The 121,896-nt window shown below is 42.7% G+C and overlaps 1 protein-coding gene across 1 annotated transcript; it reads right to left on the reverse strand.

Moving 5' to 3' along the window:
* Positions 1 to 31,850: 31,850 nt before the first annotated feature.
* On the reverse strand, positions 31,851 to 121,272 carry nomo (nodal modulator). Its single transcript, XM_060840423.1, has 31 exons — positions 121,113 to 121,272; positions 117,892 to 117,981; positions 116,875 to 116,920; positions 112,502 to 112,602; positions 111,447 to 111,550; positions 111,283 to 111,355; positions 109,194 to 109,346; positions 108,061 to 108,198; positions 103,410 to 103,499; positions 101,821 to 101,926; positions 96,389 to 96,539; positions 96,082 to 96,259; positions 95,004 to 95,145; positions 91,673 to 91,804; positions 91,435 to 91,571; positions 86,363 to 86,450; positions 77,133 to 77,196; positions 76,939 to 77,034; positions 72,869 to 73,078; positions 69,958 to 70,040; positions 62,683 to 62,839; positions 60,981 to 61,107; positions 59,483 to 59,596; positions 58,765 to 58,892; positions 54,116 to 54,257; positions 48,243 to 48,326; positions 45,106 to 45,216; positions 42,817 to 42,918; positions 42,564 to 42,683; positions 37,209 to 37,301; positions 31,851 to 32,458 (listed from the first exon to the last, which is right to left on the reverse strand). The coding sequence occupies exons 1-31, from the start codon at positions 121,269 to 121,271 to the stop codon at positions 32,327 to 32,329; spliced, it is 3,651 nt and encodes a 1,216-aa protein (XP_060696406.1). The 5' UTR covers position 121,272; the 3' UTR covers positions 31,851 to 32,326.
* Positions 121,273 to 121,896: the final 624 nt, after the last annotated feature.

Genomic DNA, 121,896 nt, shown 5'->3' on the forward strand with positions numbered 1-121,896 from the left:
GTTCGGAGGTCATGTTGTGGCTGCACAGGACTTTGGTTCAGCCACTTTTGGAATATTGCATGCAATTCTGGTCGCCCTACAAGAGGAAAGATGTTGTTAAACTTGAAAGGATTCAGAAAAGATTTACAAGAATGTTGCCAGGGTTGGAGGATTTGAGCTACAGGGAGAGGCTGAACAGGCTGGGGCTGTTTTCCCTGGAGCGTCGGAGGCTGAAGAATGACCTTACAGAGGATTATAAAATCATGAGGAGCATGGAAAGGACAAATAAACAAGATCTTTTCCCTGGGGTGGGGAAGTGCAGAAACACGGGGCATAGGTTTAGGGTGAGAGGGAACGGATATAAAAAGGACCTAAGGGGCAACTTTTTCACACAGAGGGTGGTGTGTGTATGGAATGAGCTGCCAGAGGAAGTGGTGGAGGTTGGTACAATTGCAACATTTAAAAGGCATCTGGATGGGTATATGAATAGGAAGGGTTTGGAGGGATATGGGGCAGGTGCTGGCAAATGGGACTAAATTAATTTAGGATATCTGGCCGGCATGGACGGGTTGGACCATAGGGTCTGTTTCTGTGTTGTACATCTCTAACTGGCTCCCACACACGTGACATCTTGAATTCCCACTTCTCATACCTGCCTTTATCCCTCCGAGGCACTTCCTTATCTCTGTAACCTCCTCCATCTCCCCAACCCAGATCCCTAATGTTCAATGGTGCTGGAAGAGCACAGCAGTTCAGGCAGCATCCGAGGAGCAGTAAAATCAACGTTTCGGGCAAAAGCCCTTCATCGGGAATAAAGGCAGTGAGCCTGAAGCGTGGAGAGATAAGCTAGAGGAGGGTGGGGGTGGGGAGAGAGTAGCATAGAGTACAATAGGTGAGTGGGGGAGGGGATGAGGGTGATAGGTCAGGGGCAGGAGGAGGGTGGAGTGGATAGGTGGAAAAGGAGATAGGCAGGTCGGACAAGTCATGGGGACAGTGCTGAGCTGGAAGTTTGGAACTAGGGTGAGGTGGGGGAAGGGGAAATGAGGAAACTGTTGAAGTCCACATTGATGCCCTGGGGTTGAAGTGTTCCGAGGTGGAAGATGAGGTATTCTTCCTCCAGGCGTCTGGTGGTGAGGGAGCGGCGGTGAAGGAGGCTCAGGACCTCCATGTCCTCGGCAGAGTGGGAGGGGGAGTTGAAATGTCGGGCCACAGGGCGGTGTGGTTGATTGGTGCGGGTGTCCCGGAGATGTTCCCTAAAGCGCTCTGTTAGGAGGCGTCCAGTCTCCCCAATGTAGAGGAGACCACATCGGGAGCAACAGATACAATAAATGATATTGGTGGATGTGCAGGTAAAACTTTGATGGATGTGGAAGGATCCTTTAGGGCCTTGGATGGAGTGAGGGAGGAGGTGTGGGCGCAGGTTTTGCAGTTCCTGCGATAGCAGGGGAAGGTGCCAGGATGGGAGGGTGGGTCGTAGGGGGGCGTGGACCTGACCAGGTAGTCACGGAGGGAACGGTCTTTGCAGATGGCGGAAAGGGGTAGGGAAGGAAATATATCCCTGGTGGTGGGGTCCGTTTGGAGGTGGCGGAAATGTCGGTGGATGATTTGGTTTATGCGAAGGTTGGTAGGGTGGAAGGTGAGCACCAGGGGCATTCTGTCCTTGTTACAGTTGGAGGGGTGGGATCTGAGGGTGGAGGTGCGGGATGTGAATGAGATGCGTTGGAGGGCATCTATAACCATGTGGGAAGGGAAATTGCGGTCTCTAAAGAAGGAGGCCATCTGATGTGTTCTATGGCGGTACTGGTCCTCCTGGGAGCAGATACAGCGGAGGCAGAGGAATTGGGAATACGGGATGGCATTTTTGCAAGAGGTAGGGTGGGAAGAGGTGTAATCCAGGTAGCTGTGGGAGTCGGTGGGTTTGTAAAAAATGTCAGTGTCAAGTCGGTCATCATTAATGGAGATGGAGAGCTCCAGGAAGGGGAGGGAGGTGTCAGAGATGGTCCAGGTAAATTTAAGGTCAGGGTGGAATGTGTTGGTGAAGTTGATGAATTGCTCAACCTCCTCGCGGGAGCATGAGGTGGCGCCAATGCAGTCATCAATGTAGCGGAGGAAGAGGTGGGGAGTAGTGCCAGTGTAATTACGGAAGATCAACTGTTCTATGTAGCCAACAAAGAGGCAGGCATAGCTGGGGCCCATGCAGGTGCCCATGGCTACCCCTTTGGTCTGGAGGAAGTGGGAGGATTTGAAGGAGAAATTGTTAAGGGTGAGGACCAAATGAATGAGAGTGTCGGTGGAAGGATACTGTTGGGGATGTCAGGAGAGGAAAAAATGGAAGGCTTGGAGGCCCTGGTCATGGTGGATGGAGGTGTAGAGGGATTGGATATCCATGGTAAAGATGAGGCGTTAGGGGCCAGGTAAACAGAAGTCTTGGAGGAGATGGAGGGCATGGGTGGTATCTCGAACATATGTGGGCAGTTCCTGGACTAGGGGGGATAGGACAGTGTCGAGGTAGGTAGAGATGGGTTCAGTGGGGCAGGAGCAGGCTGACACAATGGGTCGGCCGGGGTGGTCAGGCTTGTGGATCTTGGGAAGGAGGTAGAACCGGACAGTGTGGGGTTCCCGGACTATGAGGTTGGAAGCTGTGGGTGGGAGATCTCCTGAGGTGATGAGGTTCTGTATGGTCTGGGAGATGATGGTTTGGTGATGGGGGGTGGGGTCATGGTCGAGGGAGCAGTAGGAAGAGGGGTCCTCGAGTTGGTGTTTGGCTTCAGCGGTGTAGAGGTCAGTGCGCCAGACTACCACTGCGCCCCCTTTATCCGCTGGCTTAATGGTGAGGTTGGGATTGGAGCAGAGGGATTGGAGGGCTGCGCGTTGTGAGGGTGAGAGGTTGGAGTGGATGAGGAGGGTAGACAGGTTGAGGCAGTTAATGTCCCATGGCAGTTGGAAATGAAGAGGTCAAGGGGAGGTAATAGGCCAGCGCGGGGTGTCCAGGTGGATGCAGTGTGTTGGAGGTGGGCGAAGGGGTCCTCAGAAGGTGGGCGGGAATCCTGATTGTGAAAGTAAGCTCGGAGGTGGAGGCGACAGAAGAATTGTTCGACGTCACGGCGTGTATTAAATTCATTGATGCACAGATGGAGGGGGATGAAGGTGAGTCCTTTGCTGAGGACTGTTCGTTCGTCCTCAGTGAGGGGGAGGTCTGGGGGGATGGTGAAAACTCGGCAGGGCTGGGAGCTGGGATCTGGTGTGGGTGTGGAGCTGGGACTGGGGTCGGAGCCAGTACCTGGAGTGGGTGTGGTGGTGGGGGAAATGGGGGTGGAGTCATGAGCAGGGGTGGTGTTCCCCTCAGCGTTCTGGGGGCCAGGAATGGTGACAGTGGGGTCTGTGGGGTGTGTCAGCAGAATGCAGGTGGACTGCCTCCAGTTGCCTGTACCCCAAGGTCTGTGCCTATTACCCTCTCCCCCCACCTCCCCCACCCTCCTCCACCTCACTTACCTCGCTGTCACTCGCCTCTTTGAGGAGGCCTTAAAGCCTACTTCCTTCGCCAGCACGGTGGCTCAGTGGTTAGCACCAAGGCCTCACAGCACCAGGGCCCTGGGCTTGGTTCCACACTTGGGTGACTATGTGGAGTTTGCACATTCTGCCTGAGTCTGTCTGGGTTTCCTCCGGGTACTCCGGTTTCCTCCCACAGTCCAAAGATGTGCAGGTTAGGATGGATTGGCCATGGGAAATTGCCTACAGTGTCCTGGGATGTGCACGCGAGGTGGGTTAGCCATGGGAAATGCAGGGTTACAGGGCTAGCGTGAGGGGATGGGTCTGGGTGGGATGCTTTTCAGAGGGTCAGTGTGGACTCACTGGAGTGTGGTCAGGGCGGAGAGGTCAGGAAGAGGATTGCAGGTTAGGAGGGCGGTGCTGAGTTGAGGGAACCGACTGAGACAAGGTGGGGGGAGGGGAAATGAGGAAGCTGGAGAAATCTGAATTCATACCTTGTGGTAACAAGTTCACCTGTACCTCCACACACATCATCTATTGCATCCGCTGCACCCGATGTGGCCTCCTCTATATTGGTGAGACAGGCCGCTTACTTGCGGAACGCTTCAGAGAACACCTCTGGGCCGCCCGAACGAACCAACCCAATCACCCCGTGGCTCAACACTTTAACTCCCCCTCCCACTCCACCGAGGACATGCAGGTCCTTGGACTCCTCCACCGGCAGAACACAACTACACGACGGCTGGAGGAGGAGCGCCTCATCTTCCGCCTGGGAACCCTCCAACCACAAGGTATGAATTCAGACTTCTCCAGTTTCCTCATTTCCCCTCCCCCCACCTTGTCTCAGTCGGTTCCCTCAACTCAGCACCGCCCTCCTAACCTGCAATCTCCTTCCTGACCTCTCCGCCCCCACCCCACTCCGGCCTATCACCCTCACCTTGACCTCCTTCCACCTATCCCACCTCCATCGCCCCTCCCCCTAGTCCCTCCTCCCTACCTTTTATCTTAGCCTGCTTGGCTCTCTCTCTCTTATCCCTGATGAAGGGCTTATGCTCGAAACGTCGAATTCTCTATTCCTGAGATGCTGCCTGGCCTGCTGTGCTTTGACCAGCAACACATTTGCAGCTGAAATATTGCACACCTTTACATGAAACTCAACAGCTCTGATATTCAGAATAATTAATCGGTCTGAAATTCTGTAATTTTCTCCTAATTCCATCTTGTCCTTGGTGAAGAAACAGCATGCGACAGAAGATTTGCAAAAATGGAATTGAGAGTGATTTGTTGCTGAGTGAACGACTTTCCAATGCAAGGGCTTCCAACACAAGGACAGAGTCCTAGCTGGGAAAATGAAAGCTCTCTTCAGTAGACTAAGAGAAAGAAAGATTAACCTATTTTCACTTTGCCTCTGGCTATTGTCATCACTCAAGAGCAAACACATTTTCACACACACTCAACATTTCTCCTTGGCCAATTTGCCACTCAATCCACAGAGAATGAAGAAATCTGTCCTCAGGGGAGATCAAACACAACTAATCTTGTTTTGTTTAGAAAAGAGGTGACTTTAAGATTACCTCATTCACAGCTTCCAAATTTCCAGAAAAGGAGATTGATCATTGCGCCTCAGTACAAGAACTATAGTCAGTTCTTCTCTAATGTGATAGTTGTGCTCCTGCGCAAACCCATATTATAGAAAAACTGCGCTTTAGAAACAGGGTTTAAAGTGTTGGTGATGTAATCGCATTACGGCCAATAAATCTTTCAAAAGTTTGCACTTTAGAAACAGTGTCTCCAGTTCTTCAATTGCGTTACAGTGAATTTGCATTGATAAAACGTGTCTTAAAGCAGAAGGCCCTGTCCTGGTGAAGCGTTTAAATGCAGGGAGACATATTAAAAATGGGGAAGTAAGGAGGGAAATGGAGGTAACGTTTCCGCAGTGGAGGTAACAAAAACACAAATAATTACAACCATCAGCACGGAACTTTGCTCAGCACATGCAAGTCATAGAATCAACCAGCCCATTGCAATGCAGAGAAACATCTATATTCCTGAGTGGGCTGTGGCTAATGACTTACAACCATAGAATCAGACAGTACAGAAGAGGCCCTTCAGCCCTTTGAGTCTGTACTGCACAAAAAATACACTACAACCTTCAGTACTCCCACTTTCCTACACTAGACCCATAGCCTTGAATATTATGACATTTCAAGTGCTTGTCCAAGTACTTTTTAAAACTTGTGAGGTTTCCCATCTTAACTCTCCTCCCAGGGAGGTGAAAGTGGGGAGTGCAGATGCTGGAGATCAGAGTCGAGAGTGTGCTGCAGCATCCGAGGAGCTGAAGAGTCGATGTTTCAGGTAAAAGCCCTCCATCAGGAACGAGGCTCTGAGCCGAGGGGGTGAGATAACTGGGAAGGGATGGGGCTGGGAGGAAGATATCGCACTGTCAGCTAACCTCACCCCAGCGCCACCCCCCTCCCATTTATCTCTCCCCTCCCAGGGAGTACATCCCAGACTCCCACCATCTTCTGGGTGAAAATCCTTCCCTCAAATACCCCCTAAACTTCCTGCCTTGTACTCTAAACATCTGCCCCATGTTCTTGAATCATTGACTTGTTACTGACCTATAGTCTGGTGAGGCCTTGCGCTAGGAGAACAGTTTTACCAATAAGGGCTGGAGGCTGGTACAATTGCAACATTTAAGAGGCATTTGGATGGGTATATGAATAGGAAGGGTTTGGAGGGATATGGGCCGGGTGCTGGCAGGTGGGACTGGTCGGCATGGACAGGTTGGACTGAAGGGGCTGTTTCCATGCTGTACATCTCTATGACTCTATAAGACCATAACATAGAAGCAGTATTAGGCTTTTCAGCCCATCGATTCTGTTCTGCCATTCGATCATAGCTAATATGTTTCTCAACCCCATTCTCCTGCTTCCTTCCTGTAACCTTTGATCCCTCACTAATTCACGAACCTATCTATCTCTGTCTGAAATGCACTCAGTTACCTGGCCTCCACTGCCCTCTGTAGCAATGAGTTCCACAGATTCCCCACCCTCTGGCTGAAGAAATTCCTCCTCATCTCAGTTCTAAAGGGTCATCCCTTCACTCTGAGGTTGTGCCCTTGGGTCCCAGACTCTCTTATTGACAGAAACATCTTCTCCACATTCACTCCGTCAGTAATCTGTACGTTTCAATCAGATTCCCCCTCATCTTTCTAAGCTTCATCAAGTATAGCCCCAGAGTCCTCAACCACTCCTCATGTGACAAAGCCCTTAATCCCCAAGGTCATTCGTGTAAACCCCCTCTGGACCCCCTCAAACCCCAGCACATTCTTTCTGAGATACTGGACCCAAAACTGCTCACAATATTCCAAATGCGGTCTGACTAGAGCCTTATCCAGCCTCAGCGATACATTCCTGCTCTTGTATTCTCGCCCTCTTGAAATAAATGCTAACACTGCATTTGCCTTCCTAACCTGCAGGTTAACCTGAAGAGAATCAGAAACTAGGACTCCCAAGTATGTTTATGCTTCAGATTTTTGAAGTCCTTCCCTGCTTAGAAAATGAACCTCTAATCTTCCCACAAAAGCACATAACCTCACACTTACCCATATTGTATTCCACCTGCCCCTTCTTTCCCCACTCTCCTATCCTGTCCAAGTCCTCCTGCAGCCTCCCCACTTCCACCTCACCTCCCTGTCCCTCCACCTACCTTTGTGTCACCTGCAAACCTAGCAACACTGCCCTCAGTTCCTTTGTCCAGATCGTTAATGTATAACGTGAATAGCTGTGGTCCCCACACTGACCCCTGTGGAACTCCACCAGTCACCGGCTGCCATCCTGAAAAGGATCCTTTATCCCCACTCTCTGCCTTCTGCCAGTCAGCTAATCCTCTATCCATGACAGGACCTTGCCCCTAACACCATGGGGCTCTGATCTTATTTAGCAGCTTCCTGTGTGGTACCTTGTCAAAGGCTTTCTGGAAATCTAAATATATCACATTCACTGGCTCTCCTTTGTCTGACTTGCTCATTACCTCCACAAAGAATTCTAACAGATTTGTCAGGTGTGGCCTCCCCTTGACAAACCGTGCTGACTCGGCCCTATTTTCCCCTGCACTTCTGAGTACTCCATAATCTCATCCTCAATAATGGACTGTAAAATCTTACCAATGACCGAGGTTAGGCTGACTGTGGTCAGACTGAGGTCAGTTTCCTGTCTTCTGCCTCTCTCACTTCTTAAACAGTGACGTTACATTAGCCATTTCTCAGTGCTCTGGGCTCCCCGCTCCCTGACCCCAGTGGTTCCTGAAAGATCACCACCAATACCTTGACCATTTCTATCGGTATCATTGCTGGACTATTAATCCAGAGACCTGGATAATGTTCAGGGACCCAGGTTCAATCTGTGGCAGGTGGTGGAATCTGAATTCAATACAAATCTGGTATTAAAAGTCTAATGATGATAATTAAACTATTTTCAGTGTTGGGGAGAACCCCATCAGAAACTGCCTTCTCAACCTGGGCTGGACTACATGTGACTCCGAACACACAGCAACGGGGTTGACTCTCTACTGCCCTTTGGCAATTAAGGATGGGTGATAAATGCAGCCAGTACCACTTACATCCTGTAAATGAATTAAAAATCCCTTTCTTTGGGCACATGTTTAATGACAGCTAATGTGACATCCGCCATAACATTTGACATTTTTACATCTAACCACGATGTATTTCTGAAGATTAGATTCGATACAATTCCAATTACATTGGAGAGCTGTTAAATACTGTAATTGCTAAATACCATGAAAGGTTCCTGAAACACTTAGAAAGAATCAGCTCAACATTTCGTTTGCAGAAAATTTGCAGATCTTAGAAGGAACATCAAAATATATTTCAGATTTCAATTTCTAATGCAATATATGATGTCAATGCCCTTTGACAGACAACTGGCTGCACCCATGATTAATTATTAATGCCAGAATCTGATTAGCATCAAATATGAGCAGGCAACTCGAATCCTTGCAATTAAAATCACTGCCTCACGGCACCGGAGACCCAGGTTCGATCCCAGCTTCAGGCGACTGTCTATGTGAAATTCGCACATTCTCTCTGTGTCTGCATGGGTTTCCAGTCCGGGTGCTCCAGTTTCCTCCCAAAGTCCAAAGATGTACCAGATGAGTTAGCCATGGTAAATGTGGAGCTATAGGGATAGGGTGGAGTGCTGTTTGAGGGTCAGTGCAGACTCTACCTGCACTGTACAGATTCTCTGATTCTAAAAGCCTAAGTGTAACTAAAGACCTAAGGAAGTATTTGTAGGCAGAGCAACTTGTATTCTATCCAACAGATCAACACTTCAATTCCATCGATGTTGATTCAGCAAACCTTACTCATTCAGGTCCGAAAGCCTCACACTTCTCTCTTAAAGAAACTGAAAGGTAAACAGAAGCAATTGAAATTGAAGAAATGTCATTGCTGACCTAAGACAAGCACATGGGCCACTCTAGGAGAGTTTGTAATTAGCACAAACTTATGTTCAAGTTTCCCTTTTCTTTTATATACACATCAACCATTCCCTTTAGTCAATGACACAGATAGGACAACAAGCAGAACAGCTTGGAAAAGAACTCTCGATGTCGTTTTGGAGCCTAGCATTTCCAAATAAAGAGAGCCAGGAGGATTATGTACAGTAATTGCACAGCAGGGAACAAAGTTTATTACAGTTGTGAAAAAATGCAATTCTCACAGGCACCAGGGATAAGTAGAAACGAGCTGATTTGTGAAAGCTTCAGTTGCAATTTAACAGCAAACAGATGCTTTCAAGCCATATTTTAAACAAATGATTGGTGACATCTAAAGGCTGTGTAAGTGTTTTTTTGTAGTTTGGAATAAAATTTGACAAACCATTTGTTAAACATGGGGCATTTTAATTGCTGTCTGCAACTCAAATATCACAAACAGGCCTTTTGCCCTTTAATTCTTTTCCATAATCTGTTTCCACCCTTTCCCGATAGCCTTGAACCAGCCAAGGAACAGGTCCCTGGCTACTTACAGCTGTCTATCATTTGCTTGGGTGAGTTTAGACAGTGACAGCTACAAGATTCAGATTGGCAGCATTGTCCAGAGCTGCTATCTTTCAGATGAAGTCAGAAGTCAGACAACACCAGGTGTTATGGAAAACATTCTTAAGTAGGCAGCCCTAGACCTAACTTGGCAATTTGCTTTGGTAAGTCCACAGTAAAAATTACCCGGAGTACATAGCTAGGCTGACTACCAGATTTTAAAACAGACAAAAAAATGTATTTATAAAATTATACAATGAAACGCAAAGAACAGAATAAAGAACCTCTAGAGGACTCAGTCTATCCAACTAGACTTAATTATGCTGTTCCGAATACACACAACAGTCCCAATAAGCAAACTCCCTTTAAAAACCAATATAAATGGAACACATTCTTACAGGTTAAAGTTGAAGGGCAGAAAGAGAAAGAGTTTCCACACAGCTCATTGTTGAGCTTCCCCGTTCAAGACTGAACTAAAAACCTGCACAGCTCAGCTAGAGAGCTGACCACTCCCCTTTCTTTATACAGGTCACTTCTAAAACACGACCACTTTGGCCTGAGGTCTCATCTGTTTACATATAAACAAAAGGCCTCTCAAAATCCTTTCTATCTCTGCACCAAACCAGACTGATTGGAGCCCGGCCCGGTTTATTGCCCCTCTGAAAACAAAATCAAGTTCAGCGTCTCCCTGAGCCAAGGAACAGCTTTTAGAAAGAAAAGGGACTAGCTTTGTGACACAGATTATAGTCCAACAGCTTCATTTGAAATAACAAATCAAATAAACCTGTTGGATTATAACCTGGTGTTGTGTGACTTCTGATTTTGTCCACTCCAGTCCAACACTGGCACCTCTACGTTATGTATTTCAGAATGGAGGGTAATGATGACACGGGCTATTCAAAGGAGAATTGAGTTCTTTCTCTCAGCCCCCTAGTGAACAGCCAATACCAATAATGCTGATGAATTATCAATTAATCTTCTCACAGTTTTGCCGATTATACTGCCTGCAAATTAGCTGTCACACATTTCTACATAAACAGAGATTATGCTGGTTTAATTAATTAGCTACAAATCATTCTGAAGAAGTCAAAGGCATTGCCTAGATACAAGTTCCTTCTCTTTTCTCTGCTTGAAATTCGATGTTTGACAAGTGAAGAAGTTGAGAAAAGTTCATTCCCTTTGATTTTAAACAACTTAAAAAGATGACTGAAGATGTGAGTGATTACAAGTCAAAAAATGAACATCTCCACAATGAAAGGGTTTGATGAATTGCACTGTGGAATAATTTAACCTTTCCGTTTTTCCAATTCATACTGAAATTCCTGTTATGAAGAAACCCCTCATTGTTGTCGCAGTGTGCACACGGGATGAACATTCACACTCAGCACCAAGAAAGCACTGAAGCTTTGAGCACATCCATTATAGGAACATGATCAATCACATTTATAATGTTTCTGCTTGTCTGAAGTTACAGAACCAGTGAAGAAAAGAAATCAAAAGAAAATATATCACTGGAGTTCAAACCTTGAATAACAGAAAAACAATGTTCAGTCTCTGTTGCCCAAAACAAAGCAGGAAAAATATCAAATTTATTTCATAATTTAAGTAAATAAACTTTGGCTCATTTGAGACCCATTCACATGCATCAAGTAAACAACTTCAAACTAAGCCATTGAGCAACTCTAGATAGAGTCATAACTCTCTCTACCACCACCACAACTCTGCTGCTATTTATCTCATCGACTGCTCCTCAGTTTTGGCAACTCAAATTCAGAACCATTTTCCAATCCAGCCTTTCCTACCATTCAGTGACCTCCTGCACTCTCTTAAATTGGACAAGTGCACTTGGTGTATGACTGAGATTATCTTTGTCAGAACTGACTCCTCCGTCTAAAACTCGACAATGTCCCCAACACATTAACTTGGATCTGATTTACCACCTTCTGAGAAAAAGAACAGGAAATGGCATCACCAACCCAAGGAAACTCAAAAGCATAAATAGAAGTCATGATTTGGAGATGTCGGTGTTGGACTGGGGTGTACAAAGTTAAAAATCACACAACACCAGGTTATAGTCCAACAGGTTTAATTGGAAGCACACTAGCTTTCGGAGCTACCTTATTTGACCTTCCCAGAGTTTCTCTGAAGTGCAAGGTTCAGTATATAAAACATCGTCCTAAAGTTATCTCAGCCCCAAGTTGTGAGGAACTGGGGAATTCTCTGCTCCAAGACTAAGGAGCCAGATCAGACACTATCCCTCAATCCTCCCACTGTCCACTCCCAGCTTCCCATCATTCACCCAACACCAATTCTCTCACTCCATGCTCCCTCCCATCTGCCCCAGCATCATCTCTTCCTCCCCCTCCACTCTCAATTCACTCAATTTCTGAATACTCGATGATTGGTACTCATTTTTGTCAATTTCATTAATGATGAAGAGGTGTACGGTGTTGGACTGGGGTGAACAAAGTTAAAAATCACACAACACCAGGTTAGAGCCCAACAGGTTTATTTGGAAGCACTACTTTCAGAGCACTGCTCATCTGGGAGCTGTGGAGCAGGATCATAGGACATGGAATTTATAGTAAAAGATCATAGCATCAAGCAACTGAGATCTTGTCCTATAAATTCTGTGTCTTATGATCCTACTCCACAGCTCCCTGATGAAGGAGGAGGGCTCTGAAAGCTAGTATTTCCAAATAAACCTGTTAGAGTTAAATCTAATATCAATAATGGCATCCATTCTGGCATCTAAGTAAATTGAGAATTCCCATGGTCATATACAATTCACCTCATTCTAACCCTGCAATGATTTCAGTCTAATAATCTTATGTTTTGAATTTTTCACTCCAGTATTTCAATCGCCTTCTCCTTTCTCCCCACATTCGGTTACTCACTCCTTTTCAGCTTAACCTCAGGAATTCTCTCTCTCTCCCTCTCTCAACCTCACCATCTCATTTCATCTTTGTTTACCTGGAAAAGTCCTCATGAAATCCTTAGTTTTTGACAAAGCTCACAAACCCAACTCTCCCACGATGACACGTTGAGACATTTGGACATAGCAAGGTCATTCTGCCTATTGAGCCTGTTCCATGTTCACTGAGATCATACATAGTTCTGAGGAAGGATTGCTGGACCCTTAAACATTAACTCTGTCTTTCTCTCTCCACAGACCCCCTGAGTTTCTCTAGCATTTTCTGTTTGTTTCAAATTTCAAACATCTATAGGATTTCATTTTATTCATGAATAATATTCATCCTAACTCCATCTACTTACCTGAGTTCCAAATGCATTCATACTGTCAACTAGGAAAAAAAAACTATCAAACTTAGGCTGAAGGTTTTTAATGGAGCTGGTATCTACACTTTCCATGGCAGAGAGTTCCAGGCTTCTTCAACAGTTCACATTCTCCACAATGTTCTGGAATGAGTTTAAGGCTCTTTGTCCTAAGGCCAGAATGGATTGCAGCTATGAAGCTGTATGTATTGTTACTCTGTCCATGTTGGTGAGGCCACATAACAGCCTGCTCCAGGTCAAAGTTAAAAATCACACAACACCAGGTTATAGTCCAACTGGTTTAATTGGAAGCACGAGCTTTTGGAGCGACGCTCCTTCATCAGGCGGTAGTGGAGGATACAATTGTAAGGCACAGAATTTACAGCAAATGTTTACAGTGTGATGTAACTGAAATTATACATTGAAAAATACCTTGATTGTTTGTTGAATCTTTCATCTGTTAGAATACAGTGATAATTTCACTTCTTTCATGTGTAAATCACAAAACGTTTTTTAAAAACTTGCATTCTCAGGTTAGCTGTTAACAATTGGTGATAGCTAGACAATATGTTGAAGGTGTTAGCCCCCTGTATTCTCTGTCTATGCCATGATGTTTAGATTGATTCTAATCTAAGAAGTGAGATATCAGAGTTTTACATGGATTCATGCAGTTTTTGAGCAATGTACAATATACCGCTGCAAGTACAAATTCACCCGACAAACGTATATGTATTTGTATGCAAGTGGGTCGTTGTGTCTGTGTGTGTGTCTGTCTGTCTGGGTTGGGGGGTTATGAGTGTGAGACAGAGTGTATATGTGTGTGTAGTGAGTATAGAGTGTCTTAAGTCTGTGAGGGGGTGCATGTGGGAGTGTGTGTGTGCTTGGAGTGGGGGGTTGTGAGTGTCTGTGAGAGAGAGTGTATATGTGTGTCCGTGTGTATGTGTGTGTATATAGGTGTGTGTGTGTGCATGTGTGTCTGTGTATATGTGTGTCCATGTGTATAGAAAGGGGTGTGTACGTACATGTATATACTGCAATGGTGGTCACCTGTAGTGTGACATAAACCAAAGGTCCCGGTTGGACTATAACCTGGTGCTATGGCAAGCACAAGAGTTGCTTCACTTGCTTTCTGCAATCCATTTGAAAATGTCCAAAATATCTGCACCTTTAATACCATGCGGTGTGATTCACGATATTTAATTCCAGGGATAAAAGGATTGTCTTATGTGGAGATATGGAGCAAGTTATCCCTATTCTCAATAGAGTTTGGAAGACTAAGGGGAATGCTAATGGAGTTATATAATATGCTAAGTGTAAAAGTTAAATATCGCAATCATTATATTATAGCGTAAAGCGTATAAAATAATGCACCAAGCAGAGTGTTATGACACAGAGTAAACCCCTCTGTTAATTTTAAATCAGCCACACAGAAAAGATTTATCCCATGCAGTAATCTGTGGAAATTTGAGAAGCCAAGAACTAATTAAAGTAAAAAGTAACAAATTTATTTCTTAAAGTATTACAGAGAATAATTAACTAACAACTACTTACAACTCGTTCTTCTAACCTATCCTTTGCTTTCCCTTCTATAATACCAGTCCGATAAAACCCTTGAGTAAGATTTACCAAAAATGCAAATTTCAAAACCAGACAGCTGCCAAATCTTCACTTTGTATTTTCCCCTGAAGATTTTCTTCTTAGGATTTCTCTTTCACAGATCGTTGATAGATAAATGTACCTTTAAGAGAGCTGTGTTTTGGGCAGTCTGTACATACTGGTGGCTTGGCAGTTCTCCCCCAGCTGTTCCCCAGGTTTCCCCAGTCTTATACCCCCAAACGATCGGACTGTGCCATTGGCTTTTAATATTGTCAATATACTAAATTCAAATGGGATTGGAGGCTGGGAGTTTTTGGGGTATAATTCCAAATTTGTTTTTGTCTCCTGGAAAACAGCTACTCTAGCTGCTGGATCAAAAGGTTACATTGTTCAGAACACTCGGTCCTGTCAGGTAGTTCTGCTAGCTTTTAACTTTCTCAAAAGTACAGTACACTTCTATAACTACATAACAAGAGTGACTGCTTCAAAAGCTATTTGTCCCACACCATCACTTTGAAACACCTCTTGATGTTTTGTCTGACAGTATTTCGGAATTTGCATGAGGATCCTAACTATAATACAAAGCTTCAGCTTAGCAATTTACTCATTCCAGAAATTGTAAGGATCTTCAGATAACTCATTGAATTTGATTATTAACGACGAGACCCTTTTTTTGCTTTACCATGGAACAGCATTTCAAACAATTAAGTTTCCCAATAATTATCTATGTCATCTATTTATATGTTTATGTATTATCCTCTATAAGACCATTAATGTTAGTAAATTAAGTTATATTTTTATATGGCAAGCACAACAGTTGCTTCACTTGCTTTCTGCAATCCATTTGAAAATGTCCAAAATATCTGCACCTTTAATACCAGGCGGTGTGATTCACTATATTTAATTCCAGGGATAAAAGGATTGTCTTATGAGGAGATATGGAGCAAGTTATCCCTATTCTCAATAGAGTTTACAAGACTGAGGGGAATGCTAATGGAGGTATATAATATGCTAACTGTAAGTAACTGGATGTAAGTTTGCTCAGTGAGCTGGAAGGTTAATTTTCTGATGTTTCGTCATTATACAAATCTTCTCAAAAATCACTAATGCTCAAGGGAATTAATAAAGCAGATGTAGAGAGGGGGCGTTCCTTCATGTGGGTCAATTAGAATGAGAGGTCATCATTTTAGGAATGGGGTGGCAGATTTAAAACAGAGAAATCGCTTCTCTCAAAGGATCATGAATCGAGAGATTTCACAACCAAGAGTGCAGTGGACACCAGGACAATAAATACATTTGAGGAGGAGATAATTTTCTAATTAGTAAAGGGTTATGAGGAGCGGGCAGGAAGGTGAAGATGAGGCCAATCATGTTTGTATTCAATGGTGGAAGAGGGTGAATGGCCTACTCCATAAGACCATAAGACACAGGAGTGGAAGTAAGGCCATTCAGCCCATCGAGTCCACTCTGCCATTCAATCATGGCTGATGGGCATTTCAACTTCACTTACCAGCGTTCTCCCCGTAGCCCTTAATTCCTCGAGACAACAAGAATCTATCAATCTCTGCCTTGAAGACATTTACCGTCCCGGCCTCCACTGCACCCTGTGGCAATGAATTCCACAGGCCCACCACTCTCTGGCTGAAGAAATGTCTCCGCATTTCTGTTCTGAATTGAACCCCTCTAATTCTAAGGCTGTGTCCACGGGTCCTAGTCTCCTCGCCTAATGGAAACAATTTCCTAGCGTCCACCCTTTCCAAGCCATGTATTATCTTGTACATCTCTACTAAGTCTCCCCTTAATCTTCTAAACTCCAATGAATAAATCCCAAAATACTCCTCCCCCTGGCTGTTATGTTCAATTGTCCACGAGGGTGGACAGTGATCACCCTGTGTCACTGAATCCAAAGATGGGTTGTGCCAATGTGTGAACAAGAGCTGAGCAAGGTTCTGTCTAATGGACACGGCCATGTAGCTGTTCAGAGAGCCTGTGCACGCCTGGTGTGCCAATGTTGCACTTTGGGAAACCACTGTCATGTGCACATACCTTGGAGATTTGCACAGCCATCAAAATAATCCGAGGGAATGTTGTAAACAAGACCTGAAAATATTTAAGGCAATACTTCAGGATTAAATTACAATTTGGCATAATCTTACTCACTTCAATATTTTGTCACCATCATATCGATTTCCTAACCTTTCCAAAAACTACAGCGACACAGGAGTGTATCAGTTAGAATGGTAAAGTATGAATACTAAAACCTGTAGTAAGCTTGCTCGCTGAGCTGGTAGGTTTGTTCTCAGATGTTTCGTCACCGTGCTAGGCAACGTCATCAGTGAGCATCTGGTGAAGCACTGGTGTTCTGTCTTGCTTGCTATCTATGCGTCTCGGTTTGTTGTGGTGGGTGATATCATTTTCTGAGAGATTGGTAAATAGGGTTCAAATTAATATGTTTGTTCATGGAGTTCCAGTTTGAATTGACAAATCACTAACAACCAGGGTGCAGACAGTCTGGTGACTTCAGGAAGAAGACAGGAGGAAAACAATGGCAAATATTCTATCAAATGTACATTTATCCTCATTTACATTCTACTTGATACTTTCCTTGTACATCCAATTTGTATGCAATGTAAAAAATAAATAATTGTTTGGTTCTACAGAATTTAAGCACAACTGAAAAAAGACAGGAGTTTGAAGCTTTCCATTCAGGGTAGGGGAGTTCAAAACTAGAGGACATAGGTTAAAGGTGAGAGGGGAAAGATTTTAAAGGGACCTAAGGGGCAACTTTTTCATGCAGAGGGTGATGCATGTAAGGAACAAGCTGCCAAAGGAAATGGTGGATTAAACAGCATTTAGGTGTATTACTCAGAAGGGTTGAGGGGGATATGGGCCAAATGTTTGCAAATAGGACTAGATTATTTGGGATAGCTGGTCAGCATGGACGAGTTGGACCGAAGGGTCTGTTTCCATATGATTCTATGATTTTGTTTCATCAGGACACTCATGCAAGAACACCAACTGAGAAAGGGACCAACAATGAGAAAAGGGTGCTGACTGGTTGGACTATAGTCAGCTTGATAGATTCAGAAGCAAGTGAACTCAAATTTTGTCAACCCTTTAAATTATTGCTGCTTTTAACATGTGACAAAATGCCAAACATTTTTGCAAAGGAGAACATAGAATGGTAAGATGTTATGACATAGGGCTGAACCCTTCTGTTAATTAAAGCATTACCCAGAAAAGCTTACCTCGCCTCATAATCTGTTAAAATATGAGTGACAGATCTCTCCCAAATTCCACTACTTAAATAAAATAATATCAATTTATTTTTTAATTCTAAAAGTGAACATTAAAAAAATGTGCCGTGGCTCAGTGGTTAGCTGCCTCACAGCGCCAGTGACCCAGGTTCAATTTCAACCTTGGGTGACTGTCTGTGTGGAGTTTGCACATTCTCCCCGTATCTGCGTGGATTTTCTCTGAATGCTCCAATTTCCTCCCACAGTCCAAAGATGTGCAGGTTAGGTGAACAGGCTATCCTAAATTGCCCAATGTGTTCGGGGATGTGTAAGTTAGGTGCATTAGTCAGGGGTAGTGTACTGTAATAGTGTAGGGGAGTGATCTGGGTGGGATACTCTTCAGAGGGTTGGTGTGGATTTGTTGGGCTGAAGGGCCTGTTTCCACACTGTAGGAATTCTAATCTAAAAAACAACTATTCACAACTTTAAGTTCCCCTTTCTCTTAACTACTTATTAGCTGCCTCCAACTCCATAACAATATGCTGTTCCAATAAAATACTTATTAAATTACATCAACTTAATTTCAAAAACACCCACGGCTGTCGTCATCGGTGTCTTTCCTCTTCTGGCTGAATCTCGCTGGATCCTGTCTTTCTTCTTCATGTGAAGATGCTTCATATGAAAAGTTACCCTTGATAGGAAGTGTTTCAGTCTTTTGGGTCTCTCTCTCATGATGGCAGTTACTCTGTCTGACTTTCAAAGTGTCTGTCTTTTTTATACCCCCAACATTGGATCGTCTCATTTGTTCGTTGTTGACAAATAATAAATTCAAACTCGATTGGGTTTTAGTATCCTGAGGCATAATTTAAACTGATCGTTGTTTTGATAACAATTCAAATTTAGCCAATCAACTCAGGTATCCATTTCACAGCCAAATGTTAAATATTTTCAATTCTCCAGTACACTCTGTGACTGCTAGCTAATCAAATGGACAGGTGTTTGTAAGCTCTCGGTGCAGAACAGCATTCACTGTCTCTTAAAGGGACAGTATACATCTTCAACTTCGTAACACCTCCCCAATAAGAAAAATTGAACCATCACAATGAAAAGATCGCTTCTTTTTTTTCTAATTCTTAATCCCATTACAATGAAATACATAGGTCATTAATCTAAATTCATTAATTTCTGCACAATCATTGGAATCTGTTCAATCTTATCTGCACTTTATCTTTGAATCCGTGATAATGCACCTGCTATCACACTTTTACAACCCGCAACATTTACAATTTGTAAATTAAACGCCTGTAACATAAGACTCCAATGAAATAGTCTCATCTTCTTGTCGGGCCAGCAACCATAATTCTATTTGTTTTAAAATAGTGATTGTAAAGTATAGACCAGATCTAAAAGTTGAAGTTCTAAATTGGAGAAAGGCCAATTTTGACGATATTAGGCAAGAACTTTCGAAAGCCGATTGGAGGCAAATGTTCGCAGGTAAAGAGACAGCTGGAAAATGGGAAGCCTTCAGAAATGAGATAACAAGAATCCAGAGAAAGTATATTCCTGTCAAGGTGAAAGGGAAGGCTGGTAGGTATAGGGAATGCTGGATGACTAAAGAAATTGAGGGTTTGGTTAAGAAAAAGAAGGAAGCATATGTCAGATATAGACAGGATAGATCGAGTGAATCCTTAGAAGAGAAATAAGAAAGTAGGAGTATATTTAAGAGGAAAATCAGGAGAGCAAAAAGAGGACATAAGATAGCTTTGGCAAATAGAATTAAGGAAAATCCAAAGGGTTTTTACAAATATATTAAGGACAAAAGGGTAACGAGGGAGAGAATTGGGCCCCTCAAAGATCAGCAAGGCGGCCTTTGTGTGGAGCCACAGAAAATGGGGGAGATACTAAATGAATATTTTGCATCAGTATTTACTGTGGAAAAGGATATGGAAGATATAGACTGTAGGGAGGTAGATAGTGACATCTTGAAAAATGTCCATATTACAGAGAAGGAAGTGCTGGATGTCTTGAAACACATAAAGGTGGATAAATCCCCAGGACCTGATCAGGTGTACCCGAGAACTCTGTGGGAAGCTAGAGAAGTGATTGCTGGGCCTCTTGCTGAGATATTTGTATCATCAATAATCACAGGTGAGGTGCCGGAAGACTGGAGGTTGGCAAATGTGGTGCCACTGTTTAAGAAGGGCGGTAAAGACAAGCCAGGGAACTATAGACCGGTGAGCCTGATCTCAGTGGTGGGCAAGTTGTTGGAGGGAATCCTGAGGGACAGGATGTACATGTATTTAGAAAGGCAAGGATTGATTCGGGATAGTCAACATGGCTTTGTGTGTGGGAAATCATGTCTCACAAACTTGATTGAGTTTTTTGAAGAAGTAACAAAGAAGATTGATGAGGGCAGAGCAGTAGATGTGATCTATATGGACTTCAATAAGGCGTTCGACAAGGTTCCCCATGGGAGACTGATTAGCAAGGTTAGATCTCATGGAATACAGAGAGAACTAGCCATTTGGATACAGAACTGGCTCAAAGGTAGAACACAGAGGGTGGTGGTGGAGGGTTGTTTTTCAGACTGGAGGCCTGTGACCAGTGGAGTGCCACAAGGATTGATGCTGGGCCCTCTACTTTTTGTCATTTACATAAATGATTTGGATGCGAGCATAAGAGGTACAGTTAGTAAGTTTGCAGATGACACCAAAATTGGAGGTGTATTGGACAGAGAAGAGGGTTACCTCAGATTACAACAGGATCTGGACCAGATGGACCAATGGACTGAGAAGTGGCAGATGGAGTTTAATTCAGATAAATGCGAGGTGCTGCATTTTGGGAAAGCAAATCTTAGCAGGACTTATACACTTAATGGTAAGGTCCTAGGGAGTGCTGCTGAACAAAGAAACCTTTTTTCCAAAGTGCAAGACCTCGCATTTGCTCACATTGAATTCCATCAGCCATTCTCTGGACCACTCTCCCAAACTGTCTAGATTCTTCTGCAGCCTCGCAACTTCCTCAGTATTACCTGCCTGTCCACCTAACTTCATCGGCAAACTTCGCTAGAATGCTCCCAGTCCCTTCATCCTGATCATTAATATATAACGTGAACAGCTGTGGCCCCAACACTGAACCCTGCGGGACACCGCTCGTCACCGGCTGCCATTTCGAAAAAGAACCTTTTATCCCAACTCTCTGCCTTCTGTCAGACAGCCAATCCTCAATCCATACCTTGCCTTGTCTTTCTGTTGTAAGTCTATTAACCTTTCAGGACTGAACATTTCTGCATCTCTGCCAGTTCAGGTTTTTCCTGCACCATTATGTCAAACAGAGCGCCCACTAATTGAATCTCAACTCCTCAATCTTTCTCTTTAGTTTTTGCTTTGTCCTGTGACAAGTGATCGTGGGATCTTGTTACTGCACAGTCTGGGAAAATTCCAGGGTATTTTTCTTTTAACTCCTCAGTTCCTTGGTCTTCCTTTGGCTTCTCCATATCAAGGGATGTCACTCCCACCTTGGATCCTGCTAAATCATTCTCAAGAACAAACTGTACTCCTGGAACTGACGCTCTGTCAATGACTCCCTCTGTTACTTCCCCAGTCTGGAGTTGGCGCTCCAACCTGATCTTACATAGGGGAACACTAAAATTGTCTACCTATCCCACAAATTATCACTCTCTCAGGTAACAGGTTAGAAAAAGTGTAAATACGTTCACTTCTCTCTATTATAGACTGGTCAGATCCTGTATCTCTCAAAATTGTAACTTTTTTCCCTTTTCCACCTGTGCTTTCTGAGTAAATTTTACCCACAGGAGTGAAATCTTTAAAGAGATCAGACACTAATTCAATACCCAGCCCCTACCTAGGATGTGCACTCTCCTGCAGCTCCGCGACATTTCTTGTTGTTTCCTTTAATAGTTTCACAAATGCCACTGGCTTAGCCTCTTTTACCATATCTTTTCCCACAGTGCTTTTCCTTAACGACCAGCACTGTGACTTTACCTTCTGGCAGAGAAAACACCTTTTCCCAGTGTCCTTCTTAAACCACCAGCACTGTAATTTTCTGTGTCCCACTCCATTACAGTGGAAACACCTGAGGCCCTTCAACTCCTTTCCACCCTTTGGGCTTCTTTTTTTAACCTGTGGTAAACTATTACCAGTGTTCTCCACTCTTTGTTTTATAGTATAGGATCTCCCCTTCTCCCAATTTCTATCCCTCACAGGATGAAGTTCTTGCCCTAAGCTAAACTTTGCCTTATAAACCAATGTCTATTCATTTGTCACCTAGGCTGCTCTTCTAACTTCGTAAACTTTCTATTCATCCACATGAATTCTTATCAGATCTGGATGTGAGTTTTTAAACTCCTCCTGCAGAATAATCTTAGAGCCTCATGGGTTTTATCTATTTTTAAGGGCTGCACCCAACTATCAAAATTACTATATTTGATTATTAATATTTAATTCTTTTGAACTCAACATAAGCCTGACCTGGTTCCTTATGTTTCTGAACTGCTGTCTATACACTTCTGGTACATTTCATAAGCATTCAAAACAGCCTGTTTGACCTCTGCATAACCTCTTGACCCTTCATCTGACAGCACAGCAAATACCTGACTCGCTCTGCCTACCAGCTCCGTCAGAACCAGCCTTACCCACGAGTCCTCTGACCACTACATTTGCCTAGCCAATTTTTCAAATGAAATAAAGGATGCAACATCTTTCTCATCAAAATGTGGCAATATTTTAACATACTTGCATACATCACTAGCTTCTGTCTTCATCTCCATCCTGTTAACTTGACTTTTCTGACTAACTTGCAACTTCTGAAGTTCAAATTCTCTCTTCCTTTCTCCTCTTTTTCTCTGTGCTCATCTAAGAACCTTCTCTCCCTTTCCTTCTCCTCTCTCTTCTTTCATTACTTTTTTCCCTTTCTTTATCTTTTAACCCCATTTTCCTCAATTGTATTTAGGTTTTTCTAACGCTAGTGGGTGGCACGGTGGTTAGCACTGCTGCCTCACAGCGCCAGAGACCTGGGTTCAATTCCTGCCTCAGGCGACTGACAGTGTGGAGTTTGCACGTTCTCCCAGTGTCTGCGTGGGTTTCCTCCGGGTGCTCCGGTTTCCTCCCACAGTCCAAAGATGTGCAGGTCAGGTGAATTGGCCATGCTAAATTGCCCATAGTGTTAGGTAAGGGGTAAATGTAGGGGTAAAAAATGAGGTCTGCAGATGCTGGAGATCACAGCTGAAAATGTGTTGCTGGTTAAAGCACAGCAGGTTAGGCAGCATCCAAGGAATAGGAAGTTCGACGTTTCAGGCATAAGCCCTTCATCAGGGGTAAATGTAGGGGTATGGGTGGGTTGCGCTTCGGCGGGTCGGTGTGGACTTGTTGGGCCGAGGGGCCTGTTTCCACACTGTAAGTAATCTAATCAGCTACTGCACTTGTCCATTTCTCTGATACTCCTTAGTACTTGACTAACTCCATTACAATTTCAACTTTCCTTTTGTCCCTGGTTAGACCCAATTCTAGCTGAAAATGTGTTGCTGGAAAAGCGCAGGAGGTCAGGCAGCATTCAGGAATTCCTGAAGAAGGGCTGATGCCCAAAACGTCGATTCTCCTGCTCTTTGGATGCTGCCTGACCTGCTGCGCTTTTCCAGCAACACATTTTCAGCTCTGATCTCCAGCATCTGCAGACCTCACTCTCTCCTCCTAGACCCAATTCTAACCTAGTTACTAATTCTAAAAGTATGACCCTTCTCTGTCTTTCTAAACATTCTTGGCAAATTTGGCAATCATCTTCAAAGCCCAGAACCTCTTTAGCAATCTCAAGAGCCATTTCCCTCACTTTTAATTTAAGAAACCACAAGCAACCAAAATTAAACAAATTGTCTCATCTGTTTTACTTAAAGATCTAAGACACTAGTCGGTGTGTGCTTAAATCTGCTGGAACTTTCGTAGTCCAAATCTGTTCAACTCTGTCCAAATCCCAGACTGGGACAGTCTAAATCTGTCCAAATCACAGAGCAGAGGCCCCAAACGGTTACCACACAGGAGTGAGCCCTTCTGTTAATTAAACCAAACACCCAGAAAAGCTCAGAGTCAAGTGTGGGGTGCTGGAAAAGCGCAGCAGGTCAGGCAGCATCCAAGAAGGAGAATCGACGTTTCAGGCATAAGCCCTTCATCAAGATTATCTGCATAATGAAGAGATTATGCCTGAAACATCGATTCTCCTGCTTCTTGGATGCTGCTTGATCTGCTGTGCTTTTTCAGCACCACACACAACTCTGATCTCCAGTATTTGCAGTCCTCACTTTCTGCACCCAGAAACTGTTGGCCAAGTCTAGTACCCATGGGAATGTACTCAACTAGGACTTTGGGTTCATGTTCCACTACAGGTGATCCCACTGCACAATACACACTCTCTCATACACTCCTACCTACTCACACAACCATGCAGACCCTCCCTCATACACAAGCTCTCCCTCATATGCACACACATACACACCCCGCACTCAAACCAACACACACACACCCTCTCACACAAACTCCATCACACTCGCACTTAACCAAGCTTACATATACACATACCCACTCTATCACGTGTACTCACATACACCAATCCGTCGCTCCTACATGTGTACACATATAAGCTTAGGGTTGAATTTGTTTTTGCAGAATTACATTTTATTTTGCTCAAAAAATGCATGAATCCATGTAAAAGTCTGTAAAACTATACAGAGGGTTTTGTCAGTCTGACACAGATTTGAGACACAGACAGAATTCACTTCTATTGTTTACAAAGCTGAGCTGTCTTGAGAATGTAATTTAAAAGTAGTTCTGGGATTTACACAGCAAAGAACTGAAACCAGCATATCCCTTAATGAAAGATGACAGTTTTAATCTAAGACTGCTTACTGTATCACTTCTCCATGACACTGGATTCTTTTGGTTATGAATTCTGTGAGCATGATCTTATTCTCCACAACCACCCGATGAAGGAGCGGCGCTCCGAAAGCTAGTGCTTCCAAATAAACCTGTTGGATTATAACCTGGTGTTGTGTGATTTTCAACATTGTCCACCCAGAAAAGTTCACCTCGCCTGATAATCTGTTAAAACAGGAGTGGCAGAGAACTCCCAAATTCCACTAGTAAAAGAAAATGTCAATTTATTCTTTAACTCTAAAAGTGAACATTAAACAACTATTCACAATTCTTCCATTAACTGATTATCTTCCTCCAACTTTTGTTACAATATGCTGTTCCAATAAAACTCTTATTAAAATTACATCAAATTAATTTCAAAACCACACAGCGGTTGTCATCACTGGTATCTGGCTGAGTCTCCCAGGGTCCTCGTCTTGCTTCTTACCGTGAAGTTGTTTCATATGGAAAGGTACCTTTGACAGAGAGGGTTTCAGTCTTTTGGGTCTCTCTCTCTCATGACGGCAGTTACACGCATCCCCCTCTTTTCAAATATTCGCTTTATACAATTTCACTTTTACAAAATCCTACATTAGAACCGGTTTTCGCGAATCCAAAGAGGACTTTCACTTTTAAGAAAAACGGCGATACTTTTTCCCACAAAAATCATGCACCTTCACTTTATCTCATTTTCGACTTTCGAAAGGTTTTCTGGGAACGCTCTACTTTCGGTATCAGGGACTACCTGTATTCTGATTGACTTTCAAACTGCCTGCCTTTTTCAAACCCCTAACATCGAATTGTCTCTTTGGCTCAATGTTGGCAAATCATAAATTCAAACTCTACTGGGTTTTAGTATCCTGAGGCATCGTTTAAACTGATTGGTTAAATTTGAATGGTCAAAACAGCAATCAACTCAGGTATCTACTTCACAGCCAAATGTTACATATTTTCAATTTTCCATTACACTCTGAGACTGCTAGCTAGTCAAATGACAGGTGCTTGTAAGCTCTCAGTGCAGAACAACATTCACTCTCACTTAAAAAATACAATACACACCTTCAACTTCATAACAGAGATATAGAGACAAGCCAGATTGCATCTACCGCACAGCTCAGTGGTTAGCACTGCTGCCTCACAGCACCTTGAACCTGGGTTCATTTTTGGCCTCAGGTGACTGTCTGTGCAGAGTTTGCACATTTTCCTCACGTCTGTGTGGGTTTCTGCCCACTGTCCAAAGATATGCAGTTAGGTACATTGGCCACATTAAATTGCCCATAGTGCCCAGGTAAGTGCAGGTTAGATGAAAGAGCCATGGGAAATGCAAGGGTAGGAGGTGAGGCTGTGTGGAATGATCCTCAGAGAGTTAGTGTGGGCTTGTTGGGCCAAATGGCCTGCTTCCAGCCGTAGGAATTCTAGGATAATGACTTTAAAATATCAAATCTTTTAAAAAATTCTCATCATGGTTTTCATTCTGCCCCGTTTGTTGGTACCTACCCATAGCCTTGCCACTGCCCAGAATGTATCGTTATACTCAAGCTTTGGTGAGTATAATCAGTAAATTATAAAACTTATAATGAGACGTGACATACCTGCAAAAATAATGTGTACTGGATGCCGGTAATTTATACTAACAGGCTCAAAATCCTGCACAGGGAGAAAGTGAGGGCTGCAGATGCTGGAAATGTGTGTAAGGTCGAATCCATGAAACATGTGCCTATGGCACACTCAGCCTGTGCCCCAGATGTGAAAAGGATCATTAAGCTTCCAAAACATGTAAAGGATGGATAGTCCAATAATACTGTGACAATGCAAACACTCAGTGCCATTAGAAAATGAGCACTGCATGGTAGACTCCTTCAACCACTTTGTCCAATTTCTGTCCACTTCAGTTACGTAGCAACAGATGCCTTGTTTGCCCAGACATGTCACTTTACAGATTTCCCATTTGTAAATGGTTAGCAGAACAAAGGAGCACTGCATATTTGCCATCTGGCCAGAATCCTCAAAGAGCAGGGCATTATCGATGGACTAATCAACCACATCATATGGGGCAGCACAGTGGCTCAGTGGTTAGCACTGCTGCCTCACAATGTCAATTCCACCCTCGGGTAATTGTCTATTTGGAGTTTGCACATTCTGCCCGCGTCTGTATGGGCTTCCTGTGGGTGCTGTGGTTTCCACAGTTCAAAGATGTGCAGGCTGGGTGGACTGGCCATGAGAAATTAGGGATTGGGTGGGTGTTCTTTGGAGGGCTGGTGTGGACTCAATGGCCGAATAGCCTGCTTCCACACTGTAGGGATTCTATGCTAAACATTTAGTGCTATCTTCAGATATTAACAGATCCCCTTGACTTGTCAATGAACCTGAACCTCTGTTTTAACAGGCTGGTCCCAAGGAATCCAAAGTTGGCAGGTTAAAGAACTGATGAACTCAAATGTTACCAACCCTTCCAGTACATGGTGTGTTGTGTATTGTGTATTGTGCTGGCTATCTCTAGGCCAAGTGTGAACAAAGTGTTTTCCCGCTGGTTGACTGTTGAATCCTAATGGTCTACCTCCAAAGTCAGAATTGAGTGCAGTTTTGGTTTGTGCCAGGTCAATAAATACAGACTTCCAATGTACTGATGCAATGACATTATCCAACACCCCTGTAATCAACACAGCAGGACTGCTGGATTGAACAGATATGAGTTTGCCAACTTTAATCACCATAAATCTACACTTTCTCGTTCTATTTCTGTATGTCTGTCCTCAACACGGCCAGTGATTTAAACACAGCAGGTTTCTTTGGAGTCCTGCATTCATTTTGGAAGCTATTCTGGAGCCTAGAACCTTGGATAAGGGATCCCTGCTGCAGAGTGGCCACACATGCGCACAATGAGGATCCACAGCTCCATTATGCAGTGTATTCGTCATCTACAGCAGCTGCTCATCTCTCAAAATTTGAGAGATCAAATTTCTGGATCATTAGCTGAAAATGACTTCAGGCTGGCCAGTTGATATGTAGATTGTGGCTCTTCCAATCCCATTTCCCTCCCTAAGGGCATTGAGAATCTACCGACAGCACATGGACTGCAACAGTTCAAGAAGGCAGCTCACCCCCACCTTCTTGAGGGTAATAAATGGTGGCTCAGGCAGTGACATTGACAACCCATGAATGTACTAAAAGAAATACCTGCTTTTAGTCTTCATTCACATTCAGTATTTCTGGCATTATCCCTGTAAATTTCATCTGCATGCTTTCCAGTTTAACAACATCCTTACAAAGCAAGGTGATCAAAACTGAACACAATAATCCAAGTGCAGCCTCACCAATTTCCTGTAAAACTGAAACATAACTTCCCACCTTCTATACCCAGTGTGCCAAAAGCCTTCTTCCCTGCCCTGTCTACCTGTGACTCCACTTTCAGAGCACCGTGCACCTGAACTCCAAGGTTCCTCTGTTCCACTACACTCCTTAAGGCCCTACCATTCACCATGATACTCTTCTCCTCATCACTATTTACAATCCATTTTTGAATCATTTATGGATGTATTGATCAATCCCCCTGCACTCAAGTCTAAAGCATCTACATATTTCTCAAACAGCAGGGGCCCCAACACTGACCCCTGTGGGACCCCACTGGATCCAACTCACAAAACCATCCCTCAGCCATCACCCTCCGCTACCTATCACTCAGAACCATGGATCAATTTTACAAATTTCCTTGGATCTCATGGGCTCTTACCTCCGTTATCAGTCTCCCATGTGGGACTTTATCAAAAGGCTTGTGGAAGTCCATGCAGACTGCTCTGAATACATTGCCCTCGGCTCCAAATCTGGTCACCTGTTCAAAAACTTCAGTCAAGTTGGTCAGACATGACCTCACCCTTAACAAAACCAGGCTGACTGCTCTTGATTAATCCCTGCCTCTCCAAATGCAGAGTAATTCCATTCCTCAGAATTACTTCCAATAGTTTTCCCCACCACTGAGGTTAGACTGACCGGCCTGTAATTTCTTGGTTTATCCCTTGCTCCTTACTTGAATAACGGTCCCACGTTAGCTGTCCACCTATCCCCTGGTACCTCCTCTGTGGCCAGAGAGAAATTGAAAATTATTGCCAAAACCAGATATCTCTCTCAAGGTCACTGCTGGCATCTGAGTGATGATTAAATCCCATGCATTACTGCGTCATTCTTGCTGGAAGATACAATCACAGAAATATAGTGAAGATGTAACGTAGCAACACTGAGATTATGTCAACACCTATACTCCACATAAACAAACACTTCTAGTCCAATTTACATATTCTATTCCCAACAGCCCATCAACCCCTCTTCCTTCATCTACTACGTTAGTCAATCTTGTCTAAAATATTGACATTGTTTATGCTTTACCTGTAACCATAGAAGTGAACTGTACAACCTCAAATTTCTGATGAAAGTTTCTCCTGCCTTTTGTGCTAAATCTCTTCCATTTAACCTTGTGCTGATGCCACCCAACTACAAAATGTCCGTTTGTATCACGTTTGAACCTTTCAGAACCTACATTTCTCTCATGACAAAGGACTTACATTTTCCGATCTACTTCTTGATACCAGGCAGTATTCCAGTGAATCTGCATTACACCCTCTCTCACCTTGCAATGGCAGAAAAAGACAATACAGGACTTAAAGTTATTAACTTCTTGGCCTTTATATTCCACAGTTTTTTAGTTAAAACCTGGCACACCATTGGCCTTTTATGGCCTCTAAGTTAAGTGTTGCCTTTAATGTCCTGTAAACCTCTATAACCAAATCTCTCTGTCCTTGGAGTGCTAAGATTCTTCCATTAAAATAAATACAAAATACCCCCCACAGATGCTGGAGATCCAAAATAAAACCAGTGCATTGGAAAAACTCTGCAGGTTTGGCAGTATCTGTGGACAGAGAGAGTTAATGTCTCAAGTCGAGTTTGACTCTTCTTCACTGAAAGGAGCTGGAAAACCGTTTTTGAAATATATATGCTGTAGACAGAGGGAGAGGAGGAGTGTGTGGAACAGACTGCAGGGTGGCCTATTCCATTCCCCATTTAACCAACAGATGTTCACAGTTTACACTCATTCTCAAGAATTGTTCTGGTAAAACCAACCAATCTGACACCATCCTTTCACATTTGGCTCATTGAGTCTGCTCTGCCATTCAATAGGACCATGACTATGATTATCTTCAACATTACTTTTCCCCGTTACCCAAGTTCCCTTAATGATTAAAAATTTGTCAGTCTTGGCCTTGAATATACTCAATGGCCCAACCTCAACAGCCCTGTTTTGTAGCTTCACTAGATTGACCCTTTGTTCCCCATTATGTCTGATGCTGCTTCTGTCATACCCTCCTGCACTCTTTATTACACCAGGGATCGACTCCTGGCTTGATAGCGATGCTAGGTAAACACTTGTGCTGCTGATGGTACTCATAGTTGACCAGTTGAGATGTTAAATCGGTCAACGTCTGTCCCAGTTAGCAGAGAAGGTGCTGTTGAACATGGAGGACAGTGATTAATCAGCCGAAGGAGGCTGTGACAACCAGCAGACACTTCCTTTCTGATGTTCGACCTGAAGCCATGAGATTTTATGGGGTCTGCAGTCAATGCTGAGGACTCCCAAGGTAACTCCCTCCCAACAGTATACCATTGTGCTGCCACTTCTGCAGTGGGACCGGACATATCCAGGGATAGTGATGTGTTGCATAGGAACATAAGTGTGACTGCATGTAAGGTATGATTCCCTGAGTATGACTCTGTCAGGCTGTTGTTTGCCTAGTGTGTGATACAGCTCTCCACATTTTGGCAGATGTTTGCAAGGAGGACTTAGCAGGATCAACAGGCCATGGGCTCCCGTTGTTTTAGTCAAGGCCAGGCAGTTCATCTTGTTTCAGTCCCTTCTTTGCCATGGTCCATACAATGGAGTGGCTTTCTCAGCTATTCCAGAGACAGTTAAGTGTCGACCACAATGCTGAGACTGGATGCTTCCTGGGGAACAATTAGATAGGTTTTCATAATAATCAACAATGATTTCATCATTAGACTTTTAATTCTGGAGTCATTTTTTATTTTACACCATCTGATACAGTGAGATTCAAACTCAGGTTCCTGGAACATGGAGCTCTGGATTATTAGTCTAGCAACAATACAACTGGGCCATCACCTACCCTTATTCAAACACAATAATTCAAAACTCGGCCACCCATATCTGAACTCGCAACATTTCTGCTCATCTATCACCTGTGTTCACTGCTTACATTAAGTCTACATTTTAAAGTTTGCATCTACATTTTCCAAACCCTCAAAAATGTGGCACTCCTCACCTCTAATCTCCTCCAGCCCTGCAGTACTCCAGGATACCTGCAATCACCTAATTCTGGCTCTTGGGTATTTACAAATGCAATTACCCACCATTAATGGCTGTGCCTTCAACTGCCTCCTTACACTCTCAACCTCTCTTCAAGACTTTCTTTCAACCATTAGCAACAAATGCTGGCCTTGTTTTTGACCAGACTGATCATCTTCCTGTGTGACTTGATGTCCTATAGGTAAGAGCAGCTCAAGTCTGGCTACCCAACAACTGACAGCATCTGAAAAGCTGATAATTTTATGATTATCCATGCATCAATTCTAACTGAATGCATTTTCTTTCAAAAAATACTTAACTGGACAATTGCACAAAGTGTCTCCAGGCTAGTTACTATCTTTGCCATATTACAAACTGCTCTATCCCCCTCACCCAATGCCTTTTGACCTCTACCTTTCCTACTCTAGTCCAAACTAGCCAACCTGAAATCTCAAAATATCCAAAGTCTGGCACTGGCCCGGTCCTGAGGGTGCTGGATGAATTGTAAATCCCTGTACTTTGTTTTATAACACTCCTGTGAAGCACCTTATGACTAAAAACGCTACACAAATGCAATACAATACAAATCCCTGCTCCTCACCTTCTCAAGCATTTTGCCAGCAAACGAAAATGCAAAGAATTTCAAGATAAAATCCATTGCACGGTCTTCTGTCACGGGCTCGGTTGTGTAACAGAATAAAACAGATTTACAATAAACCAAGAGGTCAGTGGACACTTCCCAAAGAGACAAACTAATATTTCAAAAGATTTCCTGTGTCAAAGGGAGATAACTCTTAAGGTTTTAACTGAAGTGAGGTGACAATCCTTGCTAAATTGAGAAGAATTGATCCAGAATCTCACTGTTCACCATGGAAGCAAAACTGACTTTTTTTAATGTAGGATTTGACTCCTTTCAGTTTGCTAGTGTGTTCAATAAAGCACCACAGCTGTTTGTCAAACACTCACATTTTACCACATATCAAAATGGCTCAGTTCAAATATACAGTACATTATAAAACAGGCATCATTGATTGCATGGCAATGGCTTTGCTTTTCGAGTGAGTTTGAACAACAATGAAAATAAATTAACATCTTTTCTGATCAAAATTCAGCCCAACTAACGTGTTTCTCAAATCTTTAAATCCCGATCATGGATCAAAAACATACATATGTAATCCCAAATTTTAACATAAAACAAATTTTAGTTCAAATCAGCAGAGGTTAGCAGTAAAAGTCCAGACTCGAAACTTGTAATGACGAACAATTAACAATCCTGGAGGGTAGGTGAACTAAACAAACCGGATAATGAATGACAGACCTTATAGATGTGCAGATCTGACATAAAACTCAGCCAGTTCATTCACAAGTATTCATGTGCGTCTGGTTTTTACACGTATTCATGTGCGTCTGGTCTTCACACGTATTCATGTGCGTCTGGTCTTTAGCCTTTTGGCTTGTCTCTTTGCATCCTCCTGGCTTGCACCATCTAAACCACCCTGACTGAGTGCCCTCACACCCTGTAAGCGATTTATCAACTGCGTTAGCAACGGGATCAGCTGCAGAGGAAAAGGGAAAAACACGTCCGTTATTACTTAATACAACTCAACTGACATATAAATGAGAATGAAGTTTAAATTATGAAATTATAATTTAAATCATACTTCAAATAAAGAGGAAGGTTATCAAATAATGAGTTAACTTACAGCTGATTAAGTATTAGCAGGAAATCCTAATGGTAAGCCAGGATTCAATAAAAACTTAAGTACGATGCAGCTCCTCAAGTCTGCTCTGCCATTTAATACAATCATTGCTGATCTTAATTCAGCCTCAAAACTCCATGCTTTTACTCATGCCTGGTAAGGAATGGGCATGTTAGGGAAAAGCAGGGCTCACAAACCTATCCAGTCTTTGAGGGACTGGTAAAGATGGTTGGTAAGGGTCCGGCAATCGGTGGTTGGTAAGGGTCCGGCAGTCGGTGGTTGGTAAGGGTCCGGCAGTCGGTGGTTGGTAAGGGTATGGCAGTTGGTGGTTGGTAAGGGTCCGGCAGTCGGTGGTTGGTAAAGGTATGGCAGTTGATGTTGTCTCTGTGGACTTGACTGAAACATCTAACAAAGTCTGTTATGATAGGCTGGTCCAGAAGTTAAGTTGGATAAAAGATTAGCTTGGTCATAGGTGACAGAGGTGAGCTGTGGAAGGGTGTTTTGCTGACTGGAACTGGTGCTCTGCAATGATCAGTACTGGGACTTCTGTTGTCATTTATATATGATTTGGATGAAAATGTAAGTAGTCGGAGTAGTAAACTTGCAGACATCGCAAAATTAAGTGGAGTCGTGGGTAATGGGGAAGTTATCAAATGATACAGCAGTACATAGATCAGTTGGAATGTTGGGCGGAGAAATGGCAGATAAAATTTAATCCAGACAAGTGTGAGCTGATGCGTTTTAGGAGATCAAATTCAACAGAAAAGTCTACAGTAAATGGAGGACCCTTAGTAGCATTAAAATCAACACAGGGATTTGGGGTCCAGGTGCGTAGCTCCCTGAAAAAGGCAACACAAATGGTCAAGATGGTAAGGAGGAGTATGGCATGCTTACCTTTATCGTTTATAAACATTGGAGTATAAACATTGGCAAGAGATAATAAGCTGCATAAAATTTTAATTAGGCCACATTTGGAGTACTGTGTGCATTGAAGACTGAGGAAGCTTTCAAGAAGGTGCAGAAGAGGCTTACCATGATGCTAGGAGAAAGTGAGGACTGCAGATGCTGGAGATCAGAGCTGAAAAATGTGTTGCTGGAAAAGTGCAGCAGGTCAGGCAGCATCCAAGGAGCAGAAGAATCAACGTTACATCGTATCATCGTATACATCGTATCATCCTTCGTCATTTCCTCCACCGCCAACAGACCCTACCACCAAGGATATATCTCCCTCCCCTCCCCTATCAGCGTTCCGGAAAGACCACTCCCTCTGTGACTCCCTCGTCAGGTCCACACCCCCCACCAACCCAACCTCCACTCCTGGCACCTTCCCCTGCAACCGCAGGAAATGCAAAACTTGCGCCCACACCTCCTCCCTTACTTCCCTCCAAGGCCCCAAAGGATCCTTCCATATCCGCCACAAATTCACCTGCACCTCCACACACATCATTTATTGCATCCACTGCACCCGATGTGGCCTCCTATGCATTGGGGAGACAGGCCGCCTACTTGCGGAACATTTCAGAGAACACCTCTGGGACACCCACACCAACCAACCCAACCACCCCATGGCTGAACACTTTAACTCCCCCTCCCACTCCGCCAAGGACATGCAGATCCTTGGCCTCCTCCATTGCCAGATCATGGCAACATGATGCCTGGAGGAAGAGCGCCTCATCTTCCACTTAGGAGCCCTCCAACCACAAGGGATGAATGCAGATTTCTCCATTTTCCTCATTTCCCTCCCCCCACCTTATCTCAGTCCCAACCCTTGGACTCAGCACCACCTTCTTGACCTGCAATCTACTTCCTGGCCTCTCCGCCCCCACCCCCTCTCCGCCTATCACCCTCACCTTAACCTCCTTCCACCTATCGCATTCCCAATGCCCCTCCCCCAAGTCCCTCCTCCCTACCTTTTATCTTAGCCTGCTTGGCACACCCTCCTCATTCCTGAAGGGCTTATGCCCGAACGTCGATTCTCCTGCTCCTTTGATGCTGCCTGACTTACCATGATGTTGCCTGGATAGGAGTGTATTGGCTATAAGGAAAGGCTGGACAAACTTGGATTGGCTTTCATTAGAACATCAGAGGATGAGGGGTGAGATGACAGTAGTAGATAAAATTATGAGAGGCATGGTTAGAGTGGACAGTTGGAGTCTTTCACCCAGGATGGAAATGTCAATTACTAGGGAGCATAGGCTTAAGGTGACAGGGGGAAAGTCTAAAGGATATATGTGAACAAATCTTTTTTATATAGAGGGTGCTTGGTGCCTGAAATGTGCTGCTCGGGAAGCGGTAAAAGCAGAAACGATTGCAATATTTAACAAGCATTTAGACCGACATATGAACAGGCAGGGAATAGAAGGATACGGACCACATACAGGCAGATGGGATTAGTTTAGAATGGCGTCATGTTTGGCACAGAGATGGTAGGCCGAAGGGCCTGTTCCTGTGCTGTGCAAATCTATATTCTTTCATTCCAGGAAAGAATACAGAATCTCACAGCACAGGAACATACCATAAACTCTCCATAAGCCTTTAACCCATTAATAGTTAAAAATCTGTCCATCTCCTTAAATTGACACAACGTTTCTGCATTCTATCGCACTTGAGGTTGTAGTAAACTCCACAAAATAATGTAGAGGAAAGATCTCGGAGGGTTCCTTACGTATGACAAAATTTCATTTCTTGCAAACAATCGTGACAGGAATTCACCATTGTGACCAAGGCAACACTAACTAAAATAATAAGTCTAACGCAGTGAGTAAATGAATTAAAATGCTATGAATTTATTTTTCTGTGGCCTAAATATTCACCAAACTATGGAGAAGGGTTAAAGAAAAAAGCTCACAGAAACAAAACAGCATAATGTATTATATGAATTTATGACTGCACATGACACAGTAGATAAGAGCTCCATGGTTTGCTAGGAAAATTAATGCCACGTGAAATTAGACTGCACAAATCGTTTTTTTTAAATCAAATGTGGTACAAATGAAATACATCCAGTGTGCAAGATAAGATTACAACAAAATCTCCTTTTCTGCCACAAATCAGCAACAAACATTTTAAAGCCCCATCACTTCACAATCCTGAAAATGCTTTCTCAATCCTTGTACAAAAAATGTGAGGAACTGTTATTAAGGGTTCATACGTGGCTCACCAAACCAAGCAACTGTATTAAATTAACAATTTTGCAGATCTTTGTGCTAATACCATTATTTGGGGATCGCACAACACATCATTTTGTTGATTTTTTTTAAGACGGTGGTCAGATATTGATAGAAAAATAACCGCGTCACAGCTCCAATGAAGATTATTAATGCTGCCATTTTACTTTGAATGATTCCTACTAAAAACAAAATTCTTGCTAAATATATTCTTAATCCTACCCTATCAATGAAATTCACAAAGGGAAAGGGAAAGTCCCATACTTTTATGTTATTGGATACACAAATATTTGATTTGATTTATTATTGTCACATGTACCTAGGTACAGTGAAAAGTTTTGTTTTATGTGCAGTGCAGGCAGACCACACCATACAAACTGCATCAGGGTAATAGAACAGAGTGAGGAATATACTGTTACAGCTGCAGAGAAGGTGCACAGACAGCGAAATCAACATTAAATTAAAAATTTGACAGGTCCATTCAGAAGTCTAATGTCAGCGGGGAAGAAACTGTTTTTTTTCACAAGTACTAGCCTCAAAACAACTGATGCTGGAGAAACTTAGCAGATCTGGGAGCATCTCCTTACTCTCGCTTCACAGATACTGCCAGAGTTTCTCCAGCACTTTCTGATCTCCAGCAATGGTAGTACTTTGTTTTTATTATAGCCTATACTGGCTGTTGTATTATTTGTCCACTCTTCTGGTAAATAGAACTTCCTAATTTGCTGGAAATCTGAGATAATCCAAGTGAGCAGACACTCATTTCATCAATAAGACCTTGGTGCAAATTAGTTCGAATATATTCGCCAGTTAGGATGTGAAACAGTCGGTAGCACAAAGTCCAAGTACAGTGTAATATTATCTTTTATGATGATACCTAATCCACTACGTCAGTTCCTTGTATTATTATATCTCTGCCTTCCATGCAGAATCAACTCCCACAGAGTCTTTTTTGGAATAATTCAAGCGAATGACTGAATTAATAAACCTATCAATTTAGGACATTTTTTTCAATGTCCTCCCAACCCACACGCATGGGAAAAAAATCAAGAGAATCTGACATTTGATGACAACATTAAAATACTTATTTTGTGACCCACGCTTTAGTCGAATAAGCTCCAGTCATACTGAACGGAATTACTCCCAACAGATTTTATATTTGTCAACCTACAGTGGAAAAGCATTTGTGTCCTAATATTCTGGACTAATTTGGACAATTCATATTCATATTTTTATTATTTATGCATCTAGCTTGAAATTCTATTTGCATTATGTCATAAATGATTTGCATAATACTTGTGTATAAATGTTATTAATTTCCAGTAGTAGCCTTTTTAAAAACAAACATCATTATTTTGTACATGAAAATACTGAATAAAATGGTCATGTGCTGTCCCCAGCTGCATAGAATCCCGATATAATTTGATGGGAAACTTTACCTTGTCGTGATTGTAACCAGCCAGAAGCAGGAGCAGAGTAAGAGGCAAGGCAATGTACGATCCCTGGGCCACATCCTGCTCAGCAAGCCTTCTCTGCAACAAGACACGGTCGCACAGTCAGATTACATCCTTTCTTCTTCTTCTTTAGAGTTATACAGCACGGAAGCAAACCCTTCAGTCCAACCCGCCCATGCCGACCAGATATCCTAACCTAATCTAGTCCCATTTGCCAGCATTTGGCCCATATCCCTCTAACCCTTCCTGTTCATATTCCCATCCAGATGCCTTTTAAATGTAATTGTAGCAGCCTCTGGCAGCTCATTCCATACATCTAACATACAAGATAGTCAGAGATTTAGACAAGGTGGACAGGGAGAGCCTTTTTCCAAGTGTGTGGATGGCAAACACAAGGGGACACAACTTTAAAGTGAGGGGAGATAGGTATAAGACAGATGTCAGAGGTAGTTTCTTTACTCAGTGAGTAGTAAGGGTATGGAATGGTTTGCCTGCACCAATAGTAGATTCGCCAAGTTAAAGTGCATTTAAGTTGTCTTTAGACAGGCAAATGGACATACATGGAATAATATAGGTGGGATGGACTTCAGATTAGTATGACAAGGTGGCGCAACATTGAGGGCCGAAGGGCCTGTACTGCGCTGTAATGTTCTATGTAACACCCTCTGTGAGAAAAAGTTGCTGCTTAGGTCCCCTCTAAATCTTTTCCCTCTCACCTTAAACCTATTCCCCAATGGTTTCAAATAAAATTACACTGAGCTGGTTATAAGCCTGACATCCTAAAAGACATTTTTGCTTGTGTACATGAGAGATTTAGTTGCACAGCATAAAAACAGGCACGGAACTACCAACTAAAGAAAAGTGACTCTCATAATCTTTCCCCTACATATACACAAAAGTAACAGCTTTAAAAATTGCTCAGAGACCTGACCAAGTGGGATAATGAAAGCATAGTTACACAGATGTCATTATAAATCAAAAATCCATTTGTGTAATGTGCAGTGGAACGGATTTACTTTGACTGTCATAAACTCACATTAAAGCACAATGCCTTCACAGAATTTCAGTAATTCCCACAGAAATTCCGCACTTTTCCCTCAGTGACACAATTACTTAGTCAGGCCACCACTGCAATGATGGAAAACGTCTCCAGAACTACTCTCATTGCTTCCAAACCAAATCAGACTTAACAGCTCATCAAAAAGAAAAACTCCAAAGTTTAATAACAAAATCATAGCTGCAACCTCATCAATTCTTCCTTAAAATGGAACGTACACTGGCAATAGTCTACATATTTTGACAATGACAATAAAAATAAATTATAATCATAGCTAAAGATGACAGTTCATGGCTGTTTATGTACTTCAATATAACATAAATCCAATTTGTTGATGACGTTTTAAAATCTATTCTCAGGATATGGGTGTTCCTAGCAATTATTGCCCAGTTCTAACAAACCCTTCACAAGGCCCATCAACCCCAAATTTTCTTTCCCCCGCCACTGCTTCCATCTCCCTCTCTAGTCACTGACTCACGGTGCATTGTACACAAACTTAGCATCCCAGCTGAAACAAAAAGAGAAACTGCTAGGTAAACTCAGCAGGTCTGGTAGCATCTGTGGAGAGAAAAAGCTGAAATGTGTTGCTGGAAAAGCGCAGCAGGTCACGCAGCATCCAAGGAGCAGGAGAATTGACATTTCGGGCATGAGCCCTTCTTCAGGAAGTCCTGAAGATGCTGCCTGACTTGCTGCCCTTTTCCAGCAACACATTTTCAGCTCTGATCTGCAGTCCTCACTTTCTCCTCTGGAGAGAAAGCAGAGTTAACACTTCAGGTCTGGTAACCCTACTATCTGACCCTGGTCTGAGATTCCAGCTCCAAATCATTTCAATTGCCACAACTATGCTTTCTCACTTCTGAAATATTATTTTCTCTGCTTGTCCCTCAGCTCACCTGCTGCTCAAACACTCAAATCCTGGATTTGCCTACCTCTAAACTACAATGCTATCCAGCTTATCTATTATTCTCCCTCCAAAAACCTAAACTTAGCAATTCCTTTGATGCTAAAATCACCACATATTCAGTTGAACCATCACTGCTGTTGCTCAGTACTAACTCTTGCCTCCTAAATGCTTCCAATTGAAAACACAGTTGGCCGGAAATTGGTATGTTTTCTCTTAACTGTAGAAGATTAATTTGAAATGTAGGTAAGACACATGCTAACAACGCCATTCACAGACTGTAAGATAAATTAAATGTGTTTGAAATTGCAATATCAAAAAGCACTCTGACAAAGTAACATGGAAAAAAGCAAAGTCAGTATTCCAGCCACTTGAGAGCTGCGGAGAAGTGCAGAGAACTCGAAATAAAAGCTGGAATAATGCAGATGCTGAAAATCAAAATAAAACAGGTCTGGTAGCATCTGAGGAGAGAAATCAGAGTCACCCTGACCTGAAAACATTAACTCTGACTTCTCTCCGCGATGCTACCAGACTTGAACTTTTCCAGCAATTTCTTTTTTTTTGCCGAAATCTCTTCTGGAGGGCAGCAAAAGAAGGATTGATTTAGACATGGTTGGATGATAGATGTCACAGAGCGGTTGCAGGAAAACTATAGTGGTTATGTGAGGACAATTCAGGTAAAATAAGGGTTATACTGTGACAGCAACCCCCTCGCAGGATCAATCGCTGAAGATTAAGAGGTAATTTGATTGAGGTGTTTGAAACTCAAAAAGGATTTTGATAGCTTTTCAGAACCCACCCCATTTTGTCTCACGGGATAAATCGAAAACAAGGGGGACACCACTTCAAAATTTGAGCTAGACCATTCAGAAGAGAAATTAATAAACACCCTTTCACAAATTGTTGTAAAACTTAGGAACTCACTCCTGCACAATGGAAATGGATGGGAAGGCACAGTTGGAGCTGTCGCCAAAGGTGACAAGGGATATTGACCAAAGGCAGGTCGATGGAGCTGAGATGGAGGGGTAAAATAATTTGGGAGCAAGCCTGCTTGGCCTGTTTCTGCACGTGGTTATCCTGAAATGTTTATCCTCATGCTCAGGCCCCTCACCTCCCCATCTCTGTGACTCTGAGAAATCTGTGCACCTTCAACTGTGGGCTCTTGTCCATCCTCTTTGTGCCTCATCCCATCACTCAGCCCATAAGCTCTGTAACTCTCCTCCCTCCCACCTCTCTCTCTCACACACACACACACACATACCCTCTTTCTCTCCTTCAAGACATTACTTAAAACTCACCAGGATTTAGTCATATATTCCAATGATTTCTTTTGGCTCAGTATCAGAGTGTGCCTGCTTAGGATCTTCTGCAGGATTTTGGGATGTTTTACTGTGATCAAGGTGCTCAATAAAGTCAGAGATGTACAGCATGGAAACAGACCCTTCAGTCCAACCTATCCATGCTGACCAGATATCCCAACTCAATCTAGTCCCACCTGCCAACACCCGGCCCATTTCCCTCCAAACACTTCCTATTCATATACCCATCCAAATGTCTCTTAAATGCTGTAATTGTACCAGTCTCCACCACTTCCTCTGGCAGCTCATTCCATTTACATACCACCCTCTGTCTGAAAAAGTTGCCTCTTAGGTCTCTTTCCTCTCTCACCCTAAACCTATGCCCTCTAGTTCTGGACTCCCCGACCCCAGGGAAAAGACTTTGCCTATTAACCCTATCCATGCCCCTCATAAATGAAGGCAAATTGTTGCTGAAGGTGGTGCTGGATCTTCTTCTTGAGCAATGTGATACCATGGAGTGACTTCCTTGGTCAGCACAAGAGGATAGCTAAGAGTCAACCATACTATAACGTAGAGCTGCAGTCAAATGCAGAGCTGACTGGAAAGCTGGTTAAGCTTTCTCTACAGGACATTAGTGAACCACATGTTTTCTACAATAATCCTGCAGCTTCCTGGACACTAATTCAAATCAGTATTGCTGAATTGAGCATCAAAGCAGATCGGGAAGAATGAGCAAAGCGAATGGTCAGGACTTGGTGCACATTTGAGGATGTAGACAGGAGTGTTGTAAATGAGCTAAAATTTATGGAGGATGGAAGGTGGAAAACTGGCTAGGAGAGGACTGGAATAGTTGACTCATTGGTATCTTAGAGTTTTGGAAATAAGACTAATGTCTGAGCCTCCTGGCATTAAATTTAGTCTGTACAAACTCACAGCTTTACCGCAATTAACAGTCACTTTGTTAACTGCTACTTTTAAGGTGGCGCTACCTGAAACTGTCTCCTATGCTCAAGAAGAAAACAGCAGCATAAAGCCAACATAAAACTATTTAAAACTACTGTAGTGAGACTAACATTTATAACGATAACTGAATCATTTGCTGAATGACCTATTGACAAGAAATGAGATTCTGCTTAAAAAACATTGCTTACTGAGTTCAGTAAAATTCAATGCGGTGTGTTAAAGTTAATTAGGTGACAGCAGATTCAATTAAAATAAAACAGGACAATTTAGCCTTTACAGTCTCCAAAACAGATTTCAGTTTTAAATTTAAAAGTGAAGAAATGCAGTGCACACCTGGTTAAAGATCACAGCTCAGTGATTATTGCAATAGTTTGGATTCAATTAATTTTGTCCTCATCAGAGTGCAATGCTTCAAAGTAACACATAAACAAGTATAATCATCTGTCAATGTTAACTCAAAAGCATTTCAACAGTTTTCTACAATGAATTGCCATGGATGTCGCCATTAAATATGGATTCATGTCTAATGTTGGTTAGATAGAGGCCAGGCAAAGGTTTTTACACTAGTTTGATTCCATCTCACACACCACCAACTCTAACCACATGGATTACCTGCTCCTAACCCTGCCATACCATAGATTAGAACCATAGAATCCCCAGTATGGAAGCAGGCCGTTCAGCCCATTGAGTCATACCAACCATCCAAACAGCATCCCACACCAACCAACACATTCCCCTACACTATCCCTGTAATCCTGTATTTCCCATGGCTAAGTCACCTAACCTGTATAATTCTGGACATTATGGGCAATTTAGCATAGCCAATCCACCTAGCCCATACATCTTTGGACTGGAGGAGGAAACCAGAGCACCTAGAGGAAACACACACTGACACAGGGACAATGTGCAAACTCCAAACAGAGAAGTGCCTGAGGCTGGAATCGGACCCTGGTCTCTGGTGCTGTGAGGCAGCAGTGCTAACCACTGTGCCACCGGCCTCCCTAACAGGTAACAACACCCTACTGTAACACAATAACAATACAATACCATACTAGATAACAACAGGGAAACAAGTTAATTCACGTGTTCTTAAAAACAATTATCTTTAATCACTGACTTACCGAAGGGCTGAACATAAGGGTAATGTGTTTATGGTAGCCAGTTGCACTAAAGGATATTTGAGGTAAGATGTACTCATACAGTGACTTGGGCAAAGTCGACTCCAAGGCCACTACATAGTTCTGCAACAAATAAGCAAGAATTTCATTCCTAGATAACGTTGGACAGAAATACGTTGCTGAGGCCAAGAAAAGTGCTTGCATTCATTTACACAATTTAGCTGAATACTGTTCACTCTACAGAAAGCAAACGTACCTCGCCATCTCTTAACAATGGTGGGAAATGGAAAAAAAGTGACTGTCCCAGCGATACCGTTTGAATGGGGTTATCCAGGTTTTCACTTTTATACAGCACCACCTGAATAAATTAGAAATATACTTTATAGCCCATGTTTTAAAAAAATTACATTTCAAATATTTGTATTATTTACAATACTCAAGAGCAACTCGGGATGGGGTGTAAGTGCTGGGCTGGCCAGCAAGGCCCACATCCCATGACTGAATTTCAAAACACTATGCTATAGATTTTTAAGATGTATTAAGTTGGACAAACTGACCTATCAAAACGTAGCAATTTAGGTTAGAACAACAGATTGGACACTAGATGTGAGATAGGGATAGCACCTCAACCTGAGCTACAAATCTTCTCAAAAAACTCACTAGATGAGCAATACACAATGCCACCGGAAATTTCACCTCATATCCACACACTACACCCTCTGTCATCCACTTTTGTACATCATAGATCATGAGACAGATTATAAGACAGAGTCATACAGCATGGAAACAGACCCTTCGATCCAACTCATCCATGCCAACCAAGTTTCCCAAACTAAAACCAGAATCCCTCTAAACTTTTCCACTCATGTACCTGTCCAAATGTTGTAACTGTACCTGTCAATTCATTCCGTTTATGACCAACTCTCTGTGTGAAAAACTTGTCCCTCACATCCCTTTTAAATCTTTCTCCTCTCATCTTAAAAATACGCTGCCTAGTTTTGAATTCCCCTACCCTATTCGTCTTATCCATGCCCCTCATGACTTTATAAATCACTACAAGGTCTCTCAGCTCTAGTGAAAAACTTCCCAGCCTATCCAGCCTCTCCTTTATACCTCAAACCTTCCAGTCCTGGTAACGTCCTTGTAAATCATTTCTGCACCACCCTTCCCCCAACCCCATGAGTTTGTTCCACCATTCGATCATGTTATTGATATGTTTCTCAACCCGGTCTCCAGCTTTCTCCCTTTAGCCCTTCATCCCCTTACTAATCAAGGACATAGATTAGATTAGATTACTTACAGTGTGGAAACAGGCCCTTCGGCCCAACAAGTCCACACCGACCCGCCGAAGCGCAACCACCCATACCCCTACATTTACCCTTACCTAACACTACGGGCAATTTAGCATGGCCAATTCACCTGACCCGCACATCTTTGGACTGTGGGAGGAAACCGGAGCACCTGGAGGAAACCCACGCAGACACGGGGAGAACGTGCAAACTCCACACAGTCAATCGCCTGAGTCGGGAATTGAACCCGGGTCTCTGGCGCTGTGCGGCAGCAGTGCTAACCACTGTGCCACCCTATCTTTGTGTGAAATACACTCAGTGACTTGGCCTCCACAGCTCTCCGCAGCAATGAGTTCCACAGATTCCCCACCCTCTGGCTGAAGAAATTCCTCCTCATCTCAATTCTGAACAGTTCTCCCTTCACTGAGGCTGTCCTTGGGTCATTGTCTCTTCTACTAGTGGAAACATTTTCTCCACATCCACGCTATCCAGGCCTCTCAGTATTCTCTAAGTTTCATTGAGATACTCCTTCATCCTTCTAAACTCCATCAAGTACAGACCCACAGTCCTCAACTGCTCCTGATATGACAAGCCCTTCATCCCTGGGATCATTCTTGCAAACTTCCTCTGGACCCCTTGTCCTGGAAAGTGGGGAGAGAAAACCAGAAAACAGCAATCATACGTTCTCTGTATCCTGTCCCTAAGAAACTAAATAAAAGAATTCCTTTGTGAAAAGATAAGACCGGGTTGTTTAACTAGCTGAGTTAAATCCTACACAGAAAGGAAAACTTGTCCAGACCTCTGGGGAGAAGTGAGAAAGTGGTCCAGGAGAACCGGCTCTTCAAAGCAAGAGCAAAGATATGATGGGCCAAATGGCCTCCTTCTGTACTGAAAATGGGTAAAGTTGCCACAGTTTTATCAGACCATAGGGCTACTCTCCTATCAGACAGAAATGATTGGTGCTTCTCACATTCAAGCGTCACCAAGCCCCAAAGGGAGTTTTGGCAGGGGGGGGGGGGGGGGGGGGGGGGGGGGGGGGGGGGGGGGGAGGTGAGTGAGGTTGAGAAGGAGAGTTCCTCATGATAACCTCAGGTGGTGCAGGAGTTGAACCCATACTGTTGGTGTCAGTCTGCATCTCAAACCAGTCATCCAGCCACTGAGCTAACCGACTCCCAACCATTCTATGATTGCGAACTGGAGGTATCAGAAGAGAATGCAGCAGTAAACTCTTATCGAAAGAAAGTAAGCTGACATACCCGTAAAGTAGAAAGGTGTTCAGGTGAGGTGATAACATTGCCACTTAAATCAAACTGATTAATCTGTCGGAATGCTAGAATATTCACACCTTCAATATCACTGCTGTCAACCTGAACAAAGGATACACAGAGAAAGTAGAACAGCTGGGTTAATGATATCACTATTGTTTCTCAACTTCAGTATGATTAACAAAACAAAACCTTATCCACAAAAGCACATAAAGGCAATATTTATTCTGAGAGTAATCTCCTGTGGAAGCTTTTAAAATTAATGATAGTGATTAGACGGGCATCATTCTACATTTTAAAATAAGCATTTTGAACAGATTTATAAATCTAAATTTTACATCTAATGAAAGTAAGATAATGTGTATACTGAAAATCTGAAACAAACGCAAAGTGCTGGAGAAACTCTGCAGAACTGTGAAAAGAGAAACAGAGTTAACATTTCATGTCCAGTATGACTGGACTTCAGAACTGCTTTTTACTGGAACTGAAATGTTTACTGTTTTTCTCTCTCCACAGACGCGACCAGACTTGTAGATTTTACATCTACAGTATTTATCATGGATCTTCAGATTCTGGTCAGGTTAGAAACTGTGCCAGTCCTCAGCCAGGAGGTGGCAGAAGTGAGAAACTGCACAGATCCACAACAGTAATATGGAGATATGAGGGCCACTCCCGGCACCACATTCAGGAGCATTTCAAAAAGAACCTTATGTGGACGTTTCTTCAAAAGCTTCCAACAATCCCAAAAGCACCAACGGTTATACAGCTGCAGCTCGTGTGTTAACTTCAGGATGCCTGAATACAACTAATGCAAGTTTTTGTGGAGTCGGCCTTAAAGCTAGATACTAAGTAGCATCGGTGTGATTTTTAATCAGAAACGTAATTGGGGCAGGATGGTGGCTCATTGGTTAGCACTGCTGCCTCGCAGCAACAAGGTCCCAGGTTCGATTCCACCCTCAGGCGTCTGTCTGTGAAGTTTGCATATTCTCCCCGCAGGTTTCCTCTGGGTGCTCCGGTTTCCTCCCCCAGTCCAAAGATGTGCAGGTCAGGTGAATTGGCCATGCTAAAGTGCCCATAGTGTTAGGTGCATTAGTCAGAGGGAAATGGGTCTGGGTGGGTTACTCTTCGGAGAGTCAGTGTGGACTAGTTGGGCTGAAGGGCCTGTTTCCACACTGTCAGGAATCTAACCTAATCGAATCTAACATTTAGGTCAGTCCAAGTTCAGATGAACAATGGGGAGGGTTAGCACTGATGCCTCAGCGTTACAGATCCTGGTTCAATTCCAGCCTTGGGCAACTGTCTGTGTGGAGTTTACACATTCTCCCTATGTCTGCGTGGGTTTCTTCTGGGTGCTCCTGTTTCCTCCAAAGTTCAAAGATATGCAGGTCAGGTGAATTGGCCATGCTAAATTATTTATGGTGTGTAGATTAGGTACATTAGTCAGGAGAAATGTAGAGTAATAGGGTAGGGGAATGGGTCTGGGTGGGTTACTCTTCAGAGGGTCGGTGTAGACCTGTTGGCCCAAATGGCCTGTTTTCACACTGTAGGGATTCTATGATATGTTATGATATTCCATGAATACTGAATCACAGAATCCCTACAGTGCGGAATGGGACCATTCAGCCCAACAATTTTGCACTGAACCTCCGAAGGGGCATCCCACCCAGAACCCCCCACCAAACTATCCCTGTAATCCTGCATCTACCAAGGCTAACCCACCTAGCCTGCACATCCACAGAAATTATAGGAAAATTTAGCGTTGTCAATCCATCGAGCATAAAACTTAACATAAACAAAAACAGAAATTGCAGGAAAAACTCAGGAAACCTGGCAGCATCTGTTGAGAGAAAACAAAGTTAATATTTTGGATCAAATTCTGAAGTGAAGAATTGAAGGAGGGTCAACGGACCCAAAACATTAACTCTGATTGCTCTTCACAGATGCTGCCAGACCTGCTGAGCTTTTCCAGCAATTTCAGTTTTTGTTTCTGATTTCTAGCAACCGCATACCTTTGGACTGTGGGAGGAAACCAGAGTACCCAGAAGAAACGGGTAGAACGTGCAAACTCCACGCAGCCAATCGTGCAAGTCCCTGGCACTGTGAGGCTGCAATGCTAACCACTGAGCCACTAGAGAAGCAGAAACCTGTTGCCAAACGGTTATTATCAGCAGATCTTTGTTTTTGGAAATGCAGCAGTATTTGCTGACTAATATCACTATTCAGTGGGAAGGAAGGTAAAAGTGCAAGCTATTCATCAGTCACATGTCTACATATGTGGGCAGTATGATAATAGCAGCTAATCCCCTCAAGGAAAGTGGAAGTGGGAGTACAGACAATTATAGTCAATGGACTGCAGATTGGCTGCAGATGTCCTTATAGCCAATGGCACCATTTCTTAACTGGCTTCCTAGTTGGACAGCACTGACGGACAGTGAGACAATGTCCATTGTCACTGTCAGGCAGCTGTGACAGGGCCTGGTGCTACAATGGCAGAGGTAACAGCCCATTCTGATGCCTGAAAATTCCTGTGACAGGCTTTACAATCTTGCATTACAGCACCATGCTTCATAAACAATCTCTCTCTGTCAATTTATTCAGGTCTGTGGTGCAGGACACAGCAGAGCGAACACAGATACTCCCTAAGTTCCAATGCCTGCATAATGAGGATTCTCTTTTAATATTCTCTCATTTGTGTCCAAAGTTACAATTAATCAGCATTTTGAGGAATTAACATTTGCAAATCTTTTAGAATTCAGATGATTACATTTTATGAGCAGAATTTTTCTCGTGTTCTTTAAAAGATTGACAAAACAAAATCTGAAATTTCAGAGAAAGAAATGGCTTAAAACTTCAGGCCCAGTCCAGATATACAGTTCAATTCCATCCTAAAAAAAAGGTCAGCTTTTGTTTAAATAGTTCATATAACTCTAAGCCATTTTGTCTGCAACCACTATTAAAGGATCATGTATAACAGCAGGAACACATGCAGCACTGTAGATCTCTGCTCAGTTCTCCGGTTTCCAAAGATCCTTCTAACTCAACCACTACAGCATGAAACCAATCTCAGAACTTCAAAAATGTGGCTAAAATCTTAAACATAAACACAAGAAATTCTTTGCTCAACTAACCTTGACAGCACGATACTGGGGTAGTGCTCTCTCTATGTGGTCATTGCCTTCAACTTTCAGCTGAATATGGTACACACAATTGGGCTACAGAGAAAAGACAGGCAAAATTCAATCATTCAATATTCTTTTCAAAAGCTTTCAAAACCAGGCATTTAACATCACTAACTAATTCAGTTGATAATTCATGTAAGAAATTTTAAAATGCTAAAGATGCAGGGACATTTGCACAATGCATTCAAGCTCCAACCTATGTGATTTATATGCATACTAATTATATTAACATTCTTATTTATTTTATAAAATTTATCTTTAGAGTTTGGATTCTTGAATCTGAATGAGTAGCATTGGGTTTTCTGAGTGTCTGAAGGTGTTTAATGATTAACTTGTGTGTATTTCTGTAGCTAGAATAATTTTTTAATTGAAACACAGTGAGAGAGAAAGGCTTCCTGGAGAGCAATGGGGATTTGTGTACAGTAGGCCAACTTTACAAGTAAACAAGGTAAACTGCTGTGCATTAGGCTCCAGTTGGAAGGTCAGGGCTGATTATTTCCCTTTGATTAGGGGAAGCACTGATGGCTGAAAAATATAAAGGTCTTTTTACACAGTTTGAGTGGTTCATGGAACATAGAACAATACTGCGCAGAACAGGCCCTTCGGCCCTCGATATTAACCTTATCCATACCCCTCATGCCTTGAAGATTATTTGAAGCTGAGAACATTTAACCTAGGTTACATGATGAATCATGAAAGAAGTTATCAGATTTTTGTGACTGGGAATTAAAGTCACAGCTAAATCAGAGAAGAACATTTTTCTCTGGTGAATGAGTACTGCAGTGGGATGCTGCTAGGAATAATGGAGTTTTATTTTTACAGTGTGTGTCTAAATCTTTAAATGTGTGTTATACGTAAATAGTTTGGTTTGTTCTATTATTTATGTTTTTGCAAAATAAACTTCTGTTTGATTGTCAAAACCAAACCTGCAGCATTGTGTGTTAATGTTTCAGTGAGAAAAATCCCTGTTAAAAACTTAAAAAAAAACAATCAAGCCAGATTTTCAGTCCGGTTTCCAACTTGTCCAGTAGTGATATCACCAGTATCACAATATTAATACCAATGTTAATTTGGAGAATTGGGAAGCATAGTCATTATTTACAACAGTGTTTGCTCCTGCTGTTGGGGAGGTTTTAAAATAATGTGGCAGGGGGCTGGGAATCAGAAGAGAAGACAAATAGACAGCAAAGTGGAGAGTGGAGACTGTAAGAATCATGAAGATAGCATTAATAAGGGGAAGAGTAGGCAGACAGCAGGTGAACGCAAAAGAATTGGTAGTCTGAAGTGCATATACTTTAGTGCAAGGAGTATAGTGGTAAGGCAGATGAACTTAGGGCTTGGATTGGTGCCTGGGAGTATGACGTTATTTGCAATCACAGAGACTTGGTTGAAGGAAGGGAATGATTGGCAACTAAATGTTCCAGGATATAGATGCTTCAGACATGACAGGGAGGGAATAAAAAAAGGGGGTTGGGGCAGGGAGTTGCATTGCTAGTCAGGGATGATATCACGGCTGTGCTAAAGGAGGACACAATGGAGGCCTTCAGTTGTGAGGCAGTATGGGTGGAGCTGAGACATAAGAAGGGTGCAGTTACATTGTTGGGACTGTATTACAGGCCTCCCAACAGTGAGCGTGAAGTAGAAGAAGAAATAGATAAACAGATTATGGAAAGATAAGGAGACAACAGGGTACTGGTGATGGGAGATTCTAATTTTCTGAACATTAACTGAAATACACTTAGTGTCAGAGTCTGGATGGGGCAGAATTTATAAGAAGCATCCAGGAGAGTTTTCTAGAGCAGTATGTCAATAGTCCAACAAGGGAAGAGGCCATATTGGACCTGGTACTGGGGAATGAGCCAGGACAAGTGGTAGACATTGCGGTGGGGGATTTCTTTGGGAACAGTGACCACAATCCCGTAAGTTTTAGGATACTCGTAGACAAAGATGAGAGTGGTCCTAAAGCCACTTTCAAGGGAGTACTAAACTGGGTCAAGGCCAAATACATCAAAATTAGGCAGGAGCTGAAAAATGTGGATTGGACACAGCTATTTGAAGGACAGTCCACTTTTGAAATGTGGAAGGCTTTCAAAGATAGGGCAGGATAGGCATGTCCCGTTGGAAAGACAAGATTCGTGAACCGTGCATGACAAGCGAAATCGTACAACTAGCCAAGAGGAAAAGGGAAGCGTACATAAGATCCAGACAGTTAAGGACAGAACGGGCCCTGGAGGAATATTGGGAGAGAAGGACCAGTCTTTATCAAGGAATCAAGCGGGCTAAAAGGGGTCATGAAATAGCTTTAGTGATCAGAATTAAGGAGAATCACGAAGTCTTTTATTCTTATATAATAAGCAAGCGGATAACTAGAGAAAGGATTGGTCCACTAAAGGATAAGAAAGGAAAGCTGTGTGTCGGACCTGAGAGAATGGGTGAGATTCTGAATGATTACTTTGCATCAGTGTTCAATGAGAGGGACATGATGAATGTTGAGATTAGAGACAGAAGTTTGATAACTCTGGATCATGTTAGTAATCTAATCTAATGTGTTGGGTAGGCTGAGGTTACTAAAGTGGACAAATCCCCAGGACCGGATGGGATCTATCCCAGCTTGCTGAGGGAGGCGAGAGAGGAAATAGCTGGGGCCCTGACAGATATCTTTGTAGCATCCTTAAACACAGGTGAGATGCCAGAGGACTGGAGAGTTGCTCATGTTGTCCCCCTGTACAAGAAGGGTAGTAGGGATATTCCAAGTAACTACAGACCAGTGAGCCTGACGTTGGTGGCGGGAAAGTTGCTGGAGGAGGTACTGAGGGATAAAATCTATTTATATTTAGAAAAGAATGGGCTTATCAGTGATAGGCAACATGGTTTTGTGTGGGGGAGATCGTGCTTTACCAACTTAATGGAGTTCTTTGAGGAAGTAACCAAGTTGATAGATGAAGGAAGGGCTGTAGATGTCATATGCATGGACTTTAGTAAGGCATTTGATAAGGTTCCCCATGGTAAACTAATACAGAAAGTGAAGTCACATGGAGTGCAGGATGTTCCAGCTCGGTGGATAAAGAACTGGTTGAGCAACAGGAGACAGAGAGTAGTGGTTGAAGGGAGTTTCTCAAAATGGAGAAAGGTGCCCGGTGGTGTTCCACAGGGGTCAGTGTTTGGGCCACTGTTGTTTGCAATATACATAAATGATCTGGAAGAGGGCACTGTGGGTATGATCAGTAAGTTTGCAGATGACACAAAGATTAGTGGAGTAGCAGAAAGCATAAGGGACTGTCAGAGAATACAGGAGGGTATAGATAGACTGGAGAGTTGGGCAGAGAAGTGGCAGATGGAGTTCAATCCAGGCAAATGTGAGGTGATGCATTTTGGGAAGTGTAATTCTAGGGCAAATTATAAAGTAAACAGAAGAGCCTTGGGAAAAGTTGATGAGCAGAGAGATCTGGGAGTGCCGGTCCATTATACCCTGAAGGTTGCTGCACAGGTGGATAGAGTGGTCAAGGAGGCATATAGTATGCTTGCCTTCATCGGACGGGGTATTGGGTATAAGAGCTGGCAGGTCATGTTAACATTGTACAAGACATTGGTTCAGCTGCATTGAGAATACGGTGTATAGTTCTGGTCGCCACATTACCCAAAGGATGTGGAGAGGGTGCAGAGAAGGTTTACGAGGATGTAGCCTTGTATGGAAGGTGCTAACTATGAAGAGAGGTTGAGTAGGGTAGGTTTATTTTCATTAGAAAAAAGGAGATTGAGGGGGGTCCTGATTGAGGTCTACAAAATCATGAAGGGTATAGACAGGGTAGAGGGCACGCTTTCAAAGTGAGAGGTGAAAAGTTTAAGGGGTATACACGCAGCAAGTACTTTACACAGAGGGTGGTAGGTGCCTGGAAGGTGTTGCCAGCAGAGGTAGTAGAGGCAGGCACGATAGATTCATTTAAGAAGCGTCTGGATAGAGCATGAGTAGGTGGGGAGCAGAGGGATACAGATGCTTAGGAATTGGGCGTTGGTTTAGACATTGGATTTGGATCGGCTCAGGCTTGGAGGGCCAAAGGGCCCGTTCCTGGGTTGTAAATTTTCTTTGTTCTTTGTACATCTGCAAAGTAACATATCTCAAAGCTAATTTTGCCATGAAGATCCTGTGATTCTGCTCAACTATTGTTCCATTTCTTTCATGACAACCAGATATGTTTGGCAAGTCTCAGCAGGGAAACAGCACTCTCTGAGGTAGAGTTAAATGATTCTGAAAAGAATTCAATTGAACATTTTCATATTTTGAAGATAGTTTAAAGTAATGCATTAGTCGAGCATTTGATTTCCTTATTATTCTGTTGGATTCATTTTCTTTCTGTGTGCTCATATCCAGGTAAACTTCACCATTAGATTCAGCTTTACTGCTCATCTGATATACATCACCTTTTCAAAGAAACAGAGGTACAATAGCAGGACAAACCAACTTCACTAAAAATGTATTTATTAATTCTCCGCATACTATTTGTTATCAGAGTACAAGTTTCCAAATTTTTGATCAAAAAGGACATAGGTTTATTTCTGGAAATGATTGACAAAACATTATGGTAACTGGAAACCTGAAACATTTAAATAAAAAGGTGGAAATGAAGCAGGTTGAGGAAAATATCTGGAGAAAAAATAAATATTTAATGTACACATCTCTAGACCTTTTTTGTAAAAGAACTGCAGGAAATGAGCAATTAGCAACTTATCAGCAAGAAAGAACATCTTTTCTGCTTTTCCTCGAACCATGGATGCTACCTGACCTGCGTTTTTCCAGCATTTTGTATTTTTAATTCTTATAGAAACGTCAATTTGCTGTGAATTCAATCAAAGAGGTAGGGAGAGACAACCCAAACCCAAACAAACATTCTTGGTTGTGTAGATGAGCAGAAAGAGCTCTGTGTCCATGTCCATCCCTTAAAGTTACCACCCAGGTTGATAGGGTTGTTAAAAAGGCATACAATGTATTAGCTTTTATTGATACAGGGACAGAGTTTCAGAGCCACGAGGTCATGCTGCACCTGTACAAAACTCTAGTGCAGCCGCACTTGGAGTATTGAGTACATTGAGTCACCACATTATAGGAAGGATGTGGAAGCTTAGGAAAGGGTTCAGAGGAGACTTACTAGGATGTTGCCTGGTATGGAGGGAAGATCTTATGAGGAAAGGCTGAGGGACTTGAGGCTGTTTTCATTAGAGAGAAGAAGGTTGAGAGGTGACTTAATTGAGACATATCAGATAAACAGAGTGTTAGACAGGGTGGACAATGACAGCCTTTTTCCTCAGATGGTGATGGCTAGCACGAGGGGACATAGCTTTAAACTGAGGGGTGATAGATGTAGGACAGATGTCAGAGGTAATTTCTTTACTCAGAGAATAGAAAGGGCATGGAACACACTGCCTGCAACAGTAGTAGCCTTGCCAGCTTTAAGGGCATTTAAATGGTCACGGATAAACATATGAAAATGAAATAGTGTAGGATAGATGGGTTTCACAGGTCGGGGGCAACAGAGAGCCAAAGGGCCTGCACTGCGCTGCAATGTTCTATGTAATACAGTCCTTCCCTATAGGTCAACATTGTCAGGAGGTTCATGTGATCAAGTTCCACAGCCGGTCCCCATATAAAGAACACTAAAAAAGCAGTGACTTATGTTACTGTGTTCATTTTGAAACACACAAATTTGTCATTATTCTTACACATTATCAAATTGGGCAATATATTTTCCAGGTGCATAAGAAAGTGCTCTTTCATAAACATTTTCATCATTAAATAAACCTACGAGAGTTAAATTGTTAACTCTTACCAATAGACCACGGAGACGGAATTTTCCATCTTCATCAGTCACTGTATCCTCTCCATAAATGCTACAATCATTCTGGCCAACAGCTTCCACCGCAATTCCTTGCTCAGGTTCCCCATTTAAAGAGGATACTGTTCCATGACCGCTTTAAAAAAAAATGTTTATTTTATGGTAATATTTCAGATTACTGGCTGCACAGAACTGAATGCCTTTTCAAATGCTATTATACACCTCAAGAAAAAACATCCCAAGACCACTGTTTCTGCAATTTCTTTTGAATCCTTTTACAGAGCTTTTTCACAAACTGGAACAAAACTGTGCAACATGCAAATCAACACACCATTTGAACATCTTGCTACAAAAGTCAGGAATAGAACTGGTTATTTTCCTGGGTTTACTTAATTTAGTTAGTAATGTACTTTGACCAGGTGTTTTAATGCTGAACAGAATATTTCACATTGTACAAGAGAACAGTGATCAACATAAGTACTACAAACATTACAATGTCGGTAGTAGTGATAATTTAATTCGACCCAAAATTAATCATTTGCTTTTCTTTATTCCTTCATGGGATGTGAGTCACACCAATAAGGCCTGCATTACTCACTGGGAAGTAATCGGAACAGCCTTCTTAAACCACTGCAGTTCATCCAATGTTGATATGACCACAGAGCTCTAAGGGAGGAAGTTCTATGATTGTGACTCCTTTGATATGGAGCCTTTCACACTGTTAAACACTCCAAGGGGGCATTACCAATCAGAATGTGACACTGAGCCACATAAAAAGTTAACAGGACAAACGTGCAAAAGCTGGGGCAAGAGGATATGTTTCAAACATCTTGAAGGTGAGGTTTAAAGAAAGAAATTCCATAGGATAAAGCACAGACAGTTGAAGAAAGAGCTTTCAACAGGTGTATTAAAAATCTAGAATACACAAGAGGTCAATTTTTCAAAGTTTGTGCGAAGATTTGTAGCTCGGGTGCTCGTTGTTGTGGTTCAGTTCGCCGAGCTGGAAGTTTTTGTTGCAAACGTTTCGTCCCCGGCTAGGCGACATCATCAGTGCTCTGGAGCCTCCTGCGAAGCGCTTCTTTGATGCTTCTTCCGGTATTTATAGTGGTCTGTCCTTGCCGCTTCCGGTTGTCAGTTTCAGCTGTCCGCTGTAGTGTTTGGTATATCGGGTCCAGGTCGATGTGTTTGTTGATGGAGTTTGTGGATGAATGCCATGCTTCTAGGAATTCCCTGGCTGTTCTCTGTCTGGCTTGCCCTATGATAGCAGTGTTGTCCCAGTCGAATTCATGTTGCTTGTTGTCTGCGTGTGTGGCTACTAGGGATAGCTGGTCGTGTCGTTTCGTGGCTAGTTGATGTTCATGTATGCGGATTGTTAGCTGTCTTCCTGTTTGTCCTATATAGTGTTTTGTGCAGTCCTTGCATGGTATTTTGTACACTACATTAGTTTTGATCATGTTGGGTATCGGGTCCTTCGTTCTAGTGAGTTGTTGTCTGAGTGTGGCTGTTGGTTTGTGTGCCGTTATGAGTCCTAGGGGTCGCAGTAGTCTGGCTGTCAGTTCTGAAACGCTCCTGATGTATGGGAGTGTGGCTAGTCCTTTTGGTTGTGGCATGTCCTCGTTCCGTGGTCTTTCTCTTAGGCATCTGTTGATGAAGTTGCGTGGGTATCCGTTTTTGGCGAATACCTTGTATAGGTGTTCCTCTTCTTCTTTTTGCAGTTCTGGTGTACTGCAGTGTGTTGTGGCTCTTTTGAATAGTGTCCTGATGCAGCTTCGTTTGTGTGTGTTGGGGTGGTTACTTTCATAGTTTAGGACTTGGTCTGTGTGTGTTGCTTTCCTGTGTACCCTTGTGGTGAATTCTCCGTTCGGTGTTCTCTGTACTATCACGTCTAGGAATGGGAGTTGGCTGTCCTTTTCTTCTTCTCTCGTGAATCGGATTCCTGTGAGTGTGGCGTTCATGATCCGGTGCGTTTTTTCTATTTCTGTGTTTTTGATGATTACAAACGTGTCATCGACATATCTGACCCAGAGTTTGGGTTGAATTTGTGGTAGGACTGTTTGTTCTAACCTTTGCATTACTGCCTCTGCTATGAGTCCCGAGATTGGTGATCCAAACACTCCATACAATCAACACAGGAATTCTTGAACATCATCAGAAATATTCACATAGACAAAGAAGAAACCATGATCTCATTCGACGTGACGGCACTGTTCACTTCGATTGACAAAACCCTAGCCAGAGAAACAATAGCCAACCTACTGGACATACAGAACAGAAAACAGGACGCGGAACCTATCAACAAAGACGGCATACTTAAACTACTGGACTTGTGCCTCACTACACATTTTACATTCAACAACCAGATGTACGAACAAATCAACGGAACACCCATGGGATCACCAATCTCGGGACTCATAGCAGAGGCAGTTATGCAAAGGTTAGAACAAACAGCCCTCCCACAAATTCAACCCAAACTCTGGGTCAGATATGCCAATGACACGTTTGTAATCATCAAAAACACGGAAATAGAAAAAACACACCGGATCATGAACGCCACACTCACAGGGATCCGATTCACGAGAGAAGAAGAAAAGGACAGCCAACTCCCATTCCTAGACGTGATAGTACAGAGAACACCGAACGGAGAATTCACCACAAGGGTACACAGGAAAACAACACACACAGACCAAGTCCTAAACTATGAAAGTAACCACCCCAACACACACAAACGAAGCTGCATCAGGACACTATTCAAAAGGGCCACAACACACTGCAGTACACCAGAACTGCAAAAAGAAGAAGAGGAACACCTATACAAGGTATTTGCCAAAAACGGATACCCGCGCAACTTCATCAACAGATGCCTAAGAGAAAGACCACGGAACGAGGACATGCCACAACCAAAAGGACTAGCCACACTCCCATACATCAGGAGTGTTTCAGAACTGACAGCCAGACTACTGCGACCCCTAGGACTCATAACGGCACACAAACCAACAGCCACGCTCAGACAACAACTCACTAGAACGAAGGACCCGATATCCAACATGAGCAAAACTAATGTAGTGTACAAAATACCATGCAAGGACTGCACAAAACACTATATAGGACAAACAGGAAGACAGCTAACAATCCGCATACATGAACATCAACTAGCTACGAAACGACATGACCAGCTATCCCTAGTAGCCACACACGCAGACAACAAGCAACATGAATTCGACTGGGACAACACTACTATCATAGGGCAAGCCAGACAGAGAACAGCCAGGGAATTCCTAGAGGCATGGCATTCATCCACAAACTCCATCAACAAACACATCGACCTGGACCCAATATACCAACCACTGCAGCGGACAGCTGAAACTGACACCCGGAAGCGGCAAGGACAGACCACTATAAATACCGGAAGAAACATCAAAGAAGCGCTTCGCAGGAGGCTCCAAAGCACTGATGATGTCGCCTAGCCAGGGGACGAAACATTTGCAACAAAAACTTCCAGCTTGGCGAACAGAACCACAACAACAGAGGTCAATTTATTTATTCTGTAACTAAATGGGTTCAGCTTTCAAAGGTGAACTTCTCAGAAATTATTTTCTCATCCTGTTTAAGTTTACTACAAACCTTTCCCACATGAAAGACATTCCCCAGGCTTCCACTGAAGATAACTACTCAGCAGTTCATGACAACAGCTTACAGCGATTTTCCAGCTCATCCCCACTGGATAATACTTGACCTCCGCTCTGCACAGCAGAGATCACTGTACACTGTGCAGAGCAGCAGCCTGTGGCCCTACTGATTGCTGGTATTTCACAGGGATATACAGGGTTCACTTCTATTCATACAAAACAGAGTGTCTCTCTCAGACAAAGCACAGAGTTGCATTTATTTTAAAATGTTCCACTCCAGCTCAGCCTCTAGGAAATGGAGGTTAACAATCATTTTTATGGAACATATTTCATGGTTTTAACACATTAGAAACAAAGATTACATCAAGTTCAATCATAAAGCATTAAATAAATTCTGCAATGGATGTAGTGTTAGCTTAATGCTTATAGCTAATTTTCACTATAATCAGTAATGTAATTCACTTTAATATTAGGGAATTTTTCATAATGAAATTTTAGTCTAGATTAGATTCCTTACAGTATGAAAACACACCCTTCGGCCCAACAAGTCCACACCGACCCTCCAAAGAGTAACCCACCCAGACCCATTTCCCTCTGACTAATGCACCTAACACTACAGGCAATTTAGCATGGCCAATTCACCTGACCTGCACATCTTTGGACTATGGGAGGAAACCCATGCAGACACAGGGAGAATGTGCAAACTCCACACAGACAGTTGCCCGAGGCTGGAATCGAACCTGAGACCCTGGCGCTGTGAGGCAGCAGTACTAACCAGTGAGCCACCGTGCCACCCTACAGCATTTTATTTTTTTAAATCTTATTCTGCAGGAAAATTTGCAATAGTGTACTTCTAAGCTGTTCTAGTTGTTCCTTATTCCTATTACAGAACACACCCACAAAGGTCTGTGCACCAGAACCAACACACCAATTTCTGACAACACCTTGTCTATCATACAGGAACATGTCCAAAAAGACATTCAGATAGAGAATATATTACTCCCTTCCCTGACAAACCTGTAGGCAGTCCGATAGCCCGTAATCTTGATTTTAAGAGTTTGTCCTTCTTGTATCTCGATCATTTGTGATGCAGGCTCAAAGCGAAACTCCTTCATCATGGGTTTGAAGTAATACTGACCAGGACTCTAAACACCAACACAGAATACAATTACAATATGCAATTATTTAATATTTGAATGAAAAAATTAAAGAACAGTAGTAGAAGTTTGCATTTGATATCCAGTACTGATCAGGCTCCATGGTGTACGAGCCAACAGCTGTTACAATTTCATTTCCACAAATACACGGAAAAGAGAATGGGTGGTAAAGTGCGCATGATGATTTTGCAAAAAAAATTCAATTTGTAAGATAATGATTTTCTCTCTCTTATAGGGAACCAAGCGAAATTAGCCCACATAGACTCAACTCAGTTCTTAATAAGCCACAACTAGATAGACAGACTGGCGTTGTGTGAGAAGTGGTGAGGTGTACTAATGGACACTCCTCTGAGGCTGGGAAAGGCACAATATCACACCAATGTAATGGGAGCTTCACTGTACACCTGATCCAGGCTGTACACCACTTCAAACCCTCAATTTGACTCTGACAACAAGAAGTAAAACAATTCTCCATTTCCCACCTCCATCAAAATGTTTACATAAAATATACAGAACAATCTCTAACCAAATTTAGAATTGAATAACTTCAGTTTCTGATGAAATAAATTAAACATTACCAGGTTTGCAAAAGTGAGCATGCCATTCTCTTGGGTCAGCAGGTTAGAACGGAATTGTCCTCCACTAAGGGATAAAAGAACTCCGGCAAGGGGTTGATCATCTTCAGTTTTTATCTGGTTATATAAGAGTAAATTCCATTTGTATCATTTTAAAATGGCAGTAAAAATAAAATTCGCAATTCCAGGAACACTACTGACGTTACAGTAAGAGTTACGCTAATATCACAATTAATCACTTGTATTAGTCATTATCATTAACATTATCATTATCATAATCTGGTCGTTATCATTAACCAGATTAGCTCGAGAAGACACATTGTTTGTTAAATAGGTTGACAGAGTCTGTTGGCACTGATCCCCACATGATCTTTAAGTACTAGCTGTTAAAATTGAATGTAAAAACAATCTAAAGAAAGTTGATTTTATTTGGATCAGGATGTCCCAGGATGTGCTTTACAGTCCCTACAGTCAATAAAACCTGAGCACCTACTGGCTTTAATACTGATCCAAACAGTGCACAAGAAAATACATATCCTAGCTACACTGAGCACTTCAAAATTCAAACATTTAAAAGCTTATACTAAATGAGCTCTACTGTTAAATGTAATTCAAGTGATTTTAACTTGAGATGAATCTGGAAATTGTGAAACACACTTATGAAGAATTCTAGAAGGAAAATCAGGACAGCATGGTGGCTCAGTGGTTAACACTGCTGCCTCACAGAGCCAGAAACCCAGGTTTGACTCTCAGGCAACAGTGTGTGTGTGGAGTTTGCAGAGTGTCCAGCGTAGGTTTCCTGCCACAGTCAAAAGATGTGCAGGTTAGGTGGATTGGCCATGCTAAATTGCTCATAACGTGCAGGGATGTGTTGGTTAGGTGGGTTATCCACAGGAAATGCAGGGTTACAGGGACAGGGCAGCAGGGTAGATCTAGGTGAGCTGTTCTTCGTAGGGTCAGTATTGACATGATGGGCCATGTGGCCTGCTCCCACACTGTGGGGATGCTGCGACTCTTCGCAATATTGTAAATAACAAAAGCTGAATGATGTGAAAAAAAATGTCATTCCCATGAAAGTCTGTACGAAATAGCATGCCATGTGACCGTGACAGGCAAACTGTAATAACTAGATATAACAAATGTAATTCTATCCTTTATATGGTTCACTTTCTTAATAAAATTATCAAATGATCAGTTTATATGCACAAAAATGTCTGCAATATTGGAATAGTGTATTGGTTTGTCATTTTAATTCAACACTCCTCTTCATTTAATTTTGGCTACTTTTGGTGCTTCAGGACGACCACACATTTTTAATCTGATTACTTAATCCATGTATGGATTTTTCAATGTTAACCACAGTGCCTTTGGTGCGAGAATGTGTTTATTTATAAAATACCTTTAACAGACATACTAATTAAACAAAAACAAAATAGATCAAAGTGAACTCAATGATTAGTTAAAATGTACAATTTGTACACAGCACTTAATATTAAATTACCTCAAAAGTAACTCCTGCCAATGCAAACGCTTTAAAATCGCCAACTGTTCCCTTTAATGCAGTCAAAACAAAACCTTCCTTTTGGGCAGTTACAGAATACTCCTGGTCTCTATGCAATGGTCCAACTCTTGTAAGTACAAACAAAAAAGATGGTTATATTACTTCTGTGAATCCCAATGGTTTAATAATGTACATCGCTGGAAGAAACAGGAAACAGTACTGTTGAACACCACATAAACTGATTAGATTTTCACAGCTCCAAACTATCCCTTTAGAAGCAAAATACCACTTAATACGTTCAGCTGACCAAGTACAACTATATTGTTTCAGATTTTGTACAAAGTTAAAAATCACACAACACCAGGTTATAGTCCAACTGGTTTATTTGGAAGCACTAGCTTTAATTGGGGAGACTGGACGCCTCCTCACAGAGCGCTTCAGGGAACATTTCTGGGACGCCCGCACCAATCAACCCCATTGCCCTGTGGCCCAACATTTCAACTCCCCTTTCCACTCTGCTGAGGACATGCAGGTCCTGGGCATCCTTCACCACCGCTCCCTCACCACCCAACACCTGGAGGAAAAACACCTCATCTTCCGCCTCGGAACACTTCAATCCCAGGGCATCAATGTGGACTTCACCAGTCTCCTCATTTCCACTCCCCCCACCTTAGCCCAGTTCCAACCTTTGAGCTCAGCACTGTCCTCATGACCTGTCCTACCTGCCAATCTCCCTTCCCACCTAGCCACTCCACCCTCCCCTCTGACCTATCACCTCCATTCCCCCTCCCCCTTTTATCTCTCCACCCTGGACGCTCTCTGCCTCTATTCCTTATGAGGGGCTTTTTGCCAAAACATCAATTTTACTGCTCCTTGGATGTTGCCTGATCTGCTGAGCTTTTCCAGCACCACTCTGATCTAAACTCTGGTTTCCAGCATCCGCAGTCCTCACTTTTGCCCAGAGGCAAGTCTGAACCAAAATAAAAATATTAAGCATTGCTCTATCCGTAGGCTCACACTGCCCCCATGTGTCTCCATCTGGCATTTTCCTTGGCCTCCTTCTGAAAAAGTCTGCTCCAGCAGTTTCTAGATTAGATTAGATTACTTACAGTGTGGAAACAGGCCCTTTGGCCCAATAAGTCCACACCGACCCGCCGAAGCGCAACCCACCCATACCCCTACATTAACCCCTTACCTAACACTAGCATGGCCAATTCACCTGACCCGCACATTTTTGGACTGTGGGAGGAAACCGGAGCACCCGGAGGAAACCCACGCAGACACATGGAGAACGTGCAAACTCCACACACAGTCAGTCGCCTGAGGCGGGAATTGAACCCAGGTCACTGGCGCTGTGAGGCAGCAGTGCTAACCACTGTGCCACCCATTTTCCTGTTGAAATCACTGCCCAACTTTTACACTTTTGTGTCTTTCAATTTCGTAAAATCTACTAAAAATCCGTAAACCTTTATCAGATTGAAACATTTACTTGCCAGTGTACATGAGTCCAAATGTAAAGAAAACAACTTTGAGCTTGTGTCCTCAATGTAAGCTACATGAAGATCAATTTCTTGGGCGCAAGGAACCAGATCCAAAGATACACACAACTCAATTTTCTTCACAATCTCAAATTCACAAAATGAGATGCAGTCAAATGATCTTCAAAGCTATTGCACAGATTACTAAACCTCTTTTCACCTACCTGTATGACCCCTCTTCATTAGTGAATACAGTGATGAGTGGTGTTGAGGTTTTCTCAGTGATAATAATCTCAACACCCTCTAAGGCCGGGTATATCTGTCCTTCCAGAAATAGTCCAACTTTTCCTTGAATCTCTATTAGTTTTCCTGGACAACTATCTGTAGCAAAACACAAAGATAAAACAGAAAACTTCAGATGCTGGAGATCTGAAACGCATTGCCTGAAGAACCCTTTAAATGGGTTAACATGGATTGTGGAATCACTCTGTTGTGCAAAGGCTATTTCAAAGCACCTCAGCAAACAGCAAATGAAAATATTTACCAAGTTTGCTCAAAAAAATCTTTCACATTGATACTTGGAAGCACAGTGCAATTTTTGTTACAAGAACGAAGAATCCAATTAGTTTTCTCATCTGGCTAATGAAATACTCTGCACATCGAATCAAAAGTTACAAGGTATTTTTAGAAAAGTCGATAGCATTTAGGTCACCCTAATATTAAAGGAGCTTCATTTAAAATTCTGAGAATTAATCATGTCAAAATCAAGTACTACACACAGATTGAAATTATATGAAACAGTAAACACAATTAGTCAGGTCAAAATGATTACATTAACAACATGAACTGAACATACCCAGATTCTATGAAATATCTTTCTCGGCTTCATCCTGGAACATTTCTACTTAATTGCTCCAATATATATGCAGTGTACAACTCTCAATGAGATGATGATTACAATGGCTGATGATTAATACATGAATTAGTTCTGTGCCAGTAATAAAACTGAATTTGTAACTGCCTAAATCGGATGGAAAAAATTGTCACAGACACAACCTCCACAAACAAGGCTCCTCATCAAAAATGTTTGCAGACTCATTATCAAATGCAAATCTGCTAAGTAAAACTATCACCTTCATAGTCAAGCCTAATGTTTACCCTTTCTTCACAAATGTAACCAACATGGTCTAGTCTCACTTCAAAGATGCAATGTGTCTAGTTTAGACCAGTCCTCTTATCTTCCCAATAATAGAGTACCATGCTCATGGAGCACCAATGCTTCAACATATCACAAAATTGTTTCAGTGCAGGAGCCAGCCATTCGGTCTATCATGTCGTCACTAGTTTATCAAATGAGTTTTCACTTCATGTCACTCTATAGCCTCCTTCCTGTAATCCTGTTCCCTGTTAAGTAACAATCTAATTTCCTTGCAGAGACTCAAGTGAACTTGCCAAAACCACACACACAGGCATTTCAGGTCCCAACCACAAACTGCATGAAAATGTTTCTCCTCATATTGCTTCTCCTCCTTTCACTAATTACTTTAAATATTTGTCCTCTTGTTTCATGTTTCTTCATTTCATATGTGGGAACATTCCCCATTTTCTCTGGCCAGACCTCTCATGATCTTGAATATTTCAACCTGATCTTCTTTCAGCCTTCTGTTCTCCAAGGAAACAGTTCCAGTTCTCCGATTTATTTTCACATTGGAAATTCCTCACCCTGGAACATCCTCTCTAGTGCCTTCATACCCATGCTGGATTGCGTCCAGCACCAGAGATGGACCCGATACTCCAAGCTGAGGCTGAACTAACATCTTATAAAAATTCAGCATCATCTCCTTGCCCCTTCCTACTCCACCAAACTCGATTAAGCAAGCCTGGAAAACTTCATGTTGTTAACCACTCTCACAACCTGTCCAGCCATCTTTAATGACTTACGCACACATACACCCAGCTCTCTCTGCTCCTGCCCCCTCCTCAGAGGTGCATCTTCTGTTTTATATTGCATTTCCATGTTCTTCCTTCCAGAAAGTATCACCTCCCACTTCTCAATACTGAACTTCATCTGCCACCTGTCCGCCCACTCCACCTGCTTGCCTTCTCCTATGTCCTCTTCAAGCTCAACTATCTACCTGTCGGGGAATTTTGCCCAGTTAATCAGAGATCACAGACAAACAGATCACACTGAGAACTGACAAGGATTTATTTAACGAACAGCGATATCGTGGAAGAGACTTGACCCAACTGAAACAGTCACTAATGGGCTGTTCAGAAGGAACCACAGCTTCTTCCCTGAACAGAGAATACCGTGGAGTTTTATACCCTTACAATGAAGTGGGAGTTATGAGACAATGGTGCGAGTTGTAAACAAAGAGAAATAAAATTCATTCATTGAAAAGATTCAAGTGTCCGACAATGAGTTAATTGACTCAGGAGATTCTGATCCTTGGCTGGGGCAGGTGTTAGTGGGCTTCATGTGGTATCAATGTGTTCGTATTTTTAGATTAGATTAGATTACTTAAATGTGGAAATAGGCCCTTCGGTCCAACAAGTCCACACCGACCCTCCAAACAGCAACCCACCCAGACCCATTCCTCTACATTTACCCCTTCACCTAACATTACGGGCAATTTAGCATGGCCAGTTCACCTAACCTGCACATTTTTTTCGACTGTGAGAGGAAACTGGAGCACCATGGGGAGAATGAGCAAACTCCACACAGACAGTTGCCTGAGGCGGGAAATGAACCCAGATCTCTGGCGCTGTGAGGCAGCAGTGCTAACCACTGTGCCACCCACAATTGTTGAGGGGGGCAAGTGAATTACCTTTGGCGCCTCCTTGTCTGGGTACCCTTTGTGAAGGCTTGACTCGCAATGGCAGCAGCTGTACCCTCGGGACATCAGAGGTGGCTGGGCTATTGTGGAGCACGAGGCTCATTATCAGTTAATCTGAACAAGTATATTCGCTTGGTCTGGGGCCTGATGAGTCATGCCCTGAGGTATGTGGGATGTCTGGGGCAGCTGGTTTAGCCAATTTGAGGCATCGTGGGTAGAATCAGTGGCTAAGTGATTTTGTGGCCATGTCATGGGAGGCTGGGATGTGTATTTTCTCCCACACGATCACAATCATACTCACAGTTTACAATGTTTCAAAGTTCTTTTATCAATCTTACAGTTTGGAATTATGCCTTGCATACCAAAGTCTGAACCATTAACATTCATCAGCGTCCCAACACTGATCCCTGGGGAGGATCCATTACAAATCTGTCCCCTGAGGCTGAAAAAACAGCCATTAACCATTACACTCGTTTTCCCATCACTCAGCCAACTTTGCATCCTTCTTGTTACTATTCCTTTTACCTCATGAACTGTAACTTCTCACAAGTCTGTTGTGTGGCAGTGTATCAAATGCCTTTGGAAGTCCATGTACATGACATCAACAACATTGATTTCAACAACCTGTTTTGTTACCTCATAGAGTCATAGAGACATACAGCACGGAAACAGACCCTATGGTCCAACCCATCCATGCCGACCAGATAACCCAACCCAATCTCGTCCCACCTGCCAGTGTCCGGCCCATATCCCTCCAAACCCTTCCTATTCATATAATCATCCAAATGCCTCTTAAATGTTGCAATTGTACCAGCCTCTACCACTTCCTCTGGCAGCTCATTGCATACACGTACCACCCTCTGCATGAAAAGGTTGCCCCTTAGGACTCTTTTATATCTTTCCCCTCTCACCTTAAACCTATGCCCTCTAGTTCTGGACTCCCCGACCCCAGGCAAAAGACCTTGTCTATTGATCCTATCCATGCCCCTCCTAATTTTGTAAACCTCTATAAGGTCACTCCTCAGCCTTCGACATTCCAGGGAAAACAGCCCCAACCTGTTCAGCCTCGTCCTGTAGCTCAGATCTTCCAACCCTGGCAACACCCTTGTAAATCTTTTCCGAAGCCTTTCAAGTTTCAAAACATCTTTCCGATAGGAAGGAGACCAGAACTGCACACAATATTCCAACAGTGGCCTAACCAATGTCCTGTACAGCCGCAACATGACCTTCCAACTCCTGTACTCAATACTGTGACCAATAAAGGAAAGCATACCAAATGCCTTCTTCACTATCCTATCTACCTGTGTCTCCACTTTCAAGGAGCTATTAACCTGTACTCCAAGGTCTCTTTGTTCAGCAACACTCCCTAGGACCTTACCATTAAGTGTATAAGTCCTGCTAAGATTTGCTTTCCCAAAATGCAGCACCTCGCATTTATCTGAATTAAACTCCATCTGCCACTTCTCTGCCCATTGGCCCATCTGGTCCAGATCCTGCTGTAATCTGAGGTAACCCTCTTCGCTGTCCACTACACCTCCAATTTTGGTGTCATCTGCAAACTTACTAACTGTAATTCTTATGCTCGCATCCAAATCATTTATGTAAATGACAAAAAGTAGAAGGCCCAGCACCGATCCTTGTGGGACTCCACTGGTCACAGGCCTCCAGTCTGAAAAACAACCCTCCACCACCACCCTCTGTCTTCTACCTTTGAGCCAGTTCTGTATCCAAATGGCTAGTTCTCCCTGTATTCCATGAGATCTAACCTTGCTAATCAGTCTCCCATGGGGAACCTTGTCGAACGCCTTATTGAAGTCCATATAGATCACATCTACTGCTCTACCCTCATCAATCTTCTTCGTTACTTCTTCAAAAAACTCAATCAAGTTTGTGAGACATGATTTCCCACACACAAAGCCATGTTGGCTATCCCAGATCAGTCCTTGCTTTTCCAAATACATCCTGTCCCTCAGGATTCCCTCCAACAACTTTCCCACCACTGAGGTCAGGCTCACCGGTCTATAGTTCCCTGGCTTGTCTTTACCGCCCTTCTTAAACAGTGGCACCATGTTTGCCAACCTCCAGTCTTCTGGCACCTCACCTGTGACTATCGATGATACAAATATCTCAGCAAGAGGCCTAGCAATCACTTCTCTAGCTTCCCACAGAGTTCCTGGGTACACCTGCTCAGGTCCTGGGGATTTATCCACTTTTAACCGTTTCAAGACATCCAGCACTTCCTCCTCTGTAATCTGGACATTTTGCAAGATGCCACCATCTATTTCCCTACAGTCTGTATCTTCCATGTCCTTTTCCACAGTAAATACTGATGCAAAATATTCATTTAGTATCTCCCCCATTTTCTGTGGCTCCACACAAAGGCCGCCTTGCTGATCTTTGAGGGGCCTATTTTCTCCCTAGTTACCCTTTTGTCCTTAATATATTTGTAAAAACCCTTTGGATTCTCCTTAATTCTCTTTGCCAAAGCTATCTCACGTCCCCTTTTTGCCCTCCTGATTTCTCTCTTAAGTATACTCCTAATTTCTTTATCATCTTCTAAGGATTCACTCGATCTATCCTGTCTATACCTGACATATGCTTCCTTCTTTTTCTTAACCAAACCCTCAATTTCTTTAGTCATCCAGCATTCCCTATACCTACCAGCCTTTCCTTTCACCCTGACAGGAATATACTTTCTCTGGATTCTTGTTATCTCATTTTTGAAGGCTTCCCATTTTCCAGTTGTCCCTTTACCCGAGAACATCTGCCTCCAATCAGCTTCCAGCAAGTTGGTTAAAATGGGCAGCACGGTGGCTCAGTGGTTAGCATTGCTGCCTCACAGCCCCAGGGCCCAGGTTCTATTCCGACCTTGGGTGATTGTCTGTGTGGAATTTGCACATTCTCCCCGTGTCTGCGTGGGTTTCCCCCCCGGGTGCTCCAGTTCACTCCCACAAACCAAAGATGTTCAGGTTAGGTGAATTGGCCATGCAAAATTGCCCATAATGTTAAGTGCATTAGTCAGGGTGAATGTAGGGTAGGGGAATGGGTCTGCGTGGGTTACTCTTCGGAGGGTTGGCGTGGACTTGCTGGGCCGAAGGGCCTGTTTCTAAACTGTAGGGAATCCAAAATCCTTTAAGAAATTCATGCTCTCTTCAAATAGCCTGAATTTGTCCATGTGACTATTAATTTTATCATAAATTAATATTTCCAGAGATTTCCACACCACTAATGTTAAACTGACTGGTTTACAGTGGCTTAACTTACCCTTGCAGTGTTTTTTGAACAAGGTCATAACATTTGCAGTTCTCCAGCCCTCTGGCATCAACTGAGCGTTTAAGCAAAACTGAAACATAAGGGCCTGAGCTTCTGCAATTGTGCTCAGTGCACCCAAGGATACTGAGGGAAGTATCTTATGAGTTTGTGCTTTCTCAAATTTAATACAGCCAGGCAATCCAATACCTCCACATCAAATTTAAACTCTTCTAATGACCAAACTTCTCCTTTCACCATGGCCTGGGTACATTCTTTTTCAAATACTTAAAAATGCAGGACAAGTACAAGACAAGGACTGGAATTTAGATGAATACAAACCTTAACTTTCCAATTAGTTACTTCTCATCCTTCCATCAACTAAAGGAAGTCACTGCCTTGAGTCAGGCTCCTTCTGGTTCCAGCAGCACTTCACCTTTTCCCTTACTAGAACTTCAGTCATCTTGAGTTTTGCCTCAAATATTACATAGGCCATTTTAAAAATAGCATTATAAGTGAAGAAGCCTTTTCTAAGAGGTACATAAGATTAACTAGATCAGTGTGTCAAAACTAATGCATGAGTCAGTTCTGGTCCATACATCTTGGCAATTCACCTTGCACATTCAAAACACCTAAATTAGCTACTGAACTGGACTTACCATATAAATACTGTGGCTAAAAGAGTAGGTCAGAGGCTGGGAATACTGCAGCAAGTAACTCACCCAAGCCTGTCCACCATCAACAAGGCACAAGTCAAGAGTGTGATGGAATACTCTCCATGTGCCTGAAAGGGTGCAGCTCCAACAACACACAAGAAGCTTGACACCATTCAGGACAAAGAAGCCTGATTTGGAAATATGCCACTGTTTCTGCCTGGTCAAAATCCTGGATATCCCCCCCTCTCTAACAGCAGCATGAGTAGTCAGAGACTGGAAACTGGCTATCACATTCATGTTAACGCAGGAACCTAAGAATTTGCATGCTTTTTATATTCGAAATTCAGTGAATTAAATGAGTGTAAAACAGTTAAAACTTCACAATTAGATTACATTAGATTACCTACAGTGTGGAAATAGGCCCTTCGGCCCAACTAGTCCACATCGACCCTCCGGAGATCAACCCACCCAGACCCATTTCCCTCTCACAAGTGCACCTAACACTATGGGGCAATTTAGCATACCCAATTTACCTGACCTGCACAGCTTTGGACTGTGGGAGGAAACCGGTGCACCCGACCCGGAGGAAACCCACGCAGACACAGGGAGAATGTGCAAACTCCACACAGACAGTCGCCCAAAACTGGAATTGAACCTGGGTCCCTGGTGCTGTGAGGCAGCAGTGCTAACCACTGAGCCACTGTGCCGCAATCTTTTAACCTGTAATATTAAGTCTTCAAATTATGTGAAAGGTTACCTCCAGTAATGACAGCCTCCACTGATGGAGGGTAGAAGAGAAGTTCCTTTGATGAGGGTGTGACTGTAATCTTTTCTCCAGCTCTATCAGAGAAAACAAGAGAGGTTTACAATCAGTAGTGGTATCAATAGTGCCACCCATTGACCATGAAAGCGTAGTGAGACTCTGTCCTGTAAAACCGAACAACCATACAGGCAAAAAGAGAGAGAAATTAATTTTAGAAAATACAAACACTGCAGTGGAAGAAAAAAATGCATCAGATTTTTAAACATAAAAGCTAAACATGATCAAATTATAAATCTAACTTCTCAATGTGGTTTAATGCATTTCAAACCAGACAGCTCAGGAGGATTAATGTACAACAATAGAGGAATAGCCCAAAAACAAACTCCTGATACCCGTGACTCAGAAATGAGTGGAGAACAAATGTTGAGATAGATCCAGAAATGTAACTCCCATTCACAGTGTATCTTTGTAACATTATGGTAACGTGGTCTGTAAAATCTGAACACAGAGATTAATCAGAATGGCAGTCTCCTTTTTAACTGCATAGATTTTGTCAAAGATTATAACAACTGACAACCTGCAAATTTGATGCACAAGACGATCACAAAAGCACACAGCAGGATTAGGAACCAAGAAGGTGACAAGAAAATTGACCATGAAATTTGGTGACTGTGTGACAGAACGCTCCAAGGCTGCTGCAGCAGCAAGTGAGCCTTTGGTCATAAGGCATTTATCGGCCTGTTGACGTTATGAACATTCTTGTTTTGAAAGAAATCCGGAAGGAAAAGAAAATGGTCAATTTTCCAATTCTGAAGGAACCCCAAAAATACCTCTTCCTTCTCAGAGCCAAGAGTATTCATTATGAGTACATTCCCAGAGCTGAGACTAATGAATGGGAGACATTTAAAGAATTTGTTACAACCTAATCAGGTATTTAACTTCATAAAGTAACAGAATTATGTTCATAAATCACAGCCCAAACCAAGTTAATTTCAGTGAAAATTAAAACATTAATATTGACCATAGTACAAAGGAACAGGAGGAGGCCATTCAGTCCCTCGAGCCTGTTCCATCATTCAAGGAGATCATGGCTGATCTGATGCTTAATCCCAAGTACCTGCCTTTGGCAGTTCCATATCCCTCAATACCCTTGTTAAACAAAAAATTATCTAAGTCAGATTTAAAATTACAAACTGATCCAGCATCCACTGCCATTTGTGGAAGAGACTCCAAACATCTACTATCATTCATCTTGTAAATGCCATAAAATTAATTATTGGGTTCTCTGTATATAACTTTCCTAAAAGTAAAAGTGATCATTGACTTTCTTCACCAGTTTTACATTTTGGAGATTATCTAAGAATACTGAACTCAATCTCTTTCTTAGCACTTTAAATAGCTGTTAGACATTCTAAGTTACCTTTTAAACTGTCTCCTCTAACTCAAGGTAAATAGTGGAGACAGATTTGTGACTGACTAGTTCTGTCTAGCAACTAGCCCATGGGGGCAAGAGGCCAGGGCAAGTCCCATTGAAAAGCTTTCACATGTGGACACACAGGGCAAAGCAACAAGCATTGTTACAGACATCAGGCCCTCATATTCAGTCAGATTGGTGCTGCAATGGCAGGCAGAATAAAGGGCTGCTGGATTGACCAACGGAACCCATGTTTAAGGAAACAAGGATTGTCGAAAAATTACAGACCATGGAATCATCAAACAGAACCTAACAATGAGGAGCCCATTTTGAATACGCTTAAAGGATTGAGTGATGGGGACTTGGTTTAAAAGCACACTGGAAGATTCACCAAAGTGAAGCAGGGATAATTTATTGATATGTTGGAAAAAGTTGGACTTTCAATTTAGGACATGTCTCTAAGAATGTTAAACACAACATGGGGTAGTCCATCAAATTTACTGTTTGAAGGGAAAATACCTGTTCCTTGTTTATTAAATTAACTTGTTATTAAAAAATGTTTAGTCAATGTTGATTTTAGGTTATGTATTACAGCATAAACCTTAAAACATGTCATTTTGTCACATGATCCAGAGCAGTGGAGGACTCTGCCTGTACTCGATGAGAGTTTAGAAGGCTGAGGGGGATCTCATTGAAATGTACAGAATACGGGAGGCCTGGATACAGTGGATGTGGAGATGATGTTTCCACTACGAGGTGAGACTAGGACCCAACAGTACAACTTAGTCTGAAGGGATGACCCTTTAAAACTGAGTAAAGGAGGAATTTCTTCAGCTAGAGGATGGGGAATCTCTGGAACTCATTGCTACGAAGAGCTGTGGATGACAAGTGATTGAGTTTATAAAAGACAGGTTCTTATAAAAAGGTAGGTTCTGGATTAGTGAGGGCATCAAAGGGGAGAAGGCAGAAGAATACAACTGAGAAACACATCAGCCACGGTAGAATGGTAGAACAGACCAATTGGTCAAATGGCCTATTTTACTCCTATATTTTATGGTCTTATGGGAATTCAGATTAGATTAGATTAGATTCCCTACCGTGTGGAAACAGGCCCTTCGGCCCAACTAGTCCACACTGACCCTGCGAAGAGTAACCCACCCAGACCCATTTCTCTCTGGCTAATGCACCTAGCACTATGGGCAATTTAGCATGGCCAATTCACCTGACCTGCACATCTTTGGATTGTGAGAGGAAACCGGAAGAAACCCACACAGACGCTGGGAGAATGTGCACACGCCACACAGACAGTCACCCGAGGCTGGAATTGAACGCGGGACCCTGACGCTGTGAGGCAGCAGTGCTAACCACTGAGCCACCATGCCACCTCTGTTTAAATCTGTTAGCCCACAATAACTTGTTTGCATAGTTATGCTTCTTTGCCTGCAACCATGGATTATTCAGCATGTTCTAATAGGCATCCATTAACAATACCTTGCCCAGTATGAAAATTCATAAAGAAAAGGTCCTTCAAGCTCCTCCACAATTTCCTGGGCAGGCGGCTCTCCCTCCACTTCCTTTTGACCCTTCTTCTCACGCTCCAGTCGGCGAGCCTCTATTTCTGCCAGCTGCTGTTCCTGCCGCTGCTCCTGAACGGATTTCAGAGGGCCTAGTACTAAAGCTGGCTCACTGTCAATAGAAGACCTAGAGAAGGGAAGAAATCGGTACAATGAAATCAGCACAAACATTAGCAACTGGTTCAAATCAACACAAGATACTGAGCTGCAGCAGACAATTATTCTGCATTTGCTGAAGATCTTTGCATCTCAAATGGCTGTATAACTAGTGGCATGTCAATACCCAAAGACTGTCGCACTCAACAGCACTTAAATTTAATCAGGATCAAGCGTGTAGAGCTCTTCAGTCAAGTGAGCAGAGAGTTCCATGCCCTCTTCACCCATTTGACTGAACAATGCTACACACTGATGTAATAGCATCTGGTCTTATAATCAAGATATATTCTGCAATGTTCATATGCACAAGTTACAATTAGCCTGAGTTAAAAAGCCTGTTATCAGAACACATGGTAATTCTGAGATCTTGTAGCAACTTCTTTGACTATCAGGTCGAGGCCAAGCATCTGTGCTCTGAGCTGTAACAGGAGGAATTCCCACTTATCTAACATTAACAGGGATAAATTCGGTGCAAAGGGCAAGAAAACCACAGAATTCTTACAATGCATTCAGGAGAACGTTTTTGTTTAAATCCACTCAGAGACAGACTGGACAAAAAAGGACAGTGTGGATTTGTGAAGCGAAGATTGCGTCTGACTAAATCAAGTGATTTTTGTAGGAGTAATCAAGGAGCACTGATAAGGTCAGCACATTTGATATTTCTACTTGGAATTTAGCAAGACTTCTGACAGGGTTCAACATGGCAGACTGACCAGAAAGTTAAAATCTAAAATCTCGTGGGAACCAGTGCAAAGTGGCGAGTTGAATCCAAAATTGGCTCAATAGCAAGAAACAAAAGGCAATGACCAACAGGTATTTTTGGGACTGAAACGCTGTTTCTCATGGAATTCCTCAGGAGTCAGCAATGTGTGCCTTGCTTCTCCAAGTATTTAACAACAACTTTCAAATAGCTTGCAGATGATACAAAAATTGGCCACATGGTTATTCATAAGGAAGCAAGCTGCAAACTGAGGCAAGATATCATAGACCATACAGGTGGGCAGAAATCTGCTTTTTTAAAAAACTTATTCATGGGCTGTGGGCATCGCTGGCCAGGCAGCATTTATTTCCAATCCCTAATCGCCCAGAGGGCAGTTCAGATTAAACCATATTGCTGTGGGTCTGGAGTAAGCCAGACCAGGTAAGGATGGCAATATCCTTCCCCAAAGGATGCTAGCGAACCAGGTGGGATTTTCCAACAATTGGCAATGGATTCACTGTCATCATCAGACTTGTAATTCCAGATTTTTACTGAATTCAAATTCTACCATCTGCCGTGACAGAACTTGAACTTGCGCCCCCAGAACATTACAGGGGTCTCCTGGATTAACAGTCCAGCAATAATATCACAAGGTCGTCACCTTCCCTTGCAATCTGGCAAATGGAATCCAATCTAGTAAAGTGTGAAGTCATTCATTTGAGAAGGTTAAACAATACAACAGAATAAATACACAATGAAGGATAAGATTCTGGTTAAGGAGGTATACAGCATCATTTACTCTAGTGGTTAAGGCACAGAGTATAACAGCAGAAGAATAATGCTAGAAATGAATGTAACATCAGGTAGACCATAGCCGGAGTACTCCGCATTACACAAAGGACCTACTCACACTGGACTGGGTACATCGGAGATTGATAAGGATGCTGCCAGGAATAAAGAATTTTAGCAATGAGGAAGGACTGGGATTATCTTCTTTGAAAAGTTGTGGGGTAATTTGACTGAGGTGAATAGAATGACGAGGAACCTAGATAGAGGGGACATGAAGGAATTGCTTCTGTTAGCAGTGAAGTCAATGACCAGAGGCATTAGATTTGAAAGAACTGGTTGAAGGATCTGAGGGAAATTGAGAAATGCTGTTTTCCGCCCGAGTGAGGTGATGCTCTGAAACCAATGCATGGTGGAGAGTTAAACTTCTGTCTCACTTCAATAGAATTTTTGGGCATGCACTTGAGGCACTAAGATGCACAGGGCTGTAGAAGGTGAAGAGTTATAAGGTGAAATGATACTGGATAATGCTTTGTCAAACAGCATGATTTAATAGATGAAATGGCCCCTGCTGTGCTGCAATTCTCTGTAAACTTGCCAACGTTTGAACAATGAGGAGCATCAGTTGAAGTCAGCCCTCCTCATCTATACTTGCTGCTGTAATGAACCCGACACAATGTTGATCTTGGGGATAGGACTCATCTTAGATCTTTTTAGTAAGGCATGGGTTAACTTAACTATCCCTTTTATCGAAAAGAAAAATTGAACTAATCAATATGTAATGGGAGCAGCCACAAACCCAAATGTAATACTGATCTGCGTGTACATATCTGAAATGCTAATTTCCAATTCTAATAATGCAATGCAGTCTGTAATCTGTTAAAAATATCCCACATGAAACTAAATGTGAGATTTCCTGCCAAGCCAAAGCTTTGTGCAGAGTACAAGTCCTGGCATCCCTTCACCTGGTTTAATAGGATATCACAGTTCACATATGAGCAGTGGAAATCATAACATTTTCCATCAGCAATTCTCTACACAGTGGAAACAGCACAAAGGTTTATCGTTTCCAACAGGGCACAAAGTTGGCTTGATGGGCTTGCACTGGAACACTATAAAGCCATGGGCCTGCAACATTTATAACACTGAAACCTACAGTTAAACCTTCAAAGCATGCCTAGGTTAGTCCCCAATATTATACCAAGCACCCTTTGTCATAGCAACCTCTTTTTAATACGATATTCGACTGTTAACTCTTGTATAATGAAGTTAGTCATCACATTGACAACAGATATAATCCTAAACATATCTTAATCATTAACACACAACTTGTCTTTCCTCTTTACTGACCCCAATTAACCGGCTTTGTTTTCCCAGCATCTTCTGTTTTTAATTCCCAAAAACATACATTTTTATAAAAAAGCTTTAGCAATTCATTTCTCAGCAAAACCTTATATTTCTGATATTTCACTGATAAAGCTTGCATTTACAATTCAGACAATGAAGAACTGCAGAAGCTGGAGATCCAGATATTGCTGAAGAAACTCTAACAGCATCAGTGGAGAGAAAACAGAGTTAGCATTTCAAATCGACCTTTCCTTCAAAATGATTCTGTGTGTCACTGGACCCAAACCACCCTTTGTTGCCATTCATTTACAATTCACAACTGGCTCTATTAATTGCTTCTTGACCAAGTTGCATTTGCTGCCCACCCCGAGGTCTCCTTGAGATGGTAGATCTCAGCCTTCTTCTCAAACCAACGGAGTCCTTGTGATGAAGATACTGACACAATGCTGTTTGAATTTTCACCCAGCAGCAATGTAAATTCTCTGCTCTAACAACAGTGCAAAAATGTCAAAATACCGAATGTATACCAAAAGGCAAATGTCTACTCCTCCGACTTTTCAGCTACTGTACTGACTACACACTTCTCCTCTAAAGTTTAATTTATTTTAACTATTCAGTGTTTACGTACAGATTTAGCAGGTTTAGAGATCAAGAGTGCACACGGAAATGAGCCAGATAATGAAAAAGACTGATGAAACAGGGACCAATACACATTTAGCTGCAACACAAGGACAAAAATATGGACATCACACTAAAATATGCATTAAATAAAAGTAAAGTATTGCAGATACTGGAATTCTGAAATAAAAGAGGCAAATGCTGGAGAATCTCAGGTCTGGCAGTATCAGCAGAGAAGGAAACAGACAATGCTTCAAATCCAACAGGATTCTTCTTCAGAACTCAAGCTAAAATATCTTATTATTTTTCTCAATATCATTATTTTAAGGTAAGAGTAATGGCATCACAGTTTGACTACACTTGTATTTGGGCACTCTTACCTGATAGTAACTGTTACATCCATCAATTTGTCTGTCACTATAGCACCTAATGCACGATGTCGAATTGCTGTTAAGGTTAGAATGGTAGGGGCCGCTCTAACAAACAAAGAACAGAATGACATTCATGAGATCTAATGCAAAAGCTCATTAATATAGTGATTTTGCACAAGAAAGAAAAGGGCTTAAATGCTTACGTATCATAGATGTAATGCTCATGTTCAAACTGATGGCAGGAACGAGGAGTCACTTTATAGACACCTGATGGAAGAAACAATGTTCATTTAAATCAGAAATTCTTCCAATTCTCACAACATTTTCAAACAAACTATTTTGAATATCAAAATAGCAATATCAATCTGTATGACATCTTCCATGTTATCAAGGCTGATAATTTATCAGTTTCAATTTAACCAGATCTCCAATCTGGAACTCAATGAGTAAACGTGCAAGAATCTTAGATAATTTGACAGGGTAGGCATAGAAAAGCTGTATCCCTTCTGGGAGATACAGATTAGGAGATTAAGACCAGAAGTCATACTCTCAGAATAAGGGACTGCACATTTAATACAGAGATGGGAAGGAATTTCTTCTCTCAGATGGTAGTGATCTGAGGAATTCTTTACAAAGCGAGTGACACAGTGGCTCAGTGGTTAATACTGCGGCCTCACAGCACCAAGGATCCGGGTTCGATTCCAGCCTCAGGCGACTGCCTGTGTACAGTTTGCACGTTCTCCCAGTGTCTGTGTGGGTTTCCTCCAGGTGCTCTGGTTTCCTCTATGCTAAATTGTCCATAGTTTTCAGGGATGTGTTGGTTAGGTACATTAGTCAGGGATAAATGTAGAGTAATAGGGTCGGGGAATAGTTATGGGTGGGTTACTCTTTGGAGGGTCGGTATGAACGTGTTGGGCCAAAAGAGCTGTTTCCACACTGTAGGGATTCTATGACTCTAGAGCTGTAGAATGTCAGATGTAAAGCATATACAAGACTAAGATAACAGATTTTTAATCAGTCAAGGGAATCAAGGATATGTGGAAAAGGCAGGAAAGTGGAGTTGAGGATGATCAGATCTGCCATGATCTCACCGAATGGCAGAGCAGACTCGATGGGCTGAATGGCCAACTTCTGCTCCTACATCTTGTGGTCTTATAGAACACAGTCCAGTACAACACATGCACTGACCACAATGCCATTCTAAACTAATCCCATCAATTGCACACGGTGCATATCCCTCTATTCTCTGCCTGTTCATCTATCCTTCCAAAAGCCTCTTAAATACTGCTATCATATCTGGCTCCACCACCTCCCCTGGCAGCGCATTCCAGACACCTATCACCCTTTGTATAAAAACATTTGCCTTGCACATCTCCTTTAAACTTCCTCCTCTCATCTTAAACTCATGCCCCCTAGTATTTGACACTGTTACCCTCAGAAAAAGACTCCCAACACCCACCCTATCCATGACCCTCACAACTTTATTAACTTGATTCAGGTTGTGCAATAGCCTCCAAAGCTCTAGCGAAACACTAAGTTTGTCCAACTTCTCCTTATGGTGAATACACTCCAATCCAGGCAACATCCTGGTAAACCTCTTCTGTCCCCTCTCCAAAGCAGCCACATTCTTTTTATAGTGTCGTAACCAAATTGCACACAATATTCCAAACATGGCCTAACTAAAGTTTTATGAAGCTGCACCATGACTTGTCAACTTTTATACTCAATGCCTGACCGATGAAAGTGAGCATGCCATATGCCTTGTGGCTGATTTGGAGAGGGGACAGAAGAGGTTTATCACTTAATCATTCCATCCACCATGTCCTTCTCTTGGCGAATACTGATGTGAAGTACTCATTAAGGACCTCACCCACTTCTGCTGACTCTATGCATAAATTCCCTCCTTTGTTCTTGAGTGGACCTACCCTTTCCCTAGCTATCCTTTTGCTCCTAACACACTCATAAAATACCATGGGATTTCCCTTAATCCTACTTGCCAAAGGCATTTCATGGCCTCCTACAAGCCTTCTAATCACCTGTTTAAGTTCTTTCCTTCTTCTTTTATATTTCTCAAGGATCTTGCCTTATTTTGGTTTCCTAAACCTCACTCAGGCTTTGATTTTCTTTTTGACTATATTTCCAGTATGTCTTGGCATCCTTTTCTTACATCCTCACAGGAATACACTGGTCCTGAACTCTAATCAACTGTTCTTTAAAAGATTCACACATAGCATACATGGAACTACCCTCAGACAGCTCTCCCCAATATATTTTCACCAGTTCATGCCAAATACTGTTACAATTAGCCTTCCCCCAATTTAGTACTTTCACCCAAGGACCAATCTTACCCAAAACTGTCTTAAAACTTGTGGAATTATGATCACTGTTTCCAAAATGCTCCCCCAATGAAACTTTGATCCCTTGTCAGACTCATTCCTCAATACAAGGTCTAGTATGGTACCTTCCCTTGTTATCTACATACTGCTTCAAGAAACCCTCCTGGATGCACCTAACAAATTCTGCCCCGTCTAACGTCCTAGCACTAAGGAAGTCCCAGTTAATATTGGGGAAGTTAAAACCACCCACTACAAAAACCCTGCTGTTTTTTCATCTTTCCATGAAAAGGTGATAAATATTTTAGCTAGCATTTGGGAGTGTTGGCATGTTTTGACTGGGGAGCTGAATATTTCTATTCCAGGAAGGGACGAAATTCTGGCATTTGGCAAAATTAGGAAGACAGCAAACAGGTATGGATGAAAGCTTCTTAAAAAACTGGTGAATAAATTGGGGTCTGTTGGCTCATTATAAAACAAATTTGCATATCTAATAACCTGTAATGCATAGATTTCTTAAGGAAATAGAAATTCCACGTTTTTCAGCTTTTCCACAATTGTGAACGAGAGGAGAACAGCATCAAACAAAAAGTGCAGCAACGTCATCACCTTCCTGTAGTTTGCTCTTGCAAATAGTGTCTCTCTCAGGAATTAAACTAAGTATGTCACACATTTTTGTTTTGGAAAGTTTGGATCAAAGTTTCCAAACTTCAGTGCAGTTGAGGGCACTGCAACGTTGGACATAGCAGCCTAAAGTCAGCCCTAGCGGGTGGCCATAAAATACACCCACAACCTTATTCAGAGAGAGCAGGGACCTCTCCCACTGCAGCGCTGAGATTATCACTCAAACAGCACAACCAGTCTCGTTACAGGTTCTGTAATTTTCCTGTGTGCAAACGGAACTGTCAATACATTACAGGTGTTTTCCCTGACGAGGGCCAGAGGGGCAGCCGGGAAGGAAAGCAGTGACCATACATATCAGCAAGGCGGCTAAACCCGAGACTCTACAACTGTAGTGTCTCCCACCCGCCCTCCTCCTCTAACCTAGTTCATGAGGTAAGGTTCATTCTAAAAACTTCCTCTATTGAATATAAGTTTGTTATTAATTTTATAGCAATTGAATTAAGCTTTCTTGTCTACTATTGTGTGGGCGTTCAGATAAGTGGGGTATGGATGCTAGGGCAGTTGCTTGCTCCTCCTGCAGAATGTGGCAGATGAGAGACATGGCACACGTCTCCGCTGGCTACATCTGTGGGAAGTGCACCCAACTCCAGCTCCTTGAAAACCGTGTTAGGGAATTGGAGCTGGAGCTGGATGAACTACAGATCATTCGGGAGGCTGAGGGGGTAATTGAGAGGAGTCACCGGGAGTTGGTCACTCCTAAGGCTCAGGATAAGGATAGATGGGTTACAGTTAGGGGGAGGAAAGGGGACAGTCAGACAGTGCAGAGATCCCCTGTGGACATTCCCCTCAGCAGTCAGTATACCGTTTTGGATACTGCTGCGGGGGGGGGATGTCCTACCAGAGGAAAGCCATAGCAGTCAGTTCCTCTGGCACTGAGCCTGACACTGTGGCAAAGAAGGGAAGGGGGGCAGAATAGAAAAGTACTCGTGGTAGGGGACTGGATAGTTAGGGGAATCGACAGGAGAGTTTGTGGTCAGGATCGGGATTCCCGGAAGGTATGTTGCCTCCCTGGTGCCAGGGTCCGGGATGTCTCCGACCGGGTGTATAAGGTTCTAAAAGGGGAGGGCAAACAGCCAGAAATCGTGTTACACATCGGCACTAATGATATAGCCAGGAAAAGGATCGAAGATATATAAAGTGATTACAGGGAGTTAGGATGGAAGCTGCAGAGCAGGATGACTAATTTACTACCGGTGCCACGAGATAGCGAGGTGAGGAACAGGGAGCGGGCGCAGCTTAACACAGCTGGTGTAGGAGAGAGGGCTTCAGGTATGTAGATAACTGGGATGCCTTCTGGGGAAGGTGGGACCTGTACAAGAAGGACGGGCTGCACCTGAACTGGAAGGGGACCAATGTCATGGGTGGAAGGTGTGCTAGAATAGTTCAGGGGGGTTTAAACTAGTATGGCAGGGGGTGTGGGAACCTGAGCTGCATACCGGAGGTGGGAGTTGATGCAGATGAGGCAATAGCAAGAGGTAGACCAGCTAGTGGGAAGGATTTTCCTGGGAAGGAACCAAGGGATCAGTTAAAGTGTGTTTGCTTTAACGCAGGAAAAAAAGTGGTGAACTTAGAGCATGGATCAGTACCTGGTGCTATGATGTTGTGGCCATAACAGAGACATGGGTTTCTCAGGGGCAGGAATGGTTGTTGGATGTTCCAGGGTTTAGAACATTTAAAAAGAATAGGGAGGGGGGAAAAAAGAGGAGGGGGTGTAGCACTACTAATCAGAGAGGGTATCACAGCTACAGAAGCTTCCACTGTCGATGAAGATCTGCCTACCGAGTCAGTATGGGGGAAATTAGGAACAGTAAGGGAGCAGTCATCTCATTAGGGGCTTACTACAGACCCCCCAATAGAAGCAGGGAGATTGAAGAAAGCATAGGTCAGCAGAGTTTGGAAAAGTGTGGACGTAGTAGGGTTGTTGTAATGGGTTACTTTAACTTTCCCAATATTGATTGGAACCTCCTTCGAGCAGAAGATTTGAATGGAACTGTTTTTGTACGGTGTGTTCAGGATGGTTTCCTAACTCAGTACGTTGACAGGCCGACGAGGGGAGAGGCCATTCTAGACTTGGTGCTCAGAAACGAGCCGGGACAGGTATCAGATCTTGTGTTGGGAGAGCATTTTGGTGATAGTGACCACAACTGCCTCACATTCTACACAGCTATGGAGAAGGAGAGGATTAGGCAAAATGGGAGGATATTTAATTGGGAAAGAGGAAACTATGATGTGATTAGATGTGAGTTAGGAAGCATGGATTGGGAGCAATTGTTCCATAGAAAGGGCACTATAGACATGTGGAGACTGTTTAAGGAACAGTTGTTGCGAGTGATGAATAAATATGTCCCTCTGAGACAGGCAAGAAGGGGTAAGATAAAGGAACCTTGGATGACGAGAGCAGTGGAGCTTCTTGTCAAAAGGAAAAAGGTAGCTTACATAAGGTGGAGGAAGCTACGGTCAAGCTCAGCTCTAGAGGATTACAGGCAGGCGAGGAAGGAGCTCAAAAATGGTCTGAAGAGAGCCAGGAGGGGGCACAAGAAAGGCTTGGCAGAACGGATTAGGGAGAACACAAAGGCATTTTACACTTATGTGAGAAGTAAGAGAATGGTCAAAGAAAGAGTAGGGCCGATCAGGGATAGCATAGGGAATTTGTGTGTGGAGTCTGAGGAGGTAGGGGAAGCCCTAAAGAGTTTTTTGCTTCTGTCTTTACGAAAGAAATGAACTTTGTAGTGAATGAAACCTTTGAAGAGCAGGTGTGCATGCTGGAATGGATTGAGATAGAGGAAGCTGATGTGCTGAAAATTTTGTCAAACATTAAGATTGACAAGTCGCCAGGCCCAGACCAGATTTGTCCTCGGCTGCTTTGGGAATCGAGAAATGCAATTGCTTCGCCACTTGCGAAGATCTTTGCATCCTCGCTCTCCACTGGAGTCGTACCTGAGGACTGGAGGGAGGCAAATGTAATTCCTCTCTTCAAGAAAGGAAATAGGGAAATCCCCGGCAATTGCAGACCAGTCAGTCTCACGTGTGTTGCCTGCAAGGTGTTAGAAAGGATTCTGAGGGATAGGATTTATGACCATCTGGAAGAGCATGGCTTGATTAAATGCAGTCAACACGGCTTTGTGAGGGGCAGATCATGCCTCACAAACCTTATCGAGTTCTTTGAGGATGTGACTAGAAAAGCTGATGACGGTCAAGCTGTGGATGTGGTGTATATGGACTTCAGCAAGGCATTTGATAAAGTTCCCCATGGTAGGCTCGTTCAGAAGGTCAGGAGGAATGGGATACAGGGGAGCTTAGCTGTCTGGATACAGAATTGGCTGGCCTACAGAAGACAGCGAGTGGGAGTAGAAGGAAAATATTCTGTCTGGAAGTCAGTGGTGAGTGGTGTTCCACAGGGCTCTATCCTTGGGCCTCTACTGTTTGTAATTTTTATTAATGACTTGGATGAGGGGATTGAAGGATGGGTCAGCAAGTTTGCAGATGGCACATAGGTTGGAGGTGTCGTTGACAGTATAGAGGGCTTTTGTAGGCTGCAGCGGGACATTGACATGATGCAGAGATGGGCTGAGAGGTGGCAGATGGAATTCAACCTGGATAAATGCAAGGTGATGCATTTTGGAAGGTCGAATTTGAAAGCTGAGTACGATTAAGGATAGGATTCTTGGCAGTGTGGAGGAACAGAGGGATCTTGGTGTGCAGGTACATAGATCCCTTAAAATGGCCACCCAAGTGGACAGGGTTGTTAAGCAAGCATATGGTGTTTTGGCTTTCATTAACAGAGGGATTGAGTTTAAGAGTCATGAGATCTTGTTGCAGCTCTATAAAACTTTGGTTAGACCGCACTTGAAATACTGTGTCCAGTTCTGGTCGCCCTATTACAGGAAAGATGTGGATGCTTTGGATAGGGTTCAGAGGTTTACCAGGATGCTGCCTGGACTGAAGGGCTTATCTTATGAAGAGAGGTTGACTGAGCTCGGACGTTTTTCATTGGAGAAAAGGAGGAGGAGAGGGGACCTAATTGAGGGATACAAGATAATGAGAGGCATAGATAGAGTCAATAGCCAGAGACTATTTCCCAGGGCAGAAATGGCTAACACGAGGGGTCACAGTTTTAAGCTGGTTGGAGGATAGTATAGAGGGGATGTCAGAGGTGGGTTCTTTACACAGAGAGTTGGGAGAGCATGGAATGTGTTGCCAGCAGCAGTTGTGGAAGCGAGGTCATTGGGGACATTTAAGAGACTGCTGGACATGCATATGGTCACAGACATTTGCGGGTGCATACATGAGGATCAGTGGTCGGCACAACATCGTGGGCTGAAGGGCCTGTTCTGTGCCGTACTGTTCTATGTTCTATAACTTCCTTCAACTGACTGAGTGACAGCTGTGAAAACAATAAACTCAAAGCCCTTTGTTTGAACCAGTTGTGGCTCACAAATAGAAACATTAATAAAAGGCACAAAAACGTACACCTAAATTGAATCATGTCAGTTGAAACTGGTAACCTCTTCTGTTATGTTGAAAATCATATTTTGCGCCTTGCAAAATTGAAAAACAGGAGATAAAAGGCAGGAAAAATTTGATTTTTAGAAAGCACATTGACTGATTTGATCTGCTTGCCTTCTCCTCTTTAGGAAGGATGCATGCTTGACAATCAGTGGAAAATGTATGCACAGAGCTGAACAAATCTGCAGCATGATCAATAGGCTGCAAATATGAAAAGTGGCTGCTCAGAACAAAGTATATGCAAAAAAAATGGGAAGAGGATAAAGGTTCATAGCCCATTATTCAAACATAAAAGCATCCAATTTTAATAAGATCAAGAAATTGCTAGCATTTTGCTTTCATAAATGAAGATAAGATTAGGATTATTGAATTAAACAATGGTAAAATTTCCATATCATGAGCTGAGTCTTGTATGATAACACTCAGATTTTAACCTGTTTCCAAGAATGACTTTTATAAGTCACTGTACTGAGTAATGTGTACTAGTCTTCTCCAAACACCATGTGTGGCACCTCACTTATCTGTTCTAACACAAGTAATTTTCCAACAATTGTTTCTTTAGCATTGCTGAAAAAGAAGTTTTGTTGAAGATTTTCATCTTGAATTTATCAGGACAATTGGCAAGAATTCCCAAAAAGGGAAAAAATCAGCATTTATGTTGTTTGAGAGGATTAGTTGACGAGTGGATTGAGATTGGCAGAGGTGCTGCCACAGAGAATATAGCAATTAATGATGATCGACAGTTAACTGCCAGGCATTGGTTAGATTTCACACGAGGCAGTTTGATTCGGATTGGTCTGACCAATGCCCTGAGCAATTAACCAATGAGTCACCTACTTTGTTGAGTTAAAATAGACATAATCTGGGCCCATATTCCTTCTTTGCAAAGAGTGAAAGACTGTGTATGTGGCACACCACAAAGCTGTCGGTCAATCTTAAACTGATTATTATTATAATTCCTCAGGATGGCTGATCGTATCTGAAATGGCCAGCTCTGGGGATTTCCAGAAAACCATCCTGAGCTCTCTGCTCTACACTCTGCTCTTCAAAAAGCTAGGCTGCATGCATCAGCCTCCATTTGTACCAAACTTTTGATGTTATGTTCAATTCAGCAATCTAAACCGATTGCTAATTTATTGTGTTTAGATCCCGAGGTTTCTGTGCTGCAAGTTATAGCGATTCACTTCCATAATCACATCTGAACAACAACTGTGAAGGAACTTAAAATTCTCCAGTTGAATACAGGGAAAGCTAAGGTTATTTGCAGCCCAGTCAAACGCCTCACTGTTCATTTATGACTGGACTATTTTATATTCAATTAACTCTGTGCCTGTAAACCCAGCATCCACTGCCAACATATTTCTGCAATACTGTCAATCATCACATTCACCTTACTCATTTGATGCCGAAACCCTTCACAATTCCTTCATTTCCACTGGACTCTATTTTATTTAATGCTCTCTTTCCAATATTTACCTCAAACTCCAATCATCCAATATTCTGAGAACTATGTCCTAATATATGTTAAGTGCCATAGCCTCAGTTGACACACTCTCTAATTTATTTTTGTTTTAAATACCTATCCAGTGAATTGGCCTCCTGTATTTCCACTTGCTCTGCCCCAAGATTGGTGGTCAGCTTGTATTTGCTTTGGCTACATTATCTAATTAGAATTCCTTACCTTCTACACTGCTTCTATCCATCTCGTTAGCTAAAATTTAACCCTTCCTAATGACCCTTCAAAGATCTCCTTCCTCTGTGAAGTGCCTTGGATTATTTTTTGATATCAAGCCCACAATATCAATGGTCACTTTGTTATAACAGCCTCAGTGCAAACTTTGGACAATGCACAGCATTAAGGAGTTGCAGAGCCAAGAACTAAACAAATAAACTTCACTCAGATTTTGTACCTGGTTTAGAAAGGCAAAATCTATTCACGCCTTTTGTGAGGTTGTATACACCAACATTTTCTGGGCAACTTCCATCCTGGTAAAATTCCTGAATAGCGATAGAATGAACAGCATTTTCAAACATATGAGTGATGACAATATGATGTATTACTTCTAATATACTCACGTTGTAGCAAAGGCAAATCAATCTAATACAGTGCCTCAGAAATGACATTCTCACCTACTTAAAATCAGACTCTCAATGACTGCCACCAAATGTATACACTACAGATTTATGAAACACTTTGCATTGCTTTGCTGTTCTTTCAAATGAATACATTTTAATGGGATGCGAAGGAAGGGGAACATTTCATAACTAATAAATTATCATTGAGGTATTAAAACATAAACAAAGTCTGCTTTTAATCAGCTTGTATAAAACAAAACATTTGAGGTTCTATTCAAGAAATGTGTAATTAAACCAAAAACAGTTTATTTGCAAAGGAATTGAAGCAGCTTTGTAAAAACCTTCCTCAAAGGATAATGCAAATGAGTACTTAACAAAAAGAAATTAAACAGAGACTCATAAGAAAAGAAACAGAATGACTTACAAAATGCTTGAAACTAGATGTGTGTGCGTGTATGCCCTTACAGTGTTTCCTGCTTTATTTTCTAAAATGGTTCACCAAAGTAGAGAATCTAATCCAGGACAAAATTAATTTGACATTTTGACAAAAATATACTCAGTTTAAAAAAAGGCCACATGAACTTAATTTTAATATTGTCGTAAAAATGTTGATGAGGGTAGAGTAGATAACGCAGTCTGCAGGAACTTCCAAAAAGCATTTAACAAAGTGCCACATAATTGGATTTTTTTCAAAGTTTGCATTCACGGAATTAAAAGGGATAGTGGTAGATTTGATACAAAGTGACAGGAATCAGATAGTGGTGAAAAGTTGGAGGCAGAACAGAGAAGGCCTATTCCTGTGCTGGACTGTTTCATGTGCTATGATACTGGGCTGATGTCATGTACAGAGAGACTGTCTTATGAGGACAGATTGAGTAGATAAGACTTGTAATCATTGGAATGTAGAAGAACCAGCAGCAACCTCACTGAAACACACAAATTCTTGGTGTACCTAACAGGGTATGTGCAGAAAGAACACTCTATTTTCTGGGAGAATCATAGTCATAGATCATGGAAACAGACCCTTCAGTCCATACCAAATATAATCCCAAACTAAACTCGCCCCACCTGCCTGTCCCTGGCCTATGTCCCTCCAGACCTTTCCTATGCATGTATCCAAGTACATTTTGAACATTATAATTGCACCCACATCCACCACTTCCTCTGGAAGTTCATTCTGAACGCGAACCACCTTCTGCGTAAAAAAATTATCTCATACCTTTTTAAAAATCTCTCTCCTCTCATCTCAAAAATGTGTCCCCTAGTCGTACAACCACAGCACGCAATCGCGGAATAAGGGGTCACACTTTTAAGACAGAGATGGAAAGGACCTTCCTCTCTCAGAGGGTAGTGAATCCGTAAAAATCTTTACCACAGAGGGCTGTAGCGGCTGGGTCATTAAGTCAAGGTTGAAAAATACTGATTTTTAATCAGTAAGGGAATGAAGGTTTAAGGAGAAAAGGCAAGAAAGTGGAATTGAGGATTATCAGTTCAGACATGATCTTGAATGGCAGAGCAAACTCAAGGGGCTGAATGGCCAATTTCTGCTCCCATGTCTCATGGTCAATTGCTTTTTAAACTGGTCAAGAGTAAATGAAGGGATTCCTGATGAAGGGCTTATGCCCGAAACGTCAAATTTCCTGTTCCTTGGATGCTGCCTGACCAGCTGCGCTTTTCCAGCAACACATTTTCAGCTCTGAGCTCCAGCATCTGCAGTCCTCACTCTCTCCTCCTAAGTGAAGGGATTGCCCAGGGATCGGCATTAAGACCCTTACTTTTTTAAACAATCAATGACCTAGACATTGCAGTACAGGGTGCTATTTCACAATTTGCAGATTAACACAACAGTTGGAAACATTGTGAACTGTGCGCAGGATCGTGGAAGATTTCAAAAGAACACAAATAACCAGGCAGGATGGGTAAACAGCTGGCAGATGGAATTTAAGCAAAGAAGTGTGAAACGATTAATGTTTGATAGGAAAGACAAGAGAGATACAAAATGCAGGATAGCCAAGCTAAGAGGAAAAAGGAAGCATACACAAAGTCTAGACGACTGAAAACAGACGAAGCTTTGGAAGAATGTTGGGAAAGTAGAACCAATCTGAAACAAGGACTAAAAAGGGCTAAAAGGGGTCATAAAATATCTTTAGCCAATAAGGTTAAGGAAAATCCCAAAGCCTTTTACTCATACATAAAGAGCAAGAGGGTAACTAGAGAAAGGGTTGGGCACTCAAGGACAAAGGAGGAAAGTGAAGCGTGGAGTCAGAGAAAACGGGTAAGATTCTTAATAAGTACTTTGTATCGGTATTCACCAAGGAGAGCGACATAACGGATGTTGAGGTCAGGGATAAATGTTTGGTTAAAAAGTGAGGTCTGCAGATGCTGGAGATCAGAGCTGAAAATGTGTTGCTGGTTAAAGCACAGCAGGTTAGGCAGCATCCAAGGAACAGGAAATTCGACGTTTCGGGCCAGAGCCCTTTTTATGGTCACTAGATCAAGTCGGCAAAAAGAAGGAGGAAGTGTTAGGTTTTATGCATTTTCTGAGCTGACATGGCACCTATTGTTAAAGTTCACTTGAGAATGTAACTTTAAAAAAAAGTTCTGTGATTTATATATGAAAGAACTGAAAGCAACATGGTCATTCTAAAAGATGAGACACTTAACAAACAATCCAGGTCTTTTTCAATATATAATTGAGTTGCATCACACTGTAAACAGTTGCTATAAATTCTGTATCATACAATCTTATACTTTAACAAATAAGCTTGTTGGACTATAACTTGGTGTTGTGTGATTTTTAACTTGGTATTCTAAAAGGCATTAAGGTGGACAAGTCCCCAGGTCTGGATGGGATCTATCCCAGGTTACAGAGGGAAGCAAGAGAGGAAATAGCTGGGGCCTTAACAGATATCCTTGCAGCATCCTTGAACATGGGTGAGGTCCGGAGGGCTGGAGAATTACTAATGTTGTCCTCTTGTTTAAGAAAGGTAGCAGGGGTAATCCAGGTAATTACAGACCAGTGAGCCTGACGTCAGTGGTAGGGAGGATGTTGGAGAAGATATTGAGGGATAGGATTGACTTACATTTAGAAGAAAATGGACTTATCAGTGATAAGCAACATGGTTTTGGGCAGGGAAGGTCATCTCTTACCAACTTAATAGAATTCTTTGAGGAAGCGACAAAGTTGATTGATGAGGGAAGGGCTGTAGATGTCATATACATGGACTTCAGTAAGGTGTTTGAAAAGGTTCCCCAGGATAGGCTGATGGGGAAAGTGAAGTCACATGAGGTCCAGGGTATACTGGCAAGATGCATAGAGAACTGGCTGGGCAGCAGGAGACAGAGAATAATAGTTGAAAGGATTTTCTCAAAATGGAGAACTGTGACCAGTGGTGCTCCACAGGGATCCAAGTTGAGAGCACTGTTATTTGTGATATACATAAATGATCTGGAGGGAGGTATAGGTAGTCTGATTAGCATGTTGCAGATGGCACTGAGATTTGTGGAGATAGTGAAGGGGACTGTCAGAGAATGCAGCAGAATATATATAGATTGGAGAGTTGGGCGGAGAAATGCAGACGGTGTTCAATCCAGGCAACTGCAAAGTGATGCATTTTGGAAGATTCAATTCAAGAGCGAACTGTACGGTAAATGGAAAAGTCCTAAGGAAAATTGATGGACAGAGAGATCTGGGTGTTCAGGTCCATTGTACCCTGAAGGTGGCAACACAGGTAGGTAGAGGGGTCGATATGGCATACGGCATACTTTCTTTCATCGGTTGCGGTATTGAGTACAAGCGTGGACAGGTCACGTTACAGTTGCACAAGACTTTGGTTCGGCCACATTGTAATATTGCATACAGTTCTGGTTGCCACATTACCAAAACGATGTGAATGCATTGGAGAGGGTGCAGAGGAGGTTCACAAAGATATTGCCTAGCATGGAGGGTGCTAGGTATGAAGAGAGGTTGAGTACATTAGGATTATTTTCAATAGAAAGGAGGTGGTTGTGGGGAGATCTGATTGATGTCTACAAAATCATGAGAGGTATAGATGGGGTGGATAGCAAGAAGCTTTTCGAAGAGTGCGGGACCCAATTACTAGGGATCACGGGTTGAAGGTGAGAGGGGAACAGTTTAAGGGAATGTGTGTGGAACGTTCTTTACGCAGAGGGTGGTGGGTGCCTGAAAAGCATTGCCAGCGGAGGTAGTAGAGGCAGGCAAGATAGCGTCACTTAAGTTGTGTCTAGACAGATACGTAAATGGGCAGGGTGCAGAGGGGTACAGATCCTTATAAAATAGGATCGGCGCAGGCTTGGAGGGCCGAAGGGCCTGTTCCTGTGCTGTAATTTTCTTTACTTTTTGATACTATTCTAAAATAGGCGCAGGAGTAGAGGTTGTATTTATGGATGAGTCATTGAAGATGGTAATAGAGCACAGAGGTTGTATTTATGGATGAGTCATTGAAGATGGTAATAGATAAATAAACTGCGGCTATAGTGAATAAAACAACAGGAAATTTCTAGCAAACAACTGCCATTGCAGGGGGCTAGCATGGACACAAAAGGTCAAATGGCCTCTTCAGCATAGTAACCATTCTGTAATTCTAAGGCAAGCTTAAAAAGATAAATAAATCCAATTGCTATTTTTTCTGATTTATAAGCTTTGAGAATCACGCATAAGACTAGCATTTATTGCCCATTCCTAATTGCATTTGGAACCACAACATATAACCAAGAATGCACACCATCTAAAAGCTGCCACAGGATGAGTAGGACGCATTTTACAATCACAATAATTAGAAAGATGGAATGCACACGATTGCTAAAATTAACAGCAGTTTCATTGTGAAGTGGGTATACAAGCTTTTCCCAACAATGGCCCTCCTTTGCATTATGTTTCTCTTACCAGTGTGATTGCATGTGAGAGTGAGCATCGGAGCATGTAACCTGTCTGTCTAAATTCGATCCCAGTCAAATCTTGATCCACAACCTCCAACTCAAACGAGCGGTTTTTCCAGCACCATTCTTCATGGACAATGTTCACTATAAAAACCGACATTTTCAATCAGATTTGTTTGATTAAATCTGATGCTCATTAACATCCATAAAGAAATAATAGCATCTCAAAAGTATGAAATTATTACCCTTGTATTTTCCAGGCAAAATATTATTAAAAGTGAACGAGGCGGAGTCTGCACCTCCAGAGAGCTGCATGCTTTGTTTGTCACTATGACGACTCAAAGTTTGAAGGGTCACAGCAAGATCGCTGCAGGAATCTTAATAAAGAAAATAGTGAGAGGCCAGATCATTAAAAGTATTACAAAAAGCATATAACAAAACCTTCACACCCAATGCTGAACATTCGGTTAATCCATTAAAAAATGTAATTTTTTTCTGTTCATTAACATAGGAGAAACATAAATTCAAAGATACTACAACCTCCAAATCGCGACAACTAATGCTACAGTATATCAGGACAATCAAGACCTGGGTGGCAAAGATATCTAAGTTTCTGTATCAGCTCATTATCCACCATTCTTGACCTGTACACTGAATGGTGTCTCTGTTTAGCACACCAATACAGCGCTTTATGCATACCTGACCGCCTGCTGTAACTGAGAACTATAATAATGTTTTAAACATTTACAAAACCATGAATCACTTGTTTACTCACAGAAATCCTTTAAAAGAAAAGCAACTGAAATAAAGCTGTACAACTTAAAATAGAAATATGAAATGACAGCAACTCCCACTGCTTGTCTTGCTATTGTACAATTCCATATTGTCGGTCTGCCCTTGTTTAGAATCTAACTATGTGGTTAAGTGGTAAAATTAGAGAATGTGTAAATATTTTCTAGTCTTTAAAGCATTACATTTTCTGTCATAGAGAGGTAGCAAAGCTTGGCTGTCATTTGGAGAGGGTAACAAAGCTAACATTCCGAGCCAAATATACTCTTCTTTGGATTCCTTTGCCAGCTCTGAAGAGTCATAGAGTCCTACATCACAGAGACAAGCCCTGTGGTCCAAACTGGCCCATGCCAACCGAAACGTTCCTCAATGCTAACCCTATTTGCCTGCAATTGGCCCATATCCTTCTAAGCCTTTCCTATCTATGTATTTGTCCAAATGCCTTTTAAATGTTGTTAAAGTACCCGTCTCAATCACTCCCACTACTAGCTCATTCCATTGCAGTATCACCCTCTGTGTAAAAAAGGTTGCCCCTCAGGTTCCCTTTTATTCGTTCCCCTCGAACCTTAAACTGATGCCCTCCAGTTCTCAATTCCCCAACCCTGGGAAAAAGACTGAGTGCATTCACCCTATCCATGCCTCTCATGATCTTACATACTTCTATGAAATCCTCCCTCAGTCTTCTATGCTCTTAAAAAAGAAACCTGAGCTTGTCCAACCACGCCATATCAGTCAGATCATTGAGTCCTGGCAACATCTTTGTAAATTTCTTCTGCACTCTTTCCAGTTTAAGAACATTCTTCCTGTAGTTAGGTGACCAAAACTGAACACAATACTCCAACTGCAGCCTGACCGACGTCCTGTAAAACTGCAACACCGCTTCCCAATTTCTATATTCAATGCCTTGACTGATGAAGGCCAGTCTGCAAAAAGTCTTCTTTACCGCCCGGTCTACCTGTGGCTCCACTTTCAGAGAATCATGCACCTGAACGCCAAGGTCCCTCTGTTCCACCACACTCTTTAAGGCCCTACCATTCACCATGAAACCCCTACCTTGATTTGACTTTCCAAAATGTAAGACCTCACACTTATCTATATTAAACACCATTTGCCATTTCCCAGCCCACTTCCCCAGCTGATCAAGGTCCTGCTGCAATTTCTGATAACCTTCCTCACTGCCCACAATACCGCCTATTTTAGTGTCATCAGCAAACTGACGAATCATGCCTTGTATATTCTCATCCAAATCATTGATGTAAATAACAGCAACAGGCTCAGCAGCGACCCCCTGAGGCACTCCACCAGTCATACTGAACCAAAGCATCAACTCTGGCTGGTTTTTCCACATGCCGCCGGGCCTGCTGAGTTTCTCCACAGTTTGTCTTCATTTCAGATTTACAGCATCCAAAGCATTTTGTTCAGTTAAAAACATCTACATAGTTAAGAGCTTTGTATCTCTGTCTTCTCAGCTTTTAAATTTGGGAATTTGATTTTAATAGTCAGTTAAACAACAGAGCTGAAAATGTGTTGCTGGTTAAAGCACAGCAGGTCAGGCAGCATCCAAGGAACAGGAAATTCGACGTTTCGGGCCAGAGCCCTACTAGTTAAACAACAAATACAAGAAAAACAAAAAGATAAAACCACCTAAAGTGACAAACGTACTAGTGACTGAATTAAGCCCACGCCCTTTCTTAAACCGAGTCTCCTTCACCTGTATGTGTATGTGATGTGCTGTCAGATTTTGTTTTATGTTATTCTCCTGCATATTATATGATGTTACTGTTAAATGTAAATATAAACACAAGTTGTTGCAGCTTAGTTCTGTTTAGTATTTTCTCGCTAAAGCTGTAAAACTGGACAAAATTGCCAGTTCAATTTATTGTTGTTTGCTGGTAATGGAGAGGATGTCAATCAATATCAGAACAGCACCCACCAAAGTTATCACAAGTCAATCTCAATAAGTAAACACATACAGCAGCCAAATAGTACCAAGGTAGGTATTTTCTAATCAACCTATTCAGAGATGTTACACACCTCTGAACCATGTTAGACTTGAACTTGAATCACATAGCTCAGAGGCAGGGACACTACCACTACACTCCTTGGTATCAAGATCAATGAATCAGGTTCTCCTCACACCCAAGTGTGATTGAACAATTTTCTGAGACAGCAGCATTTATGTTTAGAAAAACATTAATATAATCAGTAATTAACTTAAGAAAACAGCAATTACCATTTTCAAATAATCCACAGCTTTTTCAGTTTCATCAGGATGAGAAGAAAACAGTGAGGAAAACAGTGAGGAAAACCCACTGCCAGTTGTATTTGAATATATACAGCAACAATGATTTGCACTCCTCCTGAAGCCTCTCCAACTACTGATTGTACAGCTGAACGGCATTTCAAATATCTTATCACTTGTAATGCTAAGTTTAAGTAGTTATACCAGCATTTGTGGAGATGTCAGTGTTGGACTGGGGTGGACAAGGTCAGAAGTCACAAAGTCACCTGACGCAGGAGCAACGCTCTGAAAGCTTGTGATTTCAAATAAACCTCTTGGACTATAACCTGCTGTTATGTAACTTCTGATCTTACACCAGTGTAGGTCTGAAAGAAGGGGAACTACATGAAAATTTAGAGTCTTCACTTCATTGAAAGGAACACTGACCAAAATATAAAAAGAAAGGGTAGTTTTAATTACAGGTGAAGCTCTGTTCATCAAAACAAATACTGAAATCACAGGAGGCTAATTCAACCAACACTCATACCCAGCAAACACCCACTTACCCAAACAGAGTACTTTCCCAGTCACAGATGCCATAAACTGGGTGAAGGATAGATCCATTATGGGTGCATCAGTAACTGTGACAGGTTGAAACTTCGGTTTCAGTGCAAGTCCTGCTTTTGCTTCAATCTCGCTGACCATCACCTATGTAATTCATAACCAGTTAGACCAACACAAATACTATGTCTAACGGTGGATATGTGCAATTCTTCATCCACCAGTAACAGTATTGCTATAATCTCAATCTTACTGTTTTCCCATTCCTCAGATGCTTTGTAACATGCAATATGCAAAGTCAAAGTGAAACACCTAAACTAAGAATGGAAGAAAGTAGAATGAGCAAAAAACAATCCTATTTATTCATTAGATCACAGTTATTTTATAAAGAATCCCTGCTCTTTTGATGGCTTGCGTTAGCAAATATATAAGATTCTAAAGCTTCAATTTCAAACAGATACTGAGTTAGCGCATTGCTTTTGAGTGTCAGTCAGGGTGTTATATTTGGCCCTTGTCCCTGAACTTGGGAGGGTACAAGCTGTGATTGTTCCTGCTTCCAACTTTGTCTAATTATCTCTATAGGAAAGTACATTTGTGTGAACAGCAGGGGAGGAAAGGACAAAATTCCATTATGATACCTACACATGGAATTTACCAACTACACAAGCTTCAAGAATACTGACAATGTAGCACTGGAAATATATTCAACACTAAATGTTTATCGCATGTGTATAGATGAATATGCTAACAAAGCAGTTAGAACGTTAGGCATACACTGATTTCACCTAGATGATTATATTAAACAGTGTAGCACTTTTAAATTCAATTAATATATAATTGTGGCTTTTTAACATTCTCATATACTCCAATGGACATGATTTTCCTTGTAGAAAGGACTGGTTAAGATTCTAAACAACAATAGACCTACAAATGAAAAGAACAACATTTTGACAATAAATAAACAGGGTTCCTAAATTTACAAAGCAAAAATAAAGCTCCCAAAATCAAGCTGCCCCTTTTCATTGAAATACATAAATAATTTCAGATAATAACTGAATAGGTTAAATAATATATTAATTTCACCTGAATGATATAGGTCCCTGCTTTTGCTTGGAAACAGAACAATCCATGGGAATCCGTTTCTGTTATAACTGGTGAAGCTTTATCCTTACTTTGAGCGACCATTGCTAATTTATATTTGATGATTGGTTTTAATCCTTCAGGGAACCGCTTGACAGCTACTTGCCCACAGACACTAAAGCTGTCGAGCAATGGAGAAACAATACAATGTTTGTTGCAACTAGTTTTGAGAGAAATACTACAGTGATGGAAAAGCCAGTTCAATATTTATGCATATAATGAATCTTCCAACAGCTCTGTTGTCTCCTACCTTGTAGCTATGATATCTGCCAATTGAGGAGTATTTGGGGCAATTTTCACAGTTACTGGCTCAAAGAAGATGTGCTCCTTCTGTGTATTAATGGTGTATGTGCCGGCTGTCATGTTTTCAAGTCTGAATGAGCCGTCAGCCTTTGTGGTTACTGTACAATAAAGAAGAAAATGGATAAACGTGTAAGCAATGCAGGGCCTGGAAGAAACAGTCTTTGTAATTTGATTGTAATTTTCTTCTGGAAATGTCTCTCTGTCAGCTTTATTTCACTGATTATCACACCACAGCAGAAAATCACTCATTTTAAACGGGCTGATATAGAAAATCTAAAGCAGAAATCGCCACACCAGCAATTTAAACATGAACAGGCATCAACCTCAACATGATGTACAGGCACGTCACTGCAGTTGCAGCAAAATATGTGGGATAATTTAATTTGGTGTTTGAGTGTAATCTGGAGCCCAGCTTATTCTCTATCATTTTATGCAACTGACTAGTGTTGCTTACAAAAACCCTGTGGACAGCACACACATGACATCACTCTTTAACTCACACTTGATGAATCACAGAACAACTAACAGGAACAGACCGACAGCTTCCTGAGATATAACATCAATAGTGCTGCCCCCCAACTAATTAACCAGCAATGTGCAGACAATTTGCTGACATTATTCCATGCAAAAACACCTTCAGAATTAACAATTTCAATTTTTATTCATATTATATTTTTTTAATACCTCTACAGGTAAAGGGAAATATCACTAAGTTTATCTCAAACTAAAATGTCATAAGAGGAGTACTATTTGAAGATTGAGAGATAAAGGATTCTTCCACATTTGTCCTTTGCCCATGTGACTGCAATATTTTACATCTTAAACTTATTTTGACCAAAAAAATGAATCATCTCTTGTGGATTGAAACAATATTGGTATTTAAATGTCAAAGCCAGATTGCTGAAGTTCAGAACCATCATCCTCACAAAGGAAAGCAATTGTCTGTGTGTGAGTACCGATTACAAACATAACCTTACTGAAGTTCTAACAATATTGGGTGGCATAATGGATTAAAATTACTCTTTATAGAAATTGGGAGATTGAATTCAACCAGCATATAGAACAAAAGGGGAACATTTTAATCCATTCAGAGCACACATCAATCCCAAGGTCTCAGCCAGAAGAGAATTCATTCAGTTTGAGTAGTTTTAACGTGAAACAAACAGGCATGCTCACTCACTGAGAGGCCATATTGTACGATCAAATAGAAATAACAGAGTGATGGAATTAACAATGTTTTCTAACATTCATACTTCAGACACTTATAGAAAGTAGAAACATTTAAATTTGATGGCATAACCCATGCTTCCTGAGAAATCTGTTACTGTACTACCTTTTCTGGATTAATGGTTAATTGAAGGATATTCTTGCCCTAGAGGGAGTGTAACAAAGGTACACAAAACTGATCCCTGGGAAGGTGGTATTGTCCTTTGAGGAGTAATTAAGGAGATTATATTCTCTAGAGTTTAGAAGAATGAGAAGTGATCTCACTGAGACTTACAAAGATCATCAGAAAAGGAGAAGGAATTGTATCCCACTGTTTTTGGGCATGTTTCTACAACCAGGGCACAGTCTCAAAATAAAGGGCCGGTCGCTTCAGACTGGAAGTGGAGAAATTGCTTCACTCAGTGGGTGGGGAATCTTTGGAAGTCCCTACTCCAGAGGGCAGTGGAAGCTCCCTCATTGAGAAAACTTGAAACAGAGATCAATACGTTTCTTAGTTGAATTAAAAATATTAAGAGATATAGGGACCATGCAGGGAAAATGTCATCGAGGCAGAAGATCAGCTATGATCGAGCTAAATTTTGGAGCGCAGGTTCATAGTTCCATGAATTTTGTATGCTTTCCTTTATTGGTCAGTGCATTGAGAATAGGAGTTGGAAGGTCACGTTGTGGCTACACAGAACATTGGTTAGGCCACTTTTGGAATACTGCGAGCAATTCTGTTCTCCACGCTATAGGGACGTCATGTAACTTGAAAAGGTTCAGAAAGGATTTACAAGGATGTTGCCAGGGTTTGAACTATAGAGAAAGGCTAAATAGATTGCAGCAATTTTCCCTGGAGCATTGGAGGCTGAGGTGTGACCTTATAGAAGTTTATAAAAACATGAGGGGCTTGAATAGGGTAAATAGATATGGTCCAGAACTAGAGGGCATAGGTTTAAGGTGAGAGAGGAATGATTTAAAAGAGACCTAAGGGACAACTTCTTCATGCAGAGGGTGATGCGTGTATGAAACTTCCTCTAGCAGCTCATCTTAAATGCATATCACTGTCTGGGTGAAAAGGTTGCCCCTTAGGTCTCTTTTATATCTTTCCCCTCTCACCCTAAAACTATGCCCTCTAGTTCTGGACTCTCCCACTCCAGGGAAAAGACCTTGTCTATTTATCCTATCCGTGCCTCTCAATTTTGTAAACCTTTATAAGGTCACTCCTCAGCCTCCGACGCTCCAGGGAAAACCATCCCAGCCTCTTCAGCCTCTCCCTATAATTCAAATCCTCCAACACTGGCAATATCCTTGTAAATCTTTTCTGAACTATTTTAAGTTTCACAACATCCTTCCGATAGGAAGGAGACCAGAATTGAACACAATATTCCAAAAGTGGCCTAATTAATGTCCTGTACAGCTGTAACATGACTTCCCAACTCCTATACTCAATACTCTGACCAATAAAGAAAAGTATACCAAGCACCTTCTTCACTATCCTATCTACCTGCGACATCGCAATGAAACTGCACTCCAAGGTCTCTTTGTTCAGCAACACTCCCCAGGACCTTATAATTAATTGTGTAAGTCCTGGTCTGCTTTGCTTTTCCAAAATACAGCTCTTCGCACTTATCTAAATGAAATTCCATCTGCCACTCCTCAGCCCATTGGACCATCTGATCAAGATCCCAATGGATTCTGACATTACCTTCTTCGCTGTCCACTGCACCTCCAATTTTGGTATTAACTGCAAACTTACTAACTATACCTCTTATGTTCACACCCAAATCATTTATATAAATGACGAAAAGCAGCAGACCCAGTACCAATCCTTGTGGCCCACCACTAGTTACAGGCTTCCAGTCTGAAAAGGTGTGACAATGCTGTGCCTTTAAGAGGTGTGTTTTGCCCTGGTTTCCTTTACAGAGAGATTGGTGGACTGATGCTGAAAGTCGATAAAAAGGTAAACCTTGTGAAGCCTTGGGCGTTTTTCTTTTTAGTTGGAACAATAGAAGCAGCCTGAATGGGTGTGGTCAAGCCCCCAACCACAGAACCAGGGAGTTCAGGTTTAGCTTTTATCAGTTCCTGTTGGGGTCTTGAAGAACTGAAAGCTATTTATTCCTTTCTCAATTACAGACAAAAGCTGGGGGTTCTCTTTCTGGGCTGCTGGATTCCTTGTGAGACAATCCTGTTTTCTGAATTTGCCTTTTGTCAAAGGTGTGTTTGTGGGATGTTACTTTATTGGAGCAGTTACTGTTTCATAGTAATCTAATTTCGATCAGATTTTCCAATAGAATTAAGTTATTCCACATTCTTCTTCCTTTTGTTGTATTTTAATTCTAGTGTTTGAATAAATTAGGTTTTGCTTAACATTAAGCAGTTTGACCGATCAAATTGCATCTGAAGCAAGCACCTGATACTTACGGTTAAAATAAGAAAACGTTAAGAGAGTTTAGGCTATCATCTTAATACATTTTAAGGGGGTCTGGCCTGGTCCATAACATAGGTCAGGAATGAGACATTTCAGAGGGGATAGAAAATACCCTTTTCAGGTACATGTTATGATTAGATTAGATTCCCTACAATGTGGAAGCAGGCCCTTCAGCCCAACTAGTCTACACCGACCCTCCATAGAGTAACCCACCCAGACCCATTCCCTTATATTTACCCCTGACTAATGCACCTAACTCTATGGGCAACTTGGCATAGTCAGTACACCTAACCTGCACATCTTTGGACTGTGGGAGGAAACTGGAGCACCCGGAGGAAACCCAAGCAGACACGGGGAGAATGTACAAACACCACACAGACATTCGCCCGAGGCTGGAACCAAACCCGGGCCCCTAGCGCTGTGAGGCAGCAGTGCTAACCATTGAACCACCATGCCACCCCAACTGTTACACTGCAACTAGTTCACGTGGACATCATGACAGTCCATATTGTTGGGTCTCAGATAATTAGAGATACACAGCTGGAGATTCACTTTGGACCCTGTGGAAGTCCCAATGCACTGACTCCATGGGAAATGCTTAGGTAGTCTAAACTTGGAAAGTATAACTCACTTACTCCCCAGGAACCACTGCAAACGTCTGACTCCAGGTAGGAGATAGAGTTTTCAGATAGTTCAGATGGACTCATGTGAATAGTCATATTGACTGAAAAACCCAGTCTAACCCGATACTTCAACCACTCAAACTCCCACCTCTGCTCCCCTATCAGTAGCCTATCCACTCGCACACACTCCAACCACCCCACTTAATTGCCCTGACCCTAAATACCTACCGCGCCTGAATATCTCCACAACCCCTGACTAATCTTCTCAAACGCCACCCAAGTCCCAACTTCCATCTTCTCAGCCAACCGATTACACGCCCCTCACCTAAATGACTAGGCACAATCCATCTGCTGACTCTTCCACCCCAGCCCACCTCGCCCACCCTCCCCCTCCCCCCCCGCCTCGTCCACCCTCCCCCTCGCCCCCCCAGCCCACCTCGTCCACCCTCCCCCTCGCCCCCCCAGCCCGCCTCGTCCACCCTCCCCCTCCAACCCCAGCCCGCCTCGTCCACCCTCCCCCTCACCCCCCCGCCCGCCTCGTCCACCCTCCCCCTCACCCCCCGCCCGCCTCGTCCACCCTCCCCCTCCAACCCCAGCCCGCCTCTTCCACCCTCCCCCTCCAACCCCAGCCCGCCTCTTCCACCCTCCCCCTCCAACCCCAGCCCGCCTCTTCCACCCTCCCCCTCCAACCCCAGCCCGCCTCTTCCACCCTCCCCCTCCAACCCCCCGCCCTCCCCCTCCCCCCCCCGCCCCCACCCTCGCCCTCCCCCCTCCCCCACCCCCAGCCCGCCTCGTCCACCCTCCCCCTCACCCCCCCGCCCGCCCCCTCCCCCTCCCCCTCCAACCCCAGCCCGCCTCGTCCACCCTCCCCCTCCCCCCCCCACCCCCAGCCCACCTCGTCCACCCTCCCCCTCACCCCCCCACCCGCCTCATCCACCCTCCCCCTCCAACCCCAGCTCGCCTCGTCCACCCTCCCCCTCCCCCCTTCCCCACCCCGCCTCGTCCACCCTCCCCCTCACCCGCCTCATCCACCCTCCCCCTCCAACCACAGCCCGCCTCGTCCACCCTCCCCCTCCAACCACAGCCCGCCTCGTCCACCCTCCCCCTCCTTTCACATACCTTTGATTTGGTTGCTGAGGATAACAGTAGCATGATGAACTCCTCGTCCATTTGGCCCATCCAAAACTCGGCCAGTAACAGAGAATCCCATCACTCGAAAGACAGGCTGCAACAGATGACTTTGATAAGGAAACGTATACAAACAAAAGAAAACTATACAATGTTTTAAAGATAAACTCTGTTTCATAAACTGACTTTATATTTACAGAGTAAATGTTGTATACAGCAATTAATGAAAATCTTTATTTCAGCCAATCAATTCAGAACTGAATAGATTTGAAATGTTAACTCTGTTGCTCTCTCGCTCTCTCTCCACAGATGCTGCCAGACCTGCTGAGTTTCTTTGACACTTTTTTAATTTCAGATTTACACCATCCGCATTATTTTGCTTTTACCCACAAGATCATGTTAGGAGACAGATAAATGAAGTTCAGGTACAAATCAACTAGCATCTGCCAAAATTGTCTCACAGGTTAATCTTATTCTTATTAGGGTCTTAGGATGTGTAAGGTCTCTGTGAAATCTTATATGATGCCATAATGTACAAAGTTAATGTGTTACTACCCAATGCAAATAGCTGGTTTCAAACATACAGCTTGACAGTTACTAAATTTGCCAATTCCACTGAAACGGAACTCAAAAATTAGGGAAGTCATTCCAATTAATTTTTTTCCCTTCATCGGGCAGCATAGCGGCTCAGTGGTTAGCACTGCTGCCTCACAGCACCAGGGACCCCAGGTTCGATTCCAGCCTCAGGTATCCGTGCAAACTTCACACAGACGTTCGCCCTGTGTTTGTGAGGCTTTCCTCCAGGTGCCCAGTTTCCTCCCACAGTCCAAAGTTGCACAGGTTAGGTAGATTGGCAGTGCTAAATTGCCCATAATGTCCAGGGATGTGCAGGCTAGATGGGTTAGCCATGGGAAATGCAGGGTTACATGGATAGGGCAGGAGGGTCGGTTTGGACTCAATGGGCTGAACGGATTGCTTCCACACTGTAGGGATTCTATGATTCATACAATTTCGACTGCCAGTATGCTACTCCAACTGAGATAACAGACAGGCAAGCCAAGAAATTATGCTCAGAAATTTCTGCCAAGAACACAGTGCTAGAAACATTTACCAACATAAAAGCCTTCCTAATTTCACTTCCCTTTCTACAGAAGTGTTTAATTTTCTTGTTATCTCTTGCAGACTATAGGTACACTGTTAACAGTTCAGCATGCTTAGTCTAGCTGTTTAACAGTATCTCAGTTTGATGGATACACTATGCATACGTAGGACACAGTTATCATTTAACAGTAAATCACAGACCTTTGTCCTGCACTTACTGAGAAGCTGTACATTCTGAACTGCAGAATTCTATCAACTGCACTGCCTTTAGTTAATTACTCATTAGAATTTATCAGCAAACAGTTTCCATCTTTGCATGGTCCCACATTAAGATCAGCATGACATATCCTGTACGTGACCTTGCAACACACTAATGAATGGTTACCCAGCAGCCAAGGAACACAAGGTAATCTGCTAATTTATAACCTTCTTAGTCATTCAAACAAACTGGATTCATGATAATTTTTACAGACGTGTACCTCAATCCTTAAACTGTTATGTGCCACAGAGAAATCGAGTCTTGATGGGGCCACATCGAATGTGATTCTTTCACCTCTGTAGAATGGTACCTAGAATTTAAGGAATTAATAATATCACAAACATAAAGAATCCAAACACACTTCCTGGGCTTTCAAATTTGACAAACCAAAAGCCACATGTCCATCAGAACAAATACTTGAAAAATAAAAAGTGCAGTATTTTCACCAAACTTTACAGGCTAACTTTAATAAACTATCTAGTACTGATGTCTACCTCAAATAACTTAGAAAATTTAAGCTGCATTTATTTCACTAATTTAAAAGAATACAGCAAAGAAACAAGGAACAAAACTAACTCGACATAAACCATCTGGAATAGACGAGCTGGTAACACTATCTTCAAAAAAACCAACAGTAAACCATTCGTTATGCAGCAAAGGTTAACACACATGCAATGCTGAAACAGATTTAGATGCAGGTTTTAAAGTCTTTTCCACAAATACTGTTGCATTAAATAATACAAGGATGTCTTGGTAAAAGCACTGTCAAGAGGAAATCCTAGGTGAAGCAGCTATCCACTTTTCAGGCATCATTGCAGGAAGGGAGCAATATATTTCCAAGTGAGGATGGTTTGGGCCCTGGAGGGGAACTTGCAGGTGGTGGCGTTCCTATGTATCTGCTACCCTTTTCCTTCGAGATGGAAGTGGTTGTAGGTTCAGAAGGTACTCTCTAAGGAGCCTTGGTGAACTTTTGCAGTGCATCTTGTAGATGGTATACACTGTTGAATACTGTATGTCAGTGGGGAGGGCGTGAGTGTTGAAGGTGGTAGACAGACTGCAGTTCACTAGGCTGCTTTGCCTGGTGGGTGTTGAACCTCTTCAGTAATGTCAGAGCTGAATTCATCCAGGTAAGTGGAGGTTATTCATCACACTCCGGTCTTGTGCCTTGAAATTGGTGGACAGCAATTAGAAAGACAAGAAATGAACTTCCCACTGCAGAATCCCCGAAATCTGACCTGCTCTCGTAGCAACATTATTAAATGTCTAGTCCAGTTCAGTTTCTGATCAATGTCAACCTCTAGGATATTGACAGTGGAGGATAAAGCAATGGTAATGATTAAAGAACACACAACCAGGCACTCCTCCTAATGCAGACATTCACTCTTAAACAGCATGACAGAATACCACTTAGGTGATATTCTGGGGATTTTTCACATTTCTTCAGTAACTGCTCACAGACTTTAATCTTGTCACTTCCAGTTTGACAGCAGCAACAGAAATGCAGAGAGCTCAAACTAATGAATGATCAACTCCAAGAAAGATTTAAAAATTTCACTAAATTGCTTGGGAGCTCCTGTGGAATTTACCCTTCCATCACACTTCTTCAACACCAGCTCTGCAACCTTTCAATGACATTATTCCCCTTTTCTCTCAACTTCCAACCTTTTCATTTCTCTCCACACCTAGCTCTGTGACTCGGTTTAATTACCTGTCTTTTCCCCATCCTTGCATGGCCTGGAAAGTGCCTTCAGTTGGATTTCTCCATTACAACAATTTAGGAGATTTACTTCTATTAAAAAATGAATAGAAGTTGTAAATAGAGGAGAAGGGGCAGCTGATTTCGGCCAATAGTCAGCTGCAGATTACTTCAGTAAAGGTGAAAATGTGAGGTAATGAACTTTGGTGGAAAGAATGAAGGAGCTGAGTATTATTTAAATTGAAAAGGACTGCCTTGTACATGAATCACAAAAAGCTAGCATCTAAGCATTACATATATTAGGAAAGACAAATGGACTCGGCTTTTATTTCAAAGGGAATAAAGTATAAATATCGGAAAGTCTTTCTTAAACTATACAAGGCATTAGTCAGACCACATGTAGAATACATGTGAAGAGTTTTGAGTCCCTTATCTACATACTGGCATTGGGTCCCTTATCTACATACTGGCATTGGAATTAGTCCACATAAGGTTCACTCAGGAGATCAGAAGTATGGAAGGATTTGTTTTTGAGGAGAGGTTGAGTAGGTTTGGCTTGTCATCATCAAAGTTTAAAAGAAGAAAAGGTGATCTCATCGAAACCTATCAGATTCTTAGCAGATTGACAGGGTAGATGGGGAAATACACGTTCCCCTTGTGGGATAGTGTAGGATCAGAAGATCAAAACAAGGGGTCACTCATTTAAGACAGAGATGAAGAGGAGTCTCTTCTCTCAGAGGTTAGTGAACCTATGGACTTCTTTGTCATAAAAGGCTGTAGAGGCTCTGTAATTAAATCTACCCAAAACTGAGATTGACAGATTTTTAATCACTAAAGAAAACAAGAGTTATGCAGAAAAGGCAGGAAAGTGGAGTTGAGGATGATCAGATCAGCTATGATCTCACTGAATGACAGGCAGCCTCAATGGGCTGAATATCCTCCTTCTGCTACTATATCTAATGGAGTATATCTGCTATTATATCTAATGGAGTATATCTGCTATTATATCTAATGGAGTATATCTGCTATTATATCTAAGGGGAGTGCACGGCAAAACCACAGAAAGTGGCTAAAAAACTGCACGGGGCCAAGCAGTGCTAGGCCAGTCAGCAGCGGCGGTAGGAGAGCACCAAAAAAAATTTAAATGCTAAATAATTAACTTGCATCAACAAAATTAAAATTGTCCTGAGTGGGATTTCTGAAGGTAAACACAAGCCTGCAGGGCCACCTGGTGTCCAGAGTTTGGAACTGCAGACAGATAAGGATTTTCTTGTAAAATGGCTGTTTGCTACCATCAAGGATCACGCTCTCACGAGAAACTTGTACACACACTAGTGAATGAGATTTGTTGAAGTGTTTCAATTTTCACACGTGCAGTTTTAGTGAAGATCAGGAACCGGGCAGGCTGGGGACGAGAGTAAGAGATCAGGAATTAGGGAGGAGAGACAGGTTGGAAACTGGGAGATTAGTAGACATTAGTGCCCAGAGGTGGAGGACTGGGAACCAAGGTATGAGAAGATGGTCTTCAACTAAACATCCAGAAGACAAACATGCTCTGCTAGCCTGCTCCCTCCACACTGCACTGCCCTGCCCCTCAAGGTCCAGGTTAAGTTACTAGACCACATGAATCAATTCTCAGATCTCAGGTGCCTCCTAAAAAACGAGGGCAGACACTGACAATGGAATTCAACATCGCCTCCAGTACGCCAGCACAGCCTTTGACCCTCTGAGTGATTGATGCCAAAACCGTCAAAACAGGCTCCAAGCTCATGGACTGCAGAACAGCAGTGATGGCATCCCTTCTCAACCTGTTGGAGATGGGGAGCATGTACAGCAGATACCTCAAATCCTGAGAAATATCTCATAAATAACACCTCCACAAAATCCTACAAATCCATTGAAAGGAATAGCACTCTAATATCAGACTAGTATCTCCAGTATTGAAGCACAGGTCATGATTAATCTTGCAGGCCATATATTCTGTATTCCTGACATAAGACAAGATGCCTACTCTACAGGTTCATCACGGACAATGGTTATCAGACTTACAGAGGAAACACTTCAACAGCATCCTCGAATCCTCCAAGTTAAATTGTAATATCCCAACCAATTTGTAGGGATCACTTGTCAAAGACTGTCCAAACTGAAGACACACTTGCAAAGATACCAACCATCCAAATTATCTCCAAAAGGCCCAGGGAGAGGCAATGTTATATAAGCTGACTAGAGTTTATTGCCCATCCCTAATTACCCAGAGGACAGTTAAGTCAGCTACATTGCTGAGAGTCTGGAGTCACATGTAGGCCAGACCAGGTAAGGTCCTTCCCTAAAGGACACACGTGAACCAAATGGGTTTTTTCTAATTATCAGCAGAGGTGGGCAAGATTTGAGCAGCTTACTATTCTTTCATATTTTATTGAATTCAAATTTCACCATCTGCCTGCGGCTCCGGATTATTATTCCAGTGAAAGGTTCATTTCACCACAGCCTTCCCATGAGATGAGGCAGGATGATACCTACACAAGTGAAAAGCAGCTAACTTTAACCACAATTATTACAGACTATAAAACTAGAGAACAACTTCTGTAAAGTCCAGCAGACCCAGGGTCCAGCTCCATTTATGACATCAGTATCGTTTCCTCTAGTCTATGTCGTCAGGTTAATGTTTCATTTTTACAATCTCCCACTCCATTTCTTGCACAGAAACGCACAGCTTTTCAAAATGTATTCTTTTGTGGGACATAGGTGTTGTTAGTTAGATCAGCATTTGTTACTCATCCTTTGAACAGTGTCTTGCCCTTTACAGGACAGTGAAGAGACAACCTGTCTGACCTGCTTTTTCCAGCACCACAGACTGACTTTTCCAGCATCTACAGTGCTCACTACCTCCTAACCACATTGAAGACACATGCAGACCAGACCAGGTAACAATGGCAGATTTCCTTCCAGAAGGGACAATTAACTGTGGTTTCCTAGTCAGAATTCCAAGTTAATTCATTGAATTTACCATCTGCCAGGGTGGGATATGAACCCATGACCTCAGGACATTAGCATGAATTACTATCCAGTGATGATATCATGATACCACTGTCTCTTCCTCCTTGCCTCTTGTGTAAACCCAGAAGTGACACCTCAAACCTTTCTGATGCAGCCTGGATTAAAGTCACTTACTCACCACTGTATATTCTCCACTGGGGAGGGATGGGAAAATGAACGATCCATCTTCTCCTGAAACAACGCTGCACAGAAAAGACGAGGCTTCCTCTGCTGTTTGAAATCCTTCAACTGGAGAAAAATTACAGCCAAAGGTATCCTAGCAGAAAAAGTCACAGCATTAATTGTCAGATAGATTTCTTCACTAAATGAAAAATAATGCCAATTTAGCTTCCAAAGGGACTAACTAAACTTGCGACCATCCCATGGTACCCCTGCACTTTTAGCTGTCTCAGACATTTCATAGAGAATAATTACATACAACAAACTTCTATTAACAGGAACTTTTGGGACCAGAGTCAATAAATGTTAAGCTGGAAAAGCGCAGCAGGTCAGACAGCATCCGAAGAGCAGCAAGGGCAATGTTTCTGTCTGAAACCGTCATCCCGTCCTGATGAGGGGTTTCGGTCCAAAACGCTGACTTTCCTGCTCCTTGGATGCTGTCTGACCTGCTGTGCTTTACCAGCTTCACATCTATTGACTGAATTCTAGCATTCGTAGTCTTTACTGGCTCCAAACCTTTGGGTCTTGCAGTGTGCTGGTTGACCATATATTTCACATAATCAATGTACAAACTCACACTGAGTAATAGAACGTCATGCAGTCAGTATACACACCACTGTTAGACTTTATTTACAGCATGAATCACTTAAATAATCATGCAAACTTCACCTTAAACAAAACTTACCAGCAGAGAGCCTTCTCACTCACACCCTCAACTGACTACTCGGACATTGCGGTATTTGAGGAGGAATTGACTCAAAATTGAATCAACCGTTGATATTTTGTGTGGCCATTCGACTGAACAACAAATATATTTGCATTGGGGTAAATCAAATAACTATAAGAATTGGACAGAATAGTACAGCAAACTTTGCGGTATTTGAGGGATATAATAGTTGCCGATTTATCAAATGTGCTAGTTCATAAGGAGCTGATTAAAACAAAACTTGCTGTGCACACATTTTTAAAAGGATAAACTAAAGCCTTTAAAGAACTGAACCCAAATTGCAAACAATTCAGAAACTTTATGTAAAATCCCTACATTTCTGCTAATTCAGCTATCTATACAAAGGTCGGGTCATTCATACTCACTTGCTTGGTGACTGACGACGAAAATAGTAGGAACACTACACCTTTCATTGGCTCTCCATCACTACGCACAGAACCCAAAACCTCATACCCAGCAACGATAAGCGAATCAAGTGTATTTGCATTAGAATTCAGCACCTGTACTGAGGTAGATGCCTAAAGAACAATAGAAGAAATAATATTTTACAATTCAAACCTCGAAAGGGTGCAGAAAGGATTAACTAGGACACTGCCAGGACTGGAGGGTTTGGGCTGAAAGGAGAGGATGAGTAGACAGGCGCGATTTTCCCTGGAGCTTCAAAGGCTGAGGGATGACCTTATAGAGGTTTGTAAAATCATGAGCAGCATGGATAGGGGAATAACCAAGGTCTTTTCCAAGGGGAAGCTAAAACTAGAGGATGCAGGTTTAGGGTGAGAGGGGAATGAAGGGATCCGAGAGGCAACTTTTTCACACAGAGGGTGGTACATGTATGGAATGAGCTGCCAGAGGAAGTGGTGGAGGCTGGTACAATTACAACATTTAAAATACATCTGGATGGGTCTATAAATAGGAAGGGTTTGGAGGGATAGGGGCCGGGTGCTGGCAGGTGGGACTAGATTAATTTAGGCTATGAGGTCTGCTTCGGCAAGTTGGACCAAAGGATCTGTTTGCGTGCTGGCAGCTCTACAAATCTACCATCTACTACAGCGAAACAACTTCAGGCTTCATATGATAACTCCAATGAATAAGTTCAATTCACTGATATTGGGCCCCACCCCACCCCCCACCCTCAAACAAGGCACATGAAACACCAATAATCATGATATACTGTGGACAAAACAGGTAGGAGCATGGTAAAGGTCCCCTTTCAGACCCCTCATGGGGCTGATCCCCCTTTCAGACCCCACATGGGGCTGATCCCCCTTTCAGACCCCACATGGGGCTGATCCCCCTTTCAGACCCCACATGGGGCTGATCCCCCTTTCAGATCCCACATGGGGCTGATCCCCCTTTCAGACCCCACATGGGGCTGATCCCCCTTTCAGACCCCACATGGGGCAGATCCCCCTTTCAGATCCCACATGGGGCTGATCCCCCTTTCAGACCCCTCATGGGGCTGATCCCCCTTTCAGACCCCTCATGGGGCTGATCCCTCTTTCAGATCCCACATGGGGCTGATCCCCCTTTCAGACCCCACATGGGGCTGACCTTTTAATCTCTTTGCCATATTCCTGCTTTCTCCCCATTACCCTCAATGCCTTTAAAATCTAAAAATGCATCTATTGTGTTTTGGAATATATTCAATAACTTGCCCTCCATAGCTTCCTGTGGTAGGGAACTCCAAATGTTCATGACCCACCGAGTGAAGAAACAGTTCATCATCTCAATCATAAATCCTCTACCTGAGACTGCAACGGTGTCCCCTGGTTCTAGATTCTCCGACCAGGGAAAACATCCTCCCTGCATCCAGCCTTGTAGGAATTTTATACAATACAATCAGATACTCTCCCATCCTCCTAAACTCCAGGGAATACAGTCACAGTCAAACCAACCATGCCTCTCGAAGGACAGTGCTGCTATCAGCATCATCAGCCTCGGGCACCTCCACCACATTCCCTCTACAGCAGGTATATTAGGTTGGGAGACCAAAACTCTATGCAACAATCGAATTGATAGGCTCAGACAGGATGTAAAGGACATGTGTATACCTCCAATGGTTTACACCCACATTAATTTCAGCCAGAAGTTCAAATTTCTGATTTATTACTAAACATTATCTTCCAAATGCAATCAGGGTATTTTCTAGCTTGCACTGGAAGTGTGTGTACACACTGAAGCTAATAGACAATAGCATCACTGATGTGTGACAATATTTGTTAATGAATGACATGGTATGGTTACACTTCATTGATAGTTAATTGACAGGTCATTAGGGTCCTGTATGGCTGCTACACAACTACAGCCACAGGATCTGAGCCCAGAATGGATAGATGATGCATATTTACGTGAGACCACATTAAAGTGTCCACTGAAACACCAAGACTATTCACCTTCAAAATTAGCCACATCAGCAACTACAAGCTATTAACCAATCATCATAAGCAAACCTACTTTCTGTAGAGTCCAGGTGGGGTGGGATGCAAAGATTTCATAGTCACCAGGCAGCACCTTTGTAAATACATATCTACCAAAGAAACACAAGGGTGATTTCTTTCAGTGAGAAAGTGAACTCCTCCTCTTCACGACAGTGAAGTCGCTGATATGAAAGTACATACTTTCCTCCAGTTTGAGTCAATGAAGTCTGGTCAACATCTGTTCCAACTTTCTTTAAGGTAACATGAACCCCAGCAGGCCCTGAGGTGTGACCTTTGCTTAAAACCTGAGAAAATAAAAATAAAACAAAATCACAATATTTCAAAATCATGAAAAATGTACTTTGCTTATACATTCATTTACAGGATGTGGGGTGTTGCTGGCTGCCACAGCATTTATTGGCCATCTAAACTCACTATGGGGCCGGCGAGCTGCTTTCTTGAACCCTGACAGTCCATGTGCAGACTTTTTTGCATCAGTTATAAAGTTTGGATAGCCAAAATCCCGTTGGGAACAGAATTCCAGGATTTTGACCCAGCGACACAGTCGGAAGGGCAATATATTTCTAAGTCAGGATGGTGAGTAGCTTCGAGAGGAGCTAGAGGGGGTGGTGCTCCCATGTACCCACTGCCCTTGCCTTCCAGGTGGTCAAGTCATGGGTTTGGAAGGATCTATCCGAAGACCCCTGGTGAGTTGTTTCAGTGCATTCTGTAGATGGAACACACTGCTGCCTGATGTGGGGAGAGAATGTTGGTGATGGTGCATGGGATGGGAATCAAGCAAGTTGTTTTAACCTGGATGGTGTCAAGCTTTCTGAGTGTTGTTGGTGCTGACCCCATACAGACAAGTGGGGAGCATTCCATCACACTCCTGCCTTGTCAATGGTGGACTGGCTTTCAAGGGTCAGGAATTGAGTTATTTACTGCACAACTCCCAGTCTCTGACCTACCACTGTACTTTATCTACTGGCAATTTTACAATATGATATGTAAATAATTAATGACAGATGCTTAGTTTTAATAGCAACATGGCAACTTGAAGATGGAACTCCTGTTAATGGGTTGCTTTGTAAGTAAGCTTTCTGTAATGGGTCTGAAATGTTATTGGCTTACTCCAGCAAACATATTAAATCAATCATTTCCAATGAGGCACTGAACTAGTTCTACAGTAGATGTAACTGTCTAGAAAAAATTCTATGGCTATACGCTTCTCAAGCAGTCCGAAGATTCACTCCTACCTTTCCAGAGACAGAAAATCCGGTGAAGACAAAATTGATATCCTCTCCTTTGGTGCAAATGTCATTAATACCATCAATGTGAAGATCCACATTTGTAGGTTCTGTTTTTAAAATGAAACAATTGTTCTTTTAAAAAAGAGTGAATATTTATAATCTGCTAGCAGATTCCTCACGGCACTGCTCCAGTTCAGGTGAAATAGCATTTCCACAGATAGAAGTACGACACAATAATAGGTGTAACGCAATGTTCTACAGCTAAAATGAAGACATTTCCTTTCATGCTGAAAAGGGCTGATCACTGCCGAGTAAAATATAGTTTCAGATCAATGTATAATATCGAGTGAGGGTACTCCTATTTTAAAAGCACCGTAAGTTTTTATCTTCAAGTCAGATTCACACAATATACCAATTACTTTATTATTTTTAAAAAAGACATTTTTGCATCAGTTATAAAGTTTGGAGATCCAGCATTTGACCGGCATACTTCAAAATTACCTACATTTATTACTTGGGTTCTAAACCACACATAATCCAGAGAGTTTAAAAGATATAAGCCAGCATCCACATTTCTATTACAGGATCATAGATTGGTTACAGCACGGGGCCATTTGGCACATCATGTCCACACTGACTCTCCAAATGAGAAACTAATCTAGTGTCACTCCTGTCTTTTCCATGTAATCTTGCATATTCCTCCTCTTCAGATAATGATCCTATTCCCTCTAGAGAAAGAAATAATTGACGTTTCAAGTCTGATGTAACTCAGGGAGGAAGTCATACCAGACTCAAAACATTAAATGGGTTCCTCACTCCACAGATGCTGCCGGACCTGCTTAGTTTCTGCAGCGTTCTGTTTATTTAAGATTTCTGCAGGATTTTGCCTTCATCCCTCTGGAATGCCTTGACTGAACCTGTGTCCACCACACTCTTGGAGAGTTCATTCCAGACGCACGCGCTGCATTAAAAACAGTTTCTCAATTATCCTTTGTTCCTTTCTCAAGCATTTTAGATTAGATTAGATTACTTACAGTGTGGAAACAGGCCCTTCGGCCCAACAAGTCCACACCGACCCGCCGAAGCACAACCCACCCATACCCCTACATTTACCCCTTACCTAACACTACGGGCAATTTAGCATGGCCAATTCACCTGACCCGCACATCTTTGGACTGTGGGAGGAAACCGGAGCACCCGGAGGAAACCCACGCAGACACGGGGAGAACGTGCAAACTCCACACAGTCAGTCACCCGAGTCGGGAATTGAACCTGGGTCTCAGGCGCTGTGAGGCAGCAGTGCTAACCACTGTGCCACCATGCCGCCCATCTTCCTTCCTCATCTCCCTCCAAACACAGAGCTGCGGGAATCATTTAAAATAATTCACAGGTCAAAAGTGGTTCAAATTATAAAAGCCAATCCCTTACCAAACTGGTTACTACAGCTGGAATAGCTGCAGTGTTAACACATGGTCCTATTTCGGGGATGCAGCATTCTGATACACTGAACACAGCAGAGAGCTGCCAGTACTCCATGACGATGCCAACCAAAATTAAAGCAAATGTTTTCAAAAGAATCCTTAGAAGAATATAAAGGCAGTAGGAGTATACTTAAGAGGGAAATCAGGAGGGCAACACAGGGACATGAGATAGCTTTGGGAAATAGAATTAAGGAGAATCCAAAGGGTTTTTACAAATATATTAAGGACAAAAGGGTAACTAAGGAGAGAATAGGGCCCTTCAAAGATCAGCAAGGCGGCCTTTGTGAGGAGCTGCAGAAAATGGGGGAGATACTAAATGAATATGTTGCATCAGTATTTACTGTGGAAAAGGATATGGAAGATATAGACTGTAGGGAGGTAGATAGTGACACCTTGCAAAATGTCCATATTACAGAAAAGGAAGTGCTGGATGTCTTGAACCGCATAAAGGTGGATAAATCCCCAGGACCTGATCAGGTGCACCCTAGAACTCTGTGGGAAGCTAGAGAAGTGATTGCTAGGCCTCTTGCTGAGATATTTGTATCAATAGTCACAGGTGAAGTGCCAGAAGACTGGAGGTTGGCTAATGTGGTGCCACTGTTTAAGGGTGGTAAGGACACGCCAGGGAACTACAGACCAGTGAGCCTGACGTCGGTGGTGGGCAAGTTGTTGGAGGGAATCCTGAGGGACAGGATGTACATGTATTTGGAAAAGCAAGGACTGATTAGAGATAATCAACACGGCTTTGTGCATGGGAAATCATGTCTCACAAACTTGATTGAGTGTTTTTGAAGAAGTAACAAAGAGGATTGAAGAGGGCAGAGGTGTAGATGTAATCTATATGGACTTCAATAAGGCGTTCGACAAGGTTCCCCATGGGAGACTGATTAGCAAGCTTGGGTCTCAAGGAATACTGGGAGAACTAGCCACTTGGATACAGAACTGGCTCAAAGGTAGAAGACAGAGGGTGGTGGTGGAGGGTTGTTTTTCAGACTGGAGGCCTGTGACCAGTGGAGTACCACAAGGATCGGTGCTGGGTCCTCTACTTTTTGTCATTTACAAAAATGATTTGGATGCGAGCATAAGAGGTACCGTTAGAAAGTTTGCAGATGACACCAAAATTGGAGGTGTAGTGGGCAGCGAAGAGGGTTACCTCAGATTACAACAGGATCTGGACCAGATGGGCCAATGGGCTGAGAAGTGGCAGATGGAGTTTAATTCAGATAAATGCGAGGTGCTGCATTTTGGGAAAGCAAATCTTAGCAGGACTTATACACTTAATGGTAAGGTCCTGGGGGGTGTTGCTGAACAAAGAGACGTGGAGTGCAGGTTCACAGCTCCTTGAAAGTGGAGTCACAGGTAGATAGGATAGTGAAGAAGGCATTTGGTATGCTTTCTTTTATTGGTCAGAGTACTGAATATAGGAGTTGGGAGCTCATGTTGTGACTGTACAGGACACTGGTTAGGCAACTTTGGAATATTGCGTGCAATTCTGGTCTCCTGCATATTGGAAAGATGTTGTGAAACTTGAAATAGTTCAGAAAAGATTACAAGGATGTTGCCAGGATTGGAGGATTTGAGCTACAGGTAGAGGCTGAACAGGCTGGTGCTGTTTTCCCTCGAGCATCGGAGGCTGAGGTGTGACCTTATAGGAGGTTTATAAAATTATGAGGGGCGTGGATAGGGTAAATAGACAAAGTCTTTTCCCTGTGGTGGGGAAGTACAGAACTAGAGGGCATAGGTTTAGGGTGAGGGGGAAAGATATAAAAGAGACCTAAGGGGCAACTTTTTCACACAGAGGGCGGTACGTGTATAGAATGAGCTGCCAGAGGAAGTGGTGGAGTCTCGTACAATTGCAACATTTAAGAAGCATTTGGATGGGTCAATGAATAGGAAGGTTTTGGAGGGATATGGACCGGGTGCTGGAAGGTGGTACTAGATTGGGTTGGAATATCTGGGCGACATGTAACATTCTGTGGATTAACTGATCAATAAGATTTCTCTCCTTTCAAAGAAGATTTTTTTGTAACTCCGTTACTGCTTTGGATCTGCACTGGACAAAGTGGCATTCTGTCTGGAGACTGTCAGAGCATGTTAGTATGGGTACACAATCCTTTATCCAAAATCCAAAAAGCTCCGAAATCTGACATTTTTCATGGCGTGTGGAGTGTCATTTTGGTGTGTGCACAGGTGACCCAACTCCACACCCACTCGAACCACGTCACTCAGATGTGACATGGAGGCATGATCCTGCACTGGCAGGCAGTAACTGTCTCAGCACTCATACTATTCACAGATGCGTCTGCTGTTAGATAATTGTTTTAGTTCATTGTGAAAATATCATGTATTCTGAAATCTGAAAAATTCCAAATTCCGAGTAGCAACTGGCTCAAAGGATTTCAGATAAAGAATTGTGTACCTGTACATTAGCTGCCCTGGGCGTGGTTCAACATATAGATGGGTCCCACATGTATTTGAATTTCCTATTATATCCCTGGAAACTAAAAAAAACTGCAAATTTTGCCATTTAAAGTATAAACACAATTGCAACAATTTTGCATCTACACAAGGGATAGTGATTGGCAGGATTTCAAAAACAAGATCCATCCACAAGTTTGTAATTTATCTGTAATCAGCTGTTCTTTTAATAACAAATAAGCCATTGTACGATTGTAACTATAAAGAATTTAGGTCGCAATTGAGCTGGTAATCGTGGAAAAACAATTATAGATCTATTATTCTGAAATGGTGTGTCCCTAACATTTCAGTATCATCACTAATGCACCATGGTAATTCATTTAAAAGTCATTTCACCTAAGGTAGTAACAATAAGTCAACAGTGTAGATATTTCAAAAAGACGCATTCACTTGTGTCAGGCTGAATAATGAGGTACTCACCAAAGCTCCAGCCAAGAGGTGGCTCAATCTTTAAAATGAAATCTCCCTAAAGAGCAAAGAAAGACACAGTCTGACTGCACACAAATTATAATAGACCTGATGGATGTGGGTACATTTATCAAAACATTGACTGCTCACCAATGGAATTATGAATCTGCAGATGTCTTTAACACTGATTTTAGTACAATGTTCTAAATCAGTGTGTTTTTTGAAATTTAAACAATTAATTCTACAGAATTTGATTTCCAGTTAAACTCTGATCTGTTTAGGGTCATAGAGAAGTACAGCACAGAAACAGAGCCTTCAGTCCAACTCATCCATGCCAAACAGATATCCTAAATTAATCTAGTCACCATTTGCCAGCATTTGGCTCATATCCCTCTAAAACTGTTCTAGTCATATACCCATCCAGATACCTTTCAAATGTTGTTGTACCAGCCTCCACCACTTCCGCTGGCAACTCATTCCATTGACTCATCACCCTCACTGTGAAAAAGTTGCCCCTTAGTTCCCTTTTACATCTTTCCTCCCTCACCTTAAACTTATGCACTCTAGTTTTGGATTCCCCTACCCTGGGGAAAAACCTTTGGCTATTCACCCTACCCAGGCCCCTAATGATTTCATAAACCTCTACAAAGGTCACGGCTCAGCTCCAGGGTATTAATACAATAAGTCAGGAGAAGTAAGTAAGTGAGGACTCCTGCTGAAGAGCTTATGCTCAAAACATCGACTCTCCTGCTCTTAAAGTGCTGCCTGACCGGCTGTGATTTTCCAGCACCACACTGGTTTTGACACTGAATACAATAAGTCACTATAGTTTCACAAATTAAGTCAGCTTCCATTGTTCAAATGACTGTAGGTGGCTTGTCTCAAAAGTGGGATGTCATTAAAAAGGTTTGGATCATACGAAGAGTTTTAAATCTAAGAACTAGCTTTGTCCCACACTAACAAGTCATTGCAAGTATAGATTAATTTTACGAATATAAAATGTACAAAGCCGCTTTTAATATAAGTTACCTTATCATACAGTGGAATCATGAAATAACCATTGTTGGGTGCACAGTCAGTCTGGTATTTCAGTGTGCCTTGCTTTGTGTACAATTTAATCTGTAAAGCAAACAGAGATTTACTTTAATGCTGCAGAGGATTTAAACTGTTGATCTTAAATGTCAGTTCAGAAAATAGTATTTAGAGTCATAGAGGTGCACAGCACGGAAACAGACCCTTCGGTCCACTTGTCCATGCTGACCAGATATCCCAACCCAATATAGTCCTACATGCCAACACTTGATCCATATGCCTCCAAACCCTTCCTATTCATAATCCCATTCAGATGCCTGTTAAATATTGTCATTGTATCAGCCTCCACCATTTCCTCTGGCAGCTCATTCCATACACGTACCATCCTCTGCGTGAAAACATTGTCCCTTACATCTCTTTTATATCTTTCCCCTCTCACCCTAAACCTATGCCCTCCAGTTCTGGACTCCCTGATCCCAGGGAAAAGACTTTGCCTATTTACCCTATCCATGCCCCTCATAATTTTGTAAACCTCTATAAGGTCACCCCTCAGCCTCCGATGCTCCAGGGAAAACAGCCCCAGCCTATTCAGCCTCTCCCTATAGCTCAAATCCTCCAACCCTGGCAACATCCTTGAAAGGGTTTAGAAACGATTTACAAGTCTCACAACATCTTTCTGATAGGAAGGAGACCAGAATCGCACGCAATATTCCAACAGTGGCCTAACCAATGTCCTGCACAGCTGCAAAGAGTTGACCTCCCAACTCCTGTACTCAATAGGGTCTAGATTAGAGTGGTGCCGGAAAAGCACAGCAGTTCAGGCAGCATCTGAGGAGCAGTAAAATCGACTTTCGGGCAAAAGCCTGTATTCCTGATGAAGGGCTTTTGCACGAAACGTCGATTTTACTGCTCCTCAGATGCTGCCTGAACTGCTTTGCTTTTCCAGCACCACTCTAATCTAGACTCTGGTTTCCAGCATCTGCAGTCCTTGTTTTTACCTCCTGTACTCAATACTCTGACCAATAAAGAAAAGCATACCAAACGCCTTCTTCACTATCCTACTACCTGCGACTCCACTTTCAAGGAGCTATGGACCTGCACTCCAAGGTCTTTGTTCAGTAACACTCCCTAGGACCTTACCATTAAGTGTATAAGTCCTGCTCAGATTTGCTTTCCCAAAATGCAGCATCTTGCATTTATCTGAATTAAACTCCATCTGCCACTTCTCAGCCCCTTGGCCCATCTGGTCCAGATCCTGTTGTAATCTGAGGTAACCCTCTTCACTGTCCACTACACCTCCAATTTCGGTGTCATCTGCAAACTTACTAATTCTACCACTTATGCTCACATCCAAATCATTTATATAAATGATGAAAAGTAGAGGGCCCAGCACTGATCCTTGTGGCACTCCACTGGGCACAGGCCTCCAACCTGAAAAACAACCCTCCACCACCACCACCCTCTTTCTTTGCTTGATCATTTACTCCCTCAATGTGAATTTATTCCCTTGCCTCTTCTCAACCTTTCCCCAATGACAGAGTAGCCCTATGGTCTGGGAGGACTATGGTGATTTTAACATTAGAACTCAATTATTTAAAGTCCAGGATGTCGTGCTCTTTATTAGTCTCTGTCCCACTGCCTTCAATGAGTTATACACATTTACTTTTTTCCTTTGGCTGAGTTGCCATCAAATTTATATCCATATTCAGCCAACATTGATGACGGAACCCAACATGACAAGGACTCATGAAGACCGATCTCCATTTCCTAACTTATCAAGATTTTCATTCCCAGGGCTATAGACAGTTTACTCCAGTGTGGGATTTTTCTTCGGAAGAAAAATCGGTTAACATATGAGGACTCTGAGTCTGTTCTCAATTAAGTTTAGAAGGATGGGAGAGATCTAATTGAACCTTACAAAATACTGAATGGCCTGGACAGAATTGATATTGGGAAGATGTTTTCATTGGTAGGACAGGCTAGAACCCAAGGGCACAGCCTTAGAGTAAAGGGAAGACCTTTTAGAACAGAGATAAGAAGAAACGTCTTCAGTCAGAAAGTGCTGAATCTATGGAATTCATTACCACAGAAGACTGTGGTCATTGAATATATTTAACACTGAGATAGATCAGTTCTTGAGTATCAAGGAGATCAAGGTTTCATGGCGTCACAGAGACATACAGCATGGAAATAGACCCCTTGGTCCAACTCGTCCATGTCGACCAGATATCCTAACCCAAGCGAGTCCCAATTGCCAGCACCCGGCCCATATCCCTCCAATTCATATACCCATTCAGATGTCTTTTAAATGTTGTTAATTGTATCAGCCTCCACCACTTCCTCTGGCAGCTCAGTGCACACATGCACCATCCTCTGAGTGAAAAAGTTGCCTCTTAGGTCTCTTTTATATCTTTCCCCTCTCACCCTAAACCTATGCCCTCATATTCTGGACTCCCCCACCCCAGGGAAAAGTCTTTGTCCATTTATCCTATCAGTTCTGTATCCAAATAGCAAGTTCTCCCTGTATTCCATGAGATTTAACCTTGGTAATCAGTCTCCCATGGGGAGCCTTGTGGGGAGAAAGTGGGAGAATGGGGTTGAGAAACTTATCAGCCATGATAGATTGGAGGAGCAGACTCAGTGGGCTAAATGGCCTAATTTCTGCTCCTATGTCTGTGTGGGTTTCCTCCGGTGTCCTCCCACAGTCCAAAGGTGTAGGTCAGGGTGAATTGGCCACACTAAATTGTCCATAGTGTTAGGGGCATTAGTCAGAGCGGAATAGGTCTGGGTGGGTTGCTCTTTGGAGGGTCAGTGTGGACTAGTTGGGCCGAAGGGCCTGTTTCCACACTGTAGGGAATCTAATCTACTCCCAAAATTAATCACTGCGAGGTTCTATACAAATGCACAGTATCTCTCCAGACTGAATGAATCACTTTGCTGGTGCTACATGAATGCAGGGCTCGCTCCCTATTCTGAATTACTCTGACATCCCCAGGTGCTATATCAATGCACTTGGTACCACAAGTGAATAAATTAAAACACTCCAAGGTGGTATATTAACGCAAACTTTGGAGTTTTATCCCACTAATTAATCGAAATCTCTAGGCGCTATGTCAATGTAATGTTTGTCTGAGCACCAACTAAATGAGTCACCCACATGACTAGGCGCCACAAGAATGCAGTCAGGCTTTTGATGAACGTCCCGTGCCCGGACTCACCTCAATCAACGAGTAATTAATCTCCACGTCGGATTTCACGAAGCCGCCGCAACCAACCACGATATCGTCGGCGCGGGCGGCCAGGCCCAGGCCGAGGCCGAGGCCGAATCCAGTCAAAGCGAAGACAGTGAGCACAGGACACAGGCTCAGGCCCGCCATCACTCTCAGCCCAGTGCGCAGCCGCTCACCGCCGGCCACCGGCACACAGCAGTCAGTGCGCAGCCGCTCACCGCCGGCCACCGGCAGGCAGCAGTCAGTGCGCAGCCGTACGCCGCCGGCCACCCACAAGCAGCAGTCAGTGCGCAGCCGCTCACCGCCGGCCTCGAACAAGCAGCAGTCAGTGCGCAGCCGCTTCCCGCCTGCCACCGGCACACAGCAGTCAGTGCGCAGCCGCTCACCGCCGGCCACCGGCACACAACAGTCAGTGCGCAGCCGCTCACCGCCGGCCACCGGCACACATCAGTCAGTGCGCAGCCGCTTACCACCGGCCTCTAACAAGCAGCAGTCAGCGCGCTGTCCCACCGCCTTCTCCTCCATACGCATCGCCACCTAACGCCCGGCGATCAGTACTGCAACCCTCCAGGAGACACTGCTCATTATGAAGTCAAAAACACACAACTCCAGCTTATAGTCCAACAGGTTCATTTGTGAGATGTTTATCCACTCTCCAGCACTTCCACATCATGTCAGGAGGAAACTAGAGATGAGCTTGACCAGAGGTCAGTTAGCTCAGTTGGCTGGACAGCTGGTTTACATGGTGGCTCAGTTGGCTGGACAGCTGGTT

This window comes from Hemiscyllium ocellatum, chromosome 20, assembly GCF_020745735.1.
Source record: "Hemiscyllium ocellatum isolate sHemOce1 chromosome 20, sHemOce1.pat.X.cur, whole genome shotgun sequence".
NCBI classification, from domain to species: domain Eukaryota; kingdom Metazoa; phylum Chordata; class Chondrichthyes; order Orectolobiformes; family Hemiscylliidae; genus Hemiscyllium; species Hemiscyllium ocellatum.

Bases quoted from the DNA above. Each gene is read 5' to 3' on its own strand.
- nomo (XM_060840423.1), bottom strand. From the start codon at position 121,271: ATGGCGGGCCTGAGCCTGTGTCCTGTGCTCACTGTCTTCGCTTTGACT. The intron at 96,540-101,820 runs GTATGTGAAAGG...TTTATTGTACAG, and splicing joins CCTCAGCAACCAAATCAAAG to TAACCACAAAGGCTGACGGC. The intron at 58,893-59,482 runs GTAATGTTTAAT...GTTGGTGTTTAG, and splicing joins TGCTCACTTTTGCAAACCTG to AGTCCTGGTCAGTATTACTT.